Raw genomic sequence first — 144,179 nt, 5'->3', positions numbered from 1 at the left:
AATCAGACAAGAGTAGATAGCAGTCAAGGTCTGAAGTGGTTCTTCAAGGTTTTTTAGGTTCCTCAGATCCAGTGAAGGGGAACATTCATGTTCACGTTCATGCAGAGGTTTGATGTGGAGGTTCCTCAGTTTCCGGCCTGGTTTGGAAATCAGGTTTCCAGCCTGGTTTGGAAGCTTGTTGTTGTAGTTGTAGCTGTGATGATGGTCAGGTGTCCACGATCAGTTGGTTATACGGTGTACAATCACAGAGGATGACGTGACAAAGGAACATGAGCAGGTGAGACAATCAGCGAAGACAAATAAACACAAATCCAAGAGGTCAGGACTGAAGAAATGAGGATGTTTAAGGAACAGTGTGAATAGTGTGCAGTTTGTCCAGAATGCAGCTGCTAAAGTTCTCACCAGGACGAGAACATCATATGAACCCAATGTTATTATCTCTACACTGGTCACCTGTTAAGGTTAGAATTGTTTACAAGCTGCTGCTACTTACACACAAGGCTCTTAATGCTTTAGCTCCCGTGTATCTAACTAGTCTCCTAACACGTTACAATCCTCTTATTCTGTATAACAACATTAACACCTAGCTAGCTAGTTAGCAGTGTGCGCGTGCGTGCTTACATGTAGATATGTGTGTGTGTGCGCGAGCTCTCTCTCTTACCAGGCAACGACAGGTCCTGCCCTTAACATCTTCTTCTTTACAGGGAATTACAGATGTTTATTCATGAATGAGGTCGAGGAGAGATTTATATTTATATAGTTTATATATTTATATTATTATTTACTCCATGTTTGTTTTTCTCCTCCCAGAGCGTTCAGAGTCTGAGTTCTAACAAGGACATTGTAGGCGCTCCAATGATCAGAGCCCATAAAGGTCATGGACTAAAACATTTCCGTGTCACAACCACAGACAAAATAAAAGTCTCCAATAACCCAATAAGAGACGCGTTTGGTTGTGAATAAGACCGTGTAGTAAATAATACCTCGAATGTTCGTGAGGTTATGTTCAGGAACCCGTGGAGAAGCAGGAGGAATCAGGAAGGTTAGGTACGAGTCACTCAAAACGAGTCACACAAAACGAATCACTCAATACGAATCACTCAAAACGAGTCATTCCAAACGAATCACTCCAAACGAGTCTCTCAAACGAGTCACTCAAGACGAATCACTCCAAACGAATCACTCAAACGAGTCAAACAAAACGAATCACACCAAACGAATCACTCCAAACGAATCACTCAAACGAGTCAAACAAAACGAGTCATTCAAAACGAATCACACCAAACGAAACACTCCAAACGAGTCACTCAAACGAGTCACATAAAACGAATCACTCCAAACGAGTCACTCAAAAACGAGTCACTCAAAACGAGTTAATCAAAACGAGTCACTCAAAACGAATCACACAAAACGAATCACTCAAAACGAATCACTCAAAACGAATCACACAAAACGAGTCACTCAAAACGAGTCACTCAAAAACGAGTCACTCAAAAACGAGTCACTCAAAACGAGTCACTCAAAACGAATCACACAAAACGAGTCACTCATAAACGAATCACACAAAACGAGTCACTCAAAACGAATCACACAAAACGAGTCACTCAAAACGAGTCACTCAAAAACGAGTCACTCAAAACGAGTCACTCAAAACGAATCACACAAAACGAGTCACTCATAAACGAATCACACAAAACGAGTCACTCAAAACGAGTCACTCAAACGAGTCACTCAAAACGAATCACACAAAACGAGTCACTCATAAACGAGTCACTCAAAACGAATCACTCAAAACGAGTCACTCAAAACGAATCACTCAAAACGAGTCACTAGAGTTTAATCCCCTAAATCATGCTCCTAAAGCACTTTAACTTCATTTGAAGTTTTGCGCTTTGCTTTTAAAATTAAATGCAAATGTATTTTATTAAAATTAAAAGTAAATAAATATTAGACTGGACATTAATTTTAAGATGAAGATTTTTTATGTGATAAGTAACCACTTTGTGAAAAAGAGGGAAAGGGATTAAAAAAATTATTTAACACAAAATGTCTGTATCAATCTCTAAAATTAAAAATACTATTAATACTAAGAAGAAGAAGAAGAAAAAGAAAAAGATGAAGAAGAAACAATAATAGAAAATTATATAAAATTTCAACGGTTGGTTAATTATTTTAATGGTACTAATTATAGCCTTTTTATTAATTAGTTTAGAATAAATAATTGTTTACTACATCTATTATGAATATATTATTATTATTATAATTACAATTATAATTATAATAATAATAATTATTATTATTATGATTGTTGTTGTTGTTGTTGTTTTTGTTGTACACAAAAGAAAAGGAAGGAAAAACAAACCTAATCAATTGTTAATTATGTTAACAGTATTAATTATTGTTTATTTTTCTTTAATTAACCTAGAAACAATTAAAATATATAATAATGCAGTATTATTTACAACTGATAATGAAGAAAAGTTATTCCTACCATTAATAGAATAGCATTTATAAATTAATAACATTAATTAATAAATAATTAATAAAAGAAAATAAGAAATAATTAATATATGATATTAAAAGTGTAATAAATGTTCTAATAAATGATCCATAGTGACAGAGGATGTGAAGTGTAGTGTCTCGTGTAGTGTCTCGTGTCTCGTGCATCTCCAGCCTGAGGCTGACTCGTGAGCGACATTGCGATCTATTTGCAATATAACCCTAGCCCACAGGGTCAGAGCTGGTGTTCATACACACGTCAGTGCAGATGTGAAACTCTGTACTGTAAACACTCACACACAGAGAGAGAGAGAGAGAGAGAGAGAGAGAGAGAGAATAGTGTGCTATTTTATGTGTTCTAGATATGTACATTCATTCTAGACTGAACCCTAAACATAGGTTCAGTATTTGAGGAATAAAACCCCAACGTGTCGTGTTGATGTAGTAAAATAATCAATGACGCAGTGATAAAATAAAGAGAAGTCACTGTGACTGTCACTGTCACCGTCCTGGACCTGATCCTTTCCCTTGATTAGTTGCTTTATTTCTCACCTCCTCTGGCTGAGTCAGTGTTATGGTACGTTTCCGGGCTGAAATGTTTGTTCCTGTTTTCAATTCTTCACTGATTTTGTTTTTCTTATTACACTTCCTGGTTACCTTTAAAAAAAAAACACTGTATTGAAGAACAACTTGCTTTTCATGCTTTAATGCATTTATACTAACATTTAATGCTGTTTAAGGAACAAGTAATAATTCCTGTTATCACTAAGTTTATAGCATGAAGTTTGTCATTCAAAGTGTTAAAAAATACATGCAGAAAGAAACATCCATGTGTTATATGTTATTATTTTCTTTGCACATATTAACTCTTTTAAATAAGCTGTTGTTATGTAGGGCTTATTTATGGCTTATGTAAGGTCTTTATATTACTGACATACTTGAAATCAAAATATGACCTGTATGAATAATTTATGAAATCTTATAAACACAAAATGTGCCGTTATAACAGCTTACGCCTACTTAACAACTGAACAGACTTAAGAGAGCTGATGCCTGTTGAAATAAACAATTATAAAGGCTGTAATAAGTGTCAGATGTTTATGCTTTATGAAGCCCTATGAATATAAGTCATAAATAAACTGGTCTTGACACGTTTTAATGATATAACTGTAAATACTAAAATACTGGTTAAAAATGTCAACGTAACCTCAACAAAAAAATTTAGGACTTAGGACAGGTTATGTATATTGGAATAGGCATTTATGTCAGTGTAATGTCAAACAAGTTTAATTACCTTTCAGAGTGATTGACTATCAAAATAAATCTTAATCATTTCCTTTATGCGAGTTTATTTATGCTTTATAAAGCCCTATGAGCATGATAGGTCCTGAGTCAATTATCAGAAAGAAAAATGTGGAATTGTGCCATATGACAGTTGAATAAATAGTATATAAACATATTTATATAAATAAACAAATAAATGGAGCCATATGACTACAGAATAAATAGTAGAACCATGTCAACATGACATAATGTGATAGAAATTAACAAAAGAGTTGTTTATGTCAAGGTTTATGTCAGTAATCATGAAGGGCTTATGTACTGTATCCACTTGACTGACTTACTAAACATTGAATGAAACAACATTCATCCTCAGAGTGCTCATGAACGTCAGAATAATTCTTTAGAATTGTCTGTATAGTTCATGTCAGTAGTCAGGAATGGATTCATCCATAGACATCTAATGCTTTTTGGAATAAGCCTTTATAAACCTGACCATAGGGTATGTATGCTTTATAACACTCTATAAAGACAGAAAGTGGTACTATGACAGCTTACGCCATCACTTTTGACTAAATTCATCCTTAGACATCTAATGCTTGTTGGAATAAGCCTTTATAAATGTAACTTTACAGTATGTATGATTTATGACAGGCAATGTAGACAGGCAGTGCTATTATGACAGCTTATGCCTAGATTTCTGATGCATGCTGAATAAGCATTTATAAATGTGAGTCTATGTATCTCCGTGAACAGAATTATGCCAGATACAGTAGATTCATCAGGTCTTGTCCTTCTTCATGACTTCTGGTTATGTAGCTTCAATGTCAGTAGGGTTTATGTAGCACTATGATAAACTTACGATGCCCCTCAGTTATGTGTTATGACATATGTAACGTACAGTAAATGAGTTTTACAGTTCAGGAGACATGGACGTCACGTGACATGTTCTAGTTTGGGTTGTTGTTTTTTTCTGCCCTGAGGGACAGTGTCACGAGCGACTGCACAAACGGAGCAGGACAGTAGACAGAGGCGGAGGAAGTGTGTCCCAGATTAGTCATTAATGAAAGCTCGGCTGTTATGTTCTCCAAAAAAAATGGGGTCACAGCCCGGAATACAGCAAAGAGGTGTTACTAAATTACACTCAGTAAAAAAGCGATGCACTCTTTACACACACACACACACACACACACACACACACACACACACACACACACAGGTCAGTTATTTAGACTGAAACTGAGATGATTGAAGTAGAGTGTGTGATGGGACGCTGCAGGACGATTCCACAATCCCTCACTGCTGCTAACTATTGACAGGCCTCATGTGAGTGGAAAGTTTGTGTGTGTGTGTGTGTGTGTGTGTGTGTTTGTGTGTTTGTGTGTGTGTGTGTGCCCTCTAGGCCATGAAATGGAAATTCTTTAAAAGCAGGACCACCCATTTCCAAACACACACACACACACACACACACAATTGAATCTATACAAAATCTCTAGTCTCCCTTGATTTTTTCTCTGTCTGTCTCCGTTCTTCACTCTTTTTCTTTCATTCTTACTCTCTATCTCTTTCTTTTGCTCTCTCTCGTTACCTCTTTTTTTCTCCTTGTCTATCTATCTCCATTCTTTTCTTACTCTCTGTCTCTGTCTGTCTCTCTCTCTCTCTCTCTCTCTCTCTCTCTCTCTCTCTCTCTCTCTCTCTCTCTCTCTCTCTCTCTCTCTCTCTCTTTTGTGCTCTCTTTCTTCTTGCTCTCTCTCTCTCATTTTCACATATTCTCTCTCTCTCTCTCTCTCTCTCTCTCTCTCTCTCTCCTTTTAAACCCCTCCCTCATTCTCTGATGCTAAACAGATTACAGAGGATTCGCTTATTTAAAGACTTCCTCCATAACCCATGCATCTAACAAATCTCTCCTAAACAAGCTCAGAGATCAGACCTTCTTTCTTCACTCTAGTTTTTACCTCAGACGAGGAGCCCCAGCGAGAGCTCCACACACACCAGCCACCAAGCTGTCTCTGCGTCTGCTTCCTGCCATCATCGTGGACAACGACGAGGACGACGATGGAAACTTCACCAAATGGATGAGCAGCTACTGGGGACACGGAGGCAGAGAGGAGCGGACTAAAGAACGCAAGAGGAGCTTCAGAAGGTCCAGACAGTCCACATGTGACCGTAGATCTTCACTGCCCTGCATGGTAAGTTGTACACTGTAGAGGAGGAAGTTAAAGATGAAGATGAAGTTGATGGAGCAAACTGAGGAGCAGAAATCTTTTCCACATCAGTTCAGATTTATATTGGGGATAAAAATTTTAAATCCTTCTTGTATATCCAGGTGTCACAATTTAGTATTATTTTATTGATTTATTTCCTTAGGTTCTTTTTATCAAATCTTTTTAAAGGACAGAAATCCAGAGTACACCACAGATGAGTGTGTAAAATAATCACTTTTTCAGACTGAGATTTGTGAATGTTGTATTTCTAACTGAAACAAGTAGAAACAAATAAATGAGTACACCAGTATTTTATTTCATTTCTAAATGTAAAAGCATCTTCCATATCGCCATGTGTCAGTAATATCCACTGAGCTCAAACATATGATAGTGAATCTGTTGTTTCAAAAGTATTGGCACCAACACATGTAGATAGATAGTTAGACATACAGCAAGTCAGAGAGACAGACAAACAGACAGACAGACAGACATACAGACAGACAGACAGATAGACAGACAGACAGACAGACAGATAGAGAGATAGAGAGAGAGATAGATAGATAGATAGATAGATAGATAGATAGATAGATAGATAGATAGATAGATAGATAGATAGATAGATAGATAGATAGACAGACAGACAGACAGATAGATAGATAGATAGACAGACAGACAGACAGACAAACAGACAGACAGACAGACATACAGACAGATAGACAGACATACAGACAGACAGACAGACAGACAGACAGACAGACAGACAGACAGACAGACAGATAGATAGATAGATAGATAGATAGATAGATAGATAGATAGATAGATAGATAGATAAACAGACAGACAGACAGACAGACAGACAGACAGATAGATAGATAGATAGATAGATAGACAGACAGACAGACAGACAGGCAGGCAGACAGACAGACAGACATACAGACAGACAGACAGACAGACAGACAGACAGACAGATAGATAGATAGATAGATAGATAGATAGATAGATAGATAGATAGATAGACAGGTAGGTTGGTAGGTAGGTAGACGTATGGACGGACAGACAGACGGACGGACGGGCGGATGGGCTTGCAGGTAGATAGTAGGTAGGTAGAATGACAGATAGATAGATAGATAGATAGATAGATAGATAGATAGATAGATAGATAGATAGATAGATAGATAGATAGATAGATAGACAGGTAGGTTGGTAGGTAGGTAGACGTATGGATGGGCGGATGGGCTTGCAGGCAGATAGTAGGTAGACAGACAGACAGACAGACAGACAGACAGACAGATAGATCTATTTATTTTCACTTAGAGTTTGTTTTAATCTATAACACTGCTCACTGTACTGCTGGTACAGATCCCTATGCTTTTTACACAAATAAATAAAACAGTAGAACATTAATAGTTAAATTATTTGGCTTTAAATGAGTTTATGATGATGATGATGTTGATGATGATGATTATACATTATTTATTATTTTTATATTATGAACATTTTTATTTAGTCCCAGCTTGAGGCCATGCGTCTGAAGCATCCTTCCACTCCCACTCACATACAGCGGCATGAGGAGGAGAGGGAGATACGCTCACATCCTCACGCTCGCCGTGTCTCATCAGACGAATACAGAGGGAAGAAAGCTGAAAGAGCAGAGAGTCGCATCAACACCGTCCCTGAGCTGACCGAGTCTTTCAAGAGAATGCTGCGCTTCCATAACCGCAGAGTCCCGGCACTGGTGAGAGACATCTGTACTGTATAAACATCTGTGTGTGGCTGGAAGAGCTTGATGAACTGAAATGTTTATAGAAAACTCAAATAATGACAAGCTTTCCATAATTGGTGGATTGTAGAGCAATCCGGATAACACATGTCTGATCTGCCATGAAGAGACATGCAGGAGAGGCAGAGAAACAGGAAGAGGAGCCCAAGAACTTCACTGCTCCCATCGCCTCCATAAAGAGGTAAGAGATATAAATCATGTGTTAAAACTTATAAAGACAGTCACTGTACTGTTCTATGTGCTGTTCTGTTCTGCTTGTATTTCATCCGTGTCTCATCCGTCCTTTCAGAAATGTCTCACTAATAATGTAATGTGTACTGAATCAAGTGTTTTTCTATAATCTGTATAGATCCTAGATGTGACAAATTCACAGAAGCAGAGGGTATAGAACCCATATACTGTTTAATACAACACAGTAAACTGTTTAAAATGGAGGGAGTTACACACAAAAACCTCTCCATACACTGTCCCAGTGTATCTTCCCCATTGAAGCCTTGGCTGTGTAGTGAAGTGAAGTGAAGTGACGTGACATACGGCTAAGTACGGTGACCCATACTCAAAATTTGTTTTCTGCATTCAACATGCGTTCTCTCCATCCAAAGTGCACACACACAGCAGTGAACACACACACACCGTGAACACACACCCGGAGCAGTGGGCAGCCATTTATGCTGCGGCGCCCGGGGAGCAGTTGGGGGTGTTCGGTGCCTTGCTCAAAGGCACCTCAGTCGTGGTATTGCCGGCCCGAGACTCGAGCCCACAACCTTAGGGTTAGGAGTCAGACTCTCTAACCATTAGGCCACGACTTCACGACTTGTGGAAAGGCCTTTGAGTGGCACCAGTCTCCACGTTTTAGAAAAGAGATCCACAATGGACGTGTAGCCGTGCAAGCTTGGTAAGTCTGTGACAAAGTCAGTAGAGAGGTTGGACCAAAGATGTCATGGTATTGGGAGAGGCTCTAATAATCCTGCTGGAAATTGACGAGATAACTTGGACTGAGCACACACTGAACAGGCCTTGACATAATTTGTCACATCTCGAGCCAGTGTGGGCCACCAGAAGACATTTTGGACCAGAGTGATAGTTGAGGTGTGGACCTACAGTACTGGATGGTTCTTTGTTAAAGACTAATGGAAACATATAGTTGGATGGGAGGGCACTCAAGAGTTTTTGCTTGTTTTTCTGCTTGTTGTTTGTTGAATTACCTCCATAATGTCCCAATGAATGGGTGCAATGATGATGGGAGGATAGTTTCTATGGCGTGAGATCTCTTAGTGGTATCATGGCAGCGTCGTAGGGTGTCTGCTTTTTAGTTCTTGGTGCCCAGCCAATATAAGTAACCGAAAAATTTAACCGTGTGAAGAAGAGGGCCCAGCTAGCTTGATGTGGGTACATCCGCTTGGTATTCTTGAGGTATATCTGAATTCAGCACAGGCAAAGTAATATGTGATGAACTCACGGAAGCAGAGGGTGTAGAACCAATATGTGGTTTAATAGGATAACCCAGCAAACAATCCAAAACTGTAGGGAAAGCACAATGAAAAAACAGGCAAAGATCCAGAAAACAGAATAGGCAGTCTGCAGTAGCAAAGGCACAAAACAAAACACAAACAGCTAAAAATCCAGAAAACAGCCAATGGTCACAAACAGTGAAAGCAATGGCATAAAGGCAGAACAACGGCTTGCTAAGTAGCAGAGCTAACAATACTAGTTCATACTAGTATTGATGGGAAGGCACACGGAAGTGATCAGAACTCCTGAAAGGGTTCCCTCTGGTGGCCAGCAGGGGGAATGTCCAATGGAGTTGTGACAACAAAGTTAAATTTTTTGTTTGCAAGACACTCAGTTAACGTAATGTTTGATTTCTGATTAATGATATACAATATATTTTACTATTATATATCAATTCAGAATATCAATTTTAAAAAGGACAAATATTTTCCTAAATGCATGACCACATTTAGCAGTTCTTGCTAGCCTGAAATTCTCCCATCCTGCTTATTGTTGTGAGTCTTCAGTAGTTTCTCTCTGATCTCTCTGAAGGTGAGGAGGCTGGATCAGGGTGCTCGTCCACGCAGCCGGAGTTCTGCTGCTGTGTGCGAAAGCAGGACCGAAGGACTGCTCTGTAGCAAACAGGAAGAATACCGCCTTCCCCGGCAACGTCGCTCTTTACGCCGACAGCGCTGAGACTCTCTGAACAATCCAATATTAAAATTACTGAAGTATTAAAAAACATCTACTTTTAGCATGTTTACAATACACACCTTAAGAAAAAAAAACTTTCCTTCCCCTTTCTATGCACTTTCCCCGACTTTACTGATGGGGCAAAGCGTTCTGTTCTTTTCTCCTGTCACCATAGCACTTAGTCACACTGATTCTCTCAGTGTCGAAGAGGTGTGACTAATTATTAAGGGTCAATTAGACATACAATATCAGCTGCATTTCTAATATACAGGGGAGAAAAAAGGGAAAACGGTCCACATTTTCTATCCCTTTTTTTGTGCTTGAAGGTTTTAAAGGCAGCGATTGTGACTTAAATTATAAAAAAGGTTTTAAAATTTTAAACTTAAAATTTTATTGCTCAAGTACACAACTACGTACAGTACACATGCAGCAAAATACTTTTTCGACTGTCTGGGTCATAAAAACAGAATCAAAACAAACTAATTGAATAATAATAATAATAATAATAATAATAATAATAATAATAATAACAAAAAAATTACCTATACGAGTAGGAAAGAGGAAGAATATATAGAAAATATAATATATGAATTATATATTTATAAAGTGGTAAGAAAGTGTTGTCCCTTTTAAGTCAAAAAATGTACATATACAAACAGTGTCTATGGTTATTGTAAAATCTGATGCTGCATGATGTGAAATTATTATTATTATCATTTTCTACTCCTCGTTTCCTCCTCAAATAAATTAAAGTCCTCTTCTCTTCTTCTCTTGCACATTTTTAACAGATTATTAAAAAGACAATTGAGATAATTAATAAATGTAAAATGTAATAAATTAATTAATAAACCTTCCTTTTTACATCGCATCAGAAAAGTTAGAAATCTGTGTTTGTTTTTTTTTCTACACAATGACAGCATCTGATCCTGACTGTACATAATTACACTAAATGTTCTTTTCTAAACATTCCCAGGTTCGTTGTATATATTGTTCAAAATACCTTGAATGGTGCCAGTTTGCTGATTTCATCCTGATCTCAACAATATACTGTAACCCATTGTTTCTTGTGTTTTTTTAACTTCTTGACCTAAACATGAATGTCTGTTCCATGGGAAATAAACAAGTTCAGTTTAAATGAAGAAGCAGTGGTCCAGTGTATTAACACCACAGTGTTTGAGAGATTATTAACTTTATTACATTGAATTGAAAAGATTAAAAAAAAAAAAAAAAAAAGATTACGGATACAGATACAGATGTAGATACAAAATAGTTCTAATTGAACACTAACCAGATACAGATAGAGTTTATAAACAGTAATAAATAAAGTACTTTTGAAATATTAAAGCAACTGATGATTCTTAGCTCTGTTCATGATTTCCTTGAACAATAAATGACTTTTTCTCTGCAAAAAAAAAAGTGTTATTTTGTTTACTGGAGCGATATAAAGGCTTATACACTCAGTAGTTCATGTCGTGACAGTGTGCACGTACACACACACACACACTCTCTCTCTATCTCTCTCTCTCTCTCTCACACACACACACACACACACACACACACACTCTCTCTCTCTCTTTCTCTCTCTCTCTCTCTCACACACACACACCCACACACACACACACCGCGTTTGTGTACACACCCTACCTAATTACAGCTTTTTAACCTGTTTCTTTAAGGAAGCTATGAATGAGTGTGTTTTATAATTTAAACACTGTTGGTTAGTGAATTTATATTAGTCCTAAACAGAAGTGTACACGTGTTGGAGAACCAGAGATGAATAAATATGTAATATGTCTAAAATAGATGTTTTTCAGCACATAGTCTGAAGATGAGAAAAGGCAGGACGGGTGAAAATGCACACGTGGAAGCCAGGCTAGAGAGTGATTGGCATTCCGGGTAGCCAATCAGAGTGTAGAGGTGTGATGTTTCGCCCTGGTTTGAGCCAATCGCTGATGATATGGGCGGGTTGCTCAATAAATAACGGGGAAAAAACACAACTAAGGAAAATCTGTGTGAAACAGCTGGGAAAAGTGTGAACGTGTGGGAAAAACGTGTGACGGAGAAGATGTAGAAGTCTGAACGTGTGTGTTTGTGGCTTTTGAATAGTTTTCGCTTCATAAGTGAAGACGAAAAGGCGAATAAAGCTGAAGTGTGTCTTCATCCTGATAATAAACATCATCATCCTCTTTTCTCCTCCAGTCTGAAAGGTAAGTGTGCAGAAAACTAACCAGGGTGTGTTTAAGTCATCATTACTCATCTTATATCAGGGGTTTAAGGGAACACAAAACAGTCATGGATCAAAAATGTACATTCATCTTGTGTTTGTAAGAAAAGCTCATTGTAAAATAACAATAGCAGTACAGTTAAGTTAATTAGATATGAAATTAGTCTGGTTTTAGTTTTTAGTTCATATTATATAAACATTTTAATGTTTGTCACATGGGGCATTTTACATTTATATTTATATTTGCATTTTACATTTACATTTATATTTACATTTTACATTTACATTTTACATTAATATTTACATTTTACATTTACATTTTACATTTATATTTACATTTTACATTTACATTTAGATTTTACATTTATATTTACATTTTACATTTATATTTACATTTACATATACATTTTCCGTTTACATTTACATTTTCCTTTAGATTTTACATTTTCATTTACATATACATTTTACGTTTACTTTTACATTTAACATTTACATCTTACGTTTACATTTTACATTTACATTTACAGCATATAACAGACTTTCTTATCCAGAGTGACATACAAAAGTGTTTTTAAGTCCCTATTATTGAGCACATTAACTCTGGGTCACTAGATTACAGACTGAAGATACCATTAGACTAAAACAGTATTCAAAAGTTTTTTTTTGTAAATACACACATACAACAAACAGCGGAGAAAGTGCTAGTTAAAGTATTTCATAAAGAAGTAGGCTTTCAACCGTTGTTTGAAGATATCCAGTGACTCAGCTGTCTGGGCAAGTTCATTCCACCACCTTGGTGCCAGAGCAGAAAAGAGTCTTGTAGTATACTTGCCTCTTACCCTGAGAGATGGTGGGACCAGTCGAGCAGCGCTGGTAGCTGGTCCATTTTTGGCTTTATATTCAAGCATCAGTGTTTTGAATCTGATGCGTTCAGCTACCGAAAGCCAGTGGAGGGATCAAACTTAGGCAGGCTGAAAAGAAGCTGGGCAGCTGTATTTTGGATCATTAAACGAGGAAGAATTGAATTCATAGGTAGACCTGACAACAGTGAGTTGCAGAAGTCCAGTCTTGAGATGACAAGAGACTGAACAAGTACTTGAGCAACCTGTGTGGACAAAAATGGCCGAATCCTTCTAATGTTGTAGAGAAGGAACCGACATGAACGTGTCACATTAGCAACATGTGAGGAAAAGGATAGATGATTGTTCGTGGTAACCCCGAAGATGCGAGCTGTGACTGAAGGGGTGATCAGATCGTTGTGCAGGGATATTGCAAAATCATGACCTACGTATGAATCACCTGAGTTGTTAAATCTCTTCTGCTGTTGAGAAATGCGACAACGAAGGAGATGGGGAATCCTGACTGTGAGATGTAGGTGCAGTCGGGCCAGAAGTGAAGGTTCTGCAGATTTTACTGCTGTTTATCTGTTTATACTTTCATTAATGTTGTTGAAAGTCGACGATAAAAGTTAGTTCCGGTTTGTTTATTTCGTAGATTATTTTTGTGCTCAAAAAATATAAATGGTACCTAAACATCTTCTCAATAAACCATGTACAATTTTTTATTTGGTAAATAACTGTAGGTTTTAGGAATCGCGAGACTTACGTGATGTGGAACGCTTGTCTTACGACTTCTTGTGAATGAGCTGTTACTATAGAAACGATGACATAATCCTGTGATTCGAACTACAGCCAGAACTACTTTCAGAGCTGTTGTAATGGAAAATTATTTAATGCACTGTTATAAGAAAGCAATAAAATACTATAATAATAATAATAATAATAATAATAATAATAATAATAAGGTTGTGAGTGTATAAGTGTTCATGCCTGTTGCTTTGAATCCCCTAAATCATTTTCGGTGAAATCATTATTTACCATCAGAATTCACAGAAATAGTTGATCAGATTTTGATACAAGCAACATTTACATTATACACTATGGACGAACAGCACACTGCTCTTTACTCTAGTTAATATGGAGACACACTGTGTATCTTTCCTGGTTTATTTGTAAAGTCTCAAAGGGGATTATCTATGTAACAATCCCATCACAGTCCATGTCTTTATTTCAGTTTATACCTTGAATCTGAGGTGATCTAGTAGAACATACTGCTCATTTTCACTCTTCTTTTCATATGAAGGGACATGGTGAATATTTATCAGGCAGCGATTATAAATAAACACTACAATGGCAGCCAATCAGACGGCCCGCTCTCCACTGAAGGGCTCTCAGGAGTCATTCGGTCTCCATGGGGATGGATAGAGAGATAGAGGTCTCAGACATAGAGGTTGTGAGGTTTCATACCTCGTATAGCTGATATCTAAGTCACTAATTTACAAATAATTAATTAGTAGTGGAATTCTTTGTTTGTTTCTTCTAAGTTTTAATTTTTTTTAATTATGAAAAAGAGAAGGTCGTTTTCATCAAGCTTTTTTACACTATAGCAATAGAGCAAACAGTAGTTCGGTTACTTTACACTTTTTTTGTAGACACATGACTATGAACTTACTTCAAAAAATGTGTTTTGTCTCAGAATGAAAGAATAAATAAATAAAATGTAATAATTTAGTCGTTTCTTTTTGTAAATTGCCCATAAAGTGATATTTTTCTTTCTTTTAACTTTGCCATAATTAAAAAACAAAACATTTGGCGTTGATGAAAGGATTTCAGCGTGTGGGTGAATTTCTTTTTCCTCTTTCAACATTCCTCACCACATAAACACACGCAATATCTACAAAGCCTTCATTAACTCTGATTGCTTTCTTTCACCATAACCCCCCCCCCTCCTCACCTGGTTATAATAATAATAATGATAATAACTTTATTTTTATATAGCGCCTTTAAAATAGCTTCCCAATGTGCTTTACATAAAAAGCAAATGAGAATACAACAAGCACAAAGTTAAACAACTAATACATACATATAAATAATCACACACACAAAAATAAAGTAGTCAAGAAAAGGCTTCCCTAAAAAATGAGTTTTTAAAAGAGATTTAAAAGTACTAAATTCTGTGCGTCTCTGATGTGAGGATGCATACGACAAAAAAGCCCTATCCCCTACAGAACGCAGCTGTGTCTGTGGGACTACCAATAGTCCTGCTTGTGAGGAGCGTAAGTAACGCTTGGGTGTGTATAAAGTTAAAATTGCAGATGGATACTGGGGGGCAAGACCATGCAGTGCCTTGTATGTAGGGCTGGGCGATAAAACGATAACGATATGTATCGCGATAGACATTTGATCAATCTCAATAAAAAATGTGTTCAATAAAATGTTCGATATGTTTTATTCATCGTCGGAAGAAAGCCGAGGTTGCGAAGCCAGTTTGGTTGCATTAACAAAGGCACTCACTCTCTGGTAACCTAGCAACATAGGGAGTGACATGCTAACAGCCAATCATGTAACAGTATCATGTTTGATTGTGCCATATCGTCATCTCGTGCTGGTCTGCTGGATTCCTCTTCAGTAACCGGCGACTGATAAGCAGAAAATGAGCTGCAGCGACCGAGGAAATTGTAAATAAAAGAGGAAAAGTGAGCACGCCAGTATGGCAGTTTTTTGGATATTATAAGTCTGACCGTAGTCAGACCAATGTCGTCTGCAAATTATGCAAGACCGTCGTCCCCGCCAAGACCCCGGTAATACCAGGAACTTGATTTACCGCCTTAGGACACTTTGGAGCTCACTCTTTGGAGGACAGCTGTAACACCACACAAGCAGCACACACACTAACACACACACTAAGACACACACACATACACACACACTCTTAAAGCAATGGTGTCCAGACCAGAAGCATCCCTGAGCTCTATGTTTATATTTAACACTGCAATATTTTATTACACTTTATTAAGCATTTCTTACTTTTTTTTTTTTTTCATTTTTCACCTTAAATGTTAAGAGATAATTGTTAAGTGTTCATTGTGACTTTAGACTTATGTTTACATTATAATTATTTGAGGTTTCCTGGTTGTTGACATTTCTGCCTTAATAGCTGAGGGGATTACGATCAGAGGAAGGTTAAGTTTAAAATAAAAATGTTTAAATGTAATATATTTTTCTCCTGGTCCTTATTCTAAATGGGTCATAAAAAAAAAATCAATAATTATCGATATCGACCGATATGAAACCCTGATATCATGATACAGTTTTCAGCCATATCGCCCATCCTTACTTTTATGTAAGCATGAGGACTTTAAAATCTACTCAGAACCTGACCGGAAGCCAGTGCAAGGACTTGAGATTTAGTGTAATGTGCTCATTTTGCCTGACTCCAGTCAGGATCCTAGCAGCTGAATTTTGCACTTTGCATTGCAGTTTATTAATTGTGGATTTAGGAACCCCAGCCAGAAGTGCATTGCAATAGTCAATGCGGGAGAACACAAAAGTATTAATAAGCCTTTTAGTCACTGAACGGGATAACATAGGGTGAAGTCTACTGATATTTCTGAGATGAAAAAATTAGTTCTTTACAGTGTGCCAAACGTGAGGGTCAAAAGACAAACTTGAATCAAAGATTACTCCTAGATTTTTTAATTTGGTTTGTACTTCCAGAACAGAACCAAGTTTAGAAACAGTGAACCAGGTTTGCGAAGCTGGTGAGGGGTGCCAATAAGAAAGACAAGCTCTGTCTTATTAGTGTTGAGGCACAAAAAAAAATTTGAGACATCCATGTTTTTATCTCAGCAATACAGTATGTTAAGAAGAAAGGTCTAAAGTTTGATTATGCTTAGAGTGAATATAAATCTGAGTGTCATCCGCATAAAAGTGATAAATAAGCCGAAGTGATCTTAAAAGCAATCCAAGTAGAAATATGTAAATGCTAAAAAATAAGGGGCCTAAGATGGAACCTTGAGGAACACCCGTACAGACAAAACCAGTCACAGACCGGAATCCACTCATACATACAAACTGTTGACGATCAGAAAGGTATGATCTAAACCAAGTTAAAACAGTCCCAGAAACACCAAAAACAGTTTCCAGACGCTCGGGTAACAGATTGTGGTTAACAGTGTTAAAAGCGGTGCTAAGATCCAGGAGGATCAGAATAGAAGGAGAACCAGAATCTGAGGCCAATAACACATCATTGGTGACCTTGACCAATGCTGTCTCAGTACTATGAGATTTTCTAAATCCAGACTGAAGGGGTTCGAAAAGATTATTTATTGTGAGATGACTATGTAGCTGCAAAGCCACAAGACGTTCCAGAATTTTGGCAAGAAACGGTAGATTTGAAATAGGACGATAATTATTTAAGTTGTCCAAGTCGCCATTATGTTTTTTTAGGACAGGTGTTACACAACACCAGTATGCAGGGAATGTAGTTGCTTTTAGATGCATAAAAACAGCATCCCAGTTCTCTCTCACTCATTTTCTACCGCTTATCCGAACTATCTCGGGTCACGGGGAGCCTGTGCCTATCTCAGGTGTCATCGGGCATCAAGACAGGATACACCCTGGATGGAGTGCCAACCCATCGCAGGGCACACACACACACACACTCATTCAATCACGCAATCACACACTACAGACAATTTTCCAGAGATGCCAATCAACCTACCATGCATGTCTTTGGACCAGAGGAGGAAACCGGAGTACCCGGAGGAAACCCCCGAGGCACGGGGAGAACATGCAAACTCCACACACACAAGGCGGAGATGGGAATCGAACCCCCAACTTTGGAGGTGTGAGGCGAACGTGCTAACCACTATGCCACCATGCCCCCATCCCAGTTCTTATTTATTTTATTTTATCGTTTCATAACTTTTGCATAATCTAAGATTTGTTTATATTGCCACAGTAAAGTCTTAAACATTTCTTCATTTCTATTTTATCGCAATAAAATATCTGCAGATCAGCAAATCCATTACATCTTATTTTCAATTTCATTATTGTTATTATCATTATTATTATTATTATTATTATTATTATTATTATTATTATTATTATTTACAGGTGGATAAGAAGCAGCATCTTGCTCAAGTATTTGACCCCCTACTTCTTTTTCACATGTAGTCTAAAAGCTCTACTCATATCCATCCTTCAGTGTGAAGCATGGTGGTGGCAGGGACGCTGGTCACGGTTAAGGGTTAGATGGATGGAGGCCAACACACAGCAAGCGTATGACAACAGATTGGGGCGGAGTCTAGAAGAATACAGTCACATTTCAGCAGGAGCGAATTGTAAAGTCAAAACCGAGTCCTCGGTCTGAGAATCTGTAGTAGGACAAAAATGTTTGCCTTTAAATGTGAAAAAATATAATGAAACCATTTTAGTGCCAGGTTTAAGGAGAGTTGGAATACTTACGCAATGCACTATAGATCTCTTGTAAAATATTTCCTCTTGTATTTCAGGTAGTTGCGAGTGCTGATGGGGAATTTTAAAGGCCATGCACTACCCGGCAGCTTGTTTCTGATCAGCGGCATGTGGTGGGCGGTGAAGTACTCGCTGTGGTACGCCACCCGCAGGAACAAGAGCGCTGGTGCAGCCAGACTCACGACACGAGCCGCTCAGCACCGCCTTGAGATCATCGAAGGAGCCACGTTGCTCTTCTTCTCTGTTGTCGGTGAGTTCCACAGAAACTTTTTTACAATTTATTTGCTTAACAATGCAACATCATACTTAGATATCGATATCAATCTATTTGTTCTGAATACGTTTATGTGTGTGTGCGTGTGTGTGTCAGGAATGCTAGCAGAACAGTTCACAGTTGATGGACCGAAGCTCCACCTGTACAACTCGTCCACTCAGCACTGGGACAAACTGATGAACTGGCAACACACAACCATGTACCTGTTCTTCGGCCTGGCCGGAGCCACGTCCCTCACCGTCCACAGCACAAGTGCAGCTCCTCTGGCTTTAGATCGCTTACTGCTGGGCCTCGCTTTCTTCAACGAAGGTAAAACAGCTTAAGATTCGGTGTGTGAATTATTAATGATCTTGCATGACTGTAAGAGTTGTCTGAGCTCCACATTTGACCATGTATCAGACTGGATAAAGCGAGCTAGCGAAGACGAAACAATTAGCTTTGTGGTCCAGTTTGTTATTGCACGTTAACGCTACTAAACTGTAGCTTATTTTTATTTGCAGCATAAAAGCACAATAATAAAAACATTTACAAAACGGCAGATGAGAAGTCTAACAAACATCTTGTGTGATTTGTTTAACGTTTGTTGAAGCTAGTGGCGTTGTATTACGAGCGTTTGATGACTTTTGAGATCGACTGGGAAACTTCCTTTTAGTAAAAAAGCGTTAGTGTTCCGTTTGAGACGATACGACCGTTCTAACACTAGACCCTACAGTCCGTAGTGCACAATGTGAGTGCGTAGTGTGAATTTGGGACGCAGCCAAGATGTCTTCTTCCTTCGCAGGATTCTTGTTCCTCTATCACCTCCATGGCAGAGACATGCTGGACGTCCACGTGCACATGCTCCTGCTGTACGGCGTGTTCGGAGGAGCGCTCGTCTGCCTGCTGGAGGTCTTCCACAGAGGAAACGTTCTGCTGGAGCTGTTACGAGCTGTACTCTGTCTGCTGCAGGGCAGCTGGTTCTGGCAGGTCTGTTCACATGATCCACAAAAATAAACCTGTATATCTGTATAAATGTTTAATCTCAGCCTAATAACAAATAGTTAAAGCTGTGTGATGTTTTTTTTACTGATTAATAATTGGAACTGTTTTTTGATGTAATATGAGTTCAGCTGTAGGAAAACAATCAACCTGAGATCGTTTGCGTCTAAAATAAAAACCTATTTCTCAATAGCGAAACACTTCATACATCTCTAAAACTTCCATCAGAGCAAACTTTCCATTTTTCAACCTTTTTTTAGTTCGATTTTCATTTGTCTCACTTTTACTAGAACATAATTATTTATAAAATTTTTTCACTCACTTTTTACACCATTTTGATGTTTTTTCCTGTAGTTTCTAATATTTATTGCAGTATTGTTGCTGGACAATTTTGACTCCTTTTTTTATTACTTTTTTCTGTTCTTTTCTCTTCTATAAATACACAAATACAATTCATAAATTTTAAAATGTCTTATTTCTAATGATATAAATACTAAATATTTATCATTATTATTTGAGATACACTATAGAAGGGTTACTTTTTGGAGACCCAGCTGTGAATTTTTGCTTTTAATAAGCTAAACTAAATTGTCAAATGCGTTATGTATTTAAATTATGTAAATAAATAAATAAATAAATAAATAAGAAGCAGGAAGAAATCCACTAAAAATGCAGCTTTTTAAATTTAGTTCATCTCTTTGGCACAAAGATGTCATTTGAAATAAAATAAAAATAAGTAAATAAATAAATATAATAAAATCCTAACAACAAGAAAAGCTATCAGGTCTGTTTATATGTAACAAATTAACACTTAACAAAAAAGTTTTTTTTTCTTTACTGTACTACTTTAAATTAAGTTTGTTTCAGGTTTGGGCGCACGGTGGCTTAGTGGTTAGCACGTTCGCCTCACACCTTCAGGGTTGGGGGTTCGATTCCCGCCTCCACCTTGTGTGTGTGGAGTTTGCATGCTCTCCCCGTGCCTCGGGGGTTTCCTCCGGGTACTCCAGTTTCCTCCCCCGGTCCAAAGACATGCATGGTAGGTTGATTGGCATCTCTGGAAAATTGTCCGTAGTGTGTGTGCCCTGCGATGGGTTGGCACTCCGTCCAGGGTGTATCCTGCTTTGATTCCCGATGACACCTGAGATAGGCACAGGCTCCCTGTGACTCGAGATAGTTCAGATAAGCGGTAGAAAATGAATGAATGTTTCAGGTTTGGGTCGAAATTTTTTGAAAAATTGGTTCCAGAAAAGTGGTGTAAGTTGTCGCTTCTTTTCCCCAGATTGCCTTTGTGCTCTACCCCCCCAGCGAGGTGAAGTGGGATCAGTCGGATCACAACAACATGATGTTTATTACCATGTGTTACAGCTGGCACTTGGCCTTCGCTCTCATCATTGTGGCTGTAACACACACCACTGTTACATGGTGCGACTTTAAACACACACACACACACACATTCACTCTCTTATTTCCATAAAGGGTTTAGTTTTTAGTTTTATTTTATTCTAATTTCTCTTTCCATAAGACCTGGTTATCGTAGCTGTACGATGTAGCATAAAGATGTCCACCAGGGGGCAGAATAACAACATTAATGACTTTACTGCAGCGTGATTCGAGGAGAAGAAGAAACTAATCCATGTAGCTTACTTGATATTTATTTCATTTTTGCCATTTTCAACAAGTTCTAGCTACAAAGTAGAGGAAAAAAACATGGACACCTCCATGAAAGCGTACGTTTCCATAGCAACAAGCCAGTTCACGGAAGTGAAAAGTGACTGTAGAGTCGGTGATACAGATTTAACCAGCTAACGTGTCTAAACACTAACGAGACTAAACACTGAATCATACACAGAACACAGGAAGCTTTGGAGTTACGAGATTTCGTGCTGTTAGTTACTGAATTCAAACAGGAACTAAAATGGAAAACGGCACTTTATTAGTTTTTATACTAACTGATTTTCTTCTCTTTCGTTTTTTCCCTCAGCGTGATACGATCCAAACTCAGGAGGATGCCGCCGATGGAAATGGGTCTGCTGAAACCACAGGAAAGAGACGCAGACTCTGAAGATGAGGTTTTATAAGTATTTATCACCCACCTGCTGAGTTTTTACAAAGAACACACTCTCGAGAGTCGACTGGGATCAGAACCAGTACCATCAAAGCCAGTGGCAGGGACAGAGCTGACTGCACTGAGAGGCTGAGTGGGAACCACAAGGACTTATCTTCAGCTGCCATTACATTATGTCTGTTCTCTCTCTCTCTCACTCTCTCCCTCTCTCTCTCTCTCAAAAGGAATACTTTAGTTAATTTGAATCATATTCTCTATCTACTGTATCTGTAGCTTACAGGATTTTCACCATGTTTTCTCTGCGCTTTAACCTGTTTACTGAAAACTTGCAGATAATAGAAAGTCTAAGGGCAGATGTTGATCTCAATAAGAAAGTCTAAGGGCAAATGTTTATCTCAATTAATATAAAAGTGTAACAGCAGATGTTGATCTTAATGATAAAGTCTAAGGGCAGATGTTGATCTTAATGATAAAGTCTAAGGGCAGATGTTGATCTTAATGATAAAGTGTAAGGGCAGATGTTGATGTCAATTAATACGAAGGTCTAAGGCCAGATATTGTTCTCAATTAACATGTCAATTAATATTTAACATAGTCATTACACTGGAACAGTCAAGGTGTGATGATGTAAAAGGAAAGTCTTACCAAATCTGTTCTGTCAGTCTTATGCACAGTACTGTAGAAAGTATTTTGTGTTACACTATGCTTTCTACACTATGCTTTTTTTGTCTTTACATCAAACGTTATATTGATTTAGAGTTTCACGTACAAACACAGAAACGTGAGAACTTAACAGACAGAGAAATGCACAATAATACTAATGGAAACATCAGGGTGTGAACTGAAACTAATCAAAAAGGGCTTTGGCACAGAACAGGTTAACACAAAGAAAAGCAGACGGGGAACGGAGAGACACAGATCCATGAAAATGTACTATAACAGTTTGAGCAGTTCAACAGCTGCCCTTAGACTTCTATTAAGAATGAGCTTGAATAAAGTTTTGTGTCTTTTCACCATGCAGGGAGCCATATTAATATTAATATTATATCTATACTACAGATAGAGAGAATAGATCGTGTTTACTCTTTAAAGAGACTCGCTCTGGTGCAATCATTCCTTACCTTTACTAGAAAATACCAAAGAACCTCTGATATTTTGTCTAAATAATTTGTTACGATGAGTGTGTGGTCAGATACATACAGTATTTATATGTCACGTTTTCATGGTTAATACCAGCAGCTCTAAAAGGGAAAAAAACAGGAGCTCGTTAGGTGTTTAACGACTGCAGTTAGACACGGCGGTGACTAAATCACTAGCTGTTGATATGAGTATAGATTTAACTTTTTCCTTTTTGACTCCTCTACCTGTAGGATATCACAAGGTTTGGTTCCATTCTATTGAAACTTTAGTACCTTCTGAGCAGAAATAACATCCAATCTGGAGAGAAGCTTGAATTACCATGTATTTATTGACAGAAACTGACCTATTTGGATATTTTGTAAAGATATCACCTCAAACTCTGAGGATTTGAAAGCTTTTTATTGTTTAACAGTAATATTATAACTGATGCGTTTTTGCAAAATGGTGTGTGTAATGTTCTTGTCTTTATCATTAAGCTAGTTTAGTTTTATTATTTTTTCCTACACACTGACTGCTTCATGATGGCTGTGTTTATGAAAAAAAGTGTTATATAAAACTCTGCCGTAACGCTTCGCTTTAAAAATAAAATAAAATCTCTAATAGACAGATTTTTCAGCTCAAGTATGATTTCTTCTTTTTTAGTTTTTTTAATTTTTGAGGGTTTTGAAAGATCCAGTATAATGATGAGGAGGTTTCTGGTGAGGAGCCACACCTGATGGTGTCTCTCCATGACAGGCATTGACTGAGTTTTTGGTGATTTGTGCAGCATGTTCTACTTGTAGGCACTTGGCAGGTTCAGTTTGGTGAAGATTTTGGTCTCACGTAATTGTCCAAGAGCTGCAAGGTTCAAACCAGAATGAAACCTCGATACATGGCTGCCTAGATCTCAACGAAGAAGAAGCCAGTTTTAGAGCCTCCTTGGTGTATTCTACCCTGGCTTGTGTTTCTTTGGTGGATAAGGGGGTAAATGTGGGTACGATGGACTGAGGCTCCAGCTAGTAATTTGATAGCGTGGTCGTAGGGAACAGTGTGACAAGACCAGTGTCTGTGGTCTTGGATCTCCATGAGAACCTGGGTTTCTGAGCTTTCTATGGTTATGGAGGCCTCATGGAGGCCACATGGATGAAGGAAATATATCTCTCTGGACTTTCCTACCAATGAAAACTCTTCTGTTTCTGTCTTCTGTTAGTCCCCAGAATATCAAAGTCTACTAAATGCAGTATCTCATTTCCCTATTTAGCTCCTGAGCTTTGGAATAATCTTCCTGACAGTGTTCGGGGCTCAGACACACTTTCCCAGTTAAATGTAGATTTCTTCCTCTTCCATCTAAGGGAGTTTTTTCTCACTTCAGTCACCTCAGGCTTGTTCATTGGGGATAAATACAAAAACATTTAAATAGAAGTCTAATATTATTGTTAAACTTTTGTACAAGATTAATCTTTGTATTGTAAACCTTTTGTAATATTTCTTATGTTCTGTAAAGCTGCTTTGAGACAATATCCATTGTTAAATGCGCTAAAGAAATACAACCCAAATTCAGGAAACGTTGGGACATTGATTAAATTTGAATAAAATGTAAACTAAAAGACTTTCAAATCACATGAGCCAGTATTTTATTCACAATAGAACATAGATAACAGAAATGTTTAAACGGTGTAATTTTACACTAATGCCCCTTTTCCACAGAGGCAGTTTGAGTGCTGGTTTGGAGCCAGAGCCTAATTTAGAACTAGTTCTTTCTTTTTCGACAGTTCTTAAGTAGCACCAAAACGTTGCTGGTCTAGACTTAAGAACCTCTTGCGTCAGGGGCTGTGGGTGGGGCTGTGGGCGGGGCTACTGTTAGCGCATTTGATAATGTACCTTAAGTATACTAATGTTTAATACACTTTTACTTTACCGCAATATGATACATTATCAGCACATGATAGTAGGTAGCTACATGCTAAGGCTAACTTTTTTCTGTGTTAATGATAAAATAACGTTATGTACTTTCTCGAATTATAACCTGTGTTTGTACAGATTACACGGAGCTGCATGTACACGTTGGTTTCGCCGCGTTTGGATGTTAATGTAGGTTCACAAAGCCATGAGTATTAACAGTAAAGCAATATCCGCCATTGTTGATGTTGTTTTGGTGTTTGCCGCTGCTGCGCTAACATTGCTGTGTAACGTGACACGTATACAGTGACGTCAGACTCGGCTCTGTGATGCTCTCTAGCCGATGTAAAGACAAACCGGTTCTTAGAAGGTTTGCCAGTGGAACCAACTTTGAACCAGCACCAGCGCTAGCTCTGAACCAGCACTCAGTTCTTTTTGGTGGAAAAGGGGTATAATTGAGCCTTGTTTCAAATTTGATGCCTGCTACAGGTCTCAAAAAAGTTGCCACAGGGGCAATAAATTACTAAAAATGCAAGAAAATTTTGAAAAGATTCAGCTGGAGAACATCTAAAAACTAATGAAGTTAATTGATATCTGTAATGATGATTAGCTTTAAAAGAGATGTCTTAGTGAGGCAGAGTCTCTCAGGAGTAAAGACAGGCAGACGCTCACCAATCTGCGAAAGAGTGCGTAAAAAAAGATTGTGAAATACTTTAAAAACCTGTTCCTCGATGTTGAATTGCAAAGGCTTTGTAAATCTCATCATCAACAGTGCAGAACATCATCAAAAGATTCAGAGAAACTGGATAAATCTCTGTGCGTAAGGGACAAGGCCAAAGACTTTTATTGGATGCTTGTGGTCTTCGGGCCCTCAGACGACACTTATCAATAACAATTGTTGTGTCAATAACATCACTAAATGGCCCCAGGAACACTTCCAGAAACCAGTGTCAGAGAACACAATCCACGTGCCATCTGCAGATGACAACTAAAGCTCTATCACACACAACAGAAGCCGTATGTGAACATGTTCCAAAATACATCAAAGACGACCATGAACTCTTCAGCAGCTGGAAACCTATATATTAGGGAGGAATAGGACCAAATTCCAACAGAAAAACACCAGAAACTCATAACCTTGATGCCCAGATGTCTTCAAACTGTTCTGAAACAAAGAGTAGATGCTAAACCATGGAAACATCACAACTATTTTGAGACCTGTACCAGACATCAAATTTAAAAGGAGCTCATTTAGTGGATAAAAGTTTAAACATTTATGTTATCCATGTTCTATTGTAAATATCGGTTCATGTAATTTGAAAGTCTTTTAGTTTTCGTTTTATTCAAATTTAAACTTTTTGGTAATTCGGGTTGTACATTTGAAATTAAACTTCTTACAGCTTGATGTTACACAACCAAAACGTAACTTGCCTTTGGTCATAAATGTTCTTGAATTTTCTTCATGCCTCCTTTAGTAATGTTTAACTCGATAGTATACGGTTGTTTAAGAGTAATTCTATTTTAATTTAGTTCCCGATGATGTAACATTGTTAGCTACATTGCGGAAGTAAAACTCAAACACCAAACACATCTCAGCTCTTTAACTTTATTGGAGTAAAGATACTTTACAAAGAACTAAATTATTTTATAATTTAATTATTTTTGTCTCAACATTCCCATTTGCCAGATCTAATAAAGTTTACTGTAGTAGACCAATAAACTAAATTCTTAATAAGTTAACATGCTACAAACACTAAATATCCAGTGACACAGCTGAAAATGTAAATATATATAAAGAAGGTAATGTTTATACCACGAAAAAATGGGATTACATCTGTCACCTTTATATAACAATCCACTTAATCTTTTTCTGCTTTATTTCTAGTTGCATATCATAATTTTTATTTTTAAAATTTTTTTTATTAGACCTTGTTTTGAACCTTTGTGACAGAGCAGGTCTATAAACACTTCACACTCACTTGTTTTAAACTGAAATATTTTCTTGCATTTCCAACAAACCAAAAATCTAATATTTTAATATTCTCCAGTAGTATCATCATCTTCCTCCTTGTGAAACATCACCTTTTCTGATCACTCTCCACTTCAGTGTCATGTTCTCCACCATCCCATTATCCTTCAGTTTCTGCTTGATCTGAAGAATGCAACATTTATTACAAATGAATTCAAGATGGAGAAAAAACAAACCTGTACCAGATACTGATGACATCACAGTGTGTATATGTTAGGACTTGATGAAGACTATGGCTGAAACAGTTCTGGCTGGAGTTATGAGGATTATTGTGGTCTTGCGGAAGATGAGACCTACCTTCTCCAAGATGGCCGTCTTGAACGCACTTACATCCTGATCTGACCGGATCTTCATCCTTATGGTTTGTTTTTTTCGCGTTACATCTAGACATGCAAAGAGGAATAAAAACAATTAAACTGATATTCTAGATGCAGGTTATCTTTGTCTAGATATTAGACAGAATAAAACTTTAACTCACCTGCGTAACAGAAGAAAGGCTTTAAGTCTGAACACTGAGCATCAGCAACCAAACGGTTATTTATATAACCACAGCTTTCATTCTTCAGGGCGTTATTTGGGCTTCCAGACTCCCATGTGATGTTAGATAGCTTGGTTTGGTCTACCCATTTCCAGGAGTCTCTGAACAGACCAATCCAAGTGTAAAAGGACAAAGCTGTTGTCTTTCCAAGTGCAACTGAATATTCTGTTTCATCTCTTGTGCTGGCCAGATCTGTGTAATACTGTCTACAGGAGCTCTGAGCTACGGACCATGTCACCTTTGACGTGTTGTAAATGTACATGATGGTGCCGGTTTTCATCTCTGTGAGAATTGGAATAAAAACATGATGAGTAACTCAAAGAAGACTGAGTTTAAGGAAGTTTCTCAGAATTAATAAAAGACAAAAGTGCGCCCAGGTCAGCCTTGATAAAGTGTACACATTAAATATTCTCATGACAATATAATGATACAGGGGGGCACGGTGGCTTAGTGGTTAGCACGTATGCCTCACACCTCCAGGGTTGGGGGTTTGATTCCCGCCTCCACCTTGTGTGTGTGGAGTTTGCATGTTCTCCCCGTGCCTCGGGGGTTTCCTCCGGGTACTCCGGTTTCCTCCCCGGTCCAAAGACATGCATGGTAGGTTGATTGGCATCTCTGGAAAATTGTCCGTAGTGTGTGATTGCGTGAGTGAATGAGAGTGTGTGTGTGTGCCCTGTGATGGGTTGGCACTCCGTCCAGGGTGTATCCTGCCTTGATGCCCGATGACGCCTGAGATAGGCACAGGCTCCCCGTGACCCGAGGTAGTTTGGATAAGCGGTAGAAGTTGAATGTATGAACGAACGAACGAATGAATGAATGAATGAATGAATGAATATAATGATATTTCCTGACAAAATGGGAGTGGAGTATATGAAGCCTCTCACCATCGAAGCACACGAACGCATTTTTGTCTGTACAGATTCTATCATCCCAACCACTTGATATCAGTGCACCGCAGTTTTGCATTCCGAAATTGTTATTAGGCTGCCCGATAGCCCATTTGCTCATATTTCCCAGTGATTCACTTCCAAGGGACCAGCGCCAGCTATCGATGTCATTGTAGATTCCAATCCATGCACTGGAATTGAATTTTTGTTTCAGTGCTTCATTTTGAAACTGGAGCATTTGGTCAGTACTTTTGATGACAGCCAGGTCCATATATTTGGCCTTGCAGTAAGAGCGAGCGTTATCCCACGTCCTGCCTTCCTGGACCAGATAGTACCTACGAGAGTGAGACAGGACGATGGGGGCGACCCCTAAGGAAGAAGCGGTCAAAGAATTTATGTATATGTAAGTTAGTAGAAATTCTTTATTAATTCATTCATGCATCCATCCATCCATCCATCCATCCATCCATCTATCTAACCGTCAAATAAAAAAAGAATGTATGTAATGAAGCAGAGTGTTTTATAATGCTAAGGAACAAACACACAAATGGGGAACATGTGAGGATATTCAGGAGGCAGGTGAATGTCCGGAGTTCGGCAGACACACTGTACTGGTATTTATACAGTTGTGCACTGGGACATAAGTCAGAGATGAAAGCACCGTCTTCTGTAACAGGCCTCTTTTCAAAACACATCACACAAAAGCAGAAGCCAGTGCAACAAAGTCAAAGTCTCCAGAAAAGTGTGTAAAATTCTCCAAGATGCTTCGTAAAACTTACCTAAGACTACACAAATCCTGAGACTGTGCATTTTTACAGAGCAAAGTGATGTTGCACCAAATATAGACTTTACACACACACACACACACACACACACACACCACTACTACTAATACTACTACTTTCCTACACCCATTTTTTCTCTCACCTGTCAAAAACAGGAGAATGAAGAGACTCTGATCCATCACTGATGTCGCTGGAAAACTCACTCTGAAATTAGAAATATATAATTATATAATTAATATCCATCATAAGTCCTGATTAAAACCACAGGCAACACATCACTACATAGGATTATTCATTCATTCATTTTCTACTGCTTATCCGAACTACCTCGGGTCACGGGGAGCCTGTGCCTCAGGCGTCATCGGGCATCAAGGCAGGATACACCCTGGACGTAGTGCCAACCCATCGCAGGGCACACACACACACTCTCATTCAGAAAGAACGCGCTAACCACTACGCCACCGTGTCCCCCCACATAGGATTATATTTAAAGTTAAATATGAGTACAGTTTTATTTAAAGTCCCAGAATAACAGTAATTTCTCTATCTCTACTGACCGAGATTCTCTATTTCTTTCTGAACAGCTTCATGTATAGTACAATCTAACCTGATCTCAGGATCAATCAGGGGACCCTGGAGTTATCTATGAGTCATCAACTCTATCCGCTGTACCACCATACCACACCATTGATATTTCTCTGGTTGCCCTAACCATTTTTAGACAGTATAGCTTCTACAGATGAGCACCAAATCACACCAAAGCAGCAAACAAAATTATTAGCACTGCTTCAACAGATCAAGGATGTCTAGAACCTTCCTGAGAGGAATTGTGGCAGATGCTATTTGATTTAAAACCACATTAGGATATTAGGACATCGCCACCATCAAGCAAAGACCTTGAAGCTCACACTAAAGATCCATTCAACACATTTAGCTTGACTTTACTTTGTACTGTTTGACTTCAGAGTATAGTTGTGAAAGAGCAATGGTTTATAATCATACTATCTGGTGTCACCCAGAGGAGTACAAGTTCCTTTAGAGTTTCTTCCCTGTCAACTCAGATGGCTTGTAACTGTTGCCTCTGTCTTGAAAAGTGGGGACAATAACATACATCTGGATCTTTGTAAAGCTGCAATGGGACAAAAAAGCTGAACTGAAACAACATGTGTATCACACATCTAGAGAGAATCAAGCAAAAATCAGAGAAGAAGGTAGAAGGTTTATGGCAAGATGGAGATACTGAAGCTTCTGAGCTTGAGCTTCTCTTGTAGTCCATGCTAAAGGTCACCATCACTAGCTCACACACAGAGTTTACAGTTTTTTTCAGTAGACTTGCCAACTGTAGCTTGAACTCCCTAGAGATGGTCTCTCTTCCATCCATCCATCCATCCATCCATCCATCAAAGACACAATCTGAAGTCTAGAACTTTCATCTTTTTCCTAAAAGATTCCCAGCTAGACTTCTTTATGCTTTTGACCACCAGATGTCAGTGTCATGCCCAATTTAATTACAGTACAGTAACCAGCAGTGTTGTATAAAGTACTAGAAAGCAATACTTGAGTAAAAGTACAAGTATCGTATACTAGCAAAAGACTTTGGTAGAAGTGAAAGTTGCCTTTTAGAATATTACTCAAGTAAAAGTCTTAAAGTATCTGATATTTAATGTATGTAAGTATCAAAAGTCATTTTCTGATATTTAATGTACTTAAGTATTTGAGGTAAAAGTAAAAAGTAAAATTTGAGTGATTTTCGGTAGGCATAAGATCAGGGGCGGTTCTAGGATTTCATCTTTAGGGGGTTTTAGCCCTCAGTGAGAATTTAAAACAAGAAGAGTTTTATATTATATATTATATGACTACATAGTAAGCCAAACGTTATGGTATTATTAAATGGCAAAAGTGGACACCAAAATTTTAGGCATGATGTAATGATGCCGGTCTTGAATCATATCAGTTCATGTATGTTTGCTTTCTCTACAAACAGTGTGTCCAATGAATGCAGTCATTAATAAAAAAACATTCACAAAACAAAAAACAAATCAATAAATGTTATTTGTATTTAGTATTGAATGGATTGTTTGCATTAATATTTTGTTTGTGCTACAACTCTGGTAATAAGAATAGTGACATTTCACTGCTTTTGGTTGCCGTCTTTGCGGCTTTCCGCCGATTAATGTTATAGATAAACGCCTCCAGCTGCGCGTTCCTGTGCTTCTCCGTAGAGCGTGCGGAGCGTAATGCAATCTAGGAGCAGTGATTCACCAAACCTCCCTTATTGCAGTCGCACACATTTCTTCTGATTTTATTTTGTAGTAACGAGTAACGAAGATGCTTAGTGGAAATATAACGGAGTAAAAGTATACATTTTATCTAGGAAATGTAGTGGAGTAAAAGTGAAAGTTGACATAAATTTAAATAGTGAAGTAAAGTTCAGATACGTGAAATTTCTACTTAAGTACAGTAACGAAGTATTTGTACTCTGTTACATTACAACACTGGTAACCAGTGCAGGGTACACCGGAACCTCGGCATGCAAATTTAATCTGTTCTGGAGACGAGTTCTTAAGGTGAAAATTTGTATTGCAAATCTTTGTGAAATTTTCCTATAGGAAATAATGTAAATGTAGAGTATCCATTCATTCAAGCCAAAAATATTATCAGTATATTGTTACATCAGCACTTAAAACCTTGTTGTTTTCCTTTAATATTGTGCGTATGGTGGATGCTTGCCGTCCGCACTCACTACGAGCAAGATCGCTCGCTCTTGCACCGGCTGCTTTTTTAACGATTATTTCTTTCTTTATTTCCACAGGAAGCGGCTCCCTTTTCTCCGTACTACTGTCCTTGATAACTTTCTTGGGCCTATGGTGCTATGCCTTCATTAAATCTCGCACAAAATGCAAAAAGAAATCCACAAACACTAATGAAGTCGTGTTGCTAAGCTTGGGCTAAAAATACGCCAGAAATTCGTAAAATTTGTAAAACACCTTCAGTTGTCTCCAACGGCTCCTGGACGTACACGCAACACGCGACTGGGTTCGGTTCGTTCATATTTTGAAAATGCTTCGTATGTCGATGCAAATATATTCACAAGAGCGGGCAGAAGTTCCTTTGTAATTACTTACATAAATTTTTTTTTATACAAATGTATTACCTGGTGACTCCTTTCAGTGCCTTGTTGTAGAAAGCAGAAACAATCCAAAAAGGACATTTTACATAAAGTTGAAATCAGTGACATGTTTCTTTAGGTCAACTGATTACAAATACATCAAGTTTATCCTAAACCTTTATCTAAAAGTCACTATTTGATCACAAGCAAGTGTAAAGATCACTACATAACATAACTCGTTCTGGGCAGAAAATGAGATCTTAGCAAATTAAAAGGTATTTACTCAATTGCTTTATTCTATATTTTGATCATTTTGCTTCGTTCTAGAGATAATTGTTAAAATGACTAAAAATCATCTACCAGCAGAACAGGACTCTGTCATTTTCCACATCTTATATAATGGATGATCCTTTAAAAAGAACATACATGAAATATTTTACTCCATTCACTAATTGTTCAGTTGATGAATAAAACATTTCCCTTTTATTAAGATTTAGTAAGTAAGTGAAGTTAAAACATACCTGAAATATGAAGAATGCTGTAAATGTTTATCTTTCTGTGTTCTTGAGAGACTTGGACTTCTTTGTAGCCAAAGACAACTTCCAAAGTATTATGCAAAACTTCGTTTGTTCACTACTTTACAAAACATAATATATGTAAATCTAAGAAAAATGGTTCAAAGAAGAAGGAGGAACTTGAAGGATTTTATTTATTTCACAGTGAATATGTTTTCTTTGCATTTTTACCAATCAGCCAATGTGTAGGTCTACCAGGTTCCGTGATCAGTCAAGGAACGGACTCGACAAGTCCTCTGAAGGTGGTATCTGGCATTAAGATGACAGCAGAAGATCGTTTAAGTCGTAAATTGTGTGGTGGTGCTTCCATGGATGGGAACTCCATCAGTGAGCCTTGTGTGTCCATGATCCTGCTCAGCGGTTGTCCTTCCTTGGAGCACTCATGGTAGATTTTGTCTGGCCTTTATCAAAGTCAGTCAGATCCTTTCACAATAATCTTTTGCTCTTGTACATTTGATCACATGCACATTATCACCTTGTGCTTGCTAATATTATGAACAGCAGACATGTAGCCGACATGTTATATTTAGTTAGAATGTCCTTATGTGCGTCGGAGAAGGGCGTCTGCCAAATGCTGTAAATGTAAATGTGACCTACTAATTGTGATACAGACTCAAACATTTTTATGTGGTTGTTTGTAGACATGAAATTTAATTTTTGCGTCTTTGTTTATGATAAGTAGAAAATACAAACAATGTATGGACTTCAGTTCCAGTCCAGATGTGTAATGCCAATAAGTGCAGTAATGAATAACTGCGTCCTCCTCTACCAAGACAATTAACAATATCTTGAATCTAGTTAGATTGATCTATATTTTATCTTTTTAGAAGATAACAGTAACAGGAATATTATATTGTGTGTATGTATTTGTGTTATTTTGTGTGTGCTTGTATTTGTGTGTGTTTGTGTGTGTGTGTATTTGTGTGTGTGTTTCTGTAATCTGCCATCTGAACTGTTCTTCGAAAAAAGAAAGAAAGAAAGAAAGAAAGAAAGTGAAAAGCTGAGAAAAGCTCGACGTTTATGAAATCTAATGCTGCCATCTGGTGGTTAGATTTATAATCACACCGTGGTGGGTAAATTCATAATGAGTTAATAGTAAACCATTTACTGGTTCTAATTATTATTATTATTATTATTATTATTATTATTATTATTATTATTATTAAATATTGTACTTTAGTATTGAATGACAGCAGGGATCTCTAGGACTACACAAACTTGGGAACCTGTGATCCAGGTAAAGCGCGCACCTGCTTGGAGAATTAACAGCTAATTACCACTGTGTGGCGCCACGTGTGTGCGTGGTGTGAGTGTGTGTGTGTTTGTGTGTGACATGTTTGACGTCTTTTTTCTGTCACCATCATCTGTCTGTACTTTGAACACGACTTACTTTCACCGAGAAACTTTAAGTAAACAGAAATAAATCCAGCTCGTTTTGGGGGTTTAACGTGAAGGTTTATGGATAAATTAAGGGCGGTGTTGAGTGGTCGAGATGGAAACACTAACAGCACACCGAACATAATCGAGGTAAATGATTTATATCAGTCATTACAGTACCATTACAGCACAGCACCTGGATGTAAGTCTTTATTAAGTCTATAGAGGGGTTACACCCCAAAGTAACGCACGTTGTAGCCTTTACGCACGTTGCAGCCTTTACGCACGGGGGTTTTAGGGTTATAGAAAGTCTAGAAACTCTGTAATGATTAAAGATTCTGATTCTGTTTATATACTATTCACTATCTGCTACACAGAATTTTTGTATTAAAGTAATGAAACATAATGGTTGTAACTGCAAATCTCATTATTGAGTCCTTATGAATTATTTATTTATTTATTTGGTTTATATGAGTGAAACTGGATCTCTCTCTCTCTCTCTCTCTCTCTCTCTCTCTCTCTCTCTCTCTCTCTGTCTGTCTGTCTGTCTGTCTGTCTCTCTCTCTCTCTGTCTCTCTGTCTCTCTGTCTCTCACTCTCTCTCTCTCCTCCCTCTCTCTCTATAGACAGTGAATGAAGTGTCCACGTTATCCTGGCGCACACGGGTCAGAGGATTTGCAGTGTGCCTGGGCATCGGGGTCTTGTGCTCAGTTCTGGTTGGATCTGCATATATATATTATATCTATATCTATATATATCTATATGCTTAAATAAAGTGTGTGAGCCATGATTTACACTCTGACATTTCTTCGGGAATGAGGCAGGGCGGTATTGCAGGTCTGACCTGCTCTGAGGAATGTCACTGAGAAAACAGAGGAATGCACTCAATGTAGACAGATATGCATGATTCAATTCAGTCAGGAATCGGTTCTTTTGAATGGATCAATTGAGCCGAATCTTACCGTAGGCTGTTTAAAAAAGGGACTGACTCTAAACTCTGGTTGCTGTAACCTTACAGAAATGTGAGGCAACGCTGGCTGATCATTATAATTGCAATTCAGTTCATGTAAATATACTGCATTTTATATCTGATTATTATATCACAGGTTCACTGATGTTTTAACATTTTCTGAGGTTTTAATGTTAATCATATAAACAGTCACTGTGTTAAGACAAAAAGACGCAGAATGTCATGTTACTGAAAAACAACAAAGAAACACAAACTCCTCCAGCCTGAAGATGTTTAACTGTAAGCGTTATAAAGCACTGACAATGGAGACTCCTTCCTTGAAATAGTAAATACACATCTCCTCATAGAAATCTCTCTCTCTCTCTCTCTCTCTCTCACACACACACACACACACACACACACACACTATAGCAACAATAACTTTAAATCTGCTGTTTAAGATAATTAATCAACACCTTCTGACCAATCAGAATTCAGGAACGCTGTGGTTATGTACATCTGTTTGTTATAATTGTTGATGAAATACATATTAGTGTGAAGTAAGTAGAGTTCCTATGTGCTTTAGGGAGCGTGCTGTCTGTTCATCCCCAGGATAGGTGTGATCCTCTTTATCGTCTTTTACACGTTCGGGAATATCTGCTCCTTGGCCAGGTGAGTGTTCGGTTATTTACAGATCCTCTGGTCACCATGGAGTTAAAGTAACCCAGTTCTACTGGTCTGTTCTACAGCACTTTGTTTCTGATGGGACCAATGAAGCAGCTGAAGATGATGTTTGATAAAACCAGAGTGTTTGCGACGGTGGTAATGCTCGTGAGTTGGTTTATCACCTCCACCTGTGTTAGAGCCTGAACAGTCCTCACGATGTGTCCGATGATCTTCTCAGCTCTTCTAAAACCTTGCTTAGATATTCAAGTGTTTAATTTTCTCCACTGGAAAGGCTTCTATTAGGCATTCAATTAAGGTTCTCATGTGTTGGGACACCATAATATTCCCCCATGATAGTATTATATTTTATTGTGTTTTATCTACTTTAGGGCTTCATTAGAGAGCACACTTTTACCCTCCTGAACCTGCCATTGGCTCAGGACTGTAAAGTCACCTGGATTATTAAAGATCTCAATAATTTAGGAATTGTTTGGCATAAACAAGACTTGTGCTTTGTCCAAATCTGCCTACTATCGGTCTTAAACAATACCAAACATTGGGATTAGTATGTCCCAAACCATAATGCATTGAAACGAGCATCCCAAAGTTACCTGGATAGTCTACTTCTTCTAGTAGACCATCCATATGTATTATCTAAGAATATCAGAAATGCAATGACGTCCCAGAACTTACCTCCTACTCTCCTGCTACACACCCAAATGTACCTACTTTTTCTTACTTTTTTTAAGTAGGTGAACATTCATTTAGAGACCAGTGACTTTTGTTTGGTGGGAATACAGTAATTAGCTGTTTTTGTTTAAATAAACATGTCTGTTATTATTTTAAATAAACCTGTCTGTTTTATATTTTGTATTTGTCCATAGTTGTGCCTGGTGCTGACACTGTGTGCAGCATTTTGGGTGAGAGATTTGTTTATTTATTTATTTCATTTCTTTATTAATCTAAAATATTTAATGCTTTTGAAACTCATAATTTTGGTGCATGTATCAAGATGAATTTTAGACTTGGTGCAAACAAGGTAGTTTTCTCAGAAAGAATAGACCATGTGAACTCTCTTTAACACCTCGTCTTTTCCACAGTGGAAGATCTTTGCTCTGACGTTGCTGTTTGTTATTTTGCAAGTAATCGCATTCACTTGGTGAGTGTGTAAACGTTTCGGCTCATAGTGTTAATTATTGCAATATAATAGGATAAGCAACTTTACAACAATCTGTGTGCTTTTGCTTACAGGTACGGACTCTCGTACATCCCTTTTGCGAGGTTTGTTCCCTTTGGTTTAATAAAACAATGTATATATAATTACAAAATAATCATGGGATGTGTGTATATTTGTTGATTATATACAGTTACAGGTATAATGTTAAAATAAATAGAATTTGTTTTTCCAGCCTTTGAACTAATGTGTCTACTTTTGTAATGTATTTAAGTTTTATTATAAAAATGTTGATTACATTTAAATCAATTGCATTATAATTTTAAACTTTATATGCAATTCTGAATCTCAGTGGTGTAAATACTATTCAGTATTTTTACTGGTTAAAAATAACGGACGCGAAAAATAATTGAAGGGTGAAATTTAGCATTAAAGATCAGTCAGATGTGTAGAATAATCTACAAATCTATGCCGTTATCTCATTATCTCTCTCTCTCTCTTTAATAGAGATGCCATATTGAAGTTCTTTTCCATGATGTTCAAAATGTGTATAAATTGTTGTCAGCAAAATTGACACTTCCTGAGGATTCTTCTGTACAAGTTTGAAGCAGGACCTGCTTTAGAGCGTATTGACTGCTAAAAATACACGACACCTTGTTCCAAATATAGCTAACACTCGACTGGTTTTACTTTTGCATTTTTAAAGATGAAAGGATTCTAAACTAAGAAAATAGGTTTGTGTCTGTGACTCGGATCGTTCTTTTATTCTGTTTAGTTGAGATCTAGTTTTTCATCCCATGAACCGAGCATTGTTTTCTGTTTGTTTTTTTTTTTTATGGGTCTGTTTTGATTTTCCATTGCCATTCTTGACATTGTGGGATATGAAACTATCACGAATGCTGTGCAATATTGTAAAATAAAAAAATAAAAAAATAATGTTAAAAAGGTTAATGTTAAAATTTTATTGTACGATTTTCTCTAACAGTGTGGGCGGGACTTATAACTGAGGAAAAATAATATAATGTATATGTAAATAAAACAACTTTACCAAACATTTTCAACGTTGTTTTGATTATTTTGGGACTTCTATTTTGATAAATAGCACACAGGCTGTCGTTAAAGCACAATCCCAGCACGCTGATTGGTCCGTCGTTGCTACGCCTCGTTTCTATGCGGAAGTCAAGTGGTTTAAGGCGCGAAATAAGGAAGCAGAATCACCTCAGAAAGTTTGTGGAGAAAATGTCAAGGTTTCTTAAAGCGGTTCGTAAATACAGAATTAATCCAGAAGAGTCTGAGCTTTCAGAGAGCGACTTGCAGACATGGGGACTAACAGGTGTGAGAGCTTTAGAAATAATATATTTTTGTTCATTCATTAACATAAGACAATGTTTGTTTATAGTATGAGGTAAATTAGTAACTTCACGTTTTCCAATCAAAAAATGACCAGCTGTAAAATAATATTCAAATACATATATAAGGACATGATTTATCGAGCTGTACATTGAAGTTATTAAGTTATTTAGCATTGAGCTAGCGTTTAGTGTCGAATATTTACACTTAGAATTATTAATATTATTATTTAACTAATTTTATTATATTATTAATTTTTTTAAATTTATTTTGGAATAAAATTACCTGAAATTTACGTAGAAATTGTCAAATAAAATAAGTTGCTGAGAACTTTATTTTACCCTGAATATTGTCAACCGTTTTATACACTGGGGGCGGGGCTTCGTAAAAATGGGGTGTGGGGACTGCGCTCGTGCACAAGTTATGGTATATCTAACAATTAGATATCTATAGAAATGATTTTTATAAATAATAACATGTTCTGAAGTGTCAGTTTGCTAGGTGTTATATTTTTATTTGTAGATACAAATAAGACAATTGTTCTTTTTTTATTCAATTATATATTTGCATGTCTTTCTCTTTGCTGCTGTAAGAGAGAAATTTCAGTATATCGAATAAAGGTGTATCGAATAAAGGTGTATCTTATCTTAAAATACGGCTCGTAATTTTTTGATTGGAAAATGTGAAGTTACTAATTTACCTCAGTCTTCTTCCATCAATAGACATTGTCTTTAAAATAGTTTTTTTTGTTAAATATTGAAGCCTATTTTAAATCAGTTTATTTATGTGTTATAGACTTTAAGCGAGAGAAATTAAAAGAAAGGCTGGCGTAGGGGAACGACAGATAATAGGTTCTGTAAAGTAAATGAGAACAGGAACATGTTTCGGTGGATATTCCGCAACATTGAATGTAACTATAAATGAATAAAAAGTAGAATGTGGAATTAAAAACTGCTGGCAAATTTCCATGGTATAAAGCTAAATGATAAAATATCTCAGACTAACTAGCGAATGCCAGATAAATGACCTCACACTAGCTTGCTAAAGCCAAGGTAAGCTATTTCAGGCCAACTAATGGAAATTAAGTTGACTGACCTCAAACTAGCTCTTAAATGTCAAGTTAGATGATCTCATGTTAGCTTGGGAAAGCCATGGTAAGTTATGCCAGGCTAGATAGGTAATGATAACGTGTATTACATCAAATAAGCTGGAAAATACAAACCTACACTACCTCAGTTTAGGTGATCTCAGTTCACATGCTAGTGTAAACAAATGCTAGTGTAAATGACCCCAGATTAATTAGGAAAAGCTAATTACTTTTGAATGAAAAACTTCACTAGGTGTTTTAATTATTTCCTCTCTTATTATTATTATTATTATTATTATTATTATTATTGTTTAATTATTACTAATAAAAATTCTGCATGTATTGCACTGATCAGGAGTTGTGTTGAGGCCGTACCAGCTGCTTGGCGTGCAGTGGATGGAACAATGTATGAAGTCTCTTACAGGCTGCATCCTTGGGGATGAAATGGGTTTAGGGAAAACCTGTCAGGTCAGTAATTCAGATGTTTTTACAACATTAACTTCTCTTCAGCAGCTACAAGGTTGTGTTGTTTCTTGTAATTGAGATGCTGTGTACACAGAGGGCATCAAGGCTCAGACTTGTTTTATGTAACGCAGCATCAAAGACCTGAATAGAGGAGAAACGTAGAGCTCGGGGTCAGAGTTCATCTCAGCTTCCCAAACACTGTCTATTTTAGTGGCACTAATCTCTGGGGATGACATTACATGAGTGTGACCTGTCGAGTATTGCTGTTTCATTTAATTAGCATTTAATTACTATGCTACTCTACATACTGCTCTTTTTTTAGTGCCGTTTAATATAATTTAAATTTATTTACATTAATTTAGGCTTCTCAGTGTATACAGATGTTGTATATTAAAAGAGCAAATAAACAAAATATAAAATAATAATAATATAATAATATAAAAAATAATAAAAGATGTAAAATAAATAAAATATAATAATATAAATAATATAAAATATAGACAAAATATAGCCTAAATTACCCCAGACTAGATAACAAGTTAGAGATAACAAATACTATTGTCAATGCCCTGCAACCAGCTAGCAAAAACTAACATAAATAACTCAAGCTAGTAATGCTAATACATGTGTAAGTTATGTCCAGCTAAATGGGGAATGATAATGTAAATGATCTCAGACTTACAGTACTAGTGAAAACGAAGTTAAATGACTTTATGCCAGCTTGGGAATGCCTTGGTAAGGTATGTCAGGCTGGATAGGGAATGCTAAAGTAAATTACCTTAAAGAAGCTAGCAAATATAATCATTTCCATTTCTGGCATCTGGCTGACACCCTGATCTCATTTATGTAGCTGAGCAATTGAGGGTTAAGGCCTCGCTCACTGACCCAGGGGTGGCAGCTTGGTGGCAGCTCGACTTACGACCTTACAATCACTAGTCCCAACGCCTTAACCACTGGGCTACCATTTCCCCTTCATTATGTCATGACAAAGGACAAGAAGCAAACCGATTGCACTATGTATAATCCTTTCCTCTTTTTAATTGTTTTAATTTTATTTTAAATCAATTTTTAAATAATTTTAAAAGTTTTAAAATTCCTTGATTTTAGTATTATTTTACTTTCTTTTATGTAAATCACTTTGAATTACCATTGTGTCTGAAATGTGCTATATAAATAAACTTGCCTTGCCTTTATAAATCCTGTACATTACAATACATTAGCTCACATTAGCGATGGAAAACAAAAGTAAATTAGAACAGACTAGATTTTAAATGCTAGTGTAAAATAACCTCAGATTAGAAATCTTATGCCAGACCTTCACTTCTGGCCCGACTGAAGTGAAGGCCCGACACATTCTGACCCGACTGAAGAATCTTTTCTTACAAAAATTCTTGAACGCGTTGTCTCTGGGCCTTTTTAAACCTGGTCACTTTGTGTGTTTTCTCTGATCTGATAGCTATCTTCATTCATTCATCATTCATCTTCTACCGCTTATCCGAACTACCTCGGGTCACGGGGAGCCTGTGCCTGATACACCCTGGACGGAGTGCCAACCCATCGCAGGACACACACACACTCTCATTCACTCACGCAATCACACACTACGGACAATTTTCCAGAGATGCCAATCAACCTACCATGCATGTCTTTGGACCGGGGGAGGAAACCGGAGTACCCGGAGGAAACCCCCGAGGCACGGGGAGAACATGCAAACTCCACACACACAAGGTGGAGGCGGGAATCGAACCCCGACCCTGGAGGTGTGAGGCGAACGTGCTAACCACTAAGCCACCATGCCCCCCCCCGATAGCTATCTGATTTGTTAAAACTGTTCCATTTACATTATTCCACATAAATGTGTCTTGGCGAATCGGATATCGATCCGATCTTTCTACTCACGCCCAAAATGCAAATATATTTTACCTCATTTCCGGGGTAATTGAAATGGAACACGCTTTGGTGTATGCAGTTTTCAGAATGCAATCAAAAAGAAGATGTAAAAACTCGTTACGACGGTTATGCTACAAAAAACAGCATTTACTGTTTGCTGCATTTTCGCTGGCAGCAGCAGTGCATTTTAAGACTCAACGAGACACCTGGGTGAAAGATCACTTGAGAGTGACGTACTTCCATTTGGGAGGAGTATAGCGCTGACGTATGTGGCTTGAACAACCACATTCATTTACACCTGTCCAGTTTCATCTGAAATGCGTCCCAGACCACCTCCTGAAGTGGCACGTTTCGGAGGGAATTTAGACCTGGGGTCTCATTTATAAAGCGTGCGTACGCACGTTTCCAGCCCCGTTTTGTGCGTACGCCAGTTTTCGCGCAAAGGTTGTGGTCTATAAAAAAACAAACTTGACGGGAAAATGTGTGCACGTTTAAGCAAACTTTGAGACGTGCGTACGCACATTCTGGAGACAAAGGGAATTGGCGACACATGGTGAGGTCGTGAACTGAAGTTAGATTGTAGAAAATACATGTGAGAAGAACGATTATAAGAATTAATGACATTAAATTTTCACTCCATTTCATACGTTATATCCACATTATCATGAAGATTAAATCCAACAGTGTTATTTGTGCCAATTGTTTTAGGCTATATACATCTAGGAAAATCCAAAAGTAATTCAAAATGTATTAAAAATAAAATAATAATAATAATAATAATCAGCGCTACTCCGTCCAGGGTGTATCCTGCCTTGATGCCCAATGACGCCTGAGGATCGGTACAGGCTCCCCGTGACCCGAGTAGTTCGGATAAGCGGTAGAAGATGAATGAATGAATAATCAGTGATGCCTTACAATCACATTATCCACAACGGGAGCACAGGAGGAGATGGCGCGACTACATGTGATACAGAATAGCATGAAATACCCTTTTATTAGAGAACTGCAGAGCACAGTGTAAAAACAAAATATTTTCCTTAATGTACATATAGCTCTCATAAAATGTCAAAGTCTGCAAATACAGTCATGAAGCACAATCTCTACTCATCATCGGTCCTACGGTGTTCATAACAAAACCGTCATGAAGAAGCACGTGTTCACTATAACATTTTCGTCTTAAATTTTCGCCCATAAATTAATTCTGTGATTTTGTCAAGGTGTAAACGATCAGTCTAATTGCTAGAAACATATAAATCCTCCGGTGACCCTGGTATGTAATGCTTCATGATTGCACTGCTGGCACTGTTGGAGGATTACGCCAATGGCAGAATAAGGAGAGAACGAGTTTTCAGGGACCATGATGATTTCCTGGCCCATTATGATGACTGGCTAATAAGCCAATTTAGATTCCCTAGAGCTTTGCTCTTAGATCTATGTGTTGAATTGGGTCCAGTATTAGAGAGGGCAACACGCTGGAACCATGCCATCCCAGTCCAAATACAAGTCCTCACCACTTTGGCAGCCGGCTGTTTCCAGCGGGAATTGGCAGACAGGTAAATTATTATTATAATAATAATCATTATAACGAGGTCCACTCTCGTGCTCGCGCAGTGATTTGCATTGACTATTTATGGTTAAAAATGGGCGTGTACAGGGCGGGATTTGAGGCTGGTTCACGTACGCACATCTGTGGGTGATCTGTGATTTATAAAGGGTACTTATACACGGACAACATCTGTCCTTTTCCTCACATGTTGCTGTCCTTTTCCTCACATGTTGCTAATGTGACACGTTTATGTTGGTTCCTTCTCTACAACATTAGAAGGATTCGGCCATTTTTGTCCACACAGGTTGCTCAAGTACTTGTTCAGTCTCTTGTCATCTCAAGACTGGACTACAGCAACTTACTTCTGGCAGGTCTACCTATGAATTCAATTCTTCCTCGTTTAATGATCCAAAATGCAGCTTGTTTTCAACCTGCCTAAGTTCTTGCATACCACCCCGCTGCTGCGATCCCTCTACTGCCTTTCAGTAGCTGCTCGAATCAGATTCAAAACACTGATGCTTGCCTACAAAGCCAAAAATAAACCAGCTCCCTCTTACCCCGAAGACCTCATCACTCCTTCACTGCACGTCACATCCTCAGAGCTACCAGCTCTGCTCGAATGCTCCCAGCATCTCTCAGGGTAAGAGGTAGGTAAACGACAAGACTCTTTTCTGTTCTGGCACTGAGATGGTGAAATTAACTTCCTCTAGTGGTCCGGACAGCTGAGTCATCAAACAACAGTTCACTTTTTCCCCTGTTTGTTGTATGTGTATATTTAAAAAAACAAAAACAAAAAAAATAGAGTTTTAGGCTGATGGTATCTAACCTAGTGGCCCAGAGTTGTATGTATTCAATGATGGAGACTAAAAAGCATTTTGTATGTTGCTCTGGATAAGGGCAAATGCTGTAAATGATATGTAATTTACCTGTGACTGCAATGCAAAAGGTCAAATAAATTCCCTTGCAAACACAGAACTACATTACCTTTTATTAGCTAGGAAAAGCTAAGGTAAATTACCTTTATTATCTAGTAAAATGTAGATAATATATAATAAGTAAATTACCTCATATTAGCTTGAGAAAGCTAAGGGAAATCACTTAAAACTAGCTAAGAAATGCTACCTAAATTATGTCAGACTATGCTGTAAATGCTAAAGTAAATTACTTTAGAGAAGATTGTAAATGTTAACATAAATTGCATTTGACTAGCTAGTGAATGCAAATCTGTTACTTCATGCTACCTAGTGAAAGACATTGGGAATGCTAATGTAAATGACCTCAGACCAACTAGTGAAAACAAAGGGAAATGTTCTCGGAATAGCTAGCAAATGCCAAAGTAAATTACCTTATGTTAGTTTGGGAAAGCCAATGTAAATCATGTCATGCTAGATAGGGAATGCTATGTGTAAGGAATTATTTCTCTATCGTCTACTGCCTGGACAGGATTCAAAACTGTAAGGAATTATTTCCCTCTCATCTGCCGCTTGGACAGGATTTCTGAGCCCCTCTCCCTCTGCTCAGTTTCTGGTTCTCCGTCGAGTACTCGGGGTAGTCTCAATGAAACACGCCAGTCAGTCTTTCAAAGAGAAGTCCCAACTTTATTATGTCAAACATGAATATATATAGTAGTACAAAAAGAGGAAGGACATAATGTGTGTGTGCAGAGCTTAATGCTAGTATCTGCAGAAGATACCCTGACCGTTATCATGAAGCAGGAACCCTCCCAGAGCAGTATCATGTTTTTCATAACGTCTTTCATACAAAGCGTATTGTAGCAGAGCAGATGTGCTAGGGAGAGGAGGTTATGCTAAGGTCAAGGTATCTGTGTGTGTGTGTGTGTGTGTGTGTGTGTGTGTGTGTGTGTATATGAGAGAGAGAGAGAGAGAGAGAGAGAGAGAGAATGTGTGTGTGTATGTGTGTGTGTATGTGAGTGTGTGTGAGAAAAGAACATTGTGCTTTGTACAGAAAGTCTGCAACATTATCAGAAAAGATGAAGTAATTTCATACAATTATTCTCACACTATGTAAATGATCTCAGATTAGGTAGGAATAGCAAAAGCTAATTACCTCAGACCACCAAATTTCTAGCCTAATTTATACAAGACTACTTAGGTAAACATTATGTAAATAAATTCTAACTGATTTTGGAAAGCTAAAATGCACTGTATTGCCACGGTTTTGGGACAACCCTCCAAATCATTTAATTCAGGTGTTCCAATCACTTCAGTGGGCAGGTGTATAAAATCAAGCATCTACAGTAGGCATGCAGACTGCTTCTACAAACATTTGTGAAAGAATAGGTCACACTCAGGCGCTCAGTGAATTCAAGCATGGTACCGTGATAGTCTGCCACCTGTGCAATAAGTCCGTTTGTGAAATTCCTCACTACTAAATATTCCACAGTCAACTGTTAGTGGTATTATAACACACAAAGTGGAAGCAATTGGGAACAACAGCAACTCCGCTACGAAGTGGTAGGCCAAGTAAAATCACAGAGCAGGGTCAGAGCATACTGAGGCACACAGTGTGCAGAAGTCATCAACTTTCTGCAGTCAATAGCTCAAGACCTGTAAACTTCGTGTGGCCTCAGATTATCTCAAGAACAGTGAGTAAAGAGCTTCGTGGAATGTGTTGTGCAATGCAAAGTGTCAGATGCAGTGGTGTAAAGCACTCTGCCACTGGAAACTAGAGCAGTGGACACATGTTCTCTGGAGTGATGAATCTCACTTTTCTGTCTGGCAATCTGATGGATGGGTTTTGGCAGTTGCCAGGAGGACGGTACTTGACTGACTACATTCTGCCAAGTGTAAAGATTGGTCATGGGGGGATTATGGTGTGGGATTGTTTTTGGGGGTTGGACTTGGCCCTTTAATTCCAGTAAAAGGAACTCTTATGCTCCAACATAGCAAGACATTTTGGACAATTTCATGGTCCCAGCTTTGTGGGGACAGTTTGGGGATGATCTTTTCCTGTTCCAACATGACTGTGCACCAGTGCACAAAGCAAGGCATAAAGACATGGATGAGTGAGAATGATGTGGAGGAACTTAACCGTCTTGACCTCAACCCGATAGAACACCTTTGGGATGAATTAGAGCGGATATTGTGAGCCAAGCCTCCTCGTCCAACATCAGTGCCTGAGGTCACAAATGCATTTCTAGAAGGATGGTCAAAAATTCCCATACTCCTAAAGCTTGTTGAAAGACTCCCCAGAAGAGATGAAGCTGTTATAGATGCAAAGGATGGGCCAACTCCATATTAAACCCTACAGATTAATAATGGGATGTCATTAAATTTTCCCTGCATGTAAATGTAGAGTTATTTAGAGCATTTGCTGTGTTGTCTGATTTAAGTTTAAATTGTAGTTAATGTTTGCTAGCATGTCTATGGGGTCCCTCAGTTACCTCAGATAAGCTATTTCATGCTAACCCACAGACTAGCTTTGAAAGCTAATGTAAATTGGAGGAAAGAAAGATAGGAATGTTAAAGGAAAGTCATCACTCTGCTTCATGACTACTTCACCACTGATTATTTTCCTATAACCGCATACTCCATCATTTTTATTTGTCACTTCAAAATTACAAACTCCCTCTTTAACCACGAACAAAATGATTCTGATTTATTGTGTCAGAGCACTGCACTTTAATGATATATCATGTGTATATCCACCATGTTTGTCTCCTTCCACAGGCCATCAGTTTGATGGTGTATGCTCGAGGATATCTCCGCATGAAGGGTCCATTTCTGGTGCTCTGTCCACTGGTGGCTATAGACAACTGGAAAAATGAGTTAAAGCGGTAATGAATGATCCTGCTTGATTTTGATTAAGTATAAGGAAAATAGCATATACTATAAATTGGACTACATAGCTAATGTTAAACTAAATCTAAGTAAATGTTATGAGGCTCTGTAGTGAAATTACCTCAGACCAGCTAGTAAATACAAACCTACATTACCTGACATTAGCTAGGAAAAGCTAAAGTAAATGACCTCTTATTACATCTAGAATGTTAACATACTAACAAGAGAAAGTCTTAGTCTCGTTTTTTATTTTCTTCCTTTTTTCAGTCTTGGAATTCCAAAGTAAATGACTTCAGAATAGCTTCCAAATACAAGGCTAGTTTACCGCAGATTAGCTAGGAAAGGCTAACATAAATGAACTTGTACTGCATCCTAAATGCTTAACGTAAATGACCTCAGACTAGCCAGAGAAAGATAACTGAAATGACCTCAGGCAAATACAGAATCAACTCCTAATTATTATTCATTATAAAATTATTATTAAGCTTATTTTTTTGCTTTTTTTTTCCAGTTTCTTCCCCAGAATGTCTGTGGTTTTGTACTCTGGTGATATAGATGAAAGAATCAAGAAACAGAGTAACATGGAAAAGGAAGCTTTCCACATCTTACTGACTAACTTTGAGGTCAAGATACGAAGCTGGATGACAGGATTTATTTTTGTCCTTTAGTTTTTTTTCTTGCATATTCAACATCAGTTACCTTTATGATTTTACTCTTCTCCTTTAATCTTTTTCCTAGATATGCCTGAATGATGCGGCAGTATTAAAAAGGTTTGTTTGTTTGTTTGTTTATTTATTTATTTATGTATTTATTTATCATAAATATAAAATTAGTCGTGTAATTTGTTAGCTTTACTTTAATTCGTTCAGGTGGAAATGGAAGATTATGATGGTGGATGAAGCTCAGCGGCTGAAGAACGAATTTTCTAAGCTTCACCAAAAACTTACAGAGGTGAGCGTATTAAATAACGTAGGACCGTAATGACTGTGTGTCCAGAATGTTTTCTTTCCTAATCTGCATATTTTACAGGATTCAAATAGCGACATCACAATTTTATCCCATGATTTAGTGCTTCAGGTTTGTTCTCACTGATACCATAATGGAGCTGTGTACACTATCTAGTGCCTTTGTGTCTAGTGTAGAAAGACATTTCAAATCATAATATTCAGAATATTAAAGTATTGGCACACTTGTAGACTTGAGGTGGCACTACATTTTCTTTTTCCCAATACTGAAGCCTCAAATCGCTTTTTATGTAAAGATTTAAAGATTTATATTTTATCACTGGTTTGTCGTGCAGCGTCTCAGCTGTGTAAACTTTTGTTTTGTCCTGTTTCTGCATTACATTTTCCATGACAAACCATTTCTTGTGTGTTAAGATTCCAGGTGTGTTTTATTTAACTAGCATTGTTATAAAAATGTATTTTTATAACAATGCTAGTTAAATGTATTTTGTCTTTTATTCCCCCTTCTGTTCTCAGTTCACTGTGGACTTCAGACTTTTGATAACTGGAACTCCTATCCAGAACAGACTTGAGGAACTCTACTCGCTCCTCTCCTTTATCCAGCCCAATGATTTCCCACCTGATTCTGTGAAAGATTTTTGCACCACATATGACAATGTAGACACTAATCAAACAAAAGGTATTACATCATCATCCAAGCATTTATTTAAAAAACAAAAAACACAATATATTTCTGATAATTGCACAATATAGACACTTATATTGCCTTTATTAATAAAATAATGTTTCCAATTGTTGATAAATTGACTTGGAATTAGAAGAAAAAACACTTGAAGAAATGCTGTTTTGGTATAACTCTGTTTTATTGTGCTAATCTGTTATTGCTAATTTTTCCATCACGGTGTGCTACGTTTTTTTATTCTTTCCTTTTTCCATGTGTGTTCAGCTGAGGAGCTCCACGGGGTTCTCCAGCCCTTCCTGCTGTGCAGGTTCAAGGACGAAGTGGAAAGGGACCTGCCAAAGAAATTGGAGGTGGTGGTTTATCACGGGATGTCTTCTCTCCAGAAGAAGTACTACAAAGCCATTCGGAATAAGGACCGGTGTAAGACATACCCACGTACACACAAACCAACAGAAAAGTGCACAAAGTAGCACTGCAACAAAATCTTTTTTTATGTATCTGAATTAATCTATTTTTATATCTAATATTAATACAAATATTCAGGGCCACATTCATATTATGGAAATTATTGATTTTGTTGATAAATACTTGCAGCCCTGTTTAAAATCTTGAGATTGAAGTTTGAGTTTATTTGAAATTTGAGTTTAAATGAATGTAGGAGATAAATTTCCATCCTGTTTAAACGACTGTCTGATTTTCAGCTGTCTTTGGACAACATCAAGGCAAAAGTAACCAGCTCACGAATATTCAGATTCAGCTCAGGAAGTGTGTGTGCCACCCCTACCTGTTTAACGGTAATTACAAACTTAACTGTTTAAATACATTAAAAAAATAAATCTTTTTTTTCTTACTGTTCTTATTTTTCTGAAGCCTGTTTATTAATAATAGTTTACAGCTTAGAATCCATTTCATTTCAAATGTTTCATTTGTAACATTTTTCTAGATGCTTATAGATTTAGAAGGTAAACTTTTTACTTTTCTAAAACAAGGGCAATAATTTCAAAAGTGACTATAGAGACAGATTAGAAGAACAGAGTTTATTTCTTTTAAATACTTGTGTTTACGTTTTCCTGGCTTCATGGCGCTAGCTCCGCCCACAGCAGGAAACAATCTGCTTAACTCCACCCCTTTTCTTGATATGGCACAGCAATTTAAACAAAATGGGCAGCTTTAAATGCAATTGTAATTCATCTCATATGCAGTAGAGGGCAGTAATTAACTATAATTTAATGGTTTCTTGTTCCCCTTTGCTGGTTTAATGTCTAAAAGAACATCTCTCTCTCTCTCTGTATAAGGTGTGGAGCGTGAGCCGTTTGAAATTGGGGAACACTTGGTGGAAGCAAGTGTGAAACTCTCACTGCTCGATTCGATGCTTTCCCAGCTGCATGAGGAGTAAGATTCTGTTATTTAATTGTCATAACAGTATCTATTAACCTTTAACACAGTTCTTTACCGTAGGGATACATGGTCTCTGATATCTGTCCAATTGTAATCCTCAAAGAGTTGGGTGGCGAGGGTGTTGTGTTGGCGAGGGTGTTGGGTGCAAGAAAGTTGGGTGGTGAGGGTGAAGAGAGGTTGGTGTGATTGGTGAGAGTGAGAGTTATGAGAGGTTGGTGTGAGTGGTGAGTAGTGTGAGAGTCGGGGGTTATGTGAATATCAGGGTTAATGTGGTGTGAAGAACATGCTGGTGACAGGACACCAGAACTACAAATACAGAAGCACAACTTTTATGTGTGTTTGACTTCAGGGGCCACAAGGTTCTGTTATTCTCTCAAATGATCAGGATGTTGGATATTTTGCAGGACTATCTGACATACAGAGGTAACATACACACACTTACACACACACTTAACCACAGCATACTTCAGTACACAGGTGCCAGTGTCCTGGAGTCTTCACTGCCAGTTGGGGTTCTTTTAAACGTCATCTAGTTTATGGAGTTCCAATGTGTGAAAATATTCTAAACTTAATCAATGATCTGAAATTTAAAAGCAAGATCACATAAAAAAAAACTGGAAAAGTGTGGAAACTGCTGAAGACTTCAAAAATCTTAGTATTTTTAGGCTATTTGGATTCTTCCTGAATATCTATGAAATCATTTTTATGCTGGAATTTCCAGCTATATGTGAATGGATCTTTCATCACTTATTGTACCACCTTTTTCCTGTCTTTTTCCTGAGATCCATCCCCACTTCTTCAGTATTCATAAAGCAGTGTTTCAGTACATATATTCTTTTTTTTTTAGAGACCCACCCACTGCTACTTAATATAAAGCAGTAATTCATTTTGTAACTGTTTCATTAGTATCTAATAGTTTTTTAAAATAAATAATTGTAGATTTTTTTATCACCCACTACATATATTCATAAACTGTTCTTTAATACTCATTCATAACATTTTATTAAAATCATTTTTTTGTCGATTTTTCTGTCTCTTTTTACTGAGACCTGCCTACTGCTATTGATTATTCATGAGGAAGTTTTTTGAAATTAATTAATAAATTAACTCACTACTGTTTTACTAGCAACTAATTTTTTCTAAAAATGATTGTACAGCTTTTTGGTTCTTTTCAGAGACCCTTTTCTAATCAGTAATTACAATGCTCATTACTAACATAATTCAGTATCTAATCAGTTGCTTTTACTGAGACCATTTTTAGTCCTCATTAATATTCACTAGCTTTCTGATACCTTTTTCATTGATTTTCCTCAGAAAATGCCTGATAAAAGGATGTATTTTCTTATTGGTTTCTTAGCAACATAGCTGCTTACAAAGACAAAAAACAAAACAGTTTACGTCTACACTTAAAGCAGCTGAGGGTTGCTGGACGGTGTATGTTTGTACGCGCACACTTGGCTTTCATCAACTTTCATTAAATCAATGTCCACTCACCATTTGAATGCTCAGCGTATTCATTTTATTTAATGTGTTCAGGCAAAGTGCTACCAGGATGGTGTGCCCATTAAAACACAGAAGCTCCAAATAATCCAGTTCCTTAACGTTTTATTTTCAAGCAATCATGAGACCAGTGTTGTATGGTATCTAAATCAAGAAAACAACATTTTAGAATTAACACATAACAAATCAATCACAAAAATGACAAATATGAAGCAAACAATAATACTAAGCATTACATAACTTAAATATATTTAAAGAAATACAGAAATTAATATAATATAAACTTACAAATTCAAGTACTCATCAACTCAATCTCCCCATGAGCTGTTGGATACCACACTGAACAAAGAGCCACTAATTAACAATTTAACGCAGCTGTGGAGACAAAGCTCCTCCCACCCTGCTACAAAGAATTCTCAACAAGCATTGCCTTGTGATACGGTCAAAAACTGTGTGCACCTGAAGGAAGGTTCCTACCTATATTTACTCATTATAGAACAGTGACCCCTAGTGGACACCTTTACAAAGACAAATGGCTCTTACATACCGGCCCCTAATTACATACCAATTCTCAACACGTACAAAAGAGCCATAAAATAAATACAAACTGTGAGCACAACAAACGTATAATGATTGCAACAATCTCTTAGCCCATAGACTCGTGCAAAAAACAAAGCTTTGCTATTGGCTTGTCAATAACACTGGTCTTAGTTTGTAAAGGCACAGAGCGCACCAGCCCTTTCTTATCAGGGAATGTTTCCAAAACTCTTTCAAGTGGCCAGGAGCCTCTAGGTGCCGTTGGATCCATAATGACCACAATGTCCCCAGGCTTAAGTGTATTCCTAGTTTGGTTCCATTTCTGCCTCTCCTGCAGCAAAGGTAGGTATTCTCTCACCCATCTCTTCCAAAATAGGTCTGAAATGTATTGAACCTGTTTCCACCTTCTCTTTATGTACAAATCATGCACATCGAATAATCCAGGATATAAGGAAGGTTTTCCTTTCAGCAACAAGATATAATTGGGAGTCAGAGCTTCAAGATACATTGGATCGTCAGAAAACTTGGTGATTGGTCGATCATTCAAGATGTTTCACACAAGATTGTATGTAAACTATCAAGTGTCTGCTGTGACTTGCTCCCAAACCCCACCATAATGGGATCCAGCTGGAGGATTGAAACTCCACTTAATGCCCTTCTGACATAAAGCTCCTTGAATCTTAACTTGATTCAGTAATGAAAGTGCCTCCCTGAGGTCTCTCTCAGCCCCTATGAAATTCGTGCCATTATCTGATAGAAGACATTCCACCTGCTCTCTTCTACTGATAAATTGGTGCAGAGCATTAATACAAGCATCTGTGTAAAGGGAATTGGCCATTTCAAGGTGAACTGCTCTGCTGGCTAAGCAGGTAAAGATGACACCATAATGTTTTACTGTGCCTCTTACTCTCTTCACCTCTACTGGTCCAAAATAGTCAACATCTGTATTAGTGAATGGCGGATGGTCTGGCAGGATTCTCTCCTTGGGCAAGTCAACCATTTTCTGCCCCATCATCCTCGCATTATATTTTTTACAGAAGCAGCACTCTGCTATGATCGTGGTAGCACCTGTAATCCAATATTTCCTCCTTAATGTTGACAACATATGGTTACGCCCACTATGGCCAAGCCATTGATGTAAATCCTGCAATAAAAGGGTAGCCACATGCTGATCTTTAGTGAGGAGTAGTTGATACTTTTGTGTCTTCTGGCAATGAGCCTCGTGCCAACCTCCCTCCAACTATCAGAAACCCATTATCCAACCATGGGTCCAGCTTATAGATGGTTTGGTGTTGGCAGTAGCAGATTATAGACAACTCTGCTTCCATAAGATCCTCTGCCGACAAGATTTGTCCTCCTGTTGTACCTTTAGCTATCAGATTTTCTTCTGCCAAGGCATTCTGCTTATTGACATCAATGGCATCAGACTCCCTCCTCATGTGAGTCCTTGTAAATAAAATTCTTTTTAACCTAAGCAACCAGGCAACCTAAGCAACCAGGAGAAGACTCGAAGTCTCCTCCAATCTGAAAAGTAAGCCATCAGCAGATTTATACCCTCCATTGCATCTTGGGTATTTACCACATTCACAAAGGCTTCTTTCTTGACCTCGATGTCATCAACCACTACTGAAGTATGCACAATGTTTTTGGGCCAATCCTCTTCTGGTTTATACAGGAACTTGGGGCCTTCTATCCATCTGTTGTCCTTAATAAAATCTCCAGCCCTCTTTCCTCTGGATGCATTATCTGCTGGATTCTCCTTTGTGCCAACATATCACCATTGTGCCATCTTTGTGGCCTCCCTGATGATGGAAACTCTGTTTGCATTCATGACATACTTCCAGAATCTTCACGTCTGTCCAGAAAACAGATTCTTGCAGCTGGAGCCTCAGCTTCTTCTTTAACATCAGATCTACACGGACAGCAAGCACAGCAGCAGTTAGCTGTAAATGGGGAACAGTGATGGCCTTTAGCGGTGTTACTCTAGCTTTTCCCAAAAGAAAGGCATGTCATGGTTGTTATTCTTTATTCTAAGATAAGTGACTGCGCCATATCCTTGTTCGCTTGCATCAGAGAAGTTATGAATCTGAGCATATATGTAGGACCCACAGCTCATGGGCTTTTCGCATCTCTCAACTTTGAATTCAGAGAGTGCATTCAGCTCCTTTAACCACCTCATCCAATCACACAGAACGTCATGGGGCACAGTCTCATCCCATCCGAACTTCCTCCTGCATAGCTCCTGTAATGTAATCTTAGCAGGTATCACTACTGGTGGCAAAAATCCAAGTGGATCGTATACTGAACTGGAAACTGACAACATCCCACGTCTTGTGCAGGACTTCTCCTGAATCTCCATTTTGAACTTAAATGAGTCAGTTTCTGCACACCATAGCAAACCAAGAGATCTTTCAACAGGCAGGCTGTCTATGTCCAGATCTAGCTTCTTCCACTCTTTGGCTCGGCACTCCTCTGAAAGAGTTTGAAGAACAGTGCACTTGTTGCTACTCCATTTCATCAGAGTGAAACCTCCTCGCTGACAAAGAATAGACAGGTCTTTAACTAAACAAGCTGAAGCTTCTTCAGTTGCCACACTCTTAAGGCAATTATCCACATAGAAGTTGTTTTTGAGAGTTTGAACAACCTCCTCTCGAAACTCAGACTGATGATCATCTGCTGTTTTTCTCAAAGCAAAAACAGCACAACTCTGAGAAGGGACAGCACCAAAAAGATGGGCAGTCATACAAAACACTGACACTTGTAAAGTCTTCATTTTGCCACCACAAGAAGCAAAGAAAGTCACGATCATCTTCTGCCACCTTAACCTGATGAAACATTGCTTGTACTGTATGTCACCCATGACTGCAACCAAGTCTTGCCTAAACCTCAGGAGGACTCCAAGCAATGTACTTGTAAAATTGGGACCTTGCAAAAGGAATTGATTCAATGATGTTCCTTTAAATGCTGCACCACAATCAAAAACCACCTGCATGTTCCTCTTCCTGGGATGACGTACACCGTGGTGAGGAATGTACCACACCCTGCCGTTTTCACCTTTCAGCTGTTGAGTGGGAACTTGCTCTGCATATCCTTTGTTGAGCATCTCATTGACAAATGCTACATACTCCTGATAAAATTGCTCATCTTTCTGAAATCTCCTCTTCAAGCCAAGTATATGTTGTTTTGCCACAGAAAAGTTGTTAGGAAGATGCACATTTTCCTTTTTAAATGGAAACTTCAAGGTGTAATGATTATTTTCAAGCTTGGCAGAACTCTCTGCAATCTCCATTAATCTAATATCCTCTCTTGAGAATCCTTGCTCTTCTGCAACTTGCTCGTTGAAATCATTGTTGTATTGTTTAGACAACATCTCCAATCTACACACAAAAATCCTGTTGACCACTGTCTTCCTGCATGCAAAGGACCATTAATGACCCAACCCAAAGCCATTCTTATGGCATAAGGGCCATCTCCATGGCTGTTTATGACTTCCCAAGGCTCCAACATCTTAGGTGCGTTGTTTCCAATCAACAAGTCAACGTTAGCCATTATGCAAGGAACTTTAACCTTTGCCAGGTAAGGCCACATCGACAACTCTTCCTTAGAAACAATGTTGTCAGAAATTACCGGCATTTGTTTCTGTGTAAGCGTTTGTGGAAGCTGATAGATGTTACCATCAACAGCAGAGACTTTCAAATTTGTGAGTTTGTTGGCTGGTACAACCTTTTCCTGTCCCATAGTTTGTAGCAAAAACTGAATTTTTCTCCCAAGAAGATCAAGGCGCTGCATAAGGCTTTCAGTCCAAAAGGTTGCTGAGCTGCCAGGATCTATGAATGCATACATCTGTATTATCTGATCTCCTTTAGTGGTTTTAACTTGAAATGGTAAGATAGAAAGTAGACAGCTATCTTTTCCGGCCCCTGTATGACCATGTTTCAGTAGTTCCTAAGAACTTGCATGCAGCTGACTCCTTGGAAATTATGTCTGCATTGGCTGTATTTCTGTCAATATGAAACACAGTAGGATGGGGCTGATTACATATCTTACAAGTCAACTGCTTGCCACAGTTACGACTCATGTGCCCAGCACTTAAGCAACCAAAGCAAAGCTCTTTCTCCTTTCTCCATCCTTTCCCTATGTTTCTTCCTCTTAAATTGTGTACAGGTCTCAAATACATGATGCTTAGCACAATACGCACATAATGAAATCACTTTGGGGTTGTTTGCTGGCAATTCTGTTCTTATATTATTAGAGGTTTCTAGAGACTTCATAGGTGCAATATTAGTGGCAAAGATGTTTCCTTTAGCTCTGCCTTCTAGACCCAGTTTTGGCCGATTGACAGGCCTTGTGCTAACTGGCAAGTCCCTGATGTCACCAAACAAGGGATCCATCAGGATGCTAACCTGTCTTTTAATAAATCCAAGAAAACTACATCCTCTGCTGGGCCTTTTTGATGATGGAGTTTATGTTGCACTCCCGTTTTAGGAAATGGTAGTGCCCAGAAACTTGAAGGCCTCCACAGATGACACCGGGCTGTTGGATATTGTGAGGGGGAGTAGTGTTGAGGGGTCTTTCCTAAAGTCCACTATCATCTCCACAGTTTTGAGGGTGTTTAGCTCTAGACTGTTCTGACTGCACCATAGCACCAGCTGCTCCACCTCCTGCCGGTATGCAGACTCATCTCCATCTTGGATGAGACCGATGAGCAAAGTATCATCTGCAAATTTCAGGAGTTTAACAGTTTGGTGACTTGAAGTGCAGTCATTAGTGTAGCGGGAGAATAGCAGTGGGGAGAGGACACATCCCTGTGGAGCGCCAGTGATGATTGTCCGAATGCTGGAGGTGACACCTCCCAGTCTCACCTGTTATTTCCTGTCTGTCAGGAAGCTGGTGATCCACTGACAGATGAAGTGGGTATAGTGAGCCTTAGGAGTTTGGAGTGGAGAATTTCCGGAATTATAGTATTAAAAGCCGAACTGAAGTCGACAAACAGAATCCGGTCATATGTCCCTGGGCAGTCCAGGTGTTGCAGAATGTAGTGCAGTCCAATGTTGACTACGTCATCCACTGATCTGTATGCATGGTAGGCAAACTGTAGGGGATCCAGCATCTGTTCTGTTACGGTCTTTAGGTGGGCCAATACCAGCTGTTCAAAGGTCTTCTTGACAACAGATGTCAGAGCCTGTAGTCATTCAGTCCAGTGATGGAGGGTTTCTTGGGGACCGGAATGATTGTTGAGAGTTTAAAGCAGGAGGGGACTTCACACAGCTCCAGTGATCTGTTGAAGATATGGGTTAAGATAGGAGCCAGTTGATCAGCACATGCTTTGAGACAGGAGGGGGAGACCCTGTCTGGGCTGGGAGCTTTCCTTGTCTTCTGTCTCTGAAAGAGCTGATTCACAACCTCTTCACAAATTGTGAGTGCAACTTGGCTGCTGGGAGTTGTTGTTAATGGGGTTCCCAGAGGTGTTATGTCAGTCAGTAGGCTGGGTTGGATGGGAGATGTGAAGATGCTGTTTTCAAACCTGCAGTAAAAGGTGTTGAGGTGGTCAGCCAGGTCTTTGTTTGCTTCAGTGGGAGTTTGGGGGCGACTCTTGTAGTTTGTGATGTCTTGCAGGCCTTTCCACACTGACGCAGGGTTGTTATCTGAAAACCTGCTTTTCAGAGTAGCTTCTTTTGGCTATTCTGATCTCCTTTGTCAGTAGGTTCCTGGCCTGCTTATACAGAGTTTTGTCCTCCCCTCTGTAGGCATCTTCCTTGGCTTGTTGAAGTTTTTTCAGTTTGGCTGTGAACCATGGCTTGTTGTTACTGTATTTGCAGAAGGTTTTGGTTGGCACACACACGTCTTCACAAAAACTGATATACGATGTCACAGTGTCAGTCAGTTCATCCAGGCTGTCAGTTCCAGCCTCAAAGATACTTCAATCAGTGCAGTCAAAACAGTCTTGTAGTTCCTGCTTTCCCTCACTGGTCCATCTCTGCACTGTTTTAACTACAGGCTTAGATTTTAGTTTCTGCCTGTATGTTGGAATAAGATTGACCAAACAATGATCAGAGTTCCCCAAGGCTGCCCTGGGTACAGAGCAATATGTGTCCTTAAGAATTGTGTAGTGTTGCGTCCCATATTATTAATTGTTTCTGGGAATGGTATTTTGTTTTTGTTTTCTTCCCTTTTGTTTGTTCTGTGTCTTTAACTTTTGTTTTAGCAGGGCGATGCGACTACCTGCATGGTCAATATGTGTCTGCCAATCACCATGACGACCGCGGATTCACCAATGAGGGCGCCCTACTGTTGATTTAAAGGCGCACCTGTTCAGGAGGCGGGAGATCTCTGGCATGCCACAATTGTTTTAGTGGTTGTTTGGTCGTTGACTCGCGTGCTTGTTTTGCCCTGTACCATCCTTGCATTAATTTGTTGTTAAGTCGGTGTTCTTTGATGAGTCAGTGGTTCGTGGCTCAGTTTTGGTCTTGTCTCTCTGGTGTTTCCTGCGGTTTGTTATCTGATTGATCAAATGACAGTACTAAACAGGGGAAGAGACAAAGACCAGGTAGGAAGTCACGTGACATACATGTGCATCACTGAGCCATTGATTGCTGTCTAGTACACTAGGTTAGTGACACGTGCCACTCTTTGTATTTTTGTTTCTAGTAAGTGTAGTGTATTTAGGGGCGTCTTGGACGCAGAGGATTTTTCTTTTTGTTTAATGGATGGGTTATCGTGATGGTTGAGTTAGAGTAGAAGTTTTGTTTCCTGTTTAGTAAGTTTGGTTATGTTTTGTTTCCTGTTTAGTAAGTTTGGTTATGTTTTGTTTCTTTCTTTGATTTGGCACGGTCTTGTTCTTTTCTCTTGTCCCCGTTCTTTTGTGAGTTATTTTTGGGTTTTGTTATCAACTGTATATAGTTTGTAAATTTATGTACACTATGTTTTGAGGTAATTGGTAATGGTTCACCAAAATAAAAGAAATCAAGGTTGACTTTATGGTTTCCAGTTATTTTTCCAGTACACGTTCAATGTTTTAATGTTGCACCCTTGTTCCCTAGACAACTAAAAACAAAAGGGTTTGTAACGTAGCAATGATCCAGTGTATTTTTCTCCCTTGTGGGACAATTAATATGCTGTCTGTATTTTGGAATTTCGAGTAATAGGTTTGCCCTGTTAAAGTCTCCAAGAATTATAAAAAGAGAATCCGGATTATTTTGCTCCAAGCCAGATATTTGGTGTGCCAGGTTTTGCGTCGTCCTGCGGTGGGATGTAAACTACGGTCAGAATGGATGAGGAGAATTCCCACAGTGAATAAAACAGTTTACAGTTTATGAACAGTGATTTCAGGTTTGGGCTGCAATATTTATTCAGCACTGTGACATCTGTACACCAACGTTCGTTAATGTAAGCAGTGGTGATCTTGTACTTATTGCCAAAAGGTTCTTGTAATAGCCGTTTTGCCTTAGCGTAGCCAAAGTCAGGGGTCAAATGTAGACAACTATGTACAAGCTTCCTTGGCTGCCCCCTAGTGAACTGTTCCAAGTAGTATAAGCAATCACTATTGCTTGCCTTTTCCTCAACTCCCTTTTCAAATGTCCTGATAAATGAAACATACTGAAGAGGATCTCCATCAAATAAAGGAATATGTCTTGATGGTAAAGATGCAGAACATTGCTGTTGAACAAGAGCTGCTGTTATTTCATTTTGTTTTTGCATTATAGTGACAATGTCACCATACTGACTTTCAATGTTTGTCTGAGAAATCCTATACGATGTAAGAGGTCCATGAGGTTGCACTGATGTGTGTCCTGGTATATGCTGGGAAGTCCAATCAGATGCAAAATGTCCATGAGGTTGTACTGATGTATGTACAGTACAAGTATCTGCTGGGAATTCTGCCTTCATGAGTCTGTACATTCCTGCCAAGGCTGCTGCCGAATTTCCGGATATGGCTCAGAAGATGCCAAAGGCAGATCCACTGCTGTTTGATATGCAGTTGTGCAACAAACATCAAGTTTAAACTCTTCTGCCATTGGATTTAGGATAGTTGTGGATGCCTTTCTTTATTATTTTCCAATTGAGAATTCATAATACGAGAGACCTGCGAAATACTGCGATTGTCAGAGGCCTGTAGAACTGTGAGTTTGGCAGTGGATTCTGCTAGCATAGCTTTTAGCTCCAGTTGCTCCTTTTTCCTCTTAATCATCTGCTCTTGCTCCTCCAAGGCACAGCCTTATTTGCCTCAGCTATGACTTAGGCAGAAGAAACACTCTTGCATGTCCTTGCTTTACTTGAATGTTTACTCCCAACATTTTAAATACTATCTTCTGGATTAACACCATCAACCTTATCATTCATTACCTCATTCATTGTAATTTCATCATTTTCATTATATGATACTTACATTTTGACCTCAGAAATAAATGATTGTTTACAAACATTTTGGCTTTAAACCATATGTCATGTTTTTCTTTCTCACTTTCAGGTAACATACCCAACAAAGAATCCTGAATACATTTTGCTTCATCATACAATTTTAAGAAATCATCAAAAACACTTTGCACCCACTTTAAATGTCTTTGTTGCAGCAGACCTTGTACCTTTTTTCTTAAATTAGCAGATTTAGTTAGTACAGATTTTCTATTACTCTGCAACCTTTCAACCTTTTCAGCAAATGCTTTAGGAGTTAATTTCACAACACATTTTTGTTTGTCCATTGGAACATCAACGTCAATACAAACACTATTGTTAAACTGAAGCGCTTCCATTTACCTATGCTCAGCTTCAGCTGTCTCCATAATCCACAGAATGTTCAAAACACGATGTAAACAATTAACAACGATAGTTCGTGAAGTTAATTATTTTTTTTGACTTTGAGAGAGTGATAACAGGAACCGCATAACATTCCACAACATATTGTTGAAATTAAAGTTGTTAACTTTTGAAATTTTCTGTAGTACAAGAAGAAGAAAAAAAGTGCTGTTCTAGGAAAGCAATCAGATATCCGTATCTCATGGGGGGAAAAGAAAATCTTTATCATTTTTTTTTCATGTTGGCTCTGAAACATACCTGAGGAGCCAGTTTTGTTGCACAAAGTGGCACATTTTTGTGTGACCGCATTTGTGGGACAAGCTATGTGTTCATGCTGTTATCACTTTCTGTGATCTAGTGAAGTTGCTGTGGTTTTAAATCACATCCTGTTGTGTTTGTGTTAATGAGCGTTCTCGACTGCTCTTAGGTTACACCTATGAGCGTCTGGATGGATCGGCGCGAGCAGAAGAGCGCTCACTTGCCATCAAGAACTTCAGAGACGAAGATACCTTCATCTTCTTGGTCAGCACCAGGGCTGGTGGGTTCCTCCGTAGTTCACAGAGCTGCACCACACTGTCCATTTTTACCCACAATCCTCTGTCTTTCTTTCTTTCTTTCTTTCTTTCTTTCTTTCTTTCTTTCTTTCTTTTAACCTTTCACCACATTGTACTGCTTTACCTAGAATCGTCTGTGTGTGTGTGTAGGCGGGGTTAGTTTGAACCTGATGGAAGCAGACACTGTAATCTTCTATGACAGCGATTATAATCCACAGAATGACCTGCAAGCAGAGTCTCGTGCTCACCGGATCGGACAGACGAGGTAGAGCAGAGAAACAACATAACCATTACACCTCTTTACCACACTGTTACTATGCACTGACACTGGAGACTCCTTCCTTAAACTTTTACATGAACGTCTCCTTGTAGACAATTTTATGGTCCCTGTGAATGAGCCGTTACTATGGTAAGCTGAGATTAAAAGGAGCACAAGTCCTTCTGACCAATCAGAATCTAGAATTTAACAACACTGTGGTCTAAGATTAATAATAAATATAATAAGTACTATAATCTATTTCTTTGTGGTAAAAGTAATTCTGTTTCATTACACCACCTCAGTGTTACATAACTTATTACAAATATGATACACATTTTTATTATATTTTATATTTTGTTATACTCATTAAAGCTTCTCAGATATGAAATATTTCTTGAATCCTGGGTTGTGTAGTTAGAGGTTTCACACTGCTCCTACTTTGTCCAGGGTTAACACCTAATCCTGGTGATCTTCATTATCTGATGTTTTACACTGTACATTCCTAAAACACTGCTGCAACCTTCTTCTAATTTGCAAATTTGTGTATCAACATTCCTGATTGGATGAATTCAGCACCCGGGCGCTTTAAATAACGACCTGCCTGTACCTCAGTTTTTTGGTGGCTGTGTTGTCAGGCCTGTGAAAGTGTTCCGGTTGTTGGGTATGGGCACGGTGGAGGAAGACATTTACTCCCACGCTAACACCAAACTGAAACTCTACAAAGCCGTGATCAAGAGCGGACTGTTCCCTCTGTCCAGAGATAGTCAGGATGCTGCTGAGGTACATCTATCTTTCACTTCTATCTTTACTACTATTTCCTCCACCACTTTCTCCATCACCTTCACCGTTTCTCTTCCCATGTTCCCCTTTGTTTCCCCTGTTTCACTGTGCAGTCAAGTGAAATCAAGAAGTTAGGAGTCCACAAACGGCCGCCAACAGATAAGAGCTCGGTTCCGCGTGTGAATGTTCAGCAGATCCTTGGACAGTCAGGAGACAAACAGTGGCTGATAGACGAGGAGAACCTCAGGCTTGCTGAGGATCTGGAGATAAAGAGTAGGACACTGTAGCTCTCTTGACTTTAGTCATGTTTACAGCTCAGTGATGAGATACCTAATGATTTCCTTTCCTGTCCAGCTCATATGTACATCTTTGAGGGGACGGACTACTCCATAAGCCCCACCGAGGACGACGATGGCAACTCTGGGGACGAGGGACCCAGTCAACACACAGTCAAAGTGAGTTGTTTAAATTTCTTAAACTATACACTCACTAAAAGAGTAGATGTTTATCCAAATGTCATCTATAAAGTCGGAGTAAATCAGTCTTTTTATTATACGGTTATTTATTATAAATTACTTTGACAAAAGTTTCAGACTGAAGTGCACTAAATAGGGTACATGTTCTGCCCTATGTAGTGAGCATATATAGTGAACAGGAGAAGTTTGTAATTCTGAGTCACTGTAATTACATTTTAAGAGAGATTAAATTAGTATAAACTTCATATAACCCTTACAGCAAAAGTTTACAATTGCACATTTAACCCCCTACAGTTCTGTTATATTGCAGAGAAATTAAACTTCAGAATTTAGAAAAATCCATTTTTAACATTCAAAAGCCATCAGGAGGGGGTACAAATTTTAGCAATATGCCATATCGTGTACAGACACATTTTAGAAATGGATTGTAAAACATTTCAGCCACAATGGAGTGAGTTATATTATTAAACTAGCTCTGTGTTTTTAGATTATGTTCTGATTTGTGTACAGGAATGTAGCTATGCTAACATTTATAGACATGAGACCTTTATTGACCAATGAAATGAATACAGTATTAGCTGACTTGCTCTTTTATTAACCGTAGGGTTCAGTCTCTGAAGAATTACTATTGAAGTCAAGACTAAGGAGCCTTGTGACTGAGTCGGAGCTGGAAAAGAGGCGTCAGATGAAAGAGGAAAATGCTGCCAAAAAAGCCAAGGCTCAGAAAGAGAAGCAGCAGCAGCGTGAGGAGCAAAAACACAAGAAGAAGTAAGAATCAGAGAAGTGACTTTTAAATAAACAAATGAGCAAGCACGATTTAGTTAAGTTCAGTTTTTATTTATATACTAGACATAATTATTTGTTTATAATTTATATATTCAACATAATTATTTATTTGTAATTTATATATTAGACATATTTATTTATAATTTATATTCTAGACTTATATATTTGTTTATTATTTACATTTACAGCATTTGGCAGACACCCTTATCCAGAGCGACGTACATAAGTGCTTAAATCTCTAACATTGAATACATTAATGCTGGATCACTAAGTTACATACTTAAGATACCATGAGTTTAAAACATTTGTTCAGAGTTACAATGAAAAAGTGTCAAAGGTTATTTTTTTATTTTTTTTATTTTTTTTTTTAAAAAAATGCAAAAGATAAGGAAAGAAGTGCTAGTTGAAGTGTTTCCTGAATAAGTAGGTCTTCAACCGCCGCTTGAAAATACCAGTGACTCAGCTGTCCGGACCTCTAGGGGAAGTTCATTCAGTCAGTTCATTTTGGCTTTGTAGGCCAGCATCAGTGTTTTGAATCTGATGCGTGCAGCTACCGGAAGCCAGTGGAGGGATCGCAGCAGCGGGGTGGTATGCGAGAACTTTGGCAGGTTGAAAACAAGCCGTGCAGCTGCATTTTGGATCATTTGCAGAGGACGGATTGCGTTCATAGGTAGAAGTGCCAGCAGTGCATTGCAGTAATCCAGTCTAGAAATTACAAGAGACTGAACAAGTACCTGAGCAGCCTGTGTGGACAGAAATGGCCGAATCCTTCTAATGTTGTAGAGCAGAAACCGACATGAGCGAGTCACATTAGCAACATGAGAGGAAAAAGACAGTTGATTGTCCATGGTTACCCCAAGGTTGTGAGCTGTGGCTGAAGCGGAGATCAGATCGTTGTGCAAGGATATAGCAAGATCATGACCTGGGGATGAATCACCTGGGATGAACAGCAGTTCAGTTTTGCTAGGATTGAGCTTTAACTGATGAGCAGTCATCCATGATGAAATTTCTGCCAGACATGCTGAGATCCTTTTAGAAGCTGTGTTATCTGAGGGTGGGAAAGAGAAGATTGTGTGTCATCAGCATAGCAGTGGTATGAGAATCCATGTGAGGAAACTTCCCCAAGAGAGTGAGTATACAGGGAGAAAAGGAAAGAGGACCAAGTACTGAGCCCTGTGGAACGCCAGTGGAGAGTCTGCGTGGAGCAGATGTCACTCCTCTCCATGTTACCTGATATGAGCGTCCTTCCAGGTAGGAAGCAAACCATTCCCAATCTGATCCACAAATCCCAAGACTCCTGAGGGTGGACAAGAGAATCTTGTGGTTGACCGTATCAAACGCTGCTGAAAGGTCAAGGAGGATAAGGACGGATGACAGTTTGGCTGATCTAGCAGCATGTAGTTTCTCAGAGACATCCAAAAGGGCTGTCTCTGTGGAATGAGCTGCTTTAAAGCCAGACTGGTTGGGGTCTTGGAGGTTGTTCTGTGAGAGATAGACAGACAGTTGATTATAGACAATGCGTTCGAGAATTTTTTAAAGAAACGAGAGAAGTGATACCGGTCTGTAGTTACTGATGTCTGATGGATCCAGAGCAGGTTTCTTTAGGATGGGAATAACCATTGCTCTCTTAAAAGTAGTTGGTACCTGACCAGATGCTATGGATCTATTGACGATAGTGGAAATGATGGGCAGAAGGTCTTGCGAGATGGTCTGGAGCATAGTGGAAGGTAGTGGATCAAATGGGCAGGTGGTAGGATTGCAAGATTGTAAAATCTCTTCTGCTGCTACAGTTGAGAAATGCGACAACAAAGGTATAGTGAAATCCATACTCTGAGATGTAAGTGCAGTCGGGGCTGAAGCGAAGATCCGGCAGATTTCCTCAATCTTCTCCTGGTAGAAAGAAGCAAAGTCTTCTGCAGTCAGGGAGGATGAAGAAGGTGGAGCCGGGGGGTTGAGCAGAGAAGAGGTGAGTTGTGGAGTTTCCGAGAGTCATGTGAGGAAGCTTCAAGCTTTTCCTTGTAGAAGGAAGACTTGGCAGAAGTCACATCTGAGGAGAACTTGGCAAGAAGTGTTCGGTAAGAATCAAGATCTGCATCAAGTTGTGATTTCTTCCACTTTCTCTCTGATGATCTTAGCTCTCTTTGATTGTTGTGTAGCACATCTGAAAGCCAAGGAGCAGAACAAGAAGTTTTCTTGGGTTTAGTGAACATAGGGCAGAGGAAGTCCATAGTTGAGGAAAGAGATGAAAGGAAAGTATCTGTGGCTGAGTCCAAGGGTAGTGAGGAAAAAGACTCAGGATCAGGAAGGGAAGAAAGAGTGCCAGAAGCTACAGAAGAAGGGGAGACAGAGTGAAGGTTGCGGCGGGTAAGAGCAAGGGGGTGAAAGGTAGTTTTAGGAAGGGTAGGGAGAGTTATGGTGAAGGATACCAGGTGATGATCAGAGACGTGTAGTGGGGTAGCAGTCACGTCTGTAGCTGGAGAAGGACGGGTGAAAACCAGGTCCAGGACATTGCCTCCTTTGTGTGTGGGGATGTAGCTGTTGAGTGTGAGGGTGAATGAGTCGAGAAGAGACAGGAGGGAAGAAGAATGTAGCATGTCACAGGGGAGGTTGAAGTCACCAAGCAGAGGGGAGGTATCGGAAGGGAAAACACTAAGCAGCGTGTCCCTTTCTTCCAGGAAGTCACCTAGGGGACCAGGAGGGCGGTAAACAACAATGATAACAAGGTTGATTGGAGAGGTAACTGAAATGGCATGGAATTCAAAAGAGGAGATGGTTAAATGTGAGAAGAGGAGAGGTGTAAAGCACCATTTCTTTGACAGCAATACACCTGTACCACCACCCCTGCCTGTTTCTCGTGGTGAGGTGAGAGAAAGCATAGGCAGAGGATAAAGCGGCTGGTGTAGCAGTGTTCTGTGGGGATATCCAGGTCTCTGTTAGCGCAAGAAAATCAAAGGAGTAATGGGAAGTTAAAGCAGAGATAAAATCAGCTTTTTTCACAGCAGACTGGCAATTCCAGAGCCCACCTACCACCACTGTTTGAGACTTACACAACAGAGGAGGGTAGATGAGGTTACTGGGATTGTGACCTCTGCTCTGTGGATGAGAGCGTCTGCGAGAGTAGGAATTGAGTACAGAGATGGGTTTAAGGCACATATTTGCAGTCAAAGTGAGAGTTAAGGTATGGTAGAATATATCAAAACAGTACTAGACACTAATGTTACAATGAGAGAGAGAGAGATACTTACAAACCTTCAATTTGAATAGGTAAGCCCTGCCCAAAATTCACACCTTAAGGTAGACTGAAACTACTCCTGATTAATCAGCTGAGAGAACAGCGAAGACCAACACTATAAAATCAACAATGGTATAGAATATAACAATTCAAATCACAGTACTCTAGAACAAAGTGAATTAAGCCGATAGTATACAAAAGTCAGGAACCTACTTTACCAGAAGACAATATATTCCAATGAAGAGAGTTAAAGCACACTGAAGAGTAGGCTGGTTCACCTTCAATTTAAATAGGTAAGCCCTGCCCACAATTCACACCTTAAGGTAGACTGAAACTACTCCTGATTAATCAGCTGAGAGAACAAAGACCAACACTATAAAATCAACAATGGTATAGAATATAACTATAATAACTATAATATAAAAATATAGTATACAAAAGTCAGGAACCTACTTTACCAGAAGACAATATATTCAAATGAAGAGAGTTAAAGCACACTTTAACACTTTATTTATGTACTATACATTTATTTATTCATTATTAATATACATTATTTGTTATTAATTTATATATTAAACGTAATTATTCATTATTTATTTGCTAAATGTAATTATTTAACAAAGTACTGGAGGGAGATACAAACTATTTTATTATGGTGTGCATCCTAGAGGATGAGATTGTAAGGAATGTTTAGAGGTGAAAAGAGGGTCAGACAGGGTCATCAGTTTGAAGTGATGTTGAATGTGGTCAGTGGTTATGCTCCACAAGTAGGCTGTGAGTTAGAAGAGAAGGAGAGATTCTGGAGTGAGTTAGATGAGGTGATGGAGAGTATTCAGGATGGGAGAGAGTAGTGATTGGAGCAAACTTCAACAGACATGTTGGTGAGGGGAACAGAGGTGATGAGGAGGTGATGGGCAGGTTTGGTGTTAAGGAAAGGAACCTAGAAGGGCAGATGGTGATGTAGCCAGGCAGCATCTGATGGTGATGTGTAAGATGTCTCCGGTGGTCAGGAAGAAGAAGACAGAAAAGAAGACCAAGTGGTGAACGTTGAAAAGGATAATGGTGATTAAAGATAGAGATGGAAACTAACTGGTACTAACAGGCAAGGAGAGTGTGCAGAGAAAATGGACTGAGTATTTTGAGGAGTTGATGAACGAGAAAAATAAGAGGGAAAGAAGTGGGGAGGAGGCGAATATTGTAGAGCAGGAAATAGGAAAGATTGGATAGGATGAGGTGAGCAAGGCTCTGAGGTGAATCAAGAGTGGAAAGGATATTGGTCCAGATGAAGTACCTGTGGAGGTGTGGATGTTTCTCGAAGAGATCAACAAGATTTTTCAGATACATGAGGAATGGAGGAGAGGTGTTCTAGTGCCGATCTTTAAGAACAATGTGCAGAGTTGTAGAAACTACAGAGGCATAAATTTGATGAGCCACACAATAAAGTTTTGGGAAAGAGTAGTGGAAGCTAGGCTGAGAAAGGAAGTTATATTTGATATAACACAGATATTTGTGAGCAGCAGTATGGCTTTATGACCAGAAAAAGCACAACTGATTCAATTTTTGCTCTGAGATTGTTAATGGAGAAGTACAGAGATGGTCAGAAGGAGCTGCACTGCATAGTAGACAGCGGTGAGATGTGCTGTAGGTCAGACAGATGAGATCAAGGTTTGAGTCCCTTCTTGTTTGCTATGGTGATGGACAGGTTGACATATAAAGTCAGACACCAATCACCATGGACAATGATGTTTGTGGATGACATTGTGAGCTGTAGTGAGAGTAGGGAGCAGTTGGAGGAACACCTGAAAAGGTGGAGGTCTGCTCTGAAAAGAAGAGGAATGAAAGTCAGTCATAGTAAGACAGAATACATGTATATGAAGAGGCGAGTGCAGGCGGGTTGAAGTGGGTGGAGAAAAGTGTCAGGAGTGTTGAGTGTGATAGAAGAGTGTCAGCAAGAGTCAAAAGAAAGGTGTACAAGGCAGTAGTGAGAGCAGCTCTGCTGTATGTGTTAGAGACTGTAGCAGTGAGGAAAAGACATGATGCAGAGATGGCGGTAGCAGAGATGAGGATGTTGAGGTTCTCTTTACATTTACATTTACAGCATTTGGCTGACGCCTTTATCCAGAGCGACGTACATAAGTGCTTAAACCTCTAACATTGGATACTTTAATGCTGACTCACTAGGTTACATGCTTAAGATACCATGAGTTAAAAACATTTTTCAAAGTTACAATGAAAAAGTTTTTTTTTTTTTTTTTTTTAATAAATGCAAAAGATAGGGAAAGAAGTGCTAGTTGAAGTGTTTCATGAATAAGTAGGTCTTCAACCGCGTTTAAAAAAGCCAGTGACTCTGCTGTCCGGACCTCTAGGGGAAGTTCATTCCACCACCTTGGTGCCAGAACAGAGAAGAGTCTTGTAGTATACTTGCCTCTTACCCTGAGAGATGGTGGAACCAGTCAAGCAGTGCTGGTAGATCGGAGGGTGCGGGGTGAAGTGCGAGGAGTGATGAGAGCTTTGAGGTAAGAGGGAGCTGGTCCATTTTTGGCCAGCATCAGTGTTTTGAATCTCATGCGTGCAGCTACCGGAAGCCAGTGGAGGGATCGCAGCAGCATGGTGGCAGGTCTACCTTGCATTCATAGGTAGACCTGCCAGCAGTGCGTTGAAGTAATCCAGTCTTGAAATGACAAGAGACTGAACAGGTTCCTGTACAAGCAGCCTGTGTGGACAAAAATGGCCGAATCCTTCTAATATTGTAGAGAAGAAAGCGACATGCGCGAGTCACATTAGCAACATGAGAGGAAAAGCAGTGGTAAGAGAACCCATGTGAGGAAATAACTTCACCAAGAGAGTGAGTATACAGGGAGAAAAGAAGAGGACCAATTACTGAGCCCTGTGGGACACCAGTGGAGAGTCACCAGTGGAGCAGATGTCACTCCCCTCCATGTTACCTGATGCAGACATGCTCCTCTCCAGCGTCCTTCCAGGTAGGAAGTGAACCATTCCCAAGCTGATCCACAAATCCTAAGACTCCTGAGGGTGGACAAGAGAGTCTTGTGGTTGTGGTATCAAACGCTGCTGAAAGGTCAAGGAGGATAAGAATGAATGACAGTTTGGCTGGTCTAACAACATGTAGTTTCTCAGAGACATCCAGAAGGGCTGTCTCTGTGGAATGAGCTGCTTTAAAGCCAGACTGTTTGGGATCTTGGAGGTTGTTCTGTGAGAGATAGACAGACAGTTGATTATAGACAATGCGTTCAAGAATTTTTTAAAGAAACGAGAGAAGTGATACCGGTCTGTAGTTACTGATGTCTGATGGATCCAGAGCAGGTTTCTTTAGGATGGAAATAACCATTGCTCTCTTGAAAGTAGTTGGTACCTGACCAGATGCTATCGATCTATTGATGATAGTGGTAATGAAGGGCAGAATGTCTTGCGAGATGGTCTGGATCATAGTGGAAGGGAGTGGATCCAATGGGCAGGTGGTAGGATTGCAGACAGGATGAGTTGTAAAATCTCTTCTGCTGCTACAGTTGAGAAATGCGACAATGAAGTAGTGGGGGAATCCATACTGTGAGATGTAAGTGCAGTCGGGGCTGAAGTGAAGGTCCGGCAGATTTCCTCAATCTTCTCCTGGTAGAAAGAATCAAAGTCTTCTGCAGTCAGGGAAGATGAAGTAAGTGGAGCCGGAGGGTGAGCAGAGCTCTTTAGGAGTGACGAGGATGGACAGGATTAGGAACGAGCACATCAGAGAAACGGCTCAGGTTGGCTGTTTTGGGGACAAGGTCAGAGAGACTAGATTGAGATGGTTTGGACATGTACAGAGGAGGAAGATGGTTATATTGGTAGAAGGATGTTGGAGATGGAGGATGTCAAGAGGATGGACAAAGAGGAGACGTATGGATGTGTTAAATGAGGACATGAAGGTAATTGGTGCGAGAGTAGAAGATGCCGAGGATAGAGTTACAGTAGATGGAACAGATGGTTTGCTGTGGTGACCCCTAACAGGAAAAAACAAAAGTAGAAGAAAAAAAAGATGTAATTATTTGTTCATAATTATAGTATCTTACAGAAGTGAGTACACACCTCACATTTATGTGAATATTTGATTGTCTTTTCGTGTGACTTTTTGAGGGAACACTGAAGAAATGCTCTAAGAGATTCTCTAAGGTCATACAGCACTAGCTGAGTGTGAGTGTGTGGATCAGGACGTGTTTTTAGCTCTAAGTCTATAGTATCTAAGTGAAATTATTCACCAAAAGCTGAGAACCTTAGACTGACACAACCATCCAGGTAGAACAGTCTATAGCACTCTTTAGGGGACCCGAGTGGTAACAACACCACAATCTGGCCAAAGTCTCAGCAGCAGAGAGGCATGATGTAAAGCTTCAGGATGGACCAGGCGAGTCCAGAGAGCACATAGAGTCAGGGTCATGAGCCAGGTGAGTACAGGGTCTGATCTACACTGAGGAATCCTGTTGTTTTTAATCCTCTGACTGAATAAAGAGCTTTGGTTTTGTTTTCATTTGCTTTTTTGGTCTTTTTCGGTTTATATTAATATATTAATTTTTACTTTTATCTCATTTATCTATTTATTTTGTTTTGTTTGTTTTCTTGTTGATCTAGGGAAAACAATTTTCATGAATTTGGGAAATTATCGCATGAGATAATTTGTCATTTTCCAACAATATTTTTTTTTTTTTCTGAAAGAAAGCAAGATATTAAAATTTGTGCATGAGATACCTAAAAAAAGATCTCACATCATGTTTACTTTAGGAAAAATCTTGTGAAAATGGAAAATTGACATAAGCAGAAGTTACGTTTTCATTTTAACAAGATTCTTTTTTGAGACAAAATGAGATAATAGATGGTTTATGAGAGATAATTAATCTAAGATTTTCTTCTTATTATGGTTTTATAATCATGATACAGAGACCTTAAAATCTCTAAAACTCATGAAAAGGGATTTTGTCTTTTTTTTATGAAACAATATAGTAAATGGTGCACATTGAGATAATTACCTAAAAAGACATTACACTATGCCATTTACCTTTAGGAAAAACAAACTCTTGTGAAAATAGAAAATCTTTCTTTCTTTCTTTCTTTCTTTCTTTCTTTCTTTCTTTCTTTCTTTCTTTCTGTAATTTTACTGTGTGTGTGTGTTTCAGGATGGATTTGTGGGCATCATGTGGCTATAAATCCCTGTCCCTGCCCTCTGCTGATAGCGAAGGTGAGGATGAAGATGAGAATGATTATGATGAAGAAGAGGACAACAGCAATGTGACCTTAGCAGACTCGGATATTCAGTTTGTGAGCGGTGATGTCACACACCCTCAGGCTGAGAGCGAGGACGCCATCATCGTTCACTGTGTGGGTATGTGAAGAAAAAACATGCCAAAATATCTGATGTTGCCATAGTAACAGTATCCATGATGAGTCATCAGTGGCATTTAATCAAGTTTTAAATGTGTGTAAAATGTGTCCCTTAATGTCTATTTACTTTTCCTTTCTGTCCTCCTTACTTTCTTTCTTGTTATTTTTTCTTTCTTTCTTCTGATATAGAGCAGATAGGAATATAAAAAACATAAATACAAAAAATGTCATCTATAAATAGATATTGTTTGCAGAAGAATATGACATTATTATTATTAATTATTATTATTATTATACAGTATTTTCTAATTTTTCAGGATTTTAAATATAAATTGCATATTTATTGATTAAAAACACACAAGGCTGCTCACATGAAAGACACAGTCCTTTTGAAGATATGAATTTTTTTAAGCGTGTGTGTGTGTGTGTAGATGATTCTGGAAAGTGGGGAAATGGTGGCTTGTTTACAGCTCTCTTGCGCCGTTCAGTGGAGGTGAAGAATCAGTATGAAATGGCCGGACGCATGTTCGGTAAGAAAAAAGTCGAGTTCCTTCAGAGACTCGTAATCAGCGATGTCTCCAGATTAACACACCTGATACTCCGTTTCAGACCTGGATATCGGGAACGTGCTGCTGATTCCCATCGACGACAAGCAGTCGAGAGCGAGCGGAAAAGACTTTGTGAGTCATAACTCAACCAGCTCCTTGTTTCTCAGCATCTTCTGCTCTTTGTCCTCTGTGTTCGAGGTGTGCATGGGATTTAAAAAAAAATCTCTGCTGCTCTGCTCAGTTTCTGTACATTACATGCAGTAAACCTCCCACTGTCACCTGACCTCAACCAGGACACTGCACTGTGGGACTCAGGTCTGAGCTCACTTTCCTTTTGTCTGTGTGGGATTCACAATAAGCCCCGCCCCCAGGAAGGGTCACACTTAAACACTTAAATACACTACACCATACTGTCCATCGCTCTCAGTATTTCAACTCGACATTTCTACACTCTTCTTTCTTTCTTTTCTTTCTTTCTTTCTTTCTTTCTTTCTACCACTTTTTTAAAATGAATTTCTTTCTTTCTCTTTCTTTCTTTCTTTCTTTCTATATTGAGAGAGATTACATTACGTCCCTGTGTGAAAACAAACTTCTTCAGTATGAAGACACTCCAGTACGCACCAAAGCAGCAGCTTGTCTTATTTATTATTTTTTTATATGCTCAGCTGACACAGTAAGATCATTTCACACTGAAGACAGGCATGTGACTGTGTGACTTGTACCGCTTTTGCTTGCAGTCCTTTAACCCTGTGAGCTGTTCGATATTCCCATCCTGTAAACACACGTCTGTTACACTCATGTCACTACAGGTGACTCTGATCGTGGCACAAAGGAGATATAAAAGCAACAAGCTGTCAGGGATTAGCCTCGCTGCCCTGGAGGAGGGGCTCAAGAAGATCTACAGAACTGCCAAGGCCAATAATGGTAAAGATCCTGCTCATAAATGCTCACTTCAAATTATTTATTTTAAATGTTCAGAGCCAAAGGGAACAGTGATATTTTTGTAAATGTTAAGACATAAGATCGTAATCATACAGACGGGAAAACTTTGAAGAGAGACATATCTAAAGTTTTAGAGTGTTGATGCAGTATTTCTTTATCCGGTTCTTTTTCCAGCAAGCGTCCACCTTCCACGAATCGGGGAAACCACTAAAGACTTCAACTGGTACGGCACTGAGAGACTGATACGCAAGCACTTAGCCTCGCGAGGCATTCCCACCTTCATGTATCCTTCCACACGCATCTGTAAGACAGAATAGTACCAAAAATATGTTTTTACAATAATAGTAATTATAAATTACTCTCACAAAAGCCATGATGAAAATATTATATTTACGAGTGGAACACACATGAACACCACCACAAAGTCGTAATTATGAGCAGGATTTTCTTTAAGCTCAGAGTTTCCCAGCCTTTCACAGAAAAGAAGCTCAGATATTTCAGTTATTTCCTCTGTGTTTGGTTTACAAAGCTAGTTACTGAAGTACAAGCAAACTGGCTAATATTTACAGAGATTACAATACGTAACGTTTACAGCAAAGAACATAAAAAAGTGAAACACACCTGAACGCATTGTTGTATTTCTTTTTCTAGAAGTCGAGTTAACAACCTTGCTGTATTTTTAGTAGCTAATTAACTGAAAGTTCACCTCCATCTCGCTCCGACGGAGGCGACTGGAATGCACCTGACCTCATAATTACGACTTCACATCTCATAAATTCCATACCAATTTCTCAGGAGGATTTGAACACAACGCTACGTTACACATAAGCTCCGCCTCTTTCACTAGCATGAGCTAGGTCTTTTTTTTAACTGAGTGTTAAGCATCATAATCCTTTGTGTGTTCAACATTAACATAAACATTAGATACTACTACAAGCATCCAGCCTTTCAGTCCACCACGAGGACTCCGTCTCCAGACACAGAGACCCCGTCTACCTCAAGCCCAACGACCAGTCCACCGGAAGCTTCCGGGATGACGCAGTGGTGCGGTTTACCTAACTTTATGAGAGGAGTCAGTGTGTTCTTCTACAACATCGGAGCGACAGAGAGAAAGCAACTCACACGCCACCTCATCGCATATCCTTTTAGCTCTGTCTTTTTTTTATGTCAGAAATTGAGAAGAAGCTCAGTCCAAACACTGTCAAGGACACACTACATTTCCCGGCTTGTATAAATGTCTCGCAGTTGTTCTGTGGTATGAGAACATTTTGTGAATGATTATTTTAATGCGAGTAGAACAGGTTTGAAACAGGACCAGCCACCTTTAGCGCAATCACAGAGCTGCTTGAAGGAAAACTACACCAGGTTACGTATGTAACCCGGTTCCCCGAGTAGGGAACGAGACGCTGCATCAGGGCTGACGGTATGGGAACGCTTCTGTGAGGAAGTTGGGTCTGAAGCTCTGTGTGCCAACACGCCAATTTAATGGCTCGGGAGGGACACGTGACGAAGTGATTACGCGCCAGTAAGTCCATATAAGGGCATCTACGTCACATTGCTCCAGCTTCTACTTGTCTGAAGGAAGTGCTAGAGGATACCCGGGACGTGGCCAGCGACGCAGCATCTTGTTCCCTTCTCAGGGAACCGGGTTACATATGTAACCTGGTGTAGTTCCCACATGAGCAGACTGGGAACAGACCATCAATGGCCCTGCAGGTCCTGGGACCCTGGAGTGGGGTCGGAGTACAGGTTATAGAACCTGATAAAGGTGTGTGGAGAGGACCAACCTGCCGTAGCACAAATATCATCAAGGGGGACACCCCTGGCCAAGGCACTGGACGAGGCAATACTCCTAATGGAGTGAGCCCTGATGCCGAGAGGCAAGGCAAGACCGTGCACCTTATAGGCCTGAGCTAATGGCCTCCACCACCCAGTGCGCCAGGCGCTGCCTGGAAACCGGATTACCCTTATTCCGGCCCCCAAAACAGACAAAAAGGGCGGAGGAGTTACTCCACGAGCTACAGCAGTGGACATAAGTCCTCAAGGCCCTTACTGGGCAAAGCAAATGCAGCCTCTCCTGTTCCGCCGACTCATGGGGTGGGGGACAGTAGGCCCACAGTATTATGGATAGCCAGCCATCCTGGGCACCTTAGGGACATATCCTGCCCTGGGGTGCAGAAGCCAGTGGGGCGATCGACAAGGCCTGTAAATCCCTCACTCTTTTGAGAGAGACCAAGGCTAGGAGCAGAGCCAACTTCAGGGTCAGAAACTTCTCAGAGGCTGACTCCATGGTCTGCGCGGTCTGCAGGAAGGCCTCAGCCGCCTGACACAACGCAGAAAGCGAGAGACCAGAGGGTGCCTACGCAAGGAGGCCCCAAGGACAGGCTCGTGGTTTGCAGCGATGGCGGCCACGTACACCTTTAAAGTAGAGGGGGACAGGCCCCGAGAAAAACAAGACTGCAGGAACTCCAGCACTGTACTGAACTGGATCCTGACTGTGTTCATCGCACCAGAGGCGAAAAAGCCTCCACTTCAGAGCATATAGCTTCCTAGTGGAGGAAGCCCTAGCATTCAGTAGAGTCTCAGTCACCTCAGATGAGAGGCCTACCTCTAGGAACTGGTCCCACTTGGGGGCCAGACCCGAAGCATCCACATCCCGGGGCGGGGGTATAGGATTGCCCCCTGCACCTGAGAGAGGAGATCCTCCCTGATGGGAACCTCCCATTGAGTGCAGTTCAGGAGAGAGGCTAGGACAATGAATCAACTCGAGAGGGCCAACGTGGGGCAATTAGGAGAAGGTTGACCCGGTCGTGGTGCACTCTGGCTAGGACTTGCAGGAGCAGAGCTACTGGGGGGAAGGCGTACAGACGGAGCCTCGGCCACGTCCATACCAAGGCATCCAGGCCCAAAAGGGCCTTCTTGACTCCTTGGAGGTGAACAGATCCACTGCCGCCTGACCGAAAATCTGCCAAATTCGCTCCACCACATGGGGGTGGAGACATCACTCCCCGGGCCTCAGCACCTGCCTCGACAGGAAGTCTGCTTCCCAATTTACATGCCCTGGAATGAAAATCGCTCTCAGCGAAAGGAACCTGGTCTCTGCCAAGAGCAGAATCTGCTGTGCCAGCCTGAAAAGGGGGTGCAAACGCAGACCGCCCTGCTGATTGATATAGGGAACCACCACAGTGCTGTCTGTCTTTAATAAGACATGGCAGTCCCTGAGGTGTGGAAGAAAGTGTTTCAATGTTAGAAACACAGCCCTCATCTCAGAAACCCTCAGAAACACAGCCCACATCAGTTTATGTTCCATGAGATATAGGGGTCCGCATTGTGGTGGAGTCCCAAACTATCCCCAGAAAGGTGGTTCTCTGAGAAGGAGAATGCACACACTTTTCTGGGTTTAACCTGAGGCCTGGAGACCTCATATGGGCAAGCACAGCATCTCGATGACTGGCCGCCATAGCCTTCGACTGAGCCAGAATGAGCCAGTCGTCCAGGTAATTCAGTACATGGATGTTCAAAATTCAGTACAAAATCGGACACAGCCCCACATCTTTCTTGGGAACAATCTTTTTCGAAATATCAGCTGTAAAGCCAGAATCCCGCTCAGGGAGGGGAACATGCTCTATGGCCCCTTTCCTAAGGAGCAAGAGAAGTTCCTCTTGGAGGAACACCGCCTGGTGCCTGCCAACGATTGTGGGCAAGACATCCTGAAAACACAGAAGACGGGAGGAGAACTGGATCCTGTAGTTGTCTGATAGAGGTGTCAACCTCACGACAGTACTCACTGCATCACCAAACAAGCCCTGAGGTGCCACCGGGGCATCCAGGAGAGAGGACCTATCCTTATGTTTAATATCAGTTAAATTGAGCCACAGGTGCCTCTCTGTGGCAACCAGCACAGACGTTGCACGGCCATCTGCTTTGCGGCACGGAGCGCAAAGTCAGTGGCTCGGTGGAGCTCAGATACCACCTGAGGTCCCAACCCCTGGCCACCGTCGAGCTCTGTCAGCAGGTCAGCCTGGTAGGCCTGCAAAACTGCCATGGTGTGCAGGGCCACACCTGCTTGGCCTACTGCCAACAGTCCTACAAGGCTTAGATGGAGAAAAAAATACGTGCTGAAAATGGATTTCTTCAAGACCTCAAAACCTCAGCATGGAGGTCTGGGAAAAACGGCTGCCGCCTGCGTGAAGGTGGCCTGAAGTTAGAAAGCTGTTGTCTAGCTTAGAATGGATGACATTAACGCCCTCTGATTTTAACCTAGACACAGTGCGTGTCACCGTCTCGAGGAGCTCCTTGAATGCCACTGATTGTCTTGGCTATTAAGATGGGGAAAGCCCTTCCCCACCTGCATTGAGCTCCTCAGAGCTGACGCGGAAAGCGGCATGCTCACTTCCGGGTCGGGAGAAATCGCAACGCGAGCTCCCGAAACTGAGCGAACGGAGTCAGGGGAGAGGGCAAGAGAAAGGGAAATACCCGTCTGTTTTTCCACTTCCGCTAACTCAACCTGCGAACCCCATGATCGAAGCCGCCACGCCGCCTCGGCGGACGTGGGACCCACTACGAGGCGCAGCCGAAGCTGAAAATATAGCCAGGCGGGATCGGAGAGTATGCAGAGGGAATCCTTCACAATGCATGCAGCGGGCTCCCTCAAGAGCCGACCGGGCATGCTCCTCTCCCAAACAAACAATGCAAAGATAGTGCGTGTCGTCCCCGTGATAAAGCGGGGGGACGGATACACGCATCTCTTAAAATGCTTAGATTGCAACAATTTTTCTCACCTAGCTTTCCCTACAATATATTTTTTTTTCTCTCCCTGCACTTGACAGACAGGACAAACAATCGACACGCATACACAGAGCGCTTCCTGAAGACAAAGAACCTGGAGTAATGTGACGTAGATGCCCTTATATGGACTTACTGGCACGTAATCACTTCATCACGTGTCCTTCCCGAGATATTAAATTGGCGTGTTTGCGCACAGAGCTTCAGACACAACTTCCTCACAGAAGCGTTCCCATAGCGTCAGCCCTGACGCAGCGTCGAGTTTCCTCGAAAGGGAACTCCAAATCAGCAACAAACAAGAGGTTTGTCATATGTCTGTGCTGCAAATTATGACAAGCATAAATTTCAAAAAATAAAGAAATAAAATAATAATAAAATAAAAAGCTCAGCACTCCAATACTATCACTACATGACTAACTTGGACCTTTTCCAACAGTACAAACAAATAAATCCTAGAGGCCCAGGAGAATCTTTTTGACTCTGCATCCGTTGTTGGTGTTTGTTGGGAAATTGAAAGTTTCTATTAAAGCAATGAAACAATTTAAATCTGCATGAAAATCATTAACTTCTGACTAACACCAGACACCAAAAAAAAAAACACATTTCTGGTAAATTGTCTGTCTTTTCTTCCCGCTTGTTGACCTGTCCTTTCCAGTGTCCTGGGTTTGTAGACAACGATCCACTTTCTCTCCATTCCTCCTTAACCCCTCTATACGTATGACGGAGATAAAGAAGACCTCATGAGCTCACAGGTCACTCACATAGTAGCTGAGGCGGAAAGTCCAGCTCATATCCAGGTATAAAGTGTTTTACTCTTTAATTATTATTACACTTAAAGAACAATACAGTAAACAAGGAACTCTTTGTTATTGTTTCTTTAACTGCTAATATTTAACACGTTAGATAACATGAACAGGAGCTCCATGTTAACACCTTTCTACATCTTTCTTTCTTTCTTTATTACTTTATTACTTTCTTTCTTTTCTTTTTTTTTTACACCAGGATGAGAAGATTTTGTCCGAAAATCCGTAAGGTTCAGGGCTGTAAAAAGATCATTTACACACAATCATCTAATGGCAATTTTTTTTTTTACTTTACTATATAATTATAACTGAATTATAATCTTTATAACTAAAGAAATGCACGTGGAACAGATCAGATTTCATACAGATATACATTTCTTTATTAATTCAGACTCATCCCGGTTTGTTTAATAATATAATTTCTTTTTCCCACAGGGATTTTCTGTAAATATAAAGATACTTCCTGCAATTAAATTTGATAAATATATATATATATTTTATTTAATTTTTTTCCCTAATAATCATTGTACCCAATATTTGTTGCGCTGCCGGTCCAGTGCTCTGACAAGTTATTTGTGTTTGCTCTCTCTGTAGGAGTTACAGGATATGTGTCAGCAGTATCCTCATGCCATCCTGGTACAGAAGAAATGGCTGAGGTCTTGTTTTGTCAACCAGAGAAAACTCTCTTCTTCAAAGTACATCCTGAAGTTAGAATAAATGAGAAGGTTTTTGTTTGTTGTTTTTATTATAAAAAAGAATTGTTTGAAAAAAGTTATGAAGTTGACAAGTTTAAAAACCTCTGTCTCGTTCTGCTGATGTGTTTTGGGCTGGGAAAATAAAAAGATATTACATACAAATAAAAACAGAAAAGTGAAATGAATTAACTTATTAATTCATTTCACTTTTCTGTTTTTATTTGTATGTAATACCTTTTTTCATGAATATATCACCTCTAGTATTGTCAGTGACACTTCAAATTTTACAAATAAATGTTATAAAATAAATAACAATATAATAAAATAACACAAAATAATATAATTTTAGCCCTGCGATGGGTTGGCACTCCGTCCAGGGTGTATCCTGCCTTGATGCCCAATGACGCCTGAGATAGGCACAGGCTCCCCGTGACCCGATGTAGTTCGGATAAGCGGTAGAAGATGAATGAATGAATATAATTTTACAATAAACTGGTATATCTAAATAAAATATTACACACACACTGTAAAACACAATGAATGCACTTCATTATGCACATTTTGTTATGCACATGTACAGTTTATCAACTAACAGAATTCAGTGGAAAGATAAAACCAGTCAACATACAAAACTGTATGTTATATATGCCACAGGTAATCAATGTAGTAGCATCAGCAATAGCTACATAGCACAGCATGAGAGATATATTAGCCTGTTTCATTACATTTTTTCCATCTTTTTCTTTTCCATTATTAGCCTTCAATTTGCAATAATTTCTAAGTTCTAAGCTCGCTTGCACCATCTTCCTGCTGCTCTCATTGCAGACATCATTATCACCTAAAGAAGTGTCAACTGTAAATAAACACCACCCATCCTTCTTGTATTGCCCAGTAAGAACCTGCCACTGAGAATTGTACACTGTAAAAAATAAAATGACCCTTTGTTCAGCAAACAGATAATAGGAATTGTGAATAAAGTGAGTCTATATACAAATACATGTTGGTTCAACAATATTTCACAAAATGTTATAGCAACATCATTAACAAAGTTGCACGAACAAACATTTTTTAATTGAATTGCGCACGCATGAGCCACATGGATCTACGGGGTTTCCTTTCTCATTATCAGCATCGACACGTTTTCTGGCTGCCATTATGGACTTGGAACGGGAGAAGCAGGTTTCAAGTGAGTAATTAACATTAATTAATTTTAAGCACTTGAAACGAAAAGTGTACATGAATTGTTTTTTTCCAAACAACGTATGCCATTAGTGATGCAAATTTGTTTGCATAGTGGGTAAATGTATAGTTTTCATGAAGGCATGTATTTATCATTTTTGTTTTAAAAAATGACATATGTAGGCATATACTAATCTTTATCTTTCAAATCTGGAACTTTATCTAAAATTACATGTAAATATGTTGTGAACCATGATTCTGAATCAAGCCATTAAAGCAATCCGATCAGGACCTCGATGCAAATTATATATTAACCTTACGTGGTTATACTGTATTAGCGCAAGTTACACGTACGTAATTAGAAGATGGTTTCAGCAAAAAATGGCCCAAGTTAATAGTTAAGGCTTCTTGAAGATTACCATTATTATCTAGTAAAATGTTGATAATAAATAATAAGTAAATTACCTCATATTAGCTTGAGAAAGCTAAGGGAAATCACTTAAAACTAGCTAAGATGCTTACCTAAATTATGTCAGACTACACTGCAAATGCTAAAGTAAATTACTTTAGACATAATACATGGTTCATCTTGAATTACAACTAGGTTTTCATTTTCATTCTGATGTTCCAAATCAGCAGAACATTTTGGGAGGTCCGTATTCCGTTCCAGGTCTACCGCGTCAGCCTTATTTATTTCATCAAGGAATTCGTCAATCATCCCCTGATGAAGAAATAGTATGTCTAGTAAGTTTCAACTTATAATGCAACGAAGTGAATAACATTGCGAATGTTAACATAACTTGCATTTGACTAGCTAGTGAATGCAAATCTATGTTACTTCATGCTACCTAGTGAAAGACAAGGTAAGTTATGTCAAAGGCTATTGAGAATGCTAATGTACAATAAATGACCTCAGACCAACTAGTGAAACAAAGGGAAATGTTCTCAGAATAGCTAGCAAATGCCAAGGTAAATTACCTTATGTTAGTTTGGGAAAGCCAATGTAAATCATGTCATGCTAGATAGGGAATGCTATGTAAATTATCTCAGATTAGGTAGGAATAGCAAATGCTACTTACCTCAGACCACCAAATTTCTAGCCTAATTTATAAAAGACTACTTAGGTCAGTGGTCTTCACTATTTTTTTCATGTGAGCCACACTGATAGGACAAAGTCAATAGGAGAGCCACTTTCACCCCAAAGTATGCCGTTATTCAGTCTTAAATAGCTTGCTTAAAATCTGCTTAAATACAATGTACAATATTGCAATACAATAATTACTCGATGATGTGGATGCTCCCCATCAGTTACCTCTTTTGTCACTGTCACATTGCTTTGTTGCTGTTCATTTTGTGCACAGGATTGTTTGATAAGAAATCGATCCATTTTTTAGTCCGTGTGTACAGTAAACACAAGTTGTTAACTAGCATGAAACACAAACTAGCTTCTGGCAGGCTGCCAAAAACTGGCTATTGTGCAGAACACAGTGAGTCAGTGACGAGTCAAATAATATATAAATATATATTATTATTTGTAATAGAGCACATTCGTTTTTCTATGCTTCCCTGATTGTTTTTAATGTTATTTAAATGAAAAATACATTTTAACCACATGATCATATCATCGTATTATTTACTGCCATGCGAGCTGCATATTAAAGCTTGGCGAGCCGCAGGAGGCTCGCGAGCCGTGCAATGAGTAACACTGACTTAGGTAAACCTTATGTAAATGAATTCTATCTGACTTTGGAAAGCTAACATGCACTGTATTGCCAAAGTTTTGGAACACCTCTCCAAATCATTGAATTCAGGTATTCTAATCACTTCACTGGGCACAGGTGTATAAAATCAAGAGCAGTGGACAAGTTCTCTGGAGTGATGAATCTCACTTTTCTGTCTGGCAATCTGATGGATGGGTTTTGGCAGTTGCCAGGAGGATGGCACTTGACTAACATCAAATGTACAGGAGTTGAATGGATTTATATGTCTGATGGAATCTTTGGTTAGTAATTATTCTGGTGCCTCGTGTCTCATGCGGTTAACTTAATGTGCTGTGGCCGACGTAGCTACAGATAGCTAAATGGAAAACACACACAATTACCTTTTGAGAGTGAGTTTGTTTATTTTATGTTTTTCTTATTTCAGTGGTTTATGTCTGCAGTGTTTTCACCCAGTGTTATACATTTTGATGTATTTCTCAGATATGATCACCATTGCTGTGGAGAATAAAATAAAGAACAGACAACCAGAGTCTTGTGTACGTCATCAATTTAAAGTTCGTGACGGTTGTGTGTCACACGATGGAAAACAATTGTTATACTTATTTTACAGGAACAAACTGGACTAGTTATATGCCATTCAAAATAGATGATTCTGAAATAGAAAAAGTCAAATTAAAATGGAATGGAATTCCATTAAATAGAACAAAGAATGGAACATGTCCTTGGTTAATATTTAAAAACAGGATATCACTGTGGACTGAAAATGCAAATTCGAGTAAGAACCCAATGCCTAAATCATACAGAGCAAAATGCAGTAGAATATGAAAATCTTATAGATATTCTAACTGTTAAGAATATAACAAATAAAGAAGTTCCAAAGGAGTATAACATAAGTCAAAGTTTACGTGATTTCCCACCAAAACTGTTTATTGAGTGGGTCTGGCAACCATATAGAGAATCTCCTTTTAATAAAGAAGGAGTGAGTTGCTCTGGATATGGGTATAATCACACTTCAGGAGTGTTAATTATGATGCTTATGAATCAAATGCTAAAATACTGTGCTAGTGGTTTGGTTGATAAGACTGTCTTTGTCCACACTTGCAGAAATCTGTACACTCTTTACACTACTTATATGGAACCTGTAACGGCAGGCCCGAATTGGGCCTGGGGCGTTATAATGCATAAACAAGTAGCTAAAATGAAAAGGGAATATGTTTGAACATCTGATATGGATATGCCCACCTTCGTAAGGACGTTTACCTCTTTCGAAAAAATATCAAAAGTTTTATATAAGAAAAATCTTGGAATCTAGTAGAGACAATTTGGGGAATAATCATAAAATGGTGGTGGATTATTGTTGTTATAATAGGAACTATAATAACTTTAATAATAACAGTGAAATGCATGCAATGTTGGGTACAATGTGCAAGGTGTTTGCGACTTTTCAGCTCGAGGAGGTCTTAAATTCACTGGGGTCAAGGTGAAGAACGCAGAGAGCAGCTTATTCGTAAAGTATAAAACCTACCACTGACACACACTCAGTCACTCTTCATTGAAGAACCACTTGTGTGAGACTAAATCTAGCAAAGCTTTAAGAAGCAGATTTTTGTGAAACCAGGATCAAAATTTTTGATCTCTAAATTTCAACTGATCTGAAATGGCATCTAACTTCACTGACAATGCTACAGCTTCAAGCAGCAGTTGCATGGAAAATGGCCTAAAGTCATGGACAGAGGTAAGTTTTAGTATCTGTCTGGGTTTTGGCCTGTATTTATTTAATATGTGATCGACGTCCTGGTTTCAAAATTATTATAGGATTATTGGGAACATTATACTGTCAACAAATTAGAGAAATATCAATAACGTTAACCTTAATCATGTGGTTGTTTCATAGTAAAGGATTCAATCAGATATGGAAAATAAGGGGAAGAATCTTATCACTGATGGCATTTGGCTATACAGTCTTAGCAATTTTAGTACACCTGTTTAAAGTGTATTTATGAGTTTTTGTTTTTTATTATGGGTAATCATTTATGTATGGAAACAAGATAGATTTAAATACCTGAAGGTTCTTGTCCCAAAGATTATTTTTACTATAGTTGCATATCGTTGCTGACAGTCGGAATCCTCGTATCTCCAAAACCGTTATTTTTCAGGAAATTAAAAAACACCGTACCTTATCTGCAATGCACAGGGTTTAGTCCGCGTTGCAGTGGATTGTCTTGCGCTAAATTCCTGTCCTCAGACGAGCACCAGAACTAGCGGGGGTCAAGATTTTTTTTTCTTTGAGCCCAGTGTTTTGAAGAAATTTACCTCAGAAGACGTGTTGATTCGTTGCGACTCTTCTTGAGGAGAAATATGCCGCGAAGCCGCGAGTGAGGAAGAGGTGGACAGTTGAAGTGTGCAATGGAGTTATGAGATTTGCGCTCAAGCTATTTTCAAGACTTTAGATTGGTTAATAACTTGTAAAAATATCAGACCCACGTGGGGACTGACCAATAGCATCAATATGTGAAAAAATATGAAATTGACCAAATTTGGACATACGAGGTTTCCGCCCGACAGCGACGATATGCTTGTTGCAACTATTGGGAATTTTGATGTTATTCACTTCGTTGAATTATAAGTTGAAACTTACTAGACATACTATTTCTTCATCAGGGGATAATTGACGAATTCCTTGATGAAATAAATAAGGCTGACGTGGTAGACCTGGAACGGAATACGGACCTCCCAAAATGTTCTTCTGATTTGGAACGTCAGAATGAAAATGAAAACCTAGTTGTAATTCAAGATGAACCATTATAGCTGATTCATCTAAATGTACAATGATTGATAATGAAGAATCGCAACAAAGTGATGATTAATGTCGGGTAATTTGTATTGAGAAGGAAACAGATGCCTTTTCCATCAGAGGAAGAGATAATAGATAACAGAGTTAAGGAACAAATTCAAAGGGCTCTAATACATGAGAGAAATAGAATAAGGGCATATACAGATGTACCAAGAGCACTATTTAGGTGTAGAAAATGTAGGAAAACCCATTCTTTTATTGTTGTCACTAAATTTGATGTCCGGTGTTGGCATGAAGACTTTAAAGAGAATAGACTTCACATAGATGAAGTAGCAGCATGGGAAAGTAATGATATCAAATTACATGACTGATTCATTAAATTTATAAACAAGTCATTATCGGCCCAATTTCTCAGTAAAACATGTTGATCCCTTTCACCCATGGGACTTAAGTAATTCAAGGAGAACTATATATTGCACGCAGCCTGTTTATGACCCATCCCATCCTGGTGTTTACTTGAATGCCATCTCTTTCAACAGAGGCAAAGTGGTGTGGACTCCCAAAGGGGTCCAGTGATGTTTGAACTCATGGGGGGTGAGCGGCTGGATGGACCTTGGGATCTCATCCAGATGGTGGTGAAGGAGAGGGGGCATTACTGGGGACATGAGGTGCAGCGGCTGTGGGTCATGAAGAGTCCTGCGTGGGATTGTGACTATAGATTACCATTCCTTTGGACTTTAATGTATAAATCTCTAATTGACTAATCTATGTGGGATGATGAGGGTGAAAGTTGGGACGAAATTGCTCTGCTAAAGAGAGACCGTTATTCGCTCCTCTGCTGGGTGGGTAATGAAACGATGATGACTTCCGGTAAATTAAATCTGCTGGGACAAATTGGCTCTATAATTCCCTTGAGATATAGAAGACAAGGGACCAACCTTCAGTGGCAAAAGATGAGGATGAGTATCAGCCTATTTGTGCTCCTGAAACTCCAAGATTGGGTGTTGTGAGCCAGTGGCATGCACAGGATATCATCAGACACTGGCATGTATGGGATGGAGTTGCAGGTCTCTACCTACGCCCTGATACTGGTTCTCTTAATACTGGTTCTCAGCAAATAAATAATAATAAATATAAAGGTACACCACAACCAATTATTAACTTATCCGTCAGTAGAAAGACGGACATAGATAATACAATGAGAAGGACAAATAGGGAAAGAAAAGAGAAACGTAAGGTGAATAAACAAAGGAGTTTAGGAATGGTGGGTAGAATGGATAATGAAGGAAATGAATGGTTAACTTCATGCTCATTAGATGAACCTTATCAATGCTATCCAACTTCAAAACCCAGCTTTCATATTCCCATACAACAGAAAAAGTGAGATTAAGACTACAAATACCAGTAAATGTAGAGCTAGGAGAAAAAGACAAAGAGAAGCAAAAAAGAAGAGAATCGGAAAAACAGCAGAAGAAATAAAACAACTGTTGAATAAAATAAAGAAAATGAAGCTTGAGGAATGAAGAGTTGGTTGAAGAGTTGAAAGATTTGAATATGTGTATAAAAGAAGACACCGAGGGATCAGATGCTGTACCTAGACAGCTGGAAGAAGATTCCAAAAGAAAAGAAGATTATAATGCGTTATGTGTTATGTTTTATTTTCAGAACGTTCAAGAAAATTCTGAAATGCTTTTCTTTTCCTTAAATAATCATGTATTCTCATGTAATAGAGTTGATTAGATTAATATTGTTTATTTTACTATAAACTTAGATGAAAAGCTGTTTCTTGTAGTGAAAGCTTATAAAGCCTACTGTGTATTACTGGGAGTATCTGCACGCAAAGTGTTTCAAGGCCTGCTGTTGAAGTGAAGCCTTCTGTGTATTCGCGGGGAGTAACCTGCACGCGCAGTGTTTTATAGTTTGCTATCGAATTCCACGGTGAGAGAAAGCTTCAGTCCTATATAATCACTGCCTGACAAGTTACAGGAAGTTAACTGCAACCATATGACCATATATGGAAGTGTTAGCCTTGAGGATAGAGAAAAAAGACATTAGCAGCGCACACAGAGTCGACGGCGAGATATGTTTGGGAACCGAGATGTGTGTGTGAAATAAGATGGTAGCCGTCTAAAAGGCACAAAGCCAACCAAACCTGACAGCCAAATCCAACTGGCCACAGTAAGAATGTATAAAAGCCCGCCTTGAATCACATTGTGTGTGCATTCTATTGTAGACAGCCTTAGTGCATGTTATACTCTAGGTGCATCATAGAACAAACGCAAGTTACACTTGGAGAGTGTTTCTTGGTTTGTTATAATCTTTGCATCTTAATACCTTTTACTTATTCTAATACTGTTTGATTATTTGAATGAGTTTTTTTTGTAATTTTCTTTTTATTTTACATATATTACACACACCTATTTGTATTACACTACTTTTAATAAAAACAAGGCCTCCCATTGTGAGGATCCTGAAAAGACAAAAAGGTCTAAGTCTGCCTCCTTCATTTAAAGATTCAAACAATAGATTAAGTAGAAGACCTTTGAGAGTATCCTTTGTTAGAAGACCGAGGGGACTTCGAAGGACACCTGCGTTCAAGGTAAGACCAACTTTGATCTTGTGTTTTCAACACTAACCCGTGCCAGTTAAGACACATTCCTTAGTGGGAAAGCGGAAGGGTTTCCTACGCAATCCAAAAACGTGTCACTAAGGGACAAGTACGTCAGTATAATTATTTCACCACCCCCTTCTTGGGCACTAATACTACAGGAGCAGCCCAAGAAGAAAATGAAGGTTGGATGATCTTCTTATCCAACATGACCCTGATCTCCTGGTCAATGAAGGCTTGTTTTTGCTGTGATACACGGTAAGCTTTCTTGCGAACAGGAATCTCATTGGTGGTGATAACACGATGTCTTACCACACTATTGTGGCCGATTTCATTTGTACATACACTTGGCCACTCTTGAAGTAGTAGTCGAAGTTGTGACCTGGAGATGGAAGATGTGTCTAAGTTTGCAACCAGCTGTTGAATATATTGACTGGTTTCTGAGGTTTCATCTGAAATGGGCAGAGCAATGAAAAGTGATAGTAGTGTGTCTGTAGCAGAAGGGGTTAAAAATGAAAAAGTTTCTTCTTGATGATTAGTGGTAGCAGGCAAGGTTTACAGAGCATTGCCAATATGCAAACTATGAATGAAAGATGATGATTTAACCATACCCATTGTGCTAGGATTGGATTTTCTGGTAGTGACTGGAATCACTACCAGAAAATCCAATCCTAGCACAATGGGTATGGTTAAATCATCATCTTTCATTACAAACAGTTCAAATGCATATCTTCTTCCATGTAGATCACATTCGCTACTCCATACACCCATAGCAGGTAATACCAAACCATTGGCTTGCTTGAAAGTTTGACCACGGCTTGATTTTAACGGTTCATTTCGTACCAACTGTTTCCAGCATGACTCTTGTATCAGAGTTAGGGAGCTTCCAGTATCAACCAGAGCTTGAAAGTTTTTTTCAAAGATTGTAGCATATGGGTTGAGGACTGATTTGACTTGTGATGACAATCTGGTTCAGATGGAGATTTTCTTTTCTGTGTTTCTGCATTTACCTGGCTCCAATATCGTTTTGATTCTTCAAAATCTCTCTCTATTTGTGTTCCTGTTCTCACCAACTCACTCACTTCCTTCAGAGTTCATCTCAGTAAGCTTGCAAGTCTAGGGTTACAATTCCTCAGGATAGCTTGAACAATCTCTTTCTCCTGCATGTCTTTCTTCCAATTTAGACAAAGTGCTCGGTAGTGGTAAGCAAAATCACGAATGGACTCTCTGGGTCTTTGTTTCCTTTCCAAAAGACGCTTAGTTGCTTCAGCTTCATAATCATCTGTGAAGAAAGCATGCAGAAATTCTTGTTTAAAATTCCTCCCAGGTAAGTACATGTCTTCTTTCTGCTAACCATCAGTCTTTTGCCGTCTCCTTTAATACTGAGGTAAGAGATGCTAGGATTTCAGAATTTGATAGAGGTCTAATTGCAAGATATTCCTCGCACCGTTCTATGAATGAGACAGGATCATCAGAATCAAACTGGGGAAATTCAGTTTTTACAGGTGAACAATAAATTACATCATTCACATTGTCTGGGAAGTTTAGCAAGGGTTTTTTAGGAAATGTAGGTGTAGGTAACGGAGGAGAAGCTTTCGACTTTCCCACACCTTGAATGCTTACATTTACATTTACATTTACAGCATTTGGCAGACGCCCTTATCCAGAGCGACGTACATAAGTGCTTAAATCTCTAACATTGAATACATTAATGCTGGATCACTAAGTTACATACTTAAGATACCATGAGTTTAAAACATTTGTTCTAAGTTACAATGAAAGTGTCAAAGGTGTGTTTTTTTTTTTGTTTTTTTTTTTTTTAATGCAAAAGATAATGAAAGAAGTGCTAGTTGAAGTGTTTCCTGAATAAGTAGGTCTTCAACCGCCGCTTGAAAATAGCCAGTGACTCAGCTGTCCGGACCTCTAGGGGAAGTTCGTTCCACCACCTTGGTGCCAGTACAGAGAAGAGTCTTGTAGTATACTTGCCTCTTACCCTGAGAGATGGTGGAACCAGTCGAGCAGTGCTGGTAGATCGGAGGGTGCGGGGTGCAGTGCGAGGAGTGATGAGGGCTTTGAGGTAAGAGGGAGCTGGTCCATTTTTGGCTTTGTAGGCCAGCATCAGTGTTTTGAATCTGATGCGTGCAGCTACCGGAAGCCAGTGGAGGGATCGCAGCAGCGGGGTGGTATGAGAGAACTTTGGCAGGTTGAAAACAAGCCGGGCAGCTGCATTTTGGATCATTTGCAGAGGACGGATTGCGTTCATAGGTAGACCTGTCAGCAGTGCATTGCAGTAATCCAGTCTAGAAATGACAAGAGACTGAACAAGTACCTGAGCAGCCTGTGTGGACAGAAATGGTCGAATCCTTCTAATGTTGTAGAGAAGAAACCGACATGAGCGAGTCACATTAGCAACATGAGAGGAAAAGGACAGTTGATTGTCCATGGTTACCCCAAGGTTGCGAGCTGTGGCTGAAGGGGAGATCAGATCGTTGTGCAAGGATATAGCAAGATCATGACCTGGGGATGAATCACCTGGGATGAAGAGCAGCTCAGTTTTGCTAGGATTAAGCTTTAACTGATGAGCAGTCATCCATGATGAAATTTCTGCCAGACATGCAGAGATCCGGTCAGAAGCTGTGGCATCTGCGGGTGGGAAAGAGAAGATAAGTTGTGTATCATCAGCATAGCAGTGGTAAGAGAACCCATGTGAGGAAATAACTTCACCAAGAGAGTGAGTATACAGGGAGAAAAGAAGAGGACCAAGTACTGAGCCTTGTGGGACGCCAGTGGAGAGTCTGCGTGGAGCAGATGTCACTCCCCTCCATGTTACCTGATATGAGCGTCCTTCCAGGTAGGAAGCGAACCATTCCCAAGCTGATCCGCATATCCCAAGACTCCTGAGGGTGGCTAAGAGAGTCTTATGGTTGACCGTATCAAACGCTGCTGAAAGGTCAAGGAGGATAAGGACGGATGAGAGATTGGCTGATCTAGCAGCATGTAGTTTCTCAGAGACATCTAAAAGGGAATGAGCTGCTTTAAAGCCAGACTGGTTGGGGTCTTGGAGGTTGTTCTGTGAGAGATAGACAGACAGTTGATTAAAGACAATGCGTTCAAGAATTTTTGAAAGAAACGAGAGAAGTGATACCGGTCTGTAGTTACTGATGTCTGATGGATCCAGAGCAGGTTTCTTCAGGATGGGAATAACCCTTGCTCTCTTGAAGGTAGTTGGTACCTGACCAGATGCTATGGATCTATTGGTGATAGTTGTAATGAAGGGCAGAAGGTCTTGCGAGATGGTCTGCAGCAAAGTGGAAGGGAGTGGATCCAATGGGCAGGTGGTAGGATTGCAAGACTGGATGAGTTTTAGAATCTCTTCTGCTGTTACAGTTGAGAAATGTGACAACAAAGGTGTAGGGGAGTCCATACTCTGAGATGTAAGTGCAGTCGGGGCTGAAGTGAAGGTCCGGCAGATTTCCTCAATCTTCTCCTGGTAGAAAGAAGCAAAGTCTTCTGCAGTCAGGGAGGATGAAGAAGGTGGAGCCGGGGGGTTGAGCAGAGAAGAGATGATGTTGTGGAATTTCTGAGGGTCATGTGAGGAAGCTTCAAGCTTATGCTTATAAGCATAAGAATGCTTAATTCAAGGTGTGGGAAAGGCCCTGTTTAACTCGTTGACATTCTCTTTCAATCTTATGTCAAGTTCTCTTCCAGGAGCATACACTGGCTGCTAAACTCAGTTTGGGAACAGCACTGACGTAACTTTTGTAAACAAGCTTGTACATCCTCTTCCAAAGGTGTAAGTCGCTCAGTCAGGCCTTGAAAATGCTTCACAACAGAACTGATATCAAAGACTATGTCATCTGGAGGAGGAGGAAGATGATTAATGTCAGACTGAACATCGGATTCCTCTTCGTCATCCGAGATAAGGTACAGTTCACTAAAAGTATTTATAAGATCTTTTATTTAAGTTGGATCTCTTCTAGTGGTAAAAGGTCCGGCAGTGAAATCAACCGGAGGATCATGTCTATCCCTTGCACTGTGCAATGTTGTCGACATTTCTATTACAGAATACCCATTCTAGACAAAACAAACACCCATAGATTCTTTCTTTAACAATCAACAAAAGAGCTCTGTATGGCTGTGACTGTTACAACTGTCTGGGGCTGTGTGTCAGCCAATCACCTACTGTATCATCATTACTCCCTACAGCCAATCACCTATTATCAAAACTTTCTTCTTAGTGATATTTACAGCAATAAAAGCATTATATTGTAAGAGATAACAAAAAGTACCTTTAACATTACCTTTAACTCCTTCTGTGCCTCAGAGTCTCTCCTCAGATTACACACACACAGCGGACTGAGGAGAGAACCAAAACCACCTGAACCGTGTGTGCTGAACCGACTTCTCCCTGCACTGCGCTGCTGTTTCTTCATCCAGCCTCCAGCTCTAAGAGAAACACTTGTTACAACAGCGTCCCTACACATGCAGGGCCCCCTGCGCATGCGCCCAGTGCTCCTGACAACACCATGCAACATGCCGCATAGCAACCGGCTCGCGCGCGCTCAGCTGTGGTCATGACACAGACAACACAATCCTAACCTGGGTTATTATAAACATACACAATCATAACCTGGGTTATTATAAACATACACAATCATAACCTAACCTGGGTTATTATAAACATACACAATCCTAACCTGGGTTATTATAAACATACACAATGGGACAGGACCCACCCACTTTTTATTTGCTTCTGACACCCATGTGTGTGTGTGTGCGTCTCTGCCCTTCCCCCCTCTGCAGTATAAACTGTAATGAAAGTGAAAGTCAGCAGCTCCATTTTGTGTGGAGTGAAAACTAAAAGATTTCAGGAGTAAAAACACAGTGAGTATCTAAAGCTCTAATATATAAACACACTGAAGTGACACTAGATGCAGAAGAGTTTTGTGGGTTTGTAATGAAGTTTTAATGTACACAGGTTGTTTTATAACTTGATAGCGTGACTATTTCCTGTAAGTGAACTCTGTGCTGATTCAGGGTTTAATTTAACACACCAATGTTGGAGTGAAGTAAACATGTGTCCTGCTGTAATCTGGAGAAGAAGACATGACCTCCAACATGAGTGTGTCTGGAAAACAGGACTTAAAGAAAGACGAGAGGTGACTTACTTTTACATTCACCAGCAATAAATACACACCGTCTCATGGGAACACATCTGTATCTCTAAACACTCACTAGTTAACAAAGGAACTCAACTTTGCTTTAAACACCTTAATGAGGCCTGTCTCCTGTTTGAAAAGGTTTACAGACTGGATCTGAATTAAAAAGATGGAATTATTGGTGTTTAACAGGGGCGGTTCTAGACCTTTTTTAGGGTGGCTCCAGCCCCCCTGTCTGTGATCTCAGCCACCCTAAAACTTTAAGTATAATTTTTACTTTCAAAAATAAAAATTACGTTAAAATGCAGGACATGTAGTCGATGGGGAAGAAATGTATTTATCAGTTTAATCCAAGAGCGAATTTTTTTACTTTGCTTTTACGCGCGTGCGTTGTAGTCTTTCAAAAGTGCGTCATCAGCTGTCTGCTTTATTTGAATGGAGAAGCACAGGCACGCGCAGTCAGAGCTGGAGGCATTTATCTATAACGTTAATCGGCGGAAAACCACAAAATGTCTTGTGAATATTTTTGTATTAATGACTGCATTCATTGGACACACTGTTCGTAGAGAAAGCAAACATACATGAACTGATTTGATTCAAGACTGGCATCATTACATCATGCATAAAATTTTGGTGTCCACTTTTGCCATTTTAAATAATACCATAACTTTTGGCTTACTATGTAGTCATATAATATATAATATAAAACTGCCCCTGGTGTTTAATGATGAACACATTGTTTAACAGTGCTGAGACAGCAGAGTATTAATTATTGCTGATATTTCTGTTGTAATTCTAGAATGATGGAGGGAAAGAGATCAGACTCACCAGAACCCAGCTGTGTGTCCATGAAGAGTGACGAGTCAATGGATCGTCTAATACACTTCAGAGACATAGACAGTTCTACTGATGTGAGGTCAGTACAGTGAGGTGTTTTACAGCAGTTTTCCACCTGATCAAACTCACTCGTCTCATTATGAAGCCCTTCATGAGCTTTATCAGGTGTTGAAGCAGTAAAACACTAAACTGTGCAGTGCTGCAGCTCTCGGACTGGCAGTGAGGAAAAGTACTTTAAGAGTTCAGTTCAGTCTGCAGTCCCTGAGCTGGAGGGTCTGTGGTGTTACAGAAGAACATTTACACCTGGGACATTAATGACAATATAAAGATTTTATTAATTTATTCAAACATTTGTTTCTAAACATGTTGGTGTCAGTTAGGAAATCCTAAACCCAGTGTATTGTGTTAAGAGGATAGTGTTAAATATCTGTCTCTGTATTTATTAGTGTGTGATTTGTGCAGCTATGAATACATATAGTCCATATTACATGATGTGTTTTGTTTGTTCACAGACCACAAAAATCAAACATCAGCAGAAATCAGCTGGACTCTATATTCAAGGTGTGTGTGTTGTTTTTAAAGTGTGTAATGTGTGTGTTGTGATCCCTTGTAATGTCTTGATGTGCAGCAACATTAAGGGTAATCAGTTGTATGAGTTTTAAATGTGATAATAAAAATGGACTTTTCTTCTTTTGATAAAATAAAAGCCTCTCTCACTTAGGGCTGGACGATAAATCGATTTTATCAATTAACTCGAATGTGTAGTTCACATCGATTTGTTTGAATGAAAATCGTTTTTTTTCTTTAACATCCGCCGACGCTCCCCTCTGGGCTCCCGTAGTTCCGAATGGGCTCAGCTCTCCCCCCGCGCGTTTGCCATAGAGTTACACCAGAGCCGATCCTGACCTCCCTGGGGCCCTAAGCAAAATTCTGCTAAGGGGCCCACCTACCTGACCCGTGAGGCATGTAAAGCATTAGCCACACATTCACACTTGACACCCCACTGCTCCCACTCCAAACCTCCCTCCTTTTAAAAACAAAGTTTGCTCCTAGTGAATATGCAATATCAGATATCAGAAATTATGTTTTTACTAGTGTAAAATGTAATTCCTGATATCAAAAATATGGTAACTACTAGAAATCACACTCTGATTATTTACATTTTAAGTATTGAAAACTGAATTCTTGATATCAAAAATCCATATCATGTGAATGTATAAAAGCTAAAATGGCTTGCCATACAGTATCACTGTGTTTTATATTATACATGAGAGCAATACTTGATCCCTGATGGTTATTATTTACTGAGGGATGTGCGTTCATATTGACCTGGCATTATGCCCATTCCAATGTAAATCCATTGGTTTCCATATTGCATTAACGTTGTTGTAACCTTGATTAAGAGGCTATAAACATTGTCATTTAGGAGTGCTATGACGCTAATTCTTGTACTGGTCCCCACACAGATGTTGCTGGAAAGCGCGTGTGTCATTTCGTGCACGATTGCACGCGAATATGAACGCATGTGCACGCGCAGCGCGGTTATCGAGCTGCCGTTTATAAACACCGTTGCCCTTGGGCGTTTATTCACATGAATGTTCACGCAATAAATTGTTGTGTGACAGACAGGCCAAGAGATGCACCGGCAGCACTGCACAGTTAATTTAGATAGTCAGATAAAGACTAGAGACAGAATCACATCAACTTATCTTTACTGTTATTTGCTCTTGCTGACATCAAACTTGAAGAGAACACAAGTTTACCTGATGGATGTTCTCACTCATTTCCTCTCATTTGGTTTCTTTTTTCTCTTTTCATAGCCAGATGGATAGCTCCGCTTCATATGGTCATCTACACAGTAAACATTAACACGCGCTGTAAAATGAGGCAGGGGGAGGCGAGGCCTTGTGTAATTTGCGGGGCCCTACGGAACTTGCGTAGTGTGCATATAGGGCCGATCGGCTCTGAGATACACAAACAACATGGCAGCGAGCAGGGAAGAACTCGTTCCCAAGAAAGGCACAGTGTCATCTGTCATGGAATTGGTTCGGTTTTGCGGCGCAGAACAAACACCCCGCTGCAAAGTGTGTTTAAAGTCTGTTGCTAGCAAAGGTAGCAGTATGACTAATTTACTGCAGCACCTTAAACAGAGACATGCTGTAGAGTGGGAGAGATGTTGCGCCCTGCGAAATGAAAAAGACCGCGGCAGCACAAACACACCGCCAAAAAACAACCTACATCTTAGAAACATTTACAAACTGTATCCAGTATGATAAGAAGGGGGCCGTTGGAAAGCAATCATGGATGCAGAGAATTCCTGTTATACGCATCAACAAACATTATACTCTGTTGTGTATTGCGACTTAAGTAAAGTTGGCCGCATATTCACAGACTCGAGATTCCCGAATCAATAACTCCTGAGCTAAACGCTCTTGTTACACAAATAACACCTCTTTTTTTATCGTAGTAATGTAGAGAGGCAGCTACAACCCAATTTTACTCAATATCAGCTTTCCTCCATGTTGGACAAAATACACAAGTCTCTATGTGCGAACACCTAAGAGACAGATTCCAAGGGACCGTCTGCAAAGTGCAAAAGCGAAAAGCGAATACTATAAAAACACTGTACTGTTTTTTTTAGATGAAAAATCATAAAAATTATACAAAAAGACATTTCCCCCAAATATGTGTTGTACTATAACTATCAGGACATCAGTGGTGTGTGAGCTGAATTTGGTGACAGTACAGTGTATTACAGTGAAGTTATTCTGTTTTTATAGTATTCACTTTTCGGGTATCTTCTTCATGTTATATATATATATATATATATATATATATATATATATATATATATATATATATATATATATATATATATATATATATATACGTGTATATATATATATATACACGTATATATATATATATACGTGTATATATATATATATACAGGAAAAATCTATTTCAATCGGAAAATCGATTTTTTTGTGAAAAAAAAAACGATTTTCATTTTAGGCCATTTCGCCCAGCCCTACTCTCACTGTGTAACATGATAATATTGTGTTTCTAACCAGGAGCTGGAACACAATGTCATCACTCTGATAAAGAATGAGCTGAAGAGGTTTAGGAAGCTCCTGAGTCCAGATTACCCAGCATGCACTGAGAGGGAGGTGGAGGATGAGGATGATCTGCACAGTGTCAGAGAGGAAGCACTGAAGATCACACTGCACGTCCTGAAGAACATGAACCACACAGATCTCGCTAACACACTGCACAACAGTAAGAGCTCTGAGTCACGACTTTATTCCATCAGCTTCACTTTAGAGAGAGGAAATAGTTTCTTCATATTCAATAGTTTCACACACCAATAGATATGAACACTTTTAGTTTTAAATTTAATTTTAATATCATGTTGTATCTGTTCATGGTCCAGCTTCAATAATATTTAGTACATCAGTCAGGAATTAATAGCAGTGTTTGAACGATTTTGCATTATAACTATTTATTACTAAACTAGATATTACTTTGTTTATTAGAACTCACCTCTGTGTATCAGCCAAAGTTGAAGTCCAATCTGAGAGAGAAGTTTAAAAGAATTAATGAAGGAATCTCACAGCATGGAAGCTCAGCACTTCTGAATGAGATCTACACAGAGCTCTACATCACAGAGGGTTGGAGTGGAGACATCAATAATGAACATGAGGTGAGACAGATTGAGGCAGCGTCCAGGAGACCAGCAACACAGGAGAAACCCATCAAATGTAATGAGATCTTTAAAGACACGTCCATCAGAACTGTGCTGACTAAAGGAGTTGCTGGAATTGGAAAAACAGTTTCTGTGCAGAAGTTCATTCTGGACTGGGCTGAAGGAAAAGTAAATCAGGACGTCTTCTTCATGTTTCCACTTCCATTTAGAGAGCTGAATCTGATGAAGCAGCAAAATCTCAGTCTGATGAAACTTCTTCATCACTTTTTCCCAGAAATAAGAAAACTAGAATCAATAGACTGTGACTCCTACAAAGTGGTGTTGATCTTTGATGGTCTGGATGAGTGTCGACTTCCTCTAAATTTCCAGAAGAATGAGAGATTGTGTGATGTGACAGAGTCAGCCTCAGTGGATGTGCTGCTGACGAACCTCATCAAGGGGAATCTGCTTCCCTCTGCTCTCCTCTGGATAACCACAAGACCAGGAGCAGCCAATCAGATCCCTCCTGAGTGTGTAGACCAGGTAACAGAGGTACGAGGCTTCAGTGATCCTCAGAAAGAGGAGTACTTCAGGAAGAGGATCAGTGATCAGAGCCTGGCCAATAAAATCATCACTCACCTGAAGTCTTCAAGAAGCCTCTACATCATGTGCCACATCCCAGTCTTCTGCTGGATCTCAGCCACTGTTCTAGAGAGACTGTTGGGTGAAGCAAAGAGTGGAGAGATCCCCAAGACTCTGTCTCAAATGTACATACACTTCCTGATCTTTCAGATCAAACACAAGGACCAAAAGTACCATCAGAAATGTGACCCTGATCCTCAGCAGACCAGAGTGAGTATCCTGGCACTGGGAAAACTGTCTTTCCTCCAGCTGGAGAAAGGAAACCTGATCTTCTATGAGGAAGACCTGAGAGAGTGTGGCATTGATGTAAGAGAAGTGTCAGTGTACTCAGGAGTGTGTACCCAGATCTTCAGAGAGGAGTTTGGGCTTCACCTGGGGAAGGTGTTCAGCTTTGTACATCTGAGTGTTCAGGAGTTTCTGGCTGCTTTATATGTATTTTTCTGCTTCATTTTAAGAAAGACAAATGTGCTTGTGGGGCAAAGCACTGGACTTTTTAATTTCTTCAGAAATCCAAGCATGTCTGATCTCCTCAGGAGTTCAGTGGACAAGGCCTTACAGAGTGAGTATGGACACCTGGACCTGTTCCTCCGCTTCATTCTGGGTCTCTCACTGGAGTCCAATCAAACTCTCTTACGAGACTTAATGCCACAGACAGGAAGAAGATCTCACAGCAAACAGGAAACAGTGGAGTACATCAAGAAGAAGATCAGGCAGAATCCATCTCCAGAGAAATCCATCAATCTGTTCCACTGTCTGAATGAACTGAATGATGATTCTCTAGTGCAGGAAGTACAAACTTACCTGAACAGAGGAGGTGACAGTGGTCTCAGTGACACCAGACTCTCTCCTGCTCAGTGGTCAGCTCTGGCTTTTGTGTTACTGAACTCAGAACAGGATCTGGATGTGTTTAAGTTGAGGAAATATGATCAATCACATGAATGTCTTCTGAGGCTGCTGCCAGTGGTCAAAGCCTCCAGAAAAGCTGAGTGAGTATTTTTATTTATAAATGTATTACTGCATGGTTTGTTATTTTAATGTAACACTGAACTGCACTGTTTGGATTAATGTTAGTTAATAGTTCCTCTAATCATCTTTAAACAAACCTCTGGTACTTTTACAGAAGATTGTTTCACTTTTTACACTAACATGTTATATCTGAACTGAGGGCTGGGCCACATGGACAACATCTTATAACATCATATGAGTCATTTTATAGCTTTTATATATGAATCATGAAACATTTAGTGTTCTTTAAAATTTATGTAAAAATATCTATACAAAATAACTGCATGCATTTAAGAACTAAAGACATTTCTGAACTAAACACCAGTAAAAGACTTTTTCTTTTATGTTTATTTTGAAAGTGACATTTAACAAAACTCTCACAGATGAGAAAAACCTAAGACTGACAAAATGGGATCAATATGGATAGAAAATATAAAAAGTAAATATTAAAACACTTTAATGTCCTTTGAGTATCTCTTTATGTTCAAGTTCCTCATCTTTTGTTGTGTGTGACACAGTGTTGTGGGGAGATTCACTCTGTCATGGCTTTTTTCCTCAATTGTTCTTTCTAATAAAAATAAAACATAAATGCTTTTTAAAACTTTAACCCAATATGAAGGAAAAACAAAAGTCTCCTTCAGTCTGCACTACTGCTAAACTTTACCAAGGACTGAGCTCGTGGTAAATAAAACATCAATCATCATTTTGGACCTCGACACATTGGACAGACAAAGTGGGAAAATGTTCAGCTTTATCTTCTTATTATGTTAGAAACAAGCTAGGCAGCTAACTCAGATGTGTGATGAAGATTTTCTTTCTCTAACACTGAACTGTTTGTAGAGGATGGATTTTAAATGTGACTTTTTATATGAAGATGTTTATTTTGATGGGGTTCTTTTTTCTTTGCTTATCAAGTGAACAAACAGGTAAAAAGAGAGAGGATAAATAATCTGTCACAGCTGAGTGTAGTGTCATGACCGCTGTTATTAAAAAGTCCTGTTTTGTTCTACTTGGAGCTCGACAAAGACACCAAACTGTTAATGACCGATCACATTCTTGTTCTTGGTCGTTATTTTTGTTAATCTGTTGTGGTTGAATTATAGACACTTTTTGTCTGGTTTACAGCATCAGAAGATGGTGGATGTGGTAAAAACAGACAGTGAACACAAAGACGGTTGCACGTGACGGTCGGTCAGGTTTATCACCGGTACTGTTGAAGAGACATCAGGTTTCGTTCTTTCGAAACTCTCTGTGGATTTTGGAGATTTTAAGCTGTAAACTGTGTTTGTATTTATAAGCCGCTGTAGTGAATCTCTATTTTTGTTGTACAACGTTAATAACAGACTGGTTTTGTTCTCTGTTCATCATTATGTACTGTGTGAACATTCCACCTGTACTCAGGTCCACACCAAACACCTGAACCAGTGTGTGTGTAAAATCAGAGGTCTGGAGGTGACAGATTTGTACCTGTACGAGCACAGAGAACAACACACACCAACTGTTTTAGTGTCTCTGTGAAATCCAAAATATAACTGAGTGTAAAGTACGACTAGTATTGTCATGTTATTAACTGGTAGTGTACAGCTGTATAATTCTTTATTTTCTGCAATAAAATGCACTTTATCTGCAGTGTTGGTTGTAGAAACTTGAACACAGATCAGAGTGTAGTGTTTGTAGGCTGCTCGCTCTCACATGTGTGTGTTATGTACATGACCTAATGGTGTTAAAATAAATTGTAGCTGAGAGATTGTGGAGTGCAGAAAGACGTCCCTGCTCCTGTAAACGTGCTGATTTGTGTGTGTGACACAAACACACTGACATTTCTGTTACATCTTCAACTTTAGCTGGATTATGGCTGTGTTTGTGTTTGAGATCAGTTTTCTGATATTTCATCATTTCTCTTCCAGGCTGCATGACTGTAATCTGACAGAGGAAAGCTGTAGAGTTCTGTCCTCAGTTCTCAGCTCAAACTCCTCCAGTCTGCGAGAACTGAACCTGAGTCACAATAAACTGCAGGATTCAGGAGTGAAGCTGCTCTCTGATGGACTGAAGAATCCACACTGTACACTGGAGATACTGAGGTACACACACACCCACACCACACACACCCACACACACACAATACTGTATACCGCTGTCAGGTGAAATCCTCGTATCTCCAAAATCGTTATTTTTCAGGAAATTAAAAAACGCCGTACATTATCTGCAATGCACAGGGTTTAGTCCGCTTTGCAGTGGATTGTCCTGTCCTCAGACGAGCACCAGAACTAGCGGGGGTCAAGATTTTGTTTTCTTTGAGCCCAGTGTTTTGAAGACATTTACCTCAGAAGACGTGTTGATTCGTTGCGACTCTTCTTAAGGAGAAATATGCCGCAAAGTTCTCCCGCGGAGTGAGGAAGAGGTGGACAGTTGAAGTGTCCAATGGAGTTAAGAGATTTGCGCTCAAGCTATTTTCAGAACTTTAGATTGGTTAATAACTTGTAAAAATAACAGACCCACGTGGGGACTGACCAATAGCATCGATATGTGAAAAAATATGAAATTGACAAAATGTCAATACAAGGACATACAAGGTTTCCGCCCGACAGCGACAATATATATATTATCAAGCTATAAGTTAGTAAACATCAGCAAGGCATTTTTAACAGGCTTTATTTAAAATTCTTATTGAGTTTAATAAAAGTAAGATTGTTGCATTATAAAGTCTTATAACAGACTTAATAGGAGCTTAGAATGTGAGAGGTTACAACATGAAGCATTAATTATCCTCTAAATAAATTCACGTAGCATCATTTTTAAATAATTTCATAACAATCAGAAAGATTTACAGTAGACACAGTAGGTCACTTTCGAGTTTGAGAGTGTGGTGTCAGTAGAGGTATAAAACACACTCAGACTCAGAGTTGGTAGTAAAAGCAAAAGGCTTCTTCCATACAGTGCAAAGTCTACACAGTGAAGAGGCAAAAACAAGTGTCTTAGCTCTCTCTTTTGTACCCCAGGTATGTGTGTGTGTGTACATGTATGTGTGTGTGGATTTGTTTGTGTGTGTACATGTGTGTATGTTTGTGTGTCTTCATGCACCCTCCCTGGTTACTGAAGATGTCTCCCTTTAAGTTATCACCTCAGCAAGGCCACATTCCATTTTCAGTTCTTATTGAACACCAGCACATAAACTCCCCTAAAGTTCCCATAACAGTTGGAATAAAAGCCTCTTGTTCTTTCTCCCCAGTCTTTCACACAGAATACTGTAAAAGCACATAACATTATATATAAACACTGATGATATTTAAAATTTCCACTACAACAGTTAGATACATGGTGAGACTTAAACCATGCCTAAAGCCACACAGAGTTTATCTTCCACTTCACTCCATTGTGAATGAGATGAGCATAGATGGACTCATCAAACACATCAAACAGAAACTGCCCCCATACTGTAGGTGAAGCGTGTCCTGGGTAAGCGCTTGAGGGCGAGACAGCATCAAATGTGTGTGTTCACTGCCGTGTGTGCACTTTGGATGGGTTGAATGCAGAGAATGAATTCTGAGTACGGGTCACCATACTTAGCCGTATGTCACTACTTAAGTCACTTACACTTAATATTACCAATAAATGCTATAAATCATTGAACTTATAAATATAAGGAATAATAAAGTTAACAAGTGGCAAACTTATACCTGTAAACAGGGCTTGATACTGTGGCTAGTGGTTTTCAAAGGGATAAGACTAACTAATCCTACTTGACCAGCTCTGAGCCTCAAACCAACACAACCAACACAGGTCCAGTATGGGAGACGGTGCCTTAATGATGACGCTAAAAAACATCTTAATGTCAGGTTTACATACTCTCTTGTGATGTGGCGAGAAATTGCAGGATCCTTTTCTCCATGATGCACATTCTTACTTGCCACATCTGTACACAGATGTTCATTTTATATTTTTACCCTGATATTAGAACCGTGTGTTCAGGTAGACACTTTATTTCTGACTGATGGAAACACCTAAATTCACTATCAGACAAATAAATCAAACACTTCATCATTTCTCTTCCAGTCTGCGTAACTGTAATCTGACAGAGGAAAGCTGTAGAGTTTTGTCCTCAGTTCTCAGCTCAAACTCCTCCAGTCTGAGAGAACTGGACCTGAGTCACAATAAACTGCAGGATTCAGGAGTGAAGCTGCTCTCTGATGGACTGAAGAATCCACAATGTACACTGGAGATACTGAGGTACACACACACACACACACTGTGTTTAAGCTGCTTTGTAAATGTATTTAGTGAAGGTGACTGATTGATATACTGTACACAGAGAGTGAGATCCACATCCTGGGAGCAGCGACACTAAAAGCAGTTTGACTGAAGCTTCATCTTATTAAAATTCACCTTAAGGAAGTCAGCATTTGTTGATGATAAATAAATATTTGAGATTATATTAAAAAGATTGTGGATGTCACAGGTAACAGTACAGTTCCTGTACAATAGGAGTGATTTGGTTACTAACTGTAATGGATAAAGGGTTTTTTTTGTGAAATACATAAAGAGTTTACATTAGTTCCATCAGTTTACATTAAAATGGACAAACTTTTTCAGTGTTCCTCAAATGATAAAATGTGACTTTAGAGATATTATTGATGTGAGGAACAAAGCTGAGGTCAGAGTCGACTATTACACCCAGATTTCTAACCTGTATCCCAGCTCATTTTTCAATAAGTATTCTCTTTTTTCTTTATCTCCTACAATTAATATCTCCATTTTATCCTGGTTTAACTGTAAAAAGTTCTGTGACATCCAGTCAGATATTTCATTCAAGCATGTAATCAGTTTGTTAATTAGCTCTTGATTACACAGTGACACTGATATATAAACTTGTGTGTCATCTACATAACTATAAAAACTGATTTCATGTCTTTGAATGAGTCGAACAAAAGACATGTAGAGGGAGAAAAGCAAGGCTCCTAAAAGAAATCTTTATGGATCTCCAAATGAAATATCATATTGTCTTGATGAGTGACTTCACAAATGACCATAAAACTGTCTAGCACACAAGTATGATGTGAACCAGTTTAGTACTGGTCCGGAGAGACCTACCCAGTGTTCAAGTCTGTGTAGAAGAATATCCTGGTCTACAGAATCAAAAGCTGCTCTCAGGTCAAGAAGAAGAAGAATGGAAATGTGATCAGAACTGGAACTTAGTTACAGATCATTTAAAGCCCTGAGCAAATGCTGCACAGCACAGAACATTTGTATTTAGTGACACTAAAACTCTATAAAAGGTAAATGGGAGTTATTGTGACTTATTAATGTAACAGCAGCTGAAGACCAAAATCTGGAAACAGTTTACAGGAAAGGTGAATTAGGTGTGAATGTGGTGAAGGGAAAGAAAACGGTTGGAAGGAGAGAAAAAAGAGATCTACACTGTACCCAGGTGATCATGAACACTGTAATGAGGAGTCGGCAAAATCCATGTGAAGAAGTTTTAATGAAGAAAAGATAAACAATCCAAAAACAGTAAGCAAAGGCAGGGTCAAAAAAACAGGCCGTGTCTGAAATAACCGTAAAAAACAGTCCATGAGGAGAACAAATCACATCCACAAATCTGAAGAAGCAATAATCCAAAGAGCAAAAACAGGGTCAATAGTGATAAATATCAACATCAGAAACAAAGCTAATTCACACCATATAGAAAAACACTTATTTATTTGATCTGTGTATTGAGGGTATTATGTGATGTGTCTCTGTGTGTGAAGGTTATTAAAAATCACCACCAACAGTTTTATTGTCTCTGTGGAAATACTGAAAAATTTACATCACTTCTCACATCAGAACAAAGTACATTTATTTCCACAGTGTGTAGATCGGTGTACATTACACACACATTTAATAACATACTAATACTCTAGTCAAAGTGTTGAACAGCATTTAAATAAAGATGTCGTGACAAACAGAAGTAATTAATAAACCAGCTTTTATCCTCCAGAAACATCACACTGGTCTCTAAATAGCTCTAACAGTGTGCTCTAAATCTTCTGTCAGCTCAGGTGTTTCCCAAAAAAGAGAATTCCCTGTGTAAATACTCCCACACACACACACACACACACACACACACACACACACACACACACACACTACTAGTCCTGTTTACAGCGAGGTCAATAAATTAATTTCTCTGGTGTTATCTGTCCTCATGGAGCTGCTACCATTTTATAGACCTGTTTCTGTTGTTCAATGGGAGCAAAAATATTCCTGAAAATGTTTGTAACACAAAGTAAAAGTTTGCACAGATCTACACACTGAACACACTGTAATGAAGCAGTAAAAGACAGTGTGTAAATGTGTAAATGTTCTCCAGCAGAACTTTCCCCAGAGCTGCTGAACACACTGTATGAAAATCTCTCTGCTAGAAATAAAGAGATATGTTTGTTCAGAGTGACCTCTCTGTTATTATCTTCTTTCAGAAAGTTAAATACATCGTCTCATATGAGCTGAGACACATGGATCTGTCCAAGAGCAGTCTGAGTTTATACACAGATGTTCATTTTATATTTTTATCCTGATATTAGAACCGTGTGTTCAGGTAGACACTTTATTTCTTACTGATGGAAACACGTCAATTCACTGTCAGACAAATAAATCAAACACTTCATCATTTCTCTTCCAGGCTGCGTAACTGTAAACTGACAGAGGAAAGCTGGAGAGTTCTGTCCTCAGTTCTCAGCTCAAACTCCTCCAGTCTGAGAGAACTGGACCTGAGTAACAATAAACTGCAGGATTCAGGAGTGAAGCTGCTCTCTGATGGACTGAAGAATCCACACTGTACACTGGAGATACTGAGGTACACACACACACACACACACACACACACACTGTAACTGGGTAACTGTAATTGTAGTGATCTGATATATTGTCATTGTTGTGTGAGTTAGAGAGTAAATGTACTGTATATAAAGATTTTGTGTAGTTTATGTTTTCAATACTAAAACTGAGTGTGTTAAGTGTGAGAAGGTTTTCTTTCTTGCAGGATGTTTGAGTGCAGTATTACAGATGAAGGTTGTGCTGCTCTGGCTTCAGCTCTGAGGTCAAACTCCTCATCACACCTGAGAGAACTGAATCTGTACCGTAATAATCCAGGAGAATCAGGAGTGAAGCTGCTCTCTGATCTACTGAAGGATCCACAATGTAAACTGGAGACACTACGGTGAGTTACTGACTTACTGTCTCTTTACTGTATGATATTGAGTAATATTCACTGTGTGCTGTAAAATGTCACATCTAATGTGTGTATTTATGCTTCTGTTGTTCATAAGCAATGTGTTTAAATTTGTCTGTAATTCTGTCCTGTTGTGTTTTTCAGCATTAAGGATAAGAAACTCACCAGGTCTGGTGTATGACAGGAGTCTCTCCTCAGACCTTTTTTCCAGGATAAATCAGTTATGGTGGTGAAGCGTTAGAACACGTCCCACATTTCCAGCAGTTTGGGAGCTGAATCATTCATATTCAGATGTAGAAGATCCATAACAATAACCGTGACTGATCCTTCAGCATCTACACACAACACAGAGATATCATCACATCATCACACTGATTACACAAATACACATCCATGTGTTACAGATGTTTATAGATTATTTTTACCTCTTTAATTGTATCTCAAATTTGTTTCTCCACAGATGATTGACTCACAGTTGTGATCTTGATTTATTTATTTTCCTTTAAAAGTGTCTTCTATTCAAACCCTTTTCACCAAACACTTTTAAAATCTTTATTAAAATTCCTTTAAACATTAAAGCAATCTTCTTTTTTGTGTAGTTGATCTATTTTTCTATATTTCAATTTCTTTTTTCTTAATTTCCTCATGATGTTTTTTTTTTATCTTGGTTGCACCTTGTTTTTATATAATTGAACTTCTTTTTCTTTTTTTTTCTCTTTCCACCATATATTTTGCTTTATTTCTTCATCCCCTTCGAGGTCTTTCTCCTCCCTTTTTTATATTTTTGTTCTCTTTGGCCAATTCATTCTCTAATTTTTTTAAATGTACTTTTACTTGTTATTTCTCTTTTCTTTCTTTCTTTCTTTCTTTCTTTCTTTCTTTCTTTCCCATTCTACAATAATTAATTAAAAATGTAACATTATCTTCCTCATTCATTTCATTTCATTTCATTTTCTTTTTCTAGAATTTCTCTAATCTTAATCATAGTCGTTTTTCTTTAAACTTTCTGTTTAGAATCCATACATGGAATCCATGGTTTGAAAAAGCCCAATTCTCACCTCCTGTAACCCCTGACTCCAACACACCTAAAATTCAGGTCAGCGAAGATGAGGTGTGTCAGGTCTTTAAGAAGAACAAAAGGAGAAAGGCACCAGGCCCAGACAGTGTTTCACCAGCCTGTCTGAAAACCTGTGCTGATCAACTGGCCCCCATCTTTACTCGGATATTCAACACATCACTGGAGCTGTGTGAAGTACCCTCATGCTTCAAAAGCTCCACCATCATCCCCGTCCCAAAGAAACCCAAAATTACCGGACTAAATGACTACAGACCTGTGGCCCTAACATCTGTGGTCATGAAATCATTTGAAAGACTGGTTCTGGCTTATCTGAAGGACATTACTGGACCCTTACTGGACCCTCTGCAGTTTGCCTACAGGGCAAACAGGTCTGTGAATGATGCAGTCAATATGGGACTGCATTATGTTCTGCAGCATTTGGACAGACCAGGGACCTATGTGAGGATCCTGTTTGTGGACCTCAGCTCTGCTTTCAACACCATCATCCCATCACTCCTTCAGCCCAAGTTATCCCAGCTATCCGTGCCCTCCTCTGTCTGTCAGTGGATCATCAGCTTTCTCACAGACAGGCAGCAGCTAGTGCGACTGGGGAAACTCAAATCCAGCACCCGCACCATCAGCACTGGCGCCCCCCAGGGCTGTGTTCTCTCCCCACTGCTCTTCTCTCTGTACACGAATGACTGCACCTCTCATGACCCCTCTGTCAAGCTCCTGAAGTTCGCAGACGACACCACACTGATCGGCCTCATCCAGGACGGTGACGAGTCTGCTTACAGACTGGAGGTGGAACGGCTGGCTGTCTGGTGCAGCCTTAACAACCTGGAGCTGAACACGCTCAAGACAGTGGAGATGATCGTGGACTTCAGGAGAAACCCCCCTGCTCTCCCCCCACTCACCATCATGGACAGCATTGTGACAGCAGTGGAGTCATTCAGATTCCTGGGAACCACAATCTCCCAGGACCTGAAGTGGGACATTCACATTGACTCTATTGTGAAAAAGGCTCAGCAGAGGTTGTACTTCCTTCGCCAGCTGAAGAAGTTCAACCTGCCACAGGATCTGCTGAAACAGTTCTACACTGCAATAATTGAATCCATCCTCTGCACTTCAGTGACTGTTTGGTTTAGCTCAGCCACCCAATCCGACCTCAGGAGACTACAGAGGGTAGTTCGGACTGCTGAGCGAATCATTGGCACAACTCTCCCTACACTCCAAGACCTGTACTTCTCCAGAGTGAGCAAAAGGGCAAAGAAAATCACTCTGGACCCCTCACATCCAGCACACTTACTATTTGAACTGTTGCCATCTGGCCGACGCTACAGAGCCCTGTGTACCAAAACGACCAGATATAGGAACAGTTTCTTCCCTCAGGCAATACATCTGATGAACACTTAACATACATCTGATGGACACCTAACATACACAGAACAATACCTATTCTTACATTGTCTGCAAGTACGCATTTATATTTTATTTTGCACATCTATATTTGAATTTGCACATCTTTACTTCAATTTGCACACTTATATTACAATTTGCACATACAACTGTCTATTATTTATATGTTCATGTCTTACCATTGCTACATGTTTACACTGTGGAGCTCCTGTACTAGAAAAAATTCCTTGTATGTGGAAACATACTTGGCAATAAAGACCTTTCTGATTCTGATTCTGATTCTGATACACTTTGTCCCCTTTCTACATTATTCCAATCTTAAAAAATTAAAACTCATGATACTCAAACTTGTTTCCTTATATCTGATTTTGTCTGTAAAGTTTTCTACATTTCTTGTACATAAAATAAAGTCAATCCTTGTCCTGCAAGTTTTTCACTATATCTCTTCTTTTCTTCCTACATTTCTCTCTCCACACGTCTATCAGGTTGTTTTCACTCATTAGATCCTTTAGATCTTTTCTCTCTGTATCTGATTTAATAATCATCCATCTGCCATATCGAGTTTAGCTTCACTCTCCTGACTGCTGCCACTGAATAATAAAATGTTGTTACAGAATTCAAACAGTAAAGTAAATGAATGTCTTTGTCAAAAGCTTACAGCACCTGGTATTCCCAGGCAGTCGCACATCCAAGTACTAACCAGGCCCGACTCTGCTTAGCTTCCGAGATCAGACGAGATCAAGCGTTCACAGGTTGGTTTGGCTGTTACAAAACAGTTAATCAGCTTAATCAGTTAGACATGTAATTTTCTATTAAATAACAGTCTGTAATTGATTTCATATGACTTTTGTATAAAATGCAGTAAGTAGTGTGTGTTGTCAAGATTGAGATCCAGTGTGTATCACAATGACATCCCAAAATAACCTGTTAAAATGTCCAGCAATGTTTACAGTGTTAAAAGTCTTATAAAATATTTACTATTCTTCTGCATGAAGTGTATTCAGTAGTGTGGGTTGTATCATTTTTATAATAAAGAAATCTTTATACACTGATGATACCATTCCATATTCCTGATACCCAGTACAATAAAGATTAAAGGCTCGGCTCAATCCTCATAGCAGTGTTTAACAATATACCAACACTCTTTTGTTGGAACCTTTCTGTGTGTCTGTCATTCCTGGTCCTGTTAAATATACCAAGTTATGAATCCTGAACTGATTACTATGTGTGAAATCTCATTTCATGTTGCTGTGGATTTGGAGTCTATCCCAGGAATACTGGACATGTGACAAGAATCCACAATGGATGAGATAATATCAATCACAATGAAGTGTATTATAGTAGATAAATAAACCTTGTTTTGTCTGTCTGGCTGCTAGGGCTGTAACTGAACATTAATACATCATTTGGATTAAACAGACACAGTGACTCAGAGCATCGCTACCAGAGATATTATGTGACAATGGCTGGGGGAGTTTGTGCTCTGTGGTAAAAAGTGTTTAGGCTTCACAGCTGACATTAGTGATGATTGTGGAGAAAGAAGCTGACCAGTAGGGCTGAGGGGAAAAAATCAATTCACCTAACTATTGCAATTCTTTTTAAAACAATTTAACAATCGATTGTGTTAAACCAGAATCGATTTATATTTACTTATTTTACTTTTCCTAAGAGGTCGTGGAGGGAAGTTACCAATTTAATTCCAGCAAAGGGCGCAATGTATTTGTTGTTGAATGTCAAGCTAAACACCAAACAAACAATCTGCAGCAACCCAGCTGACTCAGTGTCACACAGTGCAATGCACATTTTTACGGAAAAAACATCCATCTGTATAGCGTTGTGGAAAAAGTAGATTTTCAATTTGGTATAGTATTGAATCGGCAGGTAAGTGTATCTTTCCAGTACTACTAACCAGGTACCCAGTTTAGTCTAGGTGAACAGATCAGGTGAAGTGTGTGATCATGAGAGTGGGTGGGTAAGTTTACATGTTGCATAAGTTAAAGTTTTCCAGTATTGACAGAAGTTCTTTGGTTTTAGCAGAATTATTGTCTACATGGGTGTCGCAACCATTATATGTGTGTGGGACAGGACCCACACACTTTTTATTTGCTTCTGACACCCATGATCCTAACCTGGGTTATTATAAACATACACAATCCTAACCTGGGTTATTATAAATGTACAGAATCCTAATCTATCCCAGGTTATTGTAAACATACAGAATCTCTAACCTGTTATTATAAATGTACACCAATCTAACCTGGGTTATTATGAATGTACACCAATCTAACCCGGGTTATTATAAATGTACAGAAGTCTAACCTAGGTTATTATAAACGTACAGAAGCCTAACCTGGGTTATTATAAACGTACAGAAGCCTAACCTGGGTTATTATAAACATACAGAAGCCTAACCTGGGTCATTATAAATGTACAGAAGCCTAACCTGGGTTATTATACATGTACATCAATCTAACTTGGGTTATTATAGATGTATAGAAGCCTAACCTGGGTCATTATAAATGTACAGAAGTCTAACCTGGGCTGTTACAAATGTACAGAAGCCTAACCCGGGTTATTATACATGTGCATCAATCTAACCTGGGTTATATTATATGCACGGAAGCCTAACCTAACCAGGGTTACTCTAAATGCACACCAATCTAACCTGGGTTATCATGAATGTACAACAATCAAACTCTGGTTATTATAAACGTACAGAAGCCTAACCTGGGTTATTATAAATGTACTCCAATCTAATCTGGGTTATTATGAATGTACACCAATCTATTTTGGTTATTGTAATCAAATCAAATTTTATTTCTCACATACACATACATACAAAGTACGACATGCAGTGAAATGCTTTTTACAGCTTTCTGGTATTCAAGTATAAAAGGAAAAAGGAATGCAATTTTGGATAAAAAAATAAAAACAAAAGGAGGTAGATAAATAAAGTATAAACTATATAAAAACTATATAGAAATATGAAAATATATGTGAAAAATAGTGTATATACATAAAGGCATTTTTATGATTGTCCTTAAAGTGTCCATGTGCAGTATGGTGTGTATAAAGTCTATAAAGTGGCACTGTGCTATGCAAGTCCAAAGTTAAAGTGACAGTGCAAAAAAGTGTGCAGAAAAACAGTGAAGATAGATGGAGCAGTCCAGTACTAGATCCTGGGTGTTTCCTGGTTTAAACTCTGAATGGCCTGCAGGAAGAAGCTTCTTCTCATTCTCTCTGTGTTTGCTTTCAGCTTTCAAGGAGCGGAAGCGTTTCCCTGAATGCAACAGAGAAAAGAGTCCATTGTTGGGATGTCTGAGGTCTTTAACAATCTTCCTGGCTCTGGTCCGGCATAATGCGTCCCTCTGTCGCTTCCCCCAGCAACCCACCAAAGGTAATTACAGGAGACATGCAGGCACAGTAGAAGAAGAGGTACGATGCCACACACTGCAGACTCAACCCATCTCTAAAACCCATCTCTCAGGTAAAAGGGAGCCTTTTGTTTCACATCCAGAATCAAACCACCAAACAACCTGCAGAGACAAACAAACACCTATAGTGGATTTATAATGGCATTTAAGACTGCGCTTATTCCTGGGTTCTTGTCATTCTAAATCCTGCTTGTAAGGGAAGGTTTCACGTGTGGGAATAAGGTTTTTTACCCAGGGTTATGAAACTCTGAAAAAGGATCGGCACGGATTTTACACTGTTAACTCGTGTACAATGAGAAACTATGCTCTGTTAGAATGTTACAGCTTGTCGCTTAGCAACAGATACAGAAACCGAATCAGAACCTGAACAGAGCTCTGTCTCATATCAGCTCTGTGTCTCATATTAGCTCTGTGTCTCATATCATGTGAAAACCAGGACGTAGAGGCACTTAAACACGTAAAAATGGCTCTGTAGAATCAGGAGACAAAACAAAACATGGGCATGTGGTAGCCCAGTGTTTAAGGTGTTGTGGGGTTTGGAAGGTTGTGAGTTCGATCACAGGTCCACCAAGCTGCCATTGTTGGGCCCCTGAGCAAGGCCCTTAACCCTCAATTGCTCAGTTGTATAAAAACGAGATCATGTAAGTCACTCTGGATAAGGGTGTCTGCTAAATGTAAATGTAAAACACTGAAGTGTGCGTTGTAGCAAGGGAGAAATATGTCATTAAATTAGAGGAAGTCAGATATTATATGAACATGCTGGTCAGGGAGCTCGGTGTGGATGGTGCATTCAGCTGATCGCACCACCCTCTGGAGGGCTCGCCTGTCCTGCATGGTGCTGTTCCCGAACCAGGAAGTGATGCTACCCATCAGGACACTCTCAATGGTGCAGGTGTAGAAAGTGTTTAGCACCTGAGAGGGTAGTTTAAAGTCCCTTAAGTATCTCAGGTGGTACAGACGCTGCTGGGCCTATTCACCAGGGTGTTGATGTAACAGGACCAAGACAGGTCCTGTGTGATGTGAACACCCAGGGAACCGGAAACTGTCCACTCTCTCCACTGGGGTCCCGTTGATGTTTAACGGTTGGTATAACCGCTCCTGCTTTGTGCTGAAGTCCACTATCAACTCTTTAATCTTGCTGACGTTCAGGAGAAGATTGTTCTCCTGGCACCATCTCTCTAGGTTTTTAGTCCCCTGTAGGTAGGCCGTTTTGTCGTTGTTGGAGATCAGGCCCACCACAACAGTGTCGTCAGCAAACTTGATGATGGTGGTGGAGTTGAAAGTGGCCACACATTCATATGTGTACAGTGAGTACAGCAGGGGGCTCAGAACACAACCCTGGAGGGTGAGGGTGAATGAGGTGTGTTTGCCTACCCGTACGGCTTGTGGTCTGTCTGACAGGAAGTTGGAGATCCATTGACAGTCCCAGAACCTCCTCGGAGGTGAGGGACTTATGGTGTTGAACGCTTAACTGTAGTCCACAAACAGCATTTTTGCATAATTCCTTTTTCTGCAGTCCAAGTGGCTCATCGTAGTGTGGAGAAGATGAGCAATGGCTTCCTTGGTAGAGCGGTTCTGGCAGTACGTGAATGCAGTAGTGATAGTAGCATCTGATAGTGATGCAGTGATCAAGTCTCTGACCAGTTTTTCGAAGCACTTCCTCACTACTGAGGTGTTAAGATCCCAGTCGTGTGTTTTATTTAACTAGCATTGTTATAAAAAAGTATTTTGTCTTTTATTCCCACTTCTGTTCTCAGTTCACTGTGGACTTCAGACTTTGGACAACTGGAACTCCAATACAGAATAGACTTGAGGAACTCTACTCGCTCCTCACCTTTATCCAGCCCAATGATTTCCCACCTGATTCTGTGAACGTTTTGCAAGACATATGACAATGTAGACTCTGATCAAACGAAAGGTATTTGTTACGTCTGTGTGGCCGTGTCTGTGTTTTGCTCCTTTTTTTTGCTCTCTGTCACTCTCTCGCGCTATCTCTCTCCAGGTCCATCCTCAGTTTCCCATTGGTCCATTGAACCATCAATCTCCTGGCTTCAAAAATACCCTTAGACCATAATTGGGTCGTAACATTTAATGGGGGCTCGTCTTTTCAATAATTATTCCCGTGGGTGTGTGTGTATTTGTTGGTATTCGGCGTGCTAATTGCACTCGGTTAGCGTCCCGCTTATTTTGCAGTGTGGTGTATTGGCCTGTTTTGCGGTTTTTGACCATGGCCTTATTTAGTTTGCAGGATTTTATTGGTAATCCGACGTGGGAGCAGCTAAATTTATGCAAAAAGACGGAACTTATATTGATAGCAGAGCATTATCAGATTTCTTTGGGTAAACAAATGCGTGAACAGGAGATTAAGGAGACGATTGCGCAACGATTGATTGGGCTAAAATTTTTGCCTGTGGTGGCTGTGGAGGGGGAGACTGATAGGGTTTCGGATTTGGTCGACGTGGGTGCCGAGCAACTCAGTGCCGAGGAGGAGGCGAACGAACGGGGTGGTACAGCTGTGGGTGAGGTGGTGGCGGAGGCTGAGGCCAAACCCGGTTTGTCACCCTTTGATCCGTTCTCTCCTGTGTCTATTGGGTCAGGGGTAGATGCGTGACTGAAGGTCCGCTTGGCCAATTTACACTTAGAGGCACAAGATAAAGCCCAGGCATGCCAGGACGAACTTAAGTTGCGTCTGGAAGTACGCAAGCTTGAAATTGAGGCCGAAAAACAGGTGAAGCTGCGACAGCTTGAGCTGGAGGCAGTGAAGATTACCGCTGGCTCTGCTGCGCAGCCAAACTCTGTACATGGCTCCGAAGTTACCCCGCCGTTTACTCCATCCGCAGCTACGTTTGATGTCAGCAGACAGATTGCTTTAGTACCCCAATTTAGAGAATCTGAGGTAGATTCTTATTTTAGCACTTTTGAGCGCATTGCCTCCTCTCTTTGTTGGCCCAAAGAGGTTTGGTCACTATTATTTCAGTGTAAATTAATTGGTAAAGCTCAGGAGGTTTGTTCTACCCTGTCTTTAGAGGAGAGTTTAACGTATGAAGTGGTTAAGTCGGCTATTCTCCGAGCTTATGAGTTGGTTCCAGAAGCCTATAGGCAGCGTTTTCGGAATCATAAGAAGAGTTCTGCTCAGACTTTTGTTGAATTTGCCAGGGAGAAAGGGGTTTTGTTCGATAAGTGGTGTGCGGCTAGTAAGGTAAATGATTTTGATTTCTTGAGAGAACTGATGTTACTAGAAGAATTTAAGGGCTGTCTACCTGAGCGTGTTGTTGTTTACCTCAATGAGCAGAAGGTAACTTCTGATGTTGGCTGATGAGTTTGTGCTTTACCCACAAAAGTGTCTTCTCCTCTGTTTGCGCAGAGAAAGCTACACCAATCCAGCCAAACACTCACCCGGCCCATCCCAAAACTAATTCTTCTCAGCCTAAAGAGTTTCGTGATTGCTTTTACTGTCACAAACAAGGACATGTTATAGCTGATTGTTTAGCGCTGAAACGAAAACAGCAAACTCAACCTAAAAGTGTAGGTTTTGTGAATTCTCTCCACTCTGGAGTTTCTGTGCATGTGGACGAAGCTATCGATGATAGTTACAGTATCAACCTTTTATTTTGAAAGGGTTAATTTCCTTAACTGGAAATCCAGATGATCAAAAAGAGATTAATATACTCAGAGATACGGGTGCGCTGCAGTCATTCATTTTAACCGATGTACTGCCTTTCTCTGAGGAAACGTTCATTGGGTCTAGCGTAATTGTTCAAGGCATTGAGATGGGTTCTGTTAAAGCACCATTACATCACAGGCACTTATGTTGTGATTTGTTCACCGGATTTGTGAGAGTGGCGGTGCGACCTTTACTTCCTGTAAAAGGCGTTGATTTTACTCTGGGCAACGATCTCACGGGAGGTAAAGTAATGCCAGTATTGGAGGTGATTGATAAACCTGAATTAAGCTGCCAACCTGAAGAGATGTCTGACACCTATCTCAAAGTTTTTCCTGCATGTGCGGTGACTCGCGCTCAGTCGCGGAAAAGCGGTGAAGGGGTTAATTTGTCTGAGCTCTGAGTTCTTAGCTCCACTTTTGAGTGATGATGCCTCATAAGAAGTGGGTGATTCTTGTAAAAAGCATCATAGCCAAAAAGCAAGATTTAGGTGTGGCAGACCTTGCTACCCCCGAGTTGTCAATCTCCAGAGCACAGATTATTGTCGCTCAGAAGGAGGATAACTCGCTTGCCCCGTGTTATGCCTCTGTCCTTTCTCCGGATCTTGCAGCAGATAAGAAAGTTACTTACTTTGTTGACAATGATTTGTTGATGCGTAAATGGTGCTTGGACCCAGATCAAGACTTGCATTCAAATAGTGTGTATCAAATTGTTGTTCCGTTACTGTATCGTCAGCAGGTCCTGCGGTTAGCCCATGACCATCCACTGGCTAGACATCTTGGTGTTACAAATACTTATACCAGAATACTCAAGCACTTCTTTTGGCCAGGTTTGAAAAAAGATGTTGCTCGGTACTGCCGAACCTGTCATACTTGTCGGTTTGTAGGGACGCCCAACCAGGTGATTCCGCCTGCTCCGCTCTTCCCAATTCCGGTGGTGGGAGAGCCGTTTGAACATGTGATGGTGGATTGTGTTGGTCCTCTCCCTAAAACAAAATCAGGTAACCAGTTCTTGCTTACCATTATGTGTGTGGCTACACGGTTTCCCGAGGCTTTTCCGTTACGAAAAATCACAGCTCCAGTTGTTGTTAAGGCACTGATTAAATTTTTCTCCACTTCTGGGCTCCCTAAGATTACACAGACAGATCAGGGTACCAATTTTCTCTCAAAACTCTTCACAGAGGTAATGAAGTCTCTTGCAATAACTCGCCGCTTTTCAAGCGCGTATAACCCTGAGAGTCAAGGCGTGTTGGAACGTTTTCATCAGACCCTTAAGTCCATGCTGCGCAAATATTGTATGGAGACAGGTAGGGATTGGGACGACGGCGTTCCTCTGGTATTATTCGCAGCACATGAAGTAGTACAAGAGTCCCTAGGGTTTAGTCCTGCGGAACTAGTGTTTGGACATAATGTTAGAGGCCCCTTAAAAGTTATGAAAGATCAGATGATGATGGATTCAAGTAAAGAAATGAATGTGTTAGGTTATGTCAGCAAATTTCGTGAACGTCTACATCGTGCTTGTTCGCTGGCTAAAGAATCATTGACGACCACACAGAAAGGTATGAATCGTCAGTATGATCGCAAGGCGGTTGCAAGATTTTTTCAACCAGGTGATAGTGTGCATGTGCTTTTACCTGTACCAGGTTCAGCACTTTCGGCACGTTTCTTTGGACTGTATATCATAAAAACGAAAATAAGTGATACAGATTATATGATTTACACCCCTGATAGGAAACGCCAAACCAGAGTTTGTCATATAAGCATGTTAAAACCGTACCACGACAGAGAAAAGACTCCGTCTGATGCTGCAGATCAGACTGTTGAGCCCATTGTCTCTTCTGTAGCTGTATCGGTAGAGGTGGCAACCCCTCATAATATCTTAGGAGCTGATGAGGATGGTGTTATTCTCCGTAATGCTCCGCAGCAATGCGCGAGACTGGCGAACTCTGAGTTGTTAAAAGATCTTCCATCATATCTCGCATTTATCAACAGAACAGATGTCTGACGTAATTCAATTGATTTCCGATTTTCCCTTTTTTTTAGTGATGTTCCTAGACAAACAAATGTGTTGTATCATGACATCAATGTAAATGGGGCGCACCCTATTAAACAGCACTCTTATCGTGTTAATGCCTTTAAAAGATCTGTTATGCGCCAAGAAGTTAGTTACCTCTTAGAAAATGGTTTAGCTAGACCCAGTTGTAGTCCTTGGAGCTCCTCCGTCTACTCGTTCCCAAGCCTGATGGAACTATTAGATTCTGCACCGATTACCAAAAGGTAAATGCAGTGACGGTGCCTGACAGTTATCCACTGCCCTGCATGGAGGACTGTATAGACCATGTGGGGTCAGCAAATTTTGTCAGTAAATTAGACATGTTAAAAGGTTACTGGCAAGTTCCACTCACATCCAAGGCCTCTGAAATTTCTGCATTCGTAACCCCAGGTCACCTACCTCGGTAAAGAGGTCAGTCATGGTCGGTTCGCCCGGTTGAGGCCAACGTTACGGCCATCGTAGATTTTCCCACTCCCACTACTCGACGTGAACTGCGCCGGTTTTTAGGCATGGCTGGATATTATCGAAGTTTTTGCAAAAATGTTTCTACAGTTGTATATCCTCTCACTACTTTACTCAGTCCATCTAAGCCATTTGTATGGTCTAAAGAGTGTCAGTATGCTTTCAGCAATGTTAAAAAATTCTTTGTAATGCACCCGTTCTTGCATCTCCAGACTGTGCCTTACCATTTAAAATAGAAGTTGGCGGTGGTGTTGGTGCTGGGGCTGTCCTTCTTCAGGAGGATAAAGATGGCATAGATCACCCCGTTAGTTATTTTTCACGCAAGTTTAATAAACATCTGCTTAACTATTCCACCATAGAGAAAGAAGCTTTAGCCCTTATACTTGCATTACAACATTTTACAAGTTTACCTCGTGAGTCTCTGCTCCAATCACAATCATCCCATTACTTTAAGAAACACCACCGGAGGAGTGCAAGTGGAGCGTCTGAGCGTCTCATTCATCCTCGTTGTTACTCTTTGTCAAAGCCGAATGTTTGTGAGTTTGTGTACTGTGTGTCATACCCGTCCGTTTGTTATGTTCTGTCACTATTTGTGTATATTGTTGGTGACTCGTTTTCCGGTAAAAGGGGAAAAGTGGACAGGTAAGAGGTCGCGCGACATACATTGTGCACACGTAGGATACCTTATCTTTGTATTAGACACACTAGTTTAGGAGTGAGTCCACCTCTTGTACGTTTTGTATTTTGGATAGTTTAGAGTAGTTTAGATATGCCGTTTTTACGCTGAAGATCTTGTTTCCACATTTTGGTTTATTAGTCAGGCTAGGGGGTCCAATCAAATTAGTTAGTGTTGTTTTGTTTTGTTACTTTCTTTCCTTTAGCACCACTCTTGTCCCTTCCCCCCCCCATACTTCTCATTTCGTTAATTGGCTTGTATATATTGTATATAGGGGGCACGGTGGCTTAGTGGTTGTGAGGCACGTTCGCCTCACACCTCCAGGGTCGGGGTTCGATTCCCGCCTCCACCTTCTGTGTGTGGAGTTTGCATGTTCTCCCCGTGCCTTGGGGGTTTCCTCCGGGTACTCCGGTTTCCTCCCCCGGTCCAAAGACATGCATGGTAGGTTGATTGGCATCTCTGGAAAATTGTCCCTAGTGTGTGATTGCGTGAGTGAATGAGAGTGTGTGTGTGCCCTGCGATGGGTTGGCACTCCGTCCAGGGTGTATCCTGCCTTGATGCCCGATGACGCCTGAGATAGGCACAGGCTCCCCGTGACCCGAGGTAGTTCGGATAAGCGGTAGAAAATGAATGAATGAATGAATGAATGAATATTGTATATAGTTTCACCTTCTTTATTATTATATATATTTTGTCACTCACTACTGTTGGGATTAATAAACTCCCTTATCGAATGAAGTTGTTGTCTTGCCTTCCTCCATTTCACACACATACTCCTGGGAATAAATCCTTTTTTTACTTCCCTAAATACTCTTAGTCCATAATTGGGTCGTAACAGTATTACATCATGAATTCGTTCATGCAGGTTTTTGTTTGTTGTTTTTATTATAGAAAAGAATTAATTTGTTCAAGTTAAAAGTTAAAAACCTCTGTCTTGTTCCGCTGATGTGTTTTGGGCTGGGAAAATAAAAAGTTAATTTATTTCACTTTTTTGTTTTATTTGTATGTAATACCTTTTTTATGAATCACCCCTAGTATTGTCAGTGACACTTCACATTTTATTACAAGATTTCAATTTAAAACAATACAAATAAATGTTAAAAAATAAAAAACAATAAAAAAATACAAAATCATAAATAATTTAACAATAAAGTAGTATATCTAATTAAAATGTTAAACACACACTGTAAAAACACAATGATTGCACTTTGTTATGCACATTTTGTTACGCACATGTACAGTTTATCAACAGAATTCCATAGAAAGCTCAACATCCAGTCAACATACACAACTGTACAAGTTATATATAACACAGTTAATCAATGTAGTAGCATTAGCAATAGCTACATAGAACAGCATGAGAAATATGTTAGCCTGTTTCATTACATGCTACAGTATATACTCTTAGCAAAATGACTTAGTCTTAAACATACCTTTTGTGCCATTTTTGCATCTTTTTCTTATTATTAGCCTACAATTTGCACTAATTTCTGAGTTCTAAGCTCACTTGCACCATCTTCCTGCTGTTCTCATTACAGACATCACTGTCACCTAAAGAGGTGTCAACTGTAAATAAACACCACCCATCCTTCTTGTATTGCCCAGTAAGAACCTGCCACTGGCTACTTATTTTTTGTCGTCGTATTTTCCGATACTAGAGATCTCTGATCTGCTTCAAGACTTTAATGACAAAGATTAAATTTAATGTCTGTGTAGTGGTTTAAAAAGATCAATATGATTAACTTTTACAGTTCATAACTATTATCAGTTTGTTAACTGGAACATAAAGAGTGCTAAGTCAAAACGATTAATTCTTGTGATGTTTAGTATTGTTCTAATTCTGTTGGTTAACTAAAAATTAGATGTAATTCAAGGAGTGTCCTTGAACTCAAACTAAATTCAGACTTCAAATTAAAACAATACAAATAAATGTTATAAAATAGCAATATAATAAAATAATAAATACATTAACAATAAACCGGTATATCTAAAAAAGTTTTACACACACATACACACACTGTAAAAACACATTATGCACATTTTGTTATGCACATGTCCAGTTTATCAACTAACAGAATTCCATAGAATTCCAGTAGACAGATTCAAGATGGCGCCGGTGTATGTGGCATGCCGTCTACCTGTTGCGTTGTCTTTCATTGTTTTATTAGTTATGCTACTGCTAATAATGGGTCTGTTTCAACATACCTCCTCTTTGCTGGTATACGACCGTTCCCAGCTTTTATCGATTAAAGGTTCTGTTGAGTCCTTCTTTAAAAATGAAGATAAAGGTTCGTATTTCCCTCCACCACCACCGTTGGAAGATATTCCGTGCTGCCTACAGCGACTTCCTTTTGTCGCTAAACAATGCAGACGTGGCAGAAAGTGTGGGAAGCGTGGTGGAATTATAACCAGACTAAAGCGGGACGTCGGAGCCTGGATCTGCACGAGGACTTCCAGACGAACTCCTGTTGAAATGAAGGGCCGAACAATCCCTTGCCGGTCGTGGGAAGCGGCGGGTAGTTGGCTTGTGCCGGCTGTCCCCGAAAAAGTGGCCACAAATGGCCGCACCGCGGTTGTTCGGATCTTCGCGAGAGGGGTAAACCAGCAAAATCTTCGGCCCCTATGCCGTGAGCAGCGGGCGACCAGAGGCGAAGCTGTCGCTACTTAACGTACAGGCGGTTGGTAAAACTTACATCCTGAACGACTTTATGGCGAAAAACAAGCTGGACTTATTGTTTTTGGCTGAGACGTAGATGAAGGTAGGAGATGTCTCACCGATGTAGGAACTCTTGCCACACGGCTGTTTGTACTTTAACTCACCGCGAAAAACCGGGTGTGGAGGTGGCATTATGACTATTTTTAAGGATGAGTTTAAATGTCGACAAATAACTTTTGCTCCTTATAACAGCTTCGAGCTCCAAGTGTTTCAGATTATGTCAGCAAATCCTGTTACCATTGCACTTGTGTATCGCCCCCCCAAGGTAAACGAAGACTTTATTACTGAATTCTCAGACCTCTTAGGAAGACTGACAAAGCAGTTTGATCGTTTTTTAATCCTTGGGGACTTGAATGTGCATCTTTGCTGTTTTGCACCACATATGACAATGTAGACACTGATCAAACAAAAGGTATTTCATCATCATTCAAGCATTTATTTAAAAAACAAAAAACAATATATTTCTGATAATTGCACAATATAGACACAATTTGAATTAAATGTATAGATCATCAAATCTGAATAAAACCAGTTAATTGAGTGTTAATATTTTAAACCAATAGTACATTTGTTTAAATAAGGTAATACAATATTAGTATTATATATAATAGCAGTGAGAACTGAAAAGTGAGAACAGAAATAAATTAATGCATCAAATGTTGCCATAAAAGGAAATAATTATGGTTGCATTTATTAATAAAAGAATGTTTTCAATTGTTGCTGAATTGATCTAGTAACTCTAACACTTTTAACACAGTTCTTTACCGTAGGGATACATGGTCTCTGATATCTGTCCACTTGTAATCCTCAAAAATTTCTCAAACATCTGATAAGAAAATATAATCTTTTATTTGTCCCAGCCAGGGAAATTTGCATATATACGAGTTGAGTGGCGAAGGTGTTGGGTGGCGAGGGTGAAGAGAGGTTGGTGTGATTGGTGAGTAGTGTGACGGTAGTTGGCCTTAAAAGGTTGGGTTCGGGGGCCAGGGGTAAAAACCACCACAATTATTAAATTAAATTCATCGTCAGAGACACTACACATAGGAACGACATCAATTCTATTATATTTATCAAATAGAACAAGGAACCACAAGAAAGTTGATTTCAAAGTTTTCTATTCAAGTTTAATTCCAATCATATTACAATTCAGTACATCATATTCAACTCAAAAATAGAAAAAAAAGGCAGAAAAATAAATAAATAAATCACAACTATTAATTTCAAGCCCAGAAACATTTACCTTTTAGTTACCTCAACAATAACTGAGTGACAAATAAATAAATCAATAAATAATTCAGATAATTAAATGCAATGCAATAAATCTTATGCAGGAACAAAAATGAATGTAAATGCAATAGAGCAGCCGCATAAGAGCAAAAACAGGCATAAGAAAAAAATTAAAAATCATCTGCATCCAAAGTTCAACAAAAGAAAAAAAACATAAATTTGCTTACCATGTCACTCATTGAACTACTGGGCCTGAAACGTAACTCATAACATCACACACAATATTTACAACATAATCCGGCAACTCGAGCACCAAAATAAACACCAAAAGAAAAACCTCCCTACACAAAAAACCCTCCTCAAAACATACTAACGTTACATATAATGCCCTGAATTAGCGTCTAAACCACAACATAACCGATTGGAAAAATCTCGCTCTCTCTCACGCTCCATTTGCACGCAAAACGGCAAATCGCTCTCATCACAACTTCCCAATACTTTACACAATTCAATGAGGGAAACCTATTCCTCAAAAATAAGGATCGTAAGCATTAAAAGCAGAAAAGACCTCCGCATTAAATGTAGCATTAACACATTAATGCAACGCGGCTAGAAAGGCAATACTCACAAGCCCTCCGCTAGGGGGCATAACCAGAAATAACCTTTGCCTTACAACAAAGGCTAGACAGCGCACGAGAGGCCCCGCGAGAGATGCAATCACACTTCCTTAACTTCCTACCTGGTTCCCCGTATATACGCTTAACAGCACCACCCCAGTACGGAATAGGAAAAGCACAAATCATTGTCGGGGGTTATGTGAATATCAGGGTTAATGTGGTGTGAAGAACATGCTGGTGACAGGACACCAGAACTACAAATACAGAAGCACAACTTTTGTGTTTGACTTCAGGGGCCACAAGGTTCTGTTATTCTCTCAAATGATCAGGATGTTGGATATTTTGCAGGATTACCTGACGTACAGCGGTAACACACACACACACACACTTACACACACACTTAACCACAGCATACTTTAGTACACATGTGCCAGTGTCCTGGAGTCTTCACTGCCAGTTTGGGTTTCATTTAAACATCATCTGGTTTATGGAGTTCCAATGTGTGAAAATATTCTAAACCTAATCCAGAGTCTGGAATTTAAAAGCAAGATCACATAAAAAACCTGGAAAAGTGTGGAAACTTCTGTAGGATTTAAAAATCTTAGTATTTTTGGGCTTTTTGGATTCTTCCTGAATATCTATGAAATCATTTTTATGCTGGAATTTCCAGCTATATGTGAATGGATCTTTCATCACTTATTGTACGACATTTTTTCCTGTCTTTTTACTGAGATCCATCCCCTCTTCTTTTTTCTGATACCTTTCTCATTGATTTTCCTCAGAAAATGCCTGATATAAGGAAGTATTTTCTTTTTCATTTTTTACATTTACTGGTTTCTAAGTAACAAAGAAGTAAACATCACATCCTGTTGTTTGTTTGTGTTTGTGTTGATGAGCGTTCTCGACTGCTCTCAGGTTACACCTATGAGCGTCTGGATGGATCGGCGCGAGCAGAAGAGCGCTCACTTGCCATCAAGAACTTCAGAAAAGAAAATACCTTCATCTTCTTGGTCAGCACCAGGGATGATGGGTTCCTTCGCAGTTCACAGAGCTGCACCACATTGTCTGTCTTTACAAACAATCCTCTGTCAGTCTGTCCGTCTGTCTGTCTTTACCCACAATCCTCTTTCTTTCTTTTAACCTTACACCACATTGTACTGCTTTACCTAGAATCCTGTGTGTGTCTGTGTGTGTAGGTGAGGTTGGTTTGAACCTGGTGGAAGCTGACACTGAAATCTTCTACAACAGCGATTTCAACAAACAGAATGACCTGCAAGCAGAGTCTCGTGCTCAACGGATCGGACAGACGAGGTAGAGCAGAGAAACAACATAACCATCACACCTCTTTACCTCACTGTTACTATGCACTGACACTGGAGACTCCTTCCTTAAACGTCTCCTTGTAGACAATTTTATGGTTCCTGTGAATTATATGTCACTACGGTTACCTCAGATTAATAATAATAAACTTTATTTCGTATAGCGCCTTTAAAAGAAGCATCTCAAAGCGCTTGACATAAAAAGAAGAAATTAAAAGATACACAACATCACAGGCACTAAAACTAACCATACAAAAAATAAAAAGCCAATAAATAAACAAAGTAATCACATAAAAGCTACCCTAAAAAAGTAAGTTTTAAGGTGGGATTTAAAAACACCCAGAGATTCTGCATTCTAATCTCTGAGGGCAGGAAATTCCACAACTCGGGAGCCAAAGAAGAAAAAGACAGATCAACCATAAGGTAACCTTATGCTTTTAACAGCATACAGGGAACTATATTCTCAGAAGGTGAAGCACTGCTACTTGGGCAGGTGCTGCGAGCAAATCACTCCACCCAAGTAGCAGTGCTTCGCCTTCTGAGATTATAGTTCCCTGTATGTATACTGTTAAAAGATGCCTGTGTCTCATGACCTTGTTATTTGTACATGCTGTGACTATACAAATCACAACATATAAATAGGAAAATGTTTGCGTTATTTTGTCACTTATTGAGAGCAGTATGTTAGCTGGAGCCATTTACTTCCAGTCTTTGTGCTAAGCTAGGCTAGCGGTGGGTGCGTCAGGCGGAGTTACGGGACGCACAAAGATGAAAAGGGTATGTATGCACTTATCTAATTCTGGGGGATACAGTGAATAAGGTAAAATCCCAAAAAAGTCGGCGTGTTCCTTTAAGTGTTTGCTCTGCATTTGTGTAATTACTATTGTAATGGATATTTTTTGTCCATCTAGGAACAACGTGATGTAAATATGAGACGGGCCCTCGTCCTTCGTGCACTTCCTGTGTACCTGTGCGAAGATGCCTTCAAGTTCTTCAGGACCTGTAATGTAAGTGTACTGGCCTCACTATTAATCCCTTTGCCTAGGTTTTCATTCAGCTTAAACATATGACATCACTCAACGAACTCTGGTAGAACCAGGGGGTATTCCAGAAAGCAGGTTATGTGAAAACTCGAGTGAACCCTGAGATGAGGGAAACTCTTGAGTTATCCATTCCAGAGGGAAACTTTAACCCAGGACCAGCTCCTCTGCCTTTGTTGGACGTGGTGGAGGTGAGCACCACTTCATGTTCATCTACTCAGCAGGATGTTAGGACACAGATGTGTGTTAAACAGCATCTGTTGGTGGTAAAAATTGCTAGAAGTTAAATTATCCACTGAATAAACTTTTACTTTGTTTAATATGTGAAATAAAACCAAAGTGAGGAGCTATCTTGAGACTGTATATGTTATATTTCATTTTCAGACGATTTAAATTAAATAAAATAGCCTAAAATAAAATAAAACATTGAACAACATTCAACCACTTCCTCAAAGGCTAATATAAAAGAAAGTGATGTTAAATTCAAAATAAAAAGACAACTGCATTTAAAACTCAGTGATTTGTCTGTGTCAGTGATTTTTATTACGGTCGCAGCCAGAAAATGTCTGCTGCCTGTTTTCTCCCGTTGCCATGGTGAATCAAGTATTGGAGCTCCATTGATGATTGCTTTTTACTAGTCGTCAGGCAGGAGCTCAACGCAGAGTTAACATACTCAGAGTTGACTTATCTAACTCAGATCAGCTGTTCTGGAACTGAAAACTGTTTCACTGTTTCACGTAATGTCTAGACATCATTAGCATGATTTGTATCCTTGAGGGGCTGAACTCCTTCTTGTCTTATTTGTGTTTTATAGTCAGCAGATGGTCCAGACCTCACTGACACTCCGGTGGCACTCCTGACAGTCGTCAGGGATGACCCAACTGATGCGGCCCTCTTCAGCCCTGAGAGCATCTGTATTGTTGTGAAGGATGAAATACTTGTGAGTGGTCCCACAAATCTGGCTGACTCATTTCTTCTGCTCTTTGGGTACATCTATGCACTAGACCTACAGTATCCAAAGAATCTCAAGCATACTTTCACATTTATCCAAAAAGTTATCATGTGTCTTGAGGACAACAAACCACTGAAAGGGCGTCTACTGACACTGAAGAATGATTTGTTCAATGAATGAATCACTCAGAATGGATTATTTGTTGAGTTAAGTATTGAGGAAGTTTTTGTCGTCGTCGTCGTCCCCCCTTCCTCTACAAATGTAATTGCCTGTTCTACCTCAGATTTAAGATGTGACACTGTTTGCCTGTTCTACCTCAGATTTAATACACTGATTTGTTAAATTTTAAAAACATTGACGTATTGCCCAGCCCAAGTTTGTACTGAATAACTTGTGTGAAACGAATGTTAAATTCATGCACTAAAGATGTTTAATGTTCTGTTGATTTATGCCTACCTTGATGCCCTACCTTGATGTTGCCAGTTGAAGTACGGCACAGTAGAAACCAGCACTTTATTTGAATGTTTAATTTTAATGTTAAATGGTTCCACATTCTAATAGTTGTCATTGCTGTTGAGGATAGATTATACTTAGAATCTTATTGAATTTTATCATGAATCCTTTGTGAGTTTTAATCCTAATTTTTACTGAATAATGTGAAATGGAGACCCAAAATATTGAATCTACCCTCTGTAGCAATGACCACTATCAGAATATGGAAAAAATAACACTTAATGTACTTTTTAAAAGTCATTTCCTTTTGTTTTAATTTATCTCAAGCACTTTGTTTTGACTGATCCGTTTTGATTCGTGCCTTTTAAAAAGCACATTGTGTTTAATAAAAAAATTGTTAAATTGTCACTTTAGTGTTTTCTAACATTACTAGATGATTATAACTGTGTAGTGGGCATCAGTATTTCAGTTTAGAATTAATTTTGAGTGCATGTCCCACATTGAGCTGAAGAATATTTAAAATTTTGAGTGTATTTCCCACATTGTAGGAGTTGAGGAATATTTTAAATTTTGAGTGAATTACTTCCTAATTATAAGTTGAGGAATATTAATATTTATAAGCTAACATTGAGATAATTTAAGGCAACTGAACATGTAATTTTTATTTTATCTAAACTTAAAACATTTAAAAACATCACTAAAATATTTTTGTGTAATCTGTTACAAAATAATTTTTGAGTTCTGTGAACTTATTAGGGTTTACAGTGTGCCTTTTTGGTTCAACCCATCTCTGTGAATCAGCCTTTACTAACATGAACTCAGAGGTGGGTAGTAATGAGTTACATTTACTCCGTTACATTTACTTGAGTAAGTTTTTGAAAAAAGTATACTTCTAGGAGTAGTTTTAAATCACTATACGTTTTACTTTTACTTGAGTAGATTTGTGAAGAAGAAACTGTACTCTTACTCCGCTACATTAGGCTACAATGATCTCGTTACTTTTCTTTTTACCTCTGGTATTCTACGCATCAATTTTAATGTTTTATTTTGACAGATAGAGAAACTTCCGCTAAGGCTCTACCACGTGACTGTTTCACCAATCAAACGTAGTTGTGCAGTCTCGTCATGTTACCATACTCAATCTCAGCGGCGGGACGGGTTAGTTAGCAATAGAGCAGTTTTGTTGAGTTCAGCTGTTTCGAGTTTTTTTTTTTATGTGCTCAACTTTACTCAGCGCCGCAAGAGCAGACAAACAGATGACATCAGACGTGTCGTTTCTTGCAGCGCCGAACACACACATTTAAAGGGATATAGTTCACTCAAAATGAAAATTCTGTCATCATTTACTCCCTCTCATGTTGTTACAAACCTGTATAAATTTCTTTGTTCTGATGAACATGAAGGAAGATATTTTGAGAAACAAAAACAGCTTTGCAACCAGAAGCTTTAGCTTACCTGAAACTAAGGAAAGTTCTAGAGGCTTCCTGAGATTAATTAAAGGAGTAGAGATGTATTTCATTATTATTGCCCTTTCATCAAGGCATCAAATGTGCAACAATCACAACACAAAAGAAATGAAATGTGTGTTTCCTTCTGTTGTTCTGTCACTGGAGACACACACACAGTTTGAGAATTTATGGGCTGCATCGTTCTAGTTCTGCATGGTAAAAAAGTATAAAGGTTTGGAAATTTGTGTTACTTGTGCATATTTATTTTTTATTTATTATTATTTTATTTATTAAGTACTTGAATTTACCTGAATTATTTTAATTTAAGCTATTTTGTAATTAATTAATTTTAATTTATTTTATTGATTGTATGAACCATAATTTGCATAAAGATTATTTTGTATTTTTGTCTGTCTGATTGTTGTCATGTTAAAAAATAAATCAGACGTTACTCAACAGTTACTCAGTACTTGAGTAGTTTTTTCACCAAGTACTTTATTTACTCTTATTCAAGTAATTATTTGGATGTCTACTTTTTACTTTTACTTGAGTCATATTATTCTGAAGTAACAGTACTTTTACTTTAAAAGTTTAATTTTTGGCTACTCTACCCACCTCTGATTATTACTCCCTACAGCCAATCACCTATCATCATTACTCCCTACAGCCAATCACCTATCATTATTACTCCCTACAGCCAATCACTTATCATCATTACTCCCTACACCCAATCACCTATCATCATTACTCCCTACAGCCAATCACCTATCATCATTACTCCCTACAGCCAATCACCTATCATCATTACTCCCTACAGCCAATCACCTATCATCATTACTCCCTACAACCAATCACCTATCATCATTACTCCCTACAGCCAATCACCTATCATCATTACTCCCTACAGCCAATCACCTATTATCAAAACTTTCTTCTTAGTGATATTTACAGCAATAAAAGCGTTATATTGTAAGAGATAACAAGAGGTACCTTTAACATTAAATGTAACTATAAACTGATGATTGTTGATTGTGTTGATTTTTGTACTCTGACAGCACGCCCCAATTGTTATATTTACGTATTACACATTTCACGGTAACACATTTTGATGTCCCAATATGCAAAGTAACCCATGATGTCATGTTTCAGCTTGTTATGCACTTTCCCCTGTAGATCTGTGTGTGTGTGATCTCTCACATTGATTGTGTAAACGTATCTGACACAAGCAGTTATTGGTGTTATCAGCACTGAGGGTGGTGTGTGAGCTCCGTGGGTCTGTCCCCATGGACTCACCATGATCTCTTCCTGTTCCTCCTTCTCCACGTTTCGTTTGGATGCTGACTGAGACTGGACCTCCAGCTCCTGGACCTCCTGCTCCTGGGCCTTAGCGACACTCCCTGAACTCATCAGCCAGTTTTAGTGCTCTGTGCCCGTCGTGTCTACTCGCTCTGTGCCTCAGAGTCTCTCCTCAGATTACACACACACAGCGGACTGAGGAGAGAACCGAAACCACCTGAACCGTGTGTGCTGAACCGACTTCTCCCTGCGCTGCGCTGCTGTTTCTCCATCCAGCCTCCAGCTCTAAGAGGAACACTTGTTCCACCAGCGTCCCTACACATGCAGCGCCCCCTGCACATGCGCACAGTGCTCCTGACAACACCATGCAACATGCCGCATAGCAACCGGCTCGCGCGCGCGCTCAGCTGTGGTCATGACACAGACAACACAATCCTAACCTGGGTTATTATAAACATACACAATCCTAACCTAACCTGGGTTATTATAAACATACACAATCCTAACTTGGGTTATTATAAACATACACAATCCTAACCTGGGTTATTATAAACATACACAATGGGACAGGACCCACCCACTTTTTATTTGCTTCTGACGCCCGTGTGTGTGTGTGTGTGTTTTCTTTGCTGTTTTTGCATCTGTCCCAACACTTCAGCCGTTTTTGCACATACAGTATTGTACAATATCTCAGCCATTTCGCACATACTATACAATATTTCAGGGTTTCTACATTAGGGATGGCATGTGGCGCCTTGTTCTTAACCCTTTCTACCAAGCCCATGAGCGCGAGAGAAAATTCTAACAGAGTCTCACCCTCTCTTTGCTTCCTAGAAAAGAAGGCCTCTTGTAACGCTACATACGACTGAGAACAGCCATAAAGATCACGCAATGCCTTAATAATCCTATCAGGGTCTCCGCGTTCTAACTCAGGACGATACCGGATCTCTTCCCGGGCCTCTCCCTCCAAATGGTCAAATAGAAAGAAAGCTTGGTCAGCATTCGACATATAACGTACTCTCATGCACGCCTGTGCCTCCTCGACCCATTCGTCAATGCTTACACCAGTTTTACCATTAAACTTTGGGCACCGTCGATCTCGCGGCACGAAAACAAAACGTTCAGGTGCACCAGCACCAGATGGTCACGTTGTAACAGGCGGAACAGTGGAAGTACTAGGTAAGGCAGCATCAGGGCCAGGCTGCGCAACTGGTGCCTGGGCCTGCTGCAACCGCGCATTGTCAGCTCTCAACTGGGCTACCAAATCCCTCAGTTCTTGTAATTCATCCTCCATCTTTATGTTTACAACTTTCTGAAATGAAAGAACTCCGGCCCAATGCACTGCTGCCCTGTTTCCAAAAAAACAAAACCCACAATACACAAGACAAATCAAAACCAATGGCTCTGACTCAAAATTATAGTGATCCTGCCGACTACGCCACAATGTGGCGTTGCGAGGGGTGTTAAGGGTTCTAGAGCAATTACTAAAATACAAACAAGATAGATATTGATTTCGACTACGCCACCTTGGGAATTTCACCCAAAGAATTTGAAAGGGACACCTACCACTGGCATACACAAGTTCATATCACCAATTAGAGTCAGAGACATAAGTCACAATACAAAGTCCTCTTTATTGACACTCTTATTAAAACATTAAAATAAATAAAGAAACCTTCAGCCAAACGAGCTACAGATCTTTCTTGAACAAATTAGGGACAGGGACTAAAGCTTACCGGTACAGGAAAACAGAGCAAAAGGCCACACTCATAGGTGAATCACTGCACTTCACTGTTTACGCACACCCACAGTGAGATAGTCACAACACACTTGTGAGGAAGTACCACCACCTAAAGCCAGTCCTCCACCCCTAGTGCTCAGGCCCTGCCAAAAAAAGATAACATACATCAACCACAGTCACCTTAAAGACTGAGTCAACTCAAGAAAACAAAAGTAAATGATTAAATTCTCACAACCAGTAAATAGTTGCTCCAATAAATCAACTTCTACAAAATATAAAAAAAAGAAAAAAAGGAAATAAACTTTGTAACCAAATTATATAAATAAAAACTAAATCCAATACAGTTAAAATAAAATAACTTAGACAAGAAATCACGAAATCCAGACTAACTGTTCAAACCCCAGAAGCAATACAAAACCAAATGCAACTGAAGAACAGTAAGCCAAAGAATCAAATCAACATTTCAAGTGAAATACTTCAAAAATAATATATTGTAAAACTAAAAAGACAAAATATGGAACAACCACAGAAAGAAAATAAACAGATAAACTTGGAAGCAGGTTTGAAAACAGATCTGGAAACCCGGTTGGAAACCCGATTGGAAACCCGGTTGGAAACAGGATTGGAAACAGGACAGCACTGCAGTCATACAAACGCGGAGCACGCCGACTGGAATAATTACGAGCCGTTACGACACCTATAAACAAAGGGAGACTGTTACTCTGTTAGATATGTTCTCCATTCTAATACATGTGTGCCTAAATACCTACCAATCGCAGACATCAACGTTTTATAGAAAGCCAATGGAATCTTTCACAGCAAACGCCGTTACAAAACAGTGATCCAGCACTGCGTCAGGTTCTCACAGCTTCTCCGATATCTATGCCCGATTTATGTGACGATACTAAACAGACATTGCAGCGCGACTTGTAGGGTCAAGGCAGAAGTGCTCTTCAAACCAATCGCCGTCTCTAAAACACATTAAAACAGCGCACTTAACCAAGTGACATCCCAGGTAACCGTGCATGCTCCTGTTTTTATAGCTCTATGGAGCTGCCAATAAGCTAACGCTGCACTTGCACCGTGACGTAATCGGAGTCACTCCCCCTGCCACAATCTACCCCTTCATTTTGCATCGGCGCCCCGATGATGGACTAAAAATAAATGGCAATAAAATTTCAATTTCCTAACTCCAAGGCCTAAACAAAACTGTAATGGGGTTGGACACAATCTCAGGGTTACTGGTAGCTCTATTCCTTACCTCTCCTACAGCTCGGGGAAGATGATGGACGTTAGAATGCTGCCCTGCCCCAACTCGGCCTGTCCGCCGAGGGGCAGCCACCCCCTCATAGAGGGGACGGGGTGTTACTTCACCTTCCCTCATTGTAAGTTCTACACCTCGTTCCTCAGGTTCTACCAGAACTGCACTCACAGGAGGAATGCCCCCTGGCAGAAATTCTTGAACCTCAGGCAGGACCAAGCGCCCAACTTCCCGAGATACCGTTCCTTGAATAGTCTGGGGAGTCTCTGGCACCAATACCACCAAATCAACATCGGCGTCTTCATACTCCTGAATGTCTTCCTGATTCTCCACCCCACCAGCAGACGGAACAGGCAAAACATCCTTCTGAACACAAGCCTTTAACAGAGAACGGTGCACCCTCCGTACCTTACTCAGATCCGTAACCGGCGCAATGGCATATACCACACCTCCCTCTTCAGGAAAACCGGACCACCTGATATATTACCGAACTCCACAAGTCCTGGATCTTATGGCGGCCCCGCACTGCACAGTCTCTTAAGTAGACTAACTGACCCTCAGGCAAGGGTAGATCTCTAACACCCTGGTCATGCTGCGTCTTTCGACGGTCTGCCGCAGCCTTCAACCGTTCACGTGCCCCCTCAAATGCAACCTGTAGTCGCCTACGATGTTCTATAACCCAACTGTGTATACTTCCTGCAGCTGGTTCGGGCACCCTACCAAGCAGGAAGTCTACCGGCAACTGGGGTTCTTGACCAAACATAAGGTAATATGGAGACTCTCCAGTCACTTGATGAGGAGTGGTGTTATAACAAAATACTACCTGTGACAAACATGAGGCCCAGTCTCTCTTCCTAGAGTCTGGCAATGTTCGCAACAAGTTATACAATGTACGATTAAACCGCTCACACTGCCCAATACCCGCCGGATGGTATGGGGTAGTACGAGACTCTCACCTGATAAAGCTCACAAAGCTGGCGAATAAGAGCAGATTCAAAGTTACAGCCCTGGTCGGAATGAATCCGGCCCGGGACTCCAAACTTATAAAACCACTCCTCGACCAAAACTTGCGCCACAGTCTCAGCTCTTTGATCACGGGTTGGCACTGCCATAGAGAATTTGCTAAACACATCAGTAGTCACTAATACGTTCTCGTGCCCAGAATGTGAAGGTTCAAGTACTGTGAAGTCAATAGCAAGGACTTCATTAGGCCTTGAAGCTAGTAGATGGCCCATAAAAGCCCGCGCTGTTGGACGATTATCTTTAGCAAGCTGGCAGCGTTCACATTCCGGACACCAACGGGTAATGTCAGCCAGCATATTTGGCCAATAGCACCGCTGCCGAATCAACTCACTGGTGCACTCTACCCCTTGATGTCCATGATGCTGATGTAGCTGCATCAAAACCTCACCCCTCAAAACATCAGGCAACACTAACTGATGACACTCCTCACCTCCGTCAGGGCGAAATATCCTCCGATGTAACACTCCTTCCTTTACCTCTAATCTATTCCATTGCTGGAGAAGAGTCAAAACGGTTTTATTCAGCAGCCGCCGCTCTTCCAAACCTGGACGCCGACCCCGTTCCCAGAACTTTATTACCTGTCCGATGACAGGATCAGCCTCCTGCATAGTACGCAGATCGAAGGAAGAATTACCCGGCAATGCACTCACCGCCCTCACGTCTACCTGAGCTGTACATCCTTGGCCAATAGCCTGCCGCAACGACGCAGGAACCGTGGCACCAGCAGCCAACTCCCTCGTATCACACTGGGGAACAGAGTTCTGGCGGGAAAGAGCATCAGCATTACCATTGCTCCTTCCCGACCTATATCTTACCTCGAAGTCAAACACAGCCAGCTCTGCAGCCCAACGTTGTTCGGTGGCTCCAAGCTTTGCTGTGGCTAGATGACTCAGGGGATTATTGTCAGTAAACACAGTACACTTATGCCCCAAGAGATATTCCCTGAATTTTTCAACCATGGCCCACTTAAGCGCCAGAAACTCTAGTTTCATCGAGCTGTAATTAGTCATATTACGCTCAGTGGGCCGTAGGCTCCTACTGGCGTACGCTATAGGTCGAATCTTCCCTTCAAATTCTTGGGAGAGGACTGCCCCCAAACCCCCATGGCTCACGTCTACTTCCAAAATGAAGGGCTTAGAAAAATCTGCGTAAGCCAGCACCGGGGCCGAGGTCAACCTCCCTTTTAGGGCCTCAAATGCTGTCTGACACTGCTCAGTCCACGCATGGGTCAAACTATGCCCTCTTCGTTTACCTGACTTACCTCCCATTACTTCCGCAACCAGCCGATGTAGAGGTGCCGCCAATTTGGCAAACCCCTCCACAAACCGCCTATAATAACTGGCAAAACCCAGGAATGTTCGTAATTCGGACACAGTCTTAGGGCAACACCACTGAGCAACTGCCTCAATTTTACCTGGATCAGTTGCTACCCCTTGTGCAGAGATGACATAGCCCAGATACTTCACTTCAGGCCTGAAGAAAGCACATTTCTCCAACTTTGCCTTGAGTCCTTCCTTCTCCAAACGACTCAAGACCACCTCCAATCTCTCCAAATGCTGTTCTGCAGAAGACGAAAACACTACAACATCGTCAAGATATAAAAGCAGGGACTGACCTCGCTGATCACCGAATAGTCGCTCCATTAGCCTCTGGAATGTACTTGGAGCATTACAAAGGCCAAACGGCATACGATTCCATTCAAATAATCCAAATGGTGTACAGAACGCAGTCTTTGACTTATCCTGCTCGGAAACAGGGACCTGCAAGTACCCGCTGGCTAAATCCAATGTGGAAAACCAGCGAGCCCCAGTTAATGAATCCAAGGACTCCTCAATACGAGGCAGGGGAAATGAGTCCTTCCTGGTCTTAGCATTCAGGTGACGGTAGTCTACACACATGCGCAGACTACCATCCTTCTTTTTAACCAGCACTATCGGTGATGCATAAGGGCTGCAGCTTTCACAAACTATCCCAGCTTCCAACAACTGATTGATATGAGTTTTTACCACCTCATATTCAGAAGGGGGAATTCGTCGATATCGTTGACACACTGGCACACTATCCAATAAAGGTATATCATGGGAAATGAGGCGAGTACAACCTAAATCATTCTCGTGACCCGAAAACACCGTCTGGTATTTTTGCAGTAGAGCTCGGACTTGACCCTGCTCTAAACTGGACAAAACTGATAAGTCAAGAGACTTGATCTGTTGGAACAAGGAAGAACCCTCCACCACACTCTGGGACTGGACTGCGGCAACTACTGGCTTTTCTTCACTGACCCCTGCTGGCAAACTGACCATATAAACCTCCCTCAAATTACCCACCATGGTTTTAGGGCGAAGTATTACTTCCACTGAGCCAACATTCACTACAGGCACATAAACAGTCCCGCGTATTACCCTCACCAAAGCAGGTGATGCTAAAAGCCCAGCTGGAAGGCCTGACTCAGGGAGCTCAAACAAAATGGTACTGCCAGAATACTGGGCCGAACAAGTTGCAGCAACCAGCTTCATCGTGCCACCTGGGATGCGACACACCCTACGACCGCGCACCCGTACCCACCCCACATGATCGGAGAGCTCCCCAGCACTTACTTGGTGATAATGTTGCAATGCACTTGACACACCTGGTAATTGTGTAACCACAGGTAGGTCAAAGAGAGTGCTGCCATGCTGCCCAAAAAGCTCCCGATAACACCGGCCAAGGATATTCATCCCCAACACCCCAGGTACATCCAAGCTCATGCCATCAGGAGGATCTCGAATCACCAGGACACCACACCCACTGACCAACCTGCCACAAAGTTCTACATCCAACTCCAGATATCCAATGTATGGAATGTTAAGCCCGTTAGCAGCACGAAGTTGTAACCACTGACAATTTAGAAGGCGATCTTGACCCCATGGTTCAAAATGTCGTCGAAAACAGCTTTCAGTAATTGTCGACACCATCGAACCTGTATCAACTAAGCAGGGCAATGAAACACCCCCCATAAGGGCAATCACATGTGGACAAGAGGAGACCAGGTTAGAAGTTAAGCGATGTGCGTCTCTCTTAATTGAGTCAATTCCTTCCCCACCCAGGCTATGACTCCGTAACCTGGTGGGAACTAGTTTTCCGACGTTCGGGGAGAACGTAGGCAGCCATTGTCAGCTGTAGAGAACCTAGTCACAGGCTGGGGAGGGTGTGGGAGATTTCGCTTCCCATCACACTCTCGAGCAAAATGGCCCGGTCGTTGACACCGTCTACAGATAACTGGCCCAGAACGAGGGGAACAACTACGCGATGTTTGAAAACGGGCGAAAGTTTGTGCGAGTTGGTCCAACTGTTGTTGTTGCTGTTTTAACATTTCCCTCAATTCACCCAGCTCTGACACCCTAGCAATTTCGGCCGGGGTCTCGCCACGAACCCCATACTGAATGCCATATGCTAATGGAACTGACTGACTACGCCCTCTTGCTCCCCCAGGCATCCCCTCCCATTCCCACCTAATTGCTTCGCTGCGAACCTCTAGTAAAGTAGCAGTAGGCTGGCGACGAACCAACTGCTTCAACTCTCGCCTCAGAGCACTATCAACGACATGTTCGACAAATTGATCCCGCAATAGGGTTTCTACATTAGGGATGGCATGTGGCGCCTTGTTCTTAACCCTTTCTACCAAGCCCATGAGCGCGAGAGAAAATTCTAACAGAGTCTCACCCTCTCTTTGCTTCCTAGAAAAGAAGGCCTCTTGTAACGCTACATACGACTGAGAACAGCCATAAAGATCACGCAATGCCTTAATAATCCTATCAGGGTCTCCGCGTTCTAACTCAGGACGATACCGGATCTCTTCCCGGGCCTCTCCCTCCAAATGGTCAAATAGAAAGAAAGCTTGGTCAGCATTCGACATATAACGTACTCTCATGCACGCCTGTGCCTCCTCGACCCATTCGTCAATGCTTACACCAGTTTTACCATTAAACTTTGGGCACCGTCGATCTCGCGGCACGAAAACAAAACGTTCAGGTGCACCAGCACCAGATGGTCACGTTGTAACAGGCGGAACAGTGGAAGTACTAGGTAAGGCAGCATCAGGGCCAGGCTGCGCAACTGGTGCCTGGGCCTGCTGCAACCGCGCATTGTCAGCTCTCAACTGGGCTACCAAATCCCTCAGTTCTTGTAATTCATCCTCCATCTTTATGTTTACAACTTTCTGAAATGAAAGAACTCCGGCCCAATGCACTGCTGCCCTGTTTCCAAAAAAACAAAACCCACAATACACAAGACAAATCAAAACCAATGTCTCTGACTCAAAATTATAGTGATCCTGCCGACTACGCCACAATGTGGCGTTGCGAGGGGTGTTAAGGGTTCTAGAGCAATTACTAAAATACAAACAAGATAGATATTGATTTCGACTACGCCACCTTGGGAATTTCACCCAAAGAATTTGAAAGGGACACCTACCACTGGCATACACAAGTTCATATCACCAATTAGAGTCAGAGACATAAGTCACAATACAAAGTCCTCTTTATTGACACTCTTATTAAAACATTAAAATAAATAAAGAAACCTTCAGCCAAACGAGCTACAGATCTTTCTTGAACAAATTAGGGACAGGGACTAAAGCTTACCGGTACAGGAAAACAGAGCAAAAGGCCACACTCATAGGTGAATCACTGCACTTCACTGTTTACGCACACCCACAGTGAGATAGTCACAACACACTTGTGAGGAAGTACCACCACCTAAAGCCAGTCCTCCACCCCTAGTGCTCAGGCCCTGCCAAAAAAAGATAACATACATCAACCACAGTCACCTTAAAGACTGAGTCAACTCAAGAAAACAAAAGTAAATGATTAAATTCTCACAACCAGTAAATAGTTGCTCCAATAAATCAACTTCTACAAAATATAAAAAAAAGAAAAAAAGGAAATAAACTTTGTAACCAAATTATATAAATAAAAACTAAATCCAATACAGTTAAAATAAAATAACTTAGACAAGAAATCACGAAATCCAGACTAACTGTTCAAACCCCAGAAGCAATACAAAACCAAATGCAACTGAAGAACAGTAAGCCAAAGAATCAAATCAACATTTAAAGTGAAATACTTCAAAAATAATATATTGTAAAACTAAAAAGACAAAATTTGGAACAACCACAGAAAGAAAATAAACAGATAAACTTGGAAGCAGGTTTGAAAACAGATCTGGAAACCCGGTTGGAAACCCGATTGGAAACCCGATTGGAAACCCGATTGGAAACAGGACAGCACTGCAGTCATACAAACGCGGAGCACGCCGACTGGAATAATTACGAGCCGTTACGACACCTATAAACAAAGGGAGACTGTTACTCTGTTAGATATGTTCTCCATTCTAATACATGTGTGCCTAAATACCTACCAATCGCAGACATCAACGTTTTATAGGAAGCCAATGGAATCTTTCACAGCAAACGCCGTTACAAAACAGTGATCCAGCACTGCGTCAGGTTCTCACAGCTTCTCCGATATTTATGCCCGATTTATGTGACGATACTAAACAGACATTGCAGTGCGACTTGTAGGGTCAAGGCAGAAGTGCTCTTCAAACCAATCGCCGTCTCTAAAACACATTAAAAAGCGCACTTCTCATAATCAAACACATGCAATGGCCAAGAAAACAACCAACAGCGCGTTCCCCTTACCGTCTCAAGCAATTTCATCTAGTTCCGGGAAGTGACGGAAGCGCGTTAGTGACGTAGCAAGTAACCAAGTGACACATCCCAGGTAACCGAGCATGCTCCTGTTTTTATAGCTCTATGGAGCTGCCAATAAGCTAACGCTGCACCTGCACCGTGACGTAATCGGAGTCACTCCCCCTGCCACACACAGTTGCACTTTATGTTGCTAAGACTACTTACAAGTCTTTAGCCCTGTCTTTGTTTTATGTAGCACTATGATCCTGGAGAAACATTGTCTCATTTCACTGCGTACTGCAACAGCTATATATGGTTGAAATGACAATAAAAGCTTCTTGACTTGACTTTACTTGTGTGTGTGTGTGTGTGTGTGTGGGTGTGTGTGTGCGCGCGTCTCTGCCCTTCCCCCCTCTGCAGTATAAACTGTAATGAAAGTGAAAGTCAGCAGCTGTGTGTTTTCTCTGATCCGATAGCTATCTGATTTGTTAAAACTGTTCCATTTACATTAGGCCACATAAATGCGAATCGGATATTGATCCGATCTTTCTACTCCCGCCCAATATGCACATATATTTTACCTCATTTCTGGGGTAATTGACATGTAACACGCTTTGGTGTATGCGGTTGCTACAAAAAACAGCATTTACTGTTTGCTGCATTTTCACTGGTGGCAGCAGTGCATTTTAAGACAAAACGAGACACCTGGGTGAAAGATCGGAGCAGCACTGGTGGGAAATACATATTTGTTTCTGGCGCGATGCACGACTCGCGAGTCACCTGCGAGTGACATACTTCCGTTTGGGAGGAGTATAGCGCTGACGTATGTGGTTTGTACAACAACATTCATTTACACCTGTCCAGATTCATCTGAAATGCGTCCCAGACCACCTCCTGAAGTGGTTTGAGCGATCGGATTTATATCCGTCTCCAAAACGTTTCGGAGGGCATTTAGACCTGGTCTTTTTACCATCGGATAGATATCAGATCACAGAAAACGCATGAAGTGACCAGGAGTAAAAATCCCCACAGATGAGAAAAACATAAAACTGACAAAATGGGATCAATATGGATAGAAAATATAAAAAGTAAACATTAAAACACTTTAATGTCCTTCGAGTATCTCTTTATGTTCAAGTTCCTCATCTTTTGTTGTGTGTGACACAGTGTTGTGGGGAGATTCACTCTGTCATGGCTTTTTTCCTCAATTGTTCTTTCTAATAAAAATAAAACATAAATGCTTTTTAAAAATTTAACCCAATATGAAGGAAAAATAAAAGTCTCCTTCAGTCTGCACTACTGCTAAACTTTACCAAGGACTGAGCTCGTGGTAAATAAAACATCAATCATCATTTTGGACCTCGACACATTGGACAGACGAAGTGGGAAAATGTTCAGCTTTATCTTCTTATTATGTTAGAAACAAGCTAGGCAGCTAACTCAGATGTGTGATGAAGATTTTCTTTCTCTAACACTGAACTGTTTGTAGAGGATGGATTTTAAATGTGACTTTTTATATGAAGATGTTTATTTTGATGGGGTTCTTTTTTCTTTCCTCATCAAGTGTACAAGCAGGTAAAAAGAGAGAGGATGAATAATCTGTCACAGATGAGTTTAGTGTCATGACCGCTGTTATTAAAAAGTCCTGTTTTGTTCTACTTGGAGCTCGACAAAGACACCAAACTTTTAATGACCGATCACATTCTTGTTCTTGGATCGTTATTTTTGTTAATCTGTTGTGGTTGAATTATAGACACAGTTTTTTGTCTGGTTCACTGCATCAGAAGATGGTGGATGTGGTAAAAACAGACGGTGAACACAAAGACGGCTGCACGTGACGGTCGGTCAGGTTTATCACCGTTACTGTTGAAGAGACGTTAGGTTTCGTTCTTTCGAAACTCTCTGTGGATTTTGGAGATTTTAAGCTGTAAACTGTGTTTGTATTTATAAGCCGCTGTAGTGAATCTATATTTTTGTTGTACAATGGACAGACTGGTTTTGTACTGATAAAATATTACACATTGGTACACCTCATTCTACCATGTCACTTATAGCCACCTGAAGCGCACCTACACAAATCCTTTAGTGTAACACACAGTAGTGTTGTGTTAGATTTTTACCTACAAGGTGGGTTAGATTTCCCTGCTATGTGTATAGTCAGTGTTTTAAATTTAACAAACGAATATGTCTGTATGTTGATCCATCTAAAGCTAATACTTGTGTATATACAGTGTAACTCATTTAAAGGTAAGAAGTTTGACTTTGTTTATTTCTGATTCTGTGTGCAGTCGTGCTGATGTGACGTCACTCTGTAAACAAGGAAGGAGCTCAGATTTGAGAAGAAAACCCCACATTCACTTCTCACTTGTGGAGGCATTAAAGACATGATCCCATTTACTCTGTGGAGAAAGAAGGGTTCACTAAGTTGTGTTGAAATAGTAACAGTGACATTTGTAATAAACAGTACAATGTTCTTTCTAATATCCTTTATTTACATTGTTTATGATAGATGATTTTTACACATCTATATTTTATAGAAAATACAAATCATGATCAAGAATCGTTTATAATTTTAATAAAATGTAATCTTTCTCTTTAGTTTGGATCTGTTTGGATGTATGTGAACATTCCACCTGTACTCAGGTCCACACCAACCACCTGAACCAGTGTGTGTGTAAAATCAGAGGTCTGGAGGTGACAGATTTGTACCTGTACGAGCATAGAGAACAACACACACCAACTGTTTTAGTTTCTCTGTGAAATCCTATATATAACTGAGTGTAAAGTACGACTAGTATTATGTTATTAACTGGTAGTGTACAGCTGTATAATTCTTTATTTTCTGTAATAATATGCACTTTATCTGCAGTGTTGGTTGTAGAAACCTGAACACAGATCAGAGTGTAGTGTTTGTAGGCTGCTCGCTCTCACATGTGTGTGTTATGTACATGACCTAATGGTCTTATAATAAATTGTAGCTGAGAGATTGTGGAGTGCAGAAAGACGCCCCTGCTCCTGTAAATGTGCTGATGTGGTGTCCTGTCCTCTGATTTGTGTGTGTGACACAAACACACTGACATTTCTGTTACATCTTCAACTTTAGTTGGATTGTGGCTGTGTTTGTGTGTTTGAGATCAGTGTTCTGATATTTCATCATTTCTCTTCCAGTCTGTGTCTCTGTAATCTGACAGAGGAAAGTTGTAGATTTCTGTCCTCAGTTCTCAGCTCAAACTCCTCCAGTCTGAGAGAACTGGACCTGAGTTACAATAAACTGCAGGATTCAGGAGTGAAGCTGCTCTCTGATGGACTGAAGAACCCACACTGTACACTGGAGAAACTGAGGTACACACACACACACACACACACACACACACACACACACACACACAATATATATATATTATCAAGCTATAAGTTAGTAAACATCAGCAAGGCATTTTTAACAGGCTTTATTTAAAAGGCTTATTGAGTTTAATAATAGAAAGATTGTTGCATTATAAAGTCTTATAACAGACTTAATAGGAGCTTAGAATGCGAGAGGTTACAACATGAAGCATTAAATATCCTCTAAATAAATTCACATAGCATCATTTTTAAATAATTTCATAACAATCAGAGAGATTTAGATAGGTCACTTTCGAGTTTGAGAGTGTGGTGTCAGTAGA

The 144,179-nt window shown here is 39.8% G+C and overlaps 6 protein-coding genes and 1 pseudogene across 13 annotated transcripts in view; 5 read left to right on the top strand and 2 right to left on the bottom strand.

Annotated features, from left to right (window-relative positions):
- Nucleotides 1–931, bottom strand: part of opa1 (OPA1 mitochondrial dynamin like GTPase) — a 52,892-nt gene extending 51,961 nt beyond the window's left edge. For 2 of the 6 annotated variants that reach the window (XM_060867412.1, XM_060867413.1), the window contains exon 1: nt 662–931. In XM_060867412.1, coding sequence (XP_060723395.1) covers nt 662–690 — 29 coding nt within the window. In that variant the 5' untranslated portion in view covers nt 691–931. The remainder of the gene's footprint in view (nt 1–661) is intronic. The other 4 variants (XM_060867414.1, XM_060867415.1, XM_060867416.1 and 1 more) reach the window with 3 other exon arrangements.
- Nucleotides 932–5,556: 4,625 nt separating this feature from the next.
- lnp1 (leukemia NUP98 fusion partner 1) lies at nt 5,557–11,090 on the top strand. Of its 2 annotated transcripts, none has more exons than XM_060867030.1 (4): nt 5,557–5,969; nt 7,492–7,719; nt 7,872–7,945; nt 9,808–9,946. In XM_060867030.1, exons 1-4 carry the CDS (start codon nt 5,856–5,858, stop codon nt 9,809–9,811), a joined length of 420 nt encoding a protein of 139 aa, XP_060723013.1. In that variant the 5' UTR covers nt 5,557–5,855; the 3' UTR covers nt 9,812–9,946. The 2 variants fall into 2 exon arrangements, with proteins under 2 accessions (XP_060723013.1, XP_060723012.1); XM_060867029.1 differs by having other exon boundaries at nt 5,560–5,969; nt 7,835–7,945; nt 9,808–11,090.
- Nucleotides 11,091–11,966: 876 nt separating this feature from the next.
- tmem45a (transmembrane protein 45a) lies at nt 11,967–23,489 on the top strand. Its single transcript, XM_060867028.1, has 6 exons — nt 11,967–12,155; nt 18,528–18,739; nt 18,860–19,072; nt 19,545–19,729; nt 21,021–21,163; nt 21,723–23,489. Exons 2-6 carry the CDS (start codon nt 18,544–18,546, stop codon nt 21,817–21,819), a joined length of 834 nt encoding a protein of 277 aa, XP_060723011.1. The 5' UTR covers nt 11,967–12,155; nt 18,528–18,543; the 3' UTR covers nt 21,820–23,489.
- A 10,540-nt stretch (nt 23,490–34,029) lies between these two features.
- Nucleotides 34,030–37,964, top strand: sft2d2a (SFT2 domain containing 2a). Its single transcript, XM_060867027.1, has 8 exons — nt 34,030–34,274; nt 34,750–34,839; nt 35,659–35,744; nt 35,822–35,903; nt 36,623–36,658; nt 36,839–36,897; nt 36,990–37,019; nt 37,420–37,964. Exons 1-8 carry the CDS (start codon nt 34,206–34,208, stop codon nt 37,484–37,486), a joined length of 519 nt encoding a protein of 172 aa, XP_060723010.1. The 5' UTR covers nt 34,030–34,205; the 3' UTR covers nt 37,487–37,964.
- Nucleotides 37,965–38,104: 140 nt separating this feature from the next.
- LOC132844197 (chromodomain-helicase-DNA-binding protein 1-like) lies at nt 38,105–81,314 on the top strand. The gene is made up of 25 exons (XM_060867405.1): nt 38,105–38,245; nt 39,705–39,817; nt 46,940–47,046; nt 47,562–47,673; nt 47,789–47,820; nt 47,920–48,001; nt 48,532–48,694; nt 48,962–49,117; nt 49,399–49,491; nt 49,993–50,089; nt 50,445–50,518; nt 61,353–61,463; nt 61,630–61,744; nt 62,374–62,518; nt 62,632–62,791; nt 62,873–62,973; nt 63,599–63,762; nt 72,175–72,380; nt 72,811–72,909; nt 72,989–73,059; nt 73,737–73,851; nt 74,044–74,152; nt 74,794–75,006; nt 79,370–79,451; nt 80,052–81,314. Exons 1-25 carry the CDS (start codon nt 38,152–38,154, stop codon nt 80,172–80,174), a joined length of 2,937 nt encoding a protein of 978 aa, XP_060723388.1. The 5' UTR covers nt 38,105–38,151; the 3' UTR covers nt 80,175–81,314.
- An 11,925-nt stretch (nt 81,315–93,239) lies between these two features.
- LOC132844196 (NACHT, LRR and PYD domains-containing protein 12-like) lies at nt 93,240–107,544 on the top strand. 2 transcript variants are annotated; one of them, XM_060867403.1, is made up of 11 exons: nt 93,240–93,338; nt 93,492–93,613; nt 94,413–94,529; nt 94,963–95,011; nt 97,525–97,729; nt 97,987–99,763; nt 101,690–101,863; nt 103,836–104,009; nt 106,441–106,614; nt 106,801–106,977; nt 107,134–107,544. In XM_060867403.1, exons 2-11 carry the CDS (start codon nt 93,561–93,563, stop codon nt 107,168–107,170), a joined length of 2,937 nt encoding a protein of 978 aa, XP_060723386.1. In that variant the 5' UTR covers nt 93,240–93,338; nt 93,492–93,560; the 3' UTR covers nt 107,171–107,544. The 2 variants fall into 2 exon arrangements, with proteins under 2 accessions (XP_060723386.1, XP_060723387.1); XM_060867404.1 differs by lacking the exons at nt 101,690–101,863; nt 107,134–107,544 and having other exon boundaries at nt 106,801–106,981.
- A 2,572-nt stretch (nt 107,545–110,116) lies between these two features.
- On the bottom strand, nt 110,117–110,235 carry LOC132845099 (5S ribosomal RNA; annotated as a pseudogene).
- Between the last annotated feature and the right edge of the window lie 33,944 nt (nt 110,236–144,179).

Source organism: Tachysurus vachellii, chromosome 4, assembly GCF_030014155.1.
Source record: "Tachysurus vachellii isolate PV-2020 chromosome 4, HZAU_Pvac_v1, whole genome shotgun sequence".
In the NCBI taxonomy this organism is placed as follows: Eukaryota; Metazoa; Chordata; class Actinopteri; order Siluriformes; family Bagridae; genus Tachysurus; species Tachysurus vachellii.
This window is presented reverse-complemented; position numbering and strand designations above follow the sequence as displayed.

Bases quoted from the DNA above. Each gene is read 5' to 3' on its own strand.
- LOC132844197 (XM_060867405.1), top strand. From the start codon at position 38,152: ATGTCAAGGTTTCTTAAAGCGGTTCGTAAATACAGAATTAATCCAGAA. The intron at 47,047-47,561 runs GTAATGAATGAT...TTTTTTTTCCAG, and splicing joins TGGAAAAATGAGTTAAAGCG to TTTCTTCCCCAGAATGTCTG. The intron at 49,118-49,398 runs GTAAGACATACC...TCTGATTTTCAG, and splicing joins CATTCGGAATAAGGACCGGT to CTGTCTTTGGACAACATCAA.
- lnp1 (XM_060867029.1), top strand. From the start codon at position 5,856: ATGAGCAGCTACTGGGGACACGGAGGCAGAGAGGAGCGGACTAAAGAA. The intron at 7,720-7,834 runs GTGAGAGACATC...GGTGGATTGTAG, and splicing joins ACCGCAGAGTCCCGGCACTG to AGCAATCCGGATAACACATG. The intron at 7,946-9,807 runs GTAAGAGATATA...ATCTCTCTGAAG, and splicing joins CCCATCGCCTCCATAAAGAG to GTGAGGAGGCTGGATCAGGG.
- LOC132844196 (XM_060867403.1), top strand. From the start codon at position 93,561: ATGACCTCCAACATGAGTGTGTCTGGAAAACAGGACTTAAAGAAAGAC. The intron at 101,864-103,835 runs GTACACACACAC...TTTCTCTTCCAG, and splicing joins TGTACACTGGAGATACTGAG to TCTGCGTAACTGTAATCTGA. The intron at 106,978-107,133 runs GTGAGTTACTGA...TGTGTTTTTCAG, and splicing joins TGTAAACTGGAGACACTACG to CATTAAGGATAAGAAACTCA.
- tmem45a (XM_060867028.1), top strand. From the start codon at position 18,544: ATGGGGAATTTTAAAGGCCATGCACTACCCGGCAGCTTGTTTCTGATC. The intron at 18,740-18,859 runs GTGAGTTCCACA...TGTGTGTGTCAG, and splicing joins GCTCTTCTTCTCTGTTGTCG to GAATGCTAGCAGAACAGTTC. The intron at 19,730-21,020 runs GTCTGTTCACAT...TCTTTTCCCCAG, and splicing joins AGGGCAGCTGGTTCTGGCAG to ATTGCCTTTGTGCTCTACCC.
- sft2d2a (XM_060867027.1), top strand. From the start codon at position 34,206: ATGGATAAATTAAGGGCGGTGTTGAGTGGTCGAGATGGAAACACTAAC. The intron at 34,840-35,658 runs GTTGGATCTGCA...TATGTGCTTTAG, and splicing joins GGGTCTTGTGCTCAGTTCTG to GGAGCGTGCTGTCTGTTCAT. The intron at 37,020-37,419 runs GTTTGTTCCCTT...TCTCTTTAATAG, and splicing joins TCGTACATCCCTTTTGCGAG to AGATGCCATATTGAAGTTCT.